Source organism: Citrus sinensis, chromosome 4 (genome assembly GCF_022201045.2).
Source record: "Citrus sinensis cultivar Valencia sweet orange chromosome 4, DVS_A1.0, whole genome shotgun sequence".
In the NCBI taxonomy this organism is placed as follows: domain Eukaryota; kingdom Viridiplantae; phylum Streptophyta; class Magnoliopsida; order Sapindales; family Rutaceae; genus Citrus; species Citrus sinensis.
The window spans coordinates 566560-709645 of record NC_068559.1 but is presented as its reverse complement, the minus strand read 5'-3'; the positions used below and the strand labels follow the sequence as shown (position 1 = coordinate 709645).

General features: G+C 34.1%; 16 protein-coding genes, 1 long non-coding RNA gene and 1 other non-coding gene across 28 annotated transcripts; 8 read left to right on the top strand and 10 right to left on the bottom strand.

The window, feature by feature from the left end:
- Window positions 1–2708: 2708 nt before the first annotated feature.
- On the top strand, window positions 2709–4860 carry LOC127901743 (uncharacterized). The gene is made up of 2 exons (XR_008054004.1): window positions 2709–3052; window positions 3928–4860. It is a non-coding gene; the product is annotated as an uncharacterized LOC127901743 (long non-coding RNA).
- MIR172C (microRNA MIR172c) lies at window positions 3636–3798 on the top strand. Its single transcript, NR_129308.1, has one exon. It is a non-coding gene; the product is annotated as a microRNA MIR172c (primary transcript).
- Window positions 4861–16016: 11156 nt separating the features above from the next.
- LOC102623577 (small polypeptide DEVIL 11-like) lies at window positions 16017–18183 on the top strand. 2 transcript variants are annotated; one of them, XM_052439171.1, is made up of 2 exons: window positions 16017–16157; window positions 17652–18183. In XM_052439171.1, exon 2 carries the CDS (start codon window positions 17684–17686, stop codon window positions 17963–17965), a length of 282 nt encoding a protein of 93 aa, XP_052295131.1. In that variant the 5' UTR covers window positions 16017–16157; window positions 17652–17683; the 3' UTR covers window positions 17966–18183. The 2 variants fall into 2 exon arrangements, with proteins under 2 accessions (XP_052295131.1, XP_052295130.1); XM_052439170.1 differs by having other exon boundaries at window positions 16132–16153.
- An 11188-nt stretch (window positions 18184–29371) lies between these two features.
- Window positions 29372–31855, top strand: LOC102623867 (peptidyl-prolyl cis-trans isomerase FKBP20-1). 2 transcript variants are annotated; one of them, XM_006486321.4, is made up of 6 exons: window positions 29372–29537; window positions 30337–30469; window positions 30810–30943; window positions 31035–31114; window positions 31275–31367; window positions 31493–31855. In XM_006486321.4, exons 2-6 carry the CDS (start codon window positions 30361–30363, stop codon window positions 31641–31643), a joined length of 567 nt encoding a protein of 188 aa, XP_006486384.1. In that variant the 5' UTR covers window positions 29372–29537; window positions 30337–30360; the 3' UTR covers window positions 31644–31855. The 2 variants fall into 2 exon arrangements, with proteins under 2 accessions (XP_006486384.1, XP_006486385.1); XM_006486322.4 differs by having other exon boundaries at window positions 29388–29537; window positions 30340–30469.
- A 202-nt stretch (window positions 31856–32057) lies between these two features.
- LOC102624351 (E3 ubiquitin-protein ligase SDIR1) lies at window positions 32058–34738 on the bottom strand. 2 transcript variants are annotated; one of them, XM_006486323.4, is made up of 9 exons: window positions 34519–34738; window positions 34007–34160; window positions 33844–33898; window positions 33702–33754; window positions 33382–33607; window positions 33076–33190; window positions 32833–32878; window positions 32469–32594; window positions 32058–32326 (listed from the first exon to the last, which is right to left on the bottom strand). In XM_006486323.4, exons 2-9 carry the CDS (start codon window positions 34082–34084, stop codon window positions 32201–32203), a joined length of 825 nt encoding a protein of 274 aa, XP_006486386.1. In that variant the 5' UTR covers window positions 34085–34160; window positions 34519–34738; the 3' UTR covers window positions 32058–32200. The 2 variants fall into 2 exon arrangements, with proteins under 2 accessions (XP_006486386.1, XP_006486387.1); XM_006486324.4 differs by having other exon boundaries at window positions 32469–32591.
- Window positions 34739–36253: 1515 nt separating this feature from the next.
- On the bottom strand, window positions 36254–38758 carry LOC102624807 (aspartic proteinase PCS1). The gene has a single exon (XM_006486325.4). The coding sequence runs from the start codon at window positions 38732–38734 to the stop codon at window positions 37355–37357; it is 1380 nt and encodes a 459-aa protein (XP_006486388.1). The 5' UTR covers window positions 38735–38758; the 3' UTR covers window positions 36254–37354.
- A 3950-nt stretch (window positions 38759–42708) lies between these two features.
- LOC102625091 (probable E3 ubiquitin-protein ligase RHC2A) lies at window positions 42709–44693 on the bottom strand. Its single transcript, XM_006486326.4, has one exon. It carries the CDS (start codon window positions 44454–44456, stop codon window positions 43221–43223), a length of 1236 nt encoding a protein of 411 aa, XP_006486389.1. The 5' UTR covers window positions 44457–44693; the 3' UTR covers window positions 42709–43220.
- Window positions 44694–59703: 15010 nt separating this feature from the next.
- LOC102625378 (glycerol-3-phosphate acyltransferase 5-like) lies at window positions 59704–61748 on the bottom strand. Its single transcript, XM_006486327.3, has 2 exons — window positions 61032–61748; window positions 59704–60793 (listed from the first exon to the last, which is right to left on the bottom strand). The coding sequence occupies exons 1-2, from the start codon at window positions 61590–61592 to the stop codon at window positions 59882–59884; spliced, it is 1473 nt and encodes a 490-aa protein (XP_006486390.1). The 5' UTR covers window positions 61593–61748; the 3' UTR covers window positions 59704–59881.
- A 19429-nt stretch (window positions 61749–81177) lies between these two features.
- On the top strand, window positions 81178–88440 carry LOC102625650 (pumilio homolog 1-like). Its single transcript, XM_006486328.4, has 9 exons — window positions 81178–82100; window positions 83625–85162; window positions 85248–85389; window positions 85571–85678; window positions 85789–86001; window positions 86115–86225; window positions 86689–86883; window positions 87310–87484; window positions 87996–88440. Exons 1-9 carry the CDS (start codon window positions 81516–81518, stop codon window positions 88031–88033), a joined length of 3105 nt encoding a protein of 1034 aa, XP_006486391.1. The 5' UTR covers window positions 81178–81515; the 3' UTR covers window positions 88034–88440.
- A 107-nt stretch (window positions 88441–88547) lies between these two features.
- On the bottom strand, window positions 88548–92278 carry LOC102625942 (codeine O-demethylase-like). Its single transcript, XM_052439998.1, has 4 exons — window positions 91516–92278; window positions 91196–91443; window positions 90802–91126; window positions 88548–90726 (listed from the first exon to the last, which is right to left on the bottom strand). The coding sequence occupies exons 1-4, from the start codon at window positions 91909–91911 to the stop codon at window positions 90481–90483; spliced, it is 1215 nt and encodes a 404-aa protein (XP_052295958.1). The 5' UTR covers window positions 91912–92278; the 3' UTR covers window positions 88548–90480.
- Window positions 92279–92416: 138 nt separating this feature from the next.
- LOC102626229 (thaumatin-like protein) lies at window positions 92417–97942 on the bottom strand. 2 transcript variants are annotated; one of them, XM_052439999.1, is made up of 2 exons: window positions 97663–97942; window positions 92417–93957 (listed from the first exon to the last, which is right to left on the bottom strand). In XM_052439999.1, exon 2 carries the CDS (start codon window positions 93186–93188, stop codon window positions 92442–92444), a length of 747 nt encoding a protein of 248 aa, XP_052295959.1. In that variant the 5' UTR covers window positions 93189–93957; window positions 97663–97942; the 3' UTR covers window positions 92417–92441. The 2 variants fall into 2 exon arrangements, 1 of the variants encoding a protein (XP_052295959.1); XR_003066450.2 differs by lacking the exon at window positions 92417–93957 and adding an exon at window positions 95405–96012.
- A 100-nt stretch (window positions 97943–98042) lies between these two features.
- LOC102626522 (uncharacterized) lies at window positions 98043–102215 on the top strand. Its single transcript, XM_006486331.3, has 5 exons — window positions 98043–98196; window positions 98722–100526; window positions 100874–101075; window positions 101174–101370; window positions 101462–102215. The coding sequence occupies exons 2-5, from the start codon at window positions 98741–98743 to the stop codon at window positions 101512–101514; spliced, it is 2238 nt and encodes a 745-aa protein (XP_006486394.1). The 5' UTR covers window positions 98043–98196; window positions 98722–98740; the 3' UTR covers window positions 101515–102215.
- Window positions 102216–106692: 4477 nt separating this feature from the next.
- Window positions 106693–109162, bottom strand: LOC102626822 (L-type lectin-domain containing receptor kinase S.4). The gene has a single exon (XM_006486332.4). The coding sequence runs from the start codon at window positions 108911–108913 to the stop codon at window positions 106817–106819; it is 2097 nt and encodes a 698-aa protein (XP_006486395.1). The 5' UTR covers window positions 108914–109162; the 3' UTR covers window positions 106693–106816.
- Window positions 109163–113921: 4759 nt separating this feature from the next.
- LOC102627294 (ribulose bisphosphate carboxylase/oxygenase activase 1, chloroplastic) lies at window positions 113922–116450 on the bottom strand. Its single transcript, XM_006486334.4, has 7 exons — window positions 116278–116450; window positions 115583–115899; window positions 115386–115491; window positions 115217–115302; window positions 114655–115127; window positions 114294–114575; window positions 113922–114154 (listed from the first exon to the last, which is right to left on the bottom strand). Exons 1-7 carry the CDS (start codon window positions 116293–116295, stop codon window positions 114039–114041), a joined length of 1398 nt encoding a protein of 465 aa, XP_006486397.1. The 5' UTR covers window positions 116296–116450; the 3' UTR covers window positions 113922–114038.
- A 3200-nt stretch (window positions 116451–119650) lies between these two features.
- LOC102627776 (probable phosphoribosylformylglycinamidine synthase, chloroplastic/mitochondrial) lies at window positions 119651–126586 on the bottom strand. 6 transcript variants are annotated; one of them, XR_008054204.1, is made up of 5 exons: window positions 126379–126586; window positions 126089–126152; window positions 121239–125984; window positions 120219–120667; window positions 119651–120135 (listed from the first exon to the last, which is right to left on the bottom strand). XR_008054204.1 is itself a non-coding variant. In XM_052439997.1 (3 exons), the coding sequence occupies exons 2-3, from the start codon at window positions 126137–126139 to the stop codon at window positions 121791–121793; spliced, it is 4245 nt and encodes a 1414-aa protein (XP_052295957.1). In that variant the 5' UTR covers window positions 126140–126152; window positions 126379–126586; the 3' UTR covers window positions 119651–121790. The 6 variants fall into 6 exon arrangements, 1 of the variants encoding a protein (XP_052295957.1); XR_008054206.1 differs by having other exon boundaries at window positions 120219–120644; XR_008054203.1 differs by having other exon boundaries at window positions 120219–125984.
- On the top strand, window positions 119841–120610 carry LOC102628461 (LOB domain-containing protein 33-like). Its single transcript, XM_052439311.1, has 2 exons — window positions 119841–120119; window positions 120206–120610. Exons 1-2 carry the CDS (start codon window positions 119841–119843, stop codon window positions 120608–120610), a joined length of 684 nt encoding a protein of 227 aa, XP_052295271.1.
- Window positions 126587–132274: 5688 nt separating the features above from the next.
- LOC107178014 (probable calcium-binding protein CML16) lies at window positions 132275–132640 on the top strand. Its single transcript, XM_015532637.2, has one exon. It carries the CDS (start codon window positions 132275–132277, stop codon window positions 132638–132640), a length of 366 nt encoding a protein of 121 aa, XP_015388123.2.
- A 2672-nt stretch (window positions 132641–135312) lies between these two features.
- Window positions 135313–137353, bottom strand: LOC102628760 (AT-hook motif nuclear-localized protein 15). 2 transcript variants are annotated; one of them, XR_008054202.1, is made up of 2 exons: window positions 135592–137353; window positions 135313–135474 (listed from the first exon to the last, which is right to left on the bottom strand). XR_008054202.1 is itself a non-coding variant. In XM_006486340.4 (1 exon), the coding sequence occupies exon 1, from the start codon at window positions 136712–136714 to the stop codon at window positions 135698–135700; it is 1017 nt and encodes a 338-aa protein (XP_006486403.1). In that variant the 5' UTR covers window positions 136715–137353; the 3' UTR covers window positions 135494–135697. The 2 variants fall into 2 exon arrangements, 1 of the variants encoding a protein (XP_006486403.1); XM_006486340.4 differs by lacking the exon at window positions 135313–135474 and having other exon boundaries at window positions 135494–137353.
- Between the last annotated feature and the right edge of the window lie 5733 nt (window positions 137354–143086).

Below are 143086 nucleotides of genomic sequence, written 5' to 3'. Positions count from 1 at the left end.
ATTACATATTGGCTCGATTTTTGCATAAATAGTTTAAATAAATAGTTATTTCCAAAAATATATTGTGAGAGATGATTATTGAAAATAGTTTTTGATAAGTTGTCCATTGATTATCATCAATTTATCATTTCAAAAATAGTCATCCGATGATGTTATAACATAATTCTTATTTTTTTTCTAGAACTATTTTAAAAAAAAGTAATGTAATTGTAGTATTTTTTTCAAATTTTTATTATATTTTGTAGGATGTATCGAACTGGATTAAGATTCTCTCATGATCTGAATTTCTCCTGGACAGAAATTTACTTGTTGATTGGTGATTAATAAATAAAAAATAAATAAGTTAAATTTTAATAAATAAATTAAATTCTATCCATATACTATTATTGAATGACACATAGTATAGAATTATTAAAAGATCAGGAGAGCTATGTTCAAGAAAAAATCATAATTTGTTAAATTGAGTTTATCTCGATTTTACTGAAAGTGATGTTTAGGTCCTCTTTTGAAAAGAATAAAAAAAATAATAGTTGCTTCAAAAAAATGCTTATGTACTTGAAGTATGGATTTGTAATTTTTTTAAAAGGAATTCATGTGGATTTGTAAATTTATAAGTACATTTTGTAGACCACGAGAAGAAGAGCTTTGTTCTTCAATTTATTATTATCCCACCGACCGACGCTTCTTCGCAATCTCTATTCTCTAATTTGTTTTTAGCTGGGCATGTGACGATGATGGTCCGAGTCACATTCTCCTTCCCTACAGTTTTTTTTTTTCCTTCTAATTATCAATATATTGAAAAAGCAATAGAGATTCAAGAAGCCTCATGATTTGACAGAGCAATGGAGCAGATTAATGGAGCACGAATCGATGAGTTGGCAAATATATAACACTGTCAAAAATATCATAATTGCTTCAAGTAGTTGATACTTGAAATACATATATTTTCTGTTGGATGTCAATTGAAGAATATATTAATGAGCATTTATGAGGGTAGATTATCTATCCTCTTTTATCTTCAGTATAATTTCATCATGCAAATTATATATAACATCTTTAATGAGAGAAAAAAAAATTGTCTAACTCTGGGGCGGGAGGAATTTGTTTAAAGCATTTTGATAGAATGAAACTAATATTTGGTTAATACAGATAGCTTGGCAGACGACGTTGATTAATTTGTTGCTTTTTTCTGATTGTTTTAATACACAATTGCTTGCAAGAAAAAAAAATACAAATATAACATATATAAATATTATAAGAAAATATTTAAAAATAATAAAAGGTACAAAGAAAAAAATTTCATTGTTAATTTTTTATTCACATGGAAATATATATTTCTTATTTTTAGTATTTAAAATTTTTTTTTTTTATTTTTAGGCTTTATTTAATTTATGATAAATATGAATACAAGTGTACTTAAAATCAAGAGTAATACTATAAAATTATACTGTCAAGGATGTTATTGGGTATTAAAAAATTTGTAAGAGAGTAAGTGACATATATCGATTTCAATAGGAAAAAATTGGCAATCTTAGTTTTGAATATTACAGTATAAACAATCAAGATAATTGGCTAAATCCTGTGAAAAAATTTCATAGAAGTATACGATTCTTGAATAATCCACATCAGTTCTGCTTCTATTATAACAAAAGATTCACTTTTTATGAGGAAAATGTCCATATCAATAATTAAGATTTTACCTATAGACTAATCCTCAATATCTGGTTGATTAGTAACAAAATATTTTCTTTCTAAGGTAATAAAAATAAATAAATAAATAAATTTTTTAGAGAGAGATACTATTTTACAAATTTAGTCGCAGGTATCTAACATATTCATACTTAAAGATTTTTCACAAAGCGATAACAAAAGGTATAATTTGTACAATTTTTTTCTCTTTTTCAATTCGATCCGCTCTATTAGAGCTATTTACTTAATCACAGCCATTTTTGAAACACCTTTAACAAAGGAACAAATAGTCAAATTTTGAAAGAATTTATTAAGACACTTAGAATTTTAAAACGTTTGCAAAGTTATAATACTTAGTATAAGAAAGCACACGGCAATTGGGGCAATTTGAGACGTGTACGAGGAGGATACATGTCTCAGTGATGATCAACACTAGCTCTCTTTTGCGAGGTTGGATTCCAAACTCGAGAATAATGATTAATTGGTTTTAGACGTAAACGCCACAAAACTTTTGAGCTTGCAAGGGAGCCAAAGATCGAATCGATACAATTCATGTGCTAAGCGTGCTTGCTGTTAATCAATGAATTGATCTAGAGAATAATAATAAGAGAGAAATTCAACTTAATTTCTTCCTAACATTCTATCTTTTTCAATATGCTATGCCACATTTTCGAAGAAGACGTGACTATATATATATATATATATATATATATATATATATATAGATATGGTGCCAATGTTGAGTATGCGTGCAAGTAATAGTAGAAAGAACGATGCGGTATAGTTCTATAAAGAGATTGTTAAGATATGCTAATCCAATCAAGAGAAGTATAGTCTTAAATACTTGATTAGCTTCACATTGAATATATACCATATTCGGGAATAGAAGAATTTCATGTCTTGTGTAATTATGTTTCAGTAAATGAGCAAATCAATCTATTACAACACATGCATATGGCCTTATAAAAAAATGTAAAAAGAATCAGAGGCATTGATGAGAGACTAAGAGAGAAGTAGAAATGAGCTCTCGGCAGTCTAAAAGGACCAAGACTAAACATAAAAACTTAAAAAGGATCCATTAAAAGCCATAAACTTGCAAAACTTCCTTCAAGAATATAGCAAGAAGAATAGGAACTCAAAATGAAAAAGTTAGGGCTCCAAACGACGAAGCATCTGAAAATCTGAAACCCTAGATAGGGCAAAGGCGCCACCTTTAATTATTTGGCCAAGGGGTCAAGTCAGAGTCAGTTCAAAAGAACAAGGCCCTGTCACCTCACCTCTACAACTTGATTCTTGAAGACGCAACGCAAGCTTATATCCCACACAATCACAAACAAAACCAAACCCCCAGTATTACTATATGGTAAGTTTTCACTATCCTTTCTCAAATTGGGCCACTGTTCTATTAACATCTGTACAAAAACAGGAGCTGGGTCACAGTGAATTAATTAGCTTTTGGTAAATTTGGTATCTAGGATTATGATGCATAACTGTTCTTGGTACCCAATCCTTCTCTCTATATCTCTCTCTTGACCGACCAATCTCTCTGCACCAACCAATTCCCTTATCTCCGATTCATTACTCACCACTCTTCCTCTTGTAAAATCTCTATAAATTGACACCCTTCGCACTCTTCAAATCTCACATCTCACAAAATTATCCTATCTCTTACTTTGAGTCCTTTTTCTAGTTTTCTTTGGCTTTTTGTAACAAGTGGGGTTTTGTAATAATTTCACATACCTAGACCTAGGTTTTTACTTTCGAACATTTAATTATTTTTTGTATGCCTTTTGCTTTTTCTTTAACTTTTCTTTTCATGGGGTGGTTTTTTTGGGTTTAGGGTTTTTTTCACAAAGGTGTCACTCTTTCTTTTTCTCTCTTGTTTTTTTCACTTCCATGGCAGATGATGATGGTGGCAATGATGAAGGTCTAAAGAAATAGCAGCCACTGTTTGCAGTTGGAGCACCATCAAGATTCACAAACTATTAGGGTTAGTGAGTGGAGATAATGGTGGCTATTTTATTTTTTTTGGCCCCTTGCTTCACTTCAAATTGCTCTTTGTTTTGGAATCTTGATGATGCTGCAGCAGCGATAAGTGGCTAAATTATACACCCTTTGCTCCCACAAGGCCACAGAATAATGCATAACTAAAAGATCCCTTTATTATATTTTTTTAATTAAAGCACTTTTAACTTCGGATGTGATTAGCCTTTTTTTAAAAAAAAAATCTGTTGCCAGGTTCGAGACAAGCAATTTTGGCTATGATCTATGAGGTAATATGATGTCAAATTTTGAGTTAACTAAAGATTTCATTTTCAGTGATGATGAAATCTGTAACCTTCAGTTTTCTCAGAAGGTATGTCTGTACTTTTGTCGAAATACACTGCCCATGAGTGCTTCGTTTATTTCATGCATATTTCTGGTTTCTACAGATCCTCCCCCCCCCCTCCCCCCCCCCCCCGGTTTCCATTTCTTTATGAGTCCCTTTGAAGATCTTGTTTGTTTATGAAGCTGTGTCGCTTTGAGATCTGTAGGGCTTCGCATAATACTTGTTGATGTGTTTGGTATAAATATACAAACTCACCGTTTTGCTCCCAATCGTATCATGATGGATTTTTCCTTTTGTCATATACTAAAGGTTTTCGAACTTTCCTTTTATGATAAAATTTCACTGCATTTTTTCAGATTTACTCTATCTCATTCCATGGCTGTGTCATTAGAAAATTTGAACATAATCTGTGCGTTAATCTCTTTGAATAAACAATCTATTGATGCTTACTTTTATGGAGTTAAAGGTTAATTTTAAAATTGGAAAATTGTACCATATTTCTAATTTTATGTATTCTCAGGCTCATCTATGAATCAAATTTGAAGTAACAAGGGGTTTTTGGATGAACAGATATATATTGTCATCTTGTAAGACCAATATTTTGTGCAAGGAATGTACGAGCAAATTGTGAATGATCTAATTTGGCTGCTAAAGAAAAATAAAAATTAAGAGTACAAGCTACTTGATTCTGTCATTCATTGCCCTACTAAATGATGAATTATCTCCTTCCTTGTTTTGCTAAGATCACTGCTTGCAGAATTTGTAAGTCTTATTCAAGGCTAGTTTGTATTTGTGAATATACGTGTACAATGAAAAGCAATATTGAAATTTTCACTTCTTCATAGTTTGATTTTGTGCACAATGAATCAAATTATTGTCATTGAATTCTCTACTTCTCCATGCATCGTAAATGAAGGTGGATTCTGGCGCATCATAAAAAAAATTATTAAACCATCGAATGAAACTTGGATACTAAATAGATAGAATAACAAGATGGTATTATTAAAATGAGAAATTACGAGTCGTTTAACCCTTTCCATACCTTTCCAAAAATGTGGAGAAGATAATACCGCACAAAATTAAGGTAGATTGTAATGTATTATTTAAGGGTTAAAAAATGATATTCAAGATTCGGCTTAGCCCGTGCCCACTTTTGTCCAGGGTAGCTTGAATTCATTTGGGTCAGAAAAAGAAAGCCCAACACTGTTTTCTCTTGGCCTAGCATTTTGAATTAATTTGTTTTGGTTCTAAGTTGAAGGCATGTAACTTACGACAACTCAAAAAATAGTTATTCAACACAAGAGAATGGTAGTATATGAAATAAGTAGAAGGATTAAGGATTAATTTGGTAATATTATGAATTTTATGTTAATTATGTTGTAGAAATAATTAGCTTTAAATAGAACTAGTTAAATATTTAGTAAAATTTATTTTTAAAAGTGCTGTAAATTTTAAAAGCAGTCATATGTATTTAGTAAATATTATTGTTAAGCTACTATAAGAATGCAAATGGTTGAATTAGACATAATATTAAATAAAATTTATTTAGATTTTTATAAACACACACACATAAGGATTTTTATAATATATATGAAGATCTATATAGAATTATATTAAATATAAGATTGATTCTCAAAATCATATCCTCTGTTTTTCAAAAGTTACCGTAGGATATAGTGGTTTTATTAAGAGTGATTTTTTGGAAAAGGTTTATTAAATACCATAATTAACTTTTGGTTTTTCAAAATTCCTTTTGAGTCTCTCAAAATTAATTTTAGATAGACCTTAATTTTAAAAAAGATTGTGCTCTTAATTTTGAATTTGTTGTGGTAGATGATTTTAGGTGACATCATAACTTGTACTTTCATTTTCTTTTATTATTATATTTATTGTTGTTATTATTATTATTATTTCAATTGGGATTTGGGCATTCACAAAATAGTTCAAGCATTAATAGAATAAGAAAAGCACAAGTTTACGAGTCAATCTTCACATATTTTCGATCAGAAAATGTCAAAATATATCCGACAGTCTCTTAACGAAACATTGAGTTGATGAAGTCATTGAATGTCCAACTTACAGACAAAATGCAAGCATTAAATTGTTGATGTTTGTTGCCAACATTGCAATTAAGCTTTGAATATGGAAATTTTGAAAAAAGATTTTTCATTCTTTTTTTAAATTACAAATGGGATTCTTCAATTGCCGCATGTCCATAATTATATAAGCTTGGAGTTGCTGCTTTCGAAAATTAATAACTGAGTAACACAAATATTAAATTGTTTCTTTATTTTTAATTAAATTAAATTAAAATAAAAATGTTTTGCAAAGTTGGGAACAAACATGTTCACCAAATCCAAATCTTTGTATTTACAAAATCTGACAAATTAACGAAATAAAAGAGCACAAAATCTCTTCCAATTAATCATGAACAAAATCAATCATTAGACCCTAAAATCAGCTAAGAATCAAAACCTCAGAAATAAAATAAATTTTTATACCTTCATCATGTTAATTTTCTTCTTCATTGTAATTTGGATAGTCTGAACAAAGATTTGGGAAATGATGCTTTATGTCCCCTTAACGGCTCTCTCAAAAAAATTTGATATACAATAATTAATTTTGTGTAGCTAGGTTTCTTTGGTTTTCATTTGAAGCTTTTGTAACACGACATTTATAACTCACATGGAGGCATGTGATATTTTCATTCCACTTGATAATAATCAAAAAGATGAATTTTTTAATTACTTTATCGAGATAAGGATTGTCATTGTCCAACAGATTAATTGAGACTAATAATCAATGTCTATTGGGTTTCCTATGCTATGCAAACGTCAAAGTGTGAGGATGAAAGATTATCTAGTTATCAATGATCAAACAATGTAAAATAAGAGTGTGATTATCCAAATTATGAGATTGAATATTCTCTATTCTTTAAAATGCACAGAGGTCCAGGCCTTTTTTTTATATTAATTAAATAAATCACTGTACGAGTAATTGTAAATGCAAGCAATTCTATTACCACTCTTTAATAAAACATAATGTCAGGGACCGGAGTGATAACAATTACCCAAGAAAGAACAAAAAAAGCCCTTGTTTGTGATTTCATAGCAAATGACGGGTCTGTAGGTTATTGTTCTTTTCAAAATCATAAGCACATTGTTTTTAAACAAATTTTCTCATTCTAGATTCTAGAAGGCTCAAAAGTTTTGACTCAAAACATTAGATACCTAAATTAAAAGCATGTTAGTCGTGAAAGTTCTGAAATTAAAATATAATTAAAGGTACAGCGAAAGCCAAAGCGTTTAAGCTAATCACATTCTTAATCAAGATTCAAGACAAGAGATCAATTACTCCATTATCGTTGATGCTGACTCTTTATTTGTTAATCTAGTTGTTCGATCCCTTCATGTGCCAGGCAATAACGCAGATGTAAACAAAACTGCATTAGCACGTGTTATATATATGCATTCGAGCAGAAGTTTGACGAGTCAAGTAGCTAATGAATGAAATTGACAATAAAATTTAATAAGAAGAAACCGATAAAGGAAACATGCATAATAACTAAAATTAGAGCAGGAGCATTATCCCATTTCCGTATCATGCTTAAGGGAGCAAAAGATTACTATTTTTTTTATCAAGTGCTGAAAATTATGTCATCAATCGGCTCCAATAAAAAATCTATGATTCAATTGTTATAAAATTTTTCAACTTTAGTTCATGGAAGGTAGTCTAGCTTTTGCAAATTAAACAAATCATAGCTGAAGAAAAGAATTTTTTTATATTTTTTTGTTGTTTTGTATGATTTAGATAATCGAAGATGGAACGTTTTCATTTTGGAAATAGCCAAAAAGTTGAACATCTAAAGAAGGGCAACTATTTCTAAGCAAAATAATCATTTGGTCTGAATTATTAGGACCAAGAGTCTAACTTGGATTTGTTATAAGCACGAAAATTATTATTTGGGTGCAAATGTAGTAACCGAGATGAAAATTCATTACCAAGGAAGCAAAGATTAACTCTCTTGTTCATTCATGGATTTTGATACCCCTACAAAACAAGGCGAATGCAATGATTCTATTCTTGATTCTGCTTACTTTCTTTCTTTCTTTCTTTCTTTCTTTTTCCCCCTTTATTATGGCTGCAGTGATAAGTTTTTAATATAACGATTAATCTGAAGGTTTACTCACATGGGAGCATGTGATGACAAGTTATTTTTCCTAAGATAGTTAATCAATTCCCTCTATACCTGATTAAACAATTTTTCAAACTTAATTATCTTGCACAAAATGAATTAGTTCTTAGCCATATCAAGTTTAAGTCAAACACAAGAATAGTTACCACCGGTACAACCGAAATGGACAAATTGTTTAGATAATGACAAAACTTGTTATAATTAAGCTAAATTAGAGCAATGGATTGAACTATGCCGCCCATGATCCTCAGATACCATATTCTCTTAATAAAATTAGGTCATTTTAGCTCTTCATGTGGCGGATGATTCTAAATAGAACAAGTTTGTGCATAAAATATAGGGAATTAAAAGCCTTTAATTGGCTGGTCAAATAAGCTTAAGCATTAATGAAACAAATAGATACCCCAGAAACCAATGGAAGATATAAAACGTATTTTATGCACCCTATCCTTGAACATGGCATGCTTCATGGGAGCTGCTAGATGCTTTTCCTTTTTTTTTTTTTTTTTTGGTTTATGTTTCATAAATTATGCATTATTCCATTTTCAGACCTAATGATTGATTATACATCGGTGCAGATAATGAGAGAACTTAAAACCTTTTTTTTTTCCCCTTTTTTTGGGGTTTTCGACTTAGTGTTCACAACAATAGTGAAGCAAAAGAAGAATATATAAAAGCACTTATTGCATCAAGTACTTCTAGTTCACTGAAGCTAGTCCTGTACTTGAAATAATTAAGCTAGAAAACTGCCTGTTTGATTGGCTGCAGTGTCATCAAGAAAATGATTCATTTGCAGGAAGCAAGAAAATTTTCTTTGTCTGTTCATGAATGGTAACGGTAGTAGAGCGAGATTGATAAATTTAGTCAGCTAGCGAAGAAAATCACTTGTTTGTTCATAGAATTTAGACTGCAGAAACTGCATGCATGACAGAGCCTTTAAAAGCAAGAAGAGGATTAAGTCTCATTTAATTTAATCAACGACGGATTCTTAATTGCTCCCAAATGCACAAATTAACAAACATTTGACCAAATTTTAATTTTCGAGGTTGTTGGTTCATACTTATAAATAAATATACCGGTAGGCAGCTTTGTGGGTTGGTGTTGGTGGGTGAACTTTTTGCTATTCACCGGTGCATAAAGCCACTTGTTAATTTGAAGGTTTCTTTCACATGAAAGCATATGATTAGTCGAAGAAAAATGCAATGTGTGAACATATATATATTGCTAACAATGGCAAAAAAACAAAACCAGAAAAAGACATGTTCTTTATTTATTATCTAGCTAACCTTTAAACTCAAACGAAGACATATTCCTAAAAGATTATACATGAAAGCATACGACAAACCGATTCTTCTGATAGTTATATTTGTAGCCGAACCTAATTAAGCTTATTTAATACAGCTAATTAATTAATTTTAATTAATCTGCTTTTCCATGATTCTAGATGCTATAGCTATCATGTGTTGGGATAAAGCCAAAATAAAGGTTTATCTGCTGCATCATATGCATAAAGATATACGCATCGATCATTAATTTTTCAATTGAGAGGAGAATTTTTTACTAGTCATGAAGTAATGATCAGCTAATTTATCACAAGCAAAACAAAGATACCACAAGAATTATTTTTGGAGCAAAATTCCAATGAACATGGCATGCTTTAAGGGAGCTGCTGCATATCGCTCGTATTGATTATGATTTTGTTTTTATCGAGTAGTTGAAGCAAGCGATGACAAATCACTAATGATTTGTTTTTTACTTTTAAAACTCTTAAGTTCATCGAAGGTAGTCTAAATTTTGTGGTTATGAGCAGTGAAAGATTTATATTGCTGCTTAATAAGATACGATAAGATTGTGCCTTCTTTTTTTAAAATTCTTTTTCAACTTTTAGTTCATGGAAGCTAGCTAGTTAGCTAATGCATACTAAGTTACTTCTACTCCAGTTGCATTGTAATGTTGAAATTAAATCACTGATCTTGGTTTTTGAGTAAGTAAAAAGATTTCATCATGTCTGGAAATTTTTATTTATCTTTTTTTTTTTTTTGCAAGAGTCAAATTAAAGTTACGTAGCCGCTTGAGTGAAAATGAAGTGATTTTATTCAAGATATATCAAAATCATTTACTCAGGATTTTCGTAGGAAGCACGAGCATTTCCAGGTAGCAGCGTTTTTTTGTTGATTGAAGATTATTTTTGTGATGTAAAGGAAACAAAGGAATCAACCTGAGATTTCATTCACAATTGGGAAACACATTAATTGTGTAAATCAATGAGACTTGTTACTCTAATCATTTAATTAACTAATCCCATAAACGAATACGAACACATAATTTTCTCGCTGAAACTTGAACATTCAAATCCGACAAAACGTAAACTTCAAGCTCCAGAACGAGTAAGATACGCTCCCTTCATTGGAAGAGCTGAATCTAGTGGTTAAAGACTCTCTAGTTTATAATGAGCTATGGGGATTTCCAGTAAGATTAAGATCACAGTGATGGAACTAACTATATGTTTAACAATTATAATAAATTATTTCTGTATTGATCTTTATATGCAGACTTCAAAATGGAAAAAAAAAAAAAAAACCGCTCCATGCCTTTCTCAGACTTACGAACGACTGCCTAAAATTACAAGCCCAAATGCACTCTGAATTACATAATGACATGCTTGCATTACTAATATGACAAGCTCAAGATAGATGAAATCTCTAGGTGTCAAAAATTTTACATTGTTCAACTTTAAAACTTTACAACTATTGGAATAAAAGTAGATAATCATAAAAGAGTTGACAATGCTAGATGCTCGATCACTTCTAAATAACAGTGTCATTACTAACTTGATTCAACTTGTGTCTCGGCCCAAAAAAGTGGCCAATTTTTTACCTAGTTTACCGAAAATGGTGAAATTATGGTGTGTTTACTTCATGAAATGAGAATGAGATGGAATGAAAATGGATTGGGAGTGTGCTGGAATGTCATTGATGTATTTACTTAGCAAAATAAATAGGAATGTGAATCAATTTAACAAAATACCCATAGTATTAAATAATGTAATTTTTATTAACTAGATACATGTATAAATATTATTATAAAAATGATATTAATTAAAAATAATAATAAAATTAATAATAATAATAATAAATGTTAATAATGATAATATTAATAAAAATAATAATAACAAAATGCTAATGCTAAGTTACATGCATGTACCTTACACTCCTCTCACATGAATAGTGAATGATGTGGGTTCACTCACTATTCATGTGAGAGGATTGTAAGGTACAGGCATGTAACTTAGAGGAATCCTAATAACAATAATAATAATAATAATAATAATAATAATAATAATTGTTTGGGAGATCAAGATTTAGTCAAGACGAGCGGAAGTTTCATTATCTGGTTGCAAGTATCAACCGCGACCAGCACAGCTCGAGCAGACCAGGAGTGAGTTGGTCGCGTGAGTTCATAGGCGGACGCAAGGAGTCCCTTTATTGATCTATAACAGTCAGACACCTTAAATCATTATCAGGCATTACAACGACTGACTAATAATTACATAAAGGGGCATATTAATCCGCTCACTTAAACTTAAATGATGCAATCAATGCATTCAATTAGATAACAACCACAATGACTGACTCATACATTCGTCCATAAAAACAGGTAAAAGATCCAGAAAAGGGGGTTGGACTTTTGAACCTAGATACCATCTCTTCAATATAAGAAAAATCACGTAAGATCTCTGACTTGAGCGTCAGAGGGTTAACGCTGGGAAATCAGGCACCCTTGACCATCTTTTCTGTTGTTTCAGGTTATTGAAAGCATCGAGACAGTTCAATATTTGTAATATCAACAGGAGAGCATCTTCAAGTAAAGGCAGATTTGACCATTGACAAGGCAATCTGATCGTCATAATCTAGTCGTCATAATCAGCTCGACCAAATTTCAGCATCAACATTTGGCGTCATTTGTGAGGAAAGAGGGGAGTGGGGAGTTACCTAGAGAGGATTTATTTTATTTTATTTTTCTCTCTTCTCCATGGTTCTCTTTCTCTCTTCCTCTCAAGGAAAATTCTTTCTTTTACACTCTACTTTACTTTTCTGCAAATTGTTCAAAAAGCTTTTGGTTTTAAGGCAATGTTTATTAAGCCACATGGGGGTGGCACAAGTTTTTTCAAAAGACCCAGAAACTGATTTGAGAGTCGAAGGGTCCACGCTGGAAAAATTTCTGGCGCCTCTGATCGTCTTCTGTGATATCAGGTATTCGCAGGTTGATCGCTAGTGGTCACAGGACATCTTAACGATTGGCAAACTGATTGTCCACCAAATAAATCTAATCCTGATGCATAGATCTGAGATTGAGTCACTAACCAACTCGTTCGGATTTCAGTATCAACAATAATAATAACATTTAAAATAATAAAATTAATTGTCATTTGAATTAGGGTAATTCGGAAAATATGAAAAAATTAGAAGGTTACAAAAGTCAGTTCAGTTAATAGAAATCCTCATTCCCAACCCCCCATGGGAATGAGATTCTCATTTCTTATTCCCAAAATGTGTAGGACTCACACATTTTATTCTCATTCTTAAATTACACTTTACCAAATAAGCATGAATTTCATTTTCATTCCCTAAACTCTTAAGTAAATACAACATTAAGTGACACAAGCCTTTCACCTTTTTAACATTGGAGGAACTCTCAGAAGAAATTAAAATTAAAAGTTGTGCTGGGGACCAACCAAGGGAACGTTTTCACGAGTTTCAATTTAATTGTTTTTTAGTACGCCGTTTATATGGCTTATGAGCCCAGCATCAGTAACAGGCAACCAGAAGTATCTCTATTTTTCTTACAATTGAATAAAGATGCATAATTTTCTTTTTCCCCTTTCATGTAAATAGAATAGACATATTCCTGAGTATTGGTAAAATATATATACTTTAATCAAAGAAAAAAGAATGGATTGTCGCGTAATATAATTGATATAAATTAGGCTTAACAGATTCTAGAGCGGATCTCAACTTGTGAATATTTATAGATTGGTAATTGTAAACACACATCAATATTAAAAATTAAAGTAATGCTATACTTATTTAATTAAAATATTTAATTTATAACTCAAATAATATGTCGCCAATAAAATTTCAAATTTCACCATTTAAATGAGAAATGATATAAACTTAATAAATAATTATAACTTGAACAAATTAAATAATTTCGTAACAATTGAGACACAAAAGTGTATTCTCATAATATTATATAAAAGATTAATTGAAAAATGCACCACTATCTAAACTACACGTGCAGCCAACAGACTCTTTTGGTTGCATGCATTCGTTGACCGTTGACCACAGAGGAGCAGCAGATAAAGGACTTTCGGTCTCAAGAGCGGCGACACGTAGCTCCACTTCAGACGACGGAAACTGTGCAAGACGACATTAATCAACTTGTAATTAAACAGTTTATTAACAGTTAAATTGATTTTTTAAAAAAAATACAACAGAAAAGGGACCCACATCGTGGAAGTGTTACCATGTGCGCCATGTGATCGTCACTATGACAAGTCTTGTGATTTTCTTCTTTCTGAATGGACAATGCTTTTAACTTGGTGTGTGCGCGCGCGCACAAATATAAATAAATAACTAATTGTTATTTTTGAAAATATAAAAGTATGAAGTCAAGGGTGCCACCCGTGGGTGCTCATTTAATTAGCACTAAACATTGCCCTTAATTATAATCAAAAGAATACTTTATTATCGGGTTAAGATATTGATGTAGAAGTATTATTGCGGCGTTTGATTTTTTTTTTTTGAGATTTTTTTTTAATTTTAAGTACAAATATATCTTTTTTTAGAAAAAAAAAATTAAGAGTATTTAGACAATTTAACTTCTTTAAAAAAATTATAGTTCTACCCCAATAATATAAAATTTGAGATTCTTACAATAGAAACAAACTAATTAGTTCTTTTAACCACAAAAACTATACTCAAAGTTACAATAAACGATGTCAAACAACTAAAACAATTTTTTAATTTAAAAAACTCTTTTACTCAGTATAAAAATCATACTAATCAAGTACTTGGAAGCATTATTAACACTAATATGTGTTTAATATAGTGTGAGATTAATTGAAAACAGTTCACAAATCTATTCTAATATAGACAACATCTTAAGAGAATTCACAACTTCCAACAACAAAAGCTAATAATTAGGTATAAGTCTACATTTTGTGAAATATAGACATTCGAAATCAAGAAAAAGTTCTTATTTGATATCTTAAAATTCAGATTACACATTTGTTTCCTCACTTGACCAAATTTTATCCATCTCTAAATTATAAATTTTCAAATACATTTTACAAACATAAATAGTTATTCAACTTTCTAAAAGATTATGAAGTAAAATAAATAGCAAAACTCCGTCAATTTTTCAGATTTTCATAAGAAAGAAAGAAAAAAAAAACAAATAAACGAGGGGTGTTCTTCTCTTAATATTTATAAAGAGACAAAATGATTCGAAATTATTTTGATAATAGGAGGAAGTAAACGCAACCCAAAGGAAATCTATTAATTAAAAGTTTGGCAGACATAAATAGTAATTTAAATTATTTTAAAGATAATGACTAAATTAATTTTCAAAACTTGATGAAGATACACACGAGGTCAATTCGTTTGTAGTCTCCATCGTTCATTAAAAATAAAAAATAAAACCAAATCGGTTACGTAGTGAAGATAACTAAATATATTAATTTCTAAATACAATAATAATTTCCGTTTTTCCACCAAGAAAAGGAAGAGCGAAATGTCACATCTTGTGCGAGAAATTGAAATTTAATTTCCCATAAAATGTGTGAGTCAATTGTGTCATCACTGCTTTGGCAACTTCTCCCTTTTGAATTAATTTCCAAATTCAATATCAAAATCGTGCAACAAATTGGTGTGGCTCCACAATTTCTGAAAATGTCCAAAGCTCAAAATAGAACCTAAATTGATTGATCATGCAAAGCATCGAGCGGTCACGGAGGGCTTTGATTAATGATAATATTTAAACCCCACCAATACTGATGTGGGCATGTCGGCTCTACACTCACGTACGATCGTATTCAGACAATCACCACCATTTTTCACCCAGCAGTCAAAAGTAAAACACTTGCGAGTCATTAAATAATGGACAAATTGGTTCTCAAAAAAACCAAAGGAGAAAAACAGAAACTGAAATAAAAGTTTATTAACAAATTAATATTAAATTGTTATGGACAAGTTTCTCCATCCCGGGTTGAGAGCTTATTATTGATCAACAGGGAAAAAAAAATATAAAACTAATAGGTAATGTTATCTACTATTCTTATAAGTTACAGACAGTTTGATTTATATTTTATATGAGATTACTGTATATATTTTCGGTCAATCAAGTGACCAATGGTTGTATCAAATTAATTCTTTACATACCAACTTTGGTCGATTTTGCTAATCCCCGAACTCTGGGGACTCAATTATGAATAAAAACTTAAATCCTCTATGCTACCATTTATCATGAATTAGGGTTTGGGTGGTTCTTTTTGGTGATAGCATAAAATATTTGATGTATAACTTATTGAGAGTATGTTACAAAAATACCATATCAATTGATAATATAAAAAAAAAAATCGATAACCATCAAGCGAACACATGATAGTTATCAATAAAGATAAAGTGAAACTAAAGAAAGTTAATTTTCCAAAAAACATTGGCAACACGTCTCTCTCTCTCTCTCTCTCTCTCTCTCTCTCTCTCTCTCTCTCTCTCTCTCTCTCTCTCTCTCTATATATATATATATATATATATATATATATATATACACACACACTGCATGGGAGTTTTGAATGTAATGGTCGGTGCAACTCGTTTACTGTGTTGAGTGGGTGTCAGAGATCTAGAGAGTGCAAGAAGCGAGAGCAAAAATGAAACGTAGGTGAGGTGTTTCTACTTTCTACAGTCTCTGTAAACCGTGCAAGCTTTGCCATCTTTTGCTTCTCTTTTGCTCGCCACTAGACATCTATTGCCCACCTTTCTCGGATTGTTTAGTAGAATCAAAAAGATAATTTTATCACTCTCCCTGCTTCATTTTTAACCTATTTATGGAAGTTCACCTAGTGCTTTCTTTTTATTCATCATTTAGCTCTTAAAAGGCTACTCTTCTCCTTGGATCATGCACGCTACTTGGATACATGATTTGTGCATATTAAAAAAGACATTTTTATTATTAGTGAGATTAGAGCTTTGATGAAACAAAATAATAAATATCGGATAGCTTATACTCCTAGGTCTTGTAATTTAGTGGCCCATGTTTTAGTAAAAATGACCTTTTTCAATTCGACACCTCGTGTGTGGATCGACGAGTTGCCGATAGAGATCGAAATGCTATTATAATTATTATGTTTTTTTTAGTGGAATTGAAATCATAAACTATAAAAAAAATTGCTTTAATTTAGGTTGAGCAAAATTGGATCCAACCCAATTTAATTTCTTTTAAAATCGAATGCAACACGTTCTCTTTTGCATTTCTTCAATTTTAATTTGAATCGGAAATCAATATGTTGTTGGGATCAAGCCTGAATCAAATTAGTTTTAAATATCTCCTCCTAATAATTTTAAATGGTGGGTTTTATTTAATAGACTAGAATTGCTATATTCTTCTTCTAAATTTCGTATTATAATGATTTGAGGTAACGTTGCTCACCGTAATCGATAAGATTCCCGTCCAACTTAAGAATCTAAAGGCCTAAAGCTGTAAAATTACCTGTAATCACAAAATCACAGTGCAGAAGAAGTTGAATATTTTGCCCTGTCAGTTTCAATTACTGTAGAAAGTAAGATCTCAACTCTCTGTAAATCTTTTTCCCCTGTTAGTAATATCACTTTCACAGCTTCAGCTTCTGCCTCACATCGCATACACTGTCCCGTCCCGTTTCGTTTTATTTAAAAAAAAAAAAAGAAATCCCTGCGTTAAGTGATCCCCATGACGTGTGCGCTTGTTGGGAACCCACCTCGTTGGGAACCCACCTCGTTACATCAATGTTATTTAATCAATGGCAAATAACACCGAGCTCATCTGCCTTCGCTCTCAAGTTTATCCTAATAACTTTCGGGACCCTATAATTTTAGAAAGAGACAATTTAACCCACGTTATTTCTGAGATGGACGTCGTTATGGTCAAAGACAAACTTTTAAGGGTCTAAATGTCTTTTCATCTTTGATTAATTAAATACAAAAAAGAAGCAACAAAAATATTATTTTGGTGGGCTTCTCGAGGCAAATAAGGGCCCAGGTGATTCATCTCCATTATAAATATAAACACTCCTTGTTCGGTGATTCAACCCTCAATTCATCACACTTTCATAAAAACTAAAACCATCTGCATTTTTCCTCTCACTCTTGGTCTTGCTTTTGCTCTTTTTGCAAGAAGTGATTTCCCCTAAAAGTACTTATCATACACACATGGCTGCTGCTGCTACTCTCACTCACAGTGCAAGTGCTCCACCTCAGTTTTACCTTGATGAGAAGTGGAAGCTGTCCAAGAAAGAAGGTTCATCAAGAAGCCGCTCCTCTTCCTCTTCAACAACAACTGCTTTCATCAAAAGTGCTTCTACTTCTGCACGCAGAAGGTGTTCTTTTAGTAGAAAGTGTGCAAGATTAGTCAGAGAACAAAGAGCTCGTTTCTACATCATGAGGCGCTGTGTCACCATGCTCATCTGCTGGCGTGATTACAATGATTCTTGAAGTAGGAAAAAAATGAAATAAAAAGAATCAAAATTCTCTTTTTTTGGTAGATTAAAATACATTTGTACATAATAAAACTTTAATTTTGTTTTTGTTTTTTGGTAGTTTAGATTTTTCTTTTCTTTTCTTTTCTTTTTTGGGCTCTGAATCATCAGAGTTCTTGATGTTACCAGAGTTAACTGATGATGATAGAAATTAAATCAAGCAAATTTATGATATTTGTATGGTCCCATTTTTCAATTTTCATTAATGTTTTGGGGTTTACCGTATCTTTTTAATCTTGAAATTGATGGGTTCTTCTTGTGATTCCGTTCACCCACAGCCATTGTTCAGCCAAGCTCTGTCGATCTGGTGTCCTTGGCTGACAGAAAGTTATTATTTAATTGAATATTTTATTGCAATAATGGAGGCTGAATTTAATTTTCTATTAAAAAATTGTCAGCTCAGTAAGTTTGAATAAGGTGGCCTAACGTGGGAGAGAGCCTCTTTGAATCTGCTAAGAGGCAGGCGGCGGTGAGTCGAGAGTTTAATTTTTTTTTTTTTTTTTTTTTTTGCAAATTAGCTTTCTTGGATTTTTGTAGTAAAAAAGAATAAATTGAAATGAAAAGATAATGTTAATATTAATAGTAAAAAAAAAAAAAAACACTGGCTTGCTAATCAATTTCTACAGTGTAAGTTCATAGCTGGGGAAGTAGATGGGCACAAATTTCGTAGCGAACTTGGATGTGAAATAACCATTCTATCCCGGAACTTTATGTTTTGGCCTCTAAAAATTTTCACCTCTTTCACTCCTGAACCTGTGCTTTCTGGCATAAGTATAATACTTTTTTTTTAATAGTGATTATACGTTATATTATTGTATTAGACTCTTTCACTTTTGAAACTTTTGCTTTATAATATTTATTTTAAAAACTGATTACACGTTAGATTATTATATTACACAGACGAGAAATATTTTAAAAGAGAGAAAGACTTACAAATAAAATATATATAATTATATTTTTATTAAGAGAGATTGAGTTTACGAGGGACTCGAACTGCTACTCTCATAATTATACTTAACTTTGAAGATAGTAATTCACTACTTAACCAAAGGTTAAACGACATATGTATAATACTTAGATGCTGCCTATAGAGAGCTTTAGAATTGTAATATTTTGTAGAGAATTACAGAATTGCGCTACGTGTTAATCTGCTGATGCAATGAGGGGCCGAAATTCTTAAACATGTGAGATTAAGTTATAAATATAATTAAGTAATTAATCAGCAAGCCCTAGTTGGGGGTATTTGTGTCCGTGGGAATTTACAGCTGGTTGTTGATATTATACTGTGGGTGTGTAGTGTAATCATGGATCTGACCATTCAAACTTAAAAAATGGAAATCTGTTGAAATCATAAAGTTTGAATACTAAAACAAGCAATGGTACTGAGTGTAAGTATTTTACTATTAGAAAATGTTTCAAAAATAGTAATAAGTGGGAGAGTTGTAGCTTTGGAAATGCCATGGCTACAAGCTTGACGCACTGTGGCTGACTAGACAGTAGACATCACATGAACAAACTACACATGGTTTCACTTTCTTATCATCTCTGCACGATTCAATCAACAACTCAACGTTTCTTCCTTTGTGCCTAATAGTAAAAGAAAATTTATCCGTAGAATTTAACTGCTCATGGGGTTGATTCTGGTCGTTTTTTTTTTTTGTTTTTTTTGAAGAAATTGGTTTATTTTGGTACAATCTTTGATATGATTTATCATTACATTCATTATCAGGCAAACATATTTAAAATTAAAAATACGGATTCTTATATCTAATTGATAATCGTCTAAAAATTGAAAATCTCATCAAAACAATTGGATTCCAAATGATTTTTGTTCATTTGTTAAAATTAACTCATTATTTCTTAAACCGATTAATTTTTTTAACTTGATTCGAACTCTTTTAATTATTCATATGTTTTCTTTTGTCCTCTCTTTTTGCTCATGGTCTTCCTCAATAATTATAAAGTCAAAAAAAAGAAACGTTGCTTTCATAATACACCTTCTGTTAATCCACACTTTCTAGGCATTCAAACAAATATCAACTCCAAATAAGATTTGATTGAAACATTAATGATTGGAATTGAAGCTTGGCGTGCCTCGAAGGACCCCAAAAATACAAAAAAGACGAAGAAAGGATCGTTTTATTCCTATAATTTAGTAATGGGATGGCCCATAAAACCCATTAGGTTCTTTAAGAAAAGGTGAAGATATATTCTCATTAGTCATCCTTGGAATCCAAATCCACTTGAATTTTCATGATTGAAATCTTATTGGCATTTTCATGTCTCATATTAGATGATTAGAAATCTTAATCGGATTTGCTTTTCCTTGGCTTTTGTGGAGGGTCAAACAAACAAAAAGCGATAAATGTTACTTTCCTTTTTAGTATTTAGATGTGATTGGACTTTAAAAATTGTGTACTAAAAAAGAAATGTGAGGTATAATATTTTATAAAAAATTTAATCCTAATTTGGATCGGCTATAAATAATAATAATTGATTTTCTTTTATAATAAGTTCTTTTTTAAATCATGTCTTAAGAAACTTGTTTCTGCACTGTAATAATTATTTATATATTATATGTATGTTACATTAAAGAAACTTGCATTCACGTAGTACAACCAGACAATTGAAGAAAATTATTAAAGAAAATGTAAGTATTTAGAGATTTTTAATATGATTTTGCATATTTTAAATAATAGTACATAAGTAGTACTAGCTTTTTGATATATTGAATTTGACATGTTCCATTAATAAATTAGTTACGTAATGCATGCTTTATTTTAATATTCTTGCACTAAAGATAGTTTTTGTAACACATCTCTATTAGATTATAACTTTCTTATAGTAATAAATTTGTTTAGTATCAACATTATGACTATAGTGAAATTTTGTGTAATTTTAATTAAATGTATATTTATGTTTGCCAAATATCCCTATAAAATTTTCGATCGAATATTCTTTTAAATGCTTTCGAAACTATGTGAAACTTGAAAAAGGTAACGCAATTTCATTTTGTAATTTTCACAACAACTAAATTGTCTTTTTACTTTTAGACTGTTTAGTTGGATTATAAAAGATACTAAGGACATAAGAATCAATCATTTTCTTTGACTATATTAGTAAGGTTTTTAGCATTGGTCAAAATTTAACGCTAGTTCCCATCAATTACAAACGTGACACAACCAAAATCTCAATACATCGAATCTCTCGGAAGAGTTTTACTCGATTGGGCCAACAGTTTTCCCGGAGTGGTCCATGCTTGAGGAAGCTCCAATTGGATGGATTCCTTCTTTTCTTTTCTTTTTTCTTTTTTTCCATCACTCCATTATCACTCCAATTAATGACACCAAATTTCAACTTATCGTTTTTCATTTCGGTGATAATACCAAAGAAAATCCCTTTGATTATGGGCCCAAGTCTAAACCCTAAATACTAATCAACTTAGCCCCAGATCCCTCCACCATTTGTGGGCCCAGTCCTAGATCAAAGAGGACAAAAGTTTCCAAAGCAAAGGTCCCCATCTAGTCAACGGTCACATCAAGAACACGTAAGCACAAACACTATAGTTATCAGCTTGATGAAAATTATTCCAAACCGTGTCGTGTTTCTATTGGGCAAGCAGATGGATGGGCACACCCAATTTGGGTGTGAATTTATGGCAATTATTGAGTAGGGGAGGGACCCCAAAAAGTTCGGGGTAGGGGCCCTAAAATTCCCAAAACTTGTTTGTTTGAAGGAAGGGGTGATCTTTAATTACGCTACTACAATTTCATAAATGTGTCATAGGTTTTAGATAGATACGACCACAAATTTCAGTCTTAAATACTCCGTGCATGTACATGGCCTTTCTGGGTAAGCGAAAATTCGGAAGTTTCCTAAACAGGGCGATGTCTAATAGAATTAGGTTCATAGTTATAGGTAACATTAACAATAATCGAACAAATTAAATATAACTACGTACAAAGAACAAGTCTTTATTTGGTTCCATACACACTTACATATCTAACCTATGTTATATCTTATTTGATGATAAGTAGATCTTAGCAGACTCTGTATAGAATATAACGAAAATATTATATATTTCAAGTAGTATCTTTACCTTATCCATCCCAAATATTATATACGAATCCTTTATCCTATTATATAATATCAAAATCACCCTAAAGAAAAAAATAAATAAAAGTGTTTCCGGCGGCAACTGCATGGTCCATAAACTTCTTGGACTTATTTGACCCACGATTAGATTTCGGCTCATAACGAATAAAGCCCAAACTCTATAACCTCTTAATCAAATATAACCGCAAACACCACACTCTTGCACTCTCCATGCACCACCCGCATGCGTCCGACTGAACTATGGTTTCCATCTTCACATACAAAAGCCGGCGGTTCTTTGCCCCAGCGCCGAACTCACTGGACGCCTATGGCTATTCTCCCGGTTTATTATCCCCGAGTCAACCCGTCCACTCGATCTCTCTTTTACAGTCCATAATTTTCATCTCCTCACGATACGTGTCAGTCCCATAATTTATCCTCTTTAATCGCTGTTTATTTTATTTTTCAGCATTCAGTAAATTGCAAATTTATTTGGAAGTAATTTATATTGAAGAGTGAACAAATTGCAAATTTATCTGCTTTAGCTAATAGATTAGTTTATGATGCGTATAATACATGCAACAAATGTCAATTTTGGTTTTTTTTGAAACAGCTTGGTGAGTCCTTAAATTTATTGGATTTGGTTACATTATTAGATAGTTTTATAAATGGGATATAAAAAATTGAAAATTTATAATCTGAAATAATATCTAGCATGATTATTTCTGTTTATTTTCTTAACATTTTAGACTATTTTTTATCCTAAATTTCAAGTGAGCTAAAAATCAGCTTAATGAGAACTTGGGCGCCATTTTCTCACAAACTATGTATGAGACCGGAAAGAGTTGGATTTGTAACAAACCCTAATTGTACACCATATCATCAAGTTAAGGTTTGACCAGTGAGTTTATAAACAAACACTTGGTAGCCAGCCACCCAAATTGTAACATAGACGAGTTTAGGATAGTGTTGTAATAATATTCTTCAGTAGGGTATTGAGAGTTGAAAAGCTATGGTTGATGCAATTGACTGAATTCATTCGAAAACCGGTGAAGTTTTTGAGGCCACACATGAAGACAAAACTATCTTTTCTTTTGATCTCGGGAAGGGTGCAGAGATTCAGTCTTAGGATGTTGCATTAAAATTTAAAAACCATGAAGGTCAGTTAGTCTATGTTGACACTTTTTTTTTAAAAAAAAAAGTATCCTAACATCGTAAAACCCTAATTTTATTTGGACCTTATTAAGTTATATTATGATATAACTTACAACATCTATTTTAAAATTATAGGTATCACAGTGGGATCCAGCTATCTTGCAATTGTTGCAAAGTACCATCAATTTTTTTTTTGTCTTTTGTGATGTTAAATTTCATTTATCTCGTTGCTTTATTTTTTATTTACAATTTATTTATAACGTTATGTGTTTTGGTTGGTGACCTTTTAAAATATAATTTTATTTTATTTAATATTATTTTTTTATTTACATTTATTTATAAGTTTATATGCTTGGGCTACTACTACAGGGCTAGTGACCTTCTAAAATATAATTTTATTTCATTTAATATTATTTAACTTTGTAAAAGAATAAATATAATAATAAGCCTATAACTAAATAATATTTTTTAAATAAAATAAAACTATTAAAAATGTATTCTTTTACATAAAATTAAAAAATAATATTGATTTTTTAGGACTCACTATTTCTTATTCTATTTTATTTAATATTATTTAATTTTGAAAAATAAATATAATAATAAGTTGTGACTAAATAATACTAAATAAAATAAAATAAATAATATTTTAAATAATATTACTTTTTTGAGACTCATTACTGATTATTTTATTTTATTTAACATTATTTAGTTTTATGAAAGAATAAATATAATAATAAGCCTATGACTATATAATGTTAAATAAAATCAAATAAATAATATTAATAAAATATTTATTTTTTAATAAATAAATAATATTATAATTTTATCCTTTTGAATAAAATATATAATATTAATTAAAATGATTTTTTAAGACTCACAACTAATTATTTTATTTTATTTTATTTTTGTTATATTTTGAAAGATTAAATATAATAATAAGCCTGTAACTAAATAATATTAAATAAAATGAGAATAAATAATAGTAAATAATATTTTTTAATTAAATAAATAATATTAAAAATTAATTTTTTAAATAAAATATGTAGTATTAAAATAAAATTTATTTTTTGAGACTCACTACTAATTAAACAATTCGAACTTATGTGCTAAAAGTTTTAATTTTTTTGAGTTTTTGATAAATTTCAGGGAGTTTAATGTTAATATTCAAATCGATAAATCTCTACTATTAAAACTATGTTTTCATTGAATCTAATAGTCAATGATTAAAATTACAAAAAAACAAAATGGTGGTACCTTGCAACTGTTGTAAGGTAGTTGAGTCCATCACAATGTAGGAAAGTGAGCATTATTTGAATAGGTATTGCTTCATTTAATGTTAAAATCATAATTAAGTAAATTGACCTAAAACAAACAAACAAACAATAATAATAATAGATACTCAAGAGAGATTCAGAATTGCAATTAAACTTAACTATCCCGCTCCTCCTTCAAAGGCTTGGGTTGAGGCTGCATCAATCTATTGATGATTCATTAACTTCTGCCTATGATGTTGCTTATTTGTTGGCAATCTCTGTCTCCGTGACAGCACCATCCATAATATCTTTAGGAATCAAGATTAAGTTTTTTGAGAAATTGAAAATGATTGCAAATATTGTCACTACATATACATTCTTGGCCAATTTATTAAACCGTAATGGGAATCAAAATGAAGAAAAAGGAATGAATAAATTGTTTATTTGTTAAAATTGATGTTGGAAATGGGAATGAAGTGTTGCGACCTATACAAAATCAAGTTTGATTATTAGAGTTCTGATTCCAGTGGGGGTTTGGGAATATGAACTTTATTCCTCTAATGACAAAACTATCCCCATTATATTTTTAATTTTCCCAAAATGCTCTCTTTACAAGTAAAAAATACAAAAAAAACCCACGAAATCCTTAACATTGCAGACAAACACATCTCGTCTCTATCACTTGGAACCAAAGAAACCATGATGATGAATTTCTTATGACAATAATGATGATGATTGATGATGGTGATGATTATTATTGATGATGTAATTGTGATGACGATGATGAAGACGAAACTAAATTTTGATGTTGATGAAGAAAAAGATAATTGTGATGATAATGATGTTGATGAAGAAGATGAAATTGATGATAGAGAAGTAACAAAGAAATTGCAGAAAAGACAGAAAGAAAAAAAAGGAGAAGAAGAAGAGAAAATGGAGAAAAAAAGAGAGATAAATAATCATAAAAAAACAAAAAAAATTATTATCACTATAACCATTATTATTATTAACAATAATTTTCTTAATAATAATAACAACCATAATCACGTAATAAGTAATAAAAATAATGGTAATAATAAATTAAGGATGTTTTTGTAATTCATAGTAATTCATTCCGATTTCGATTCAGATTCTTATTGCCTAAGTAAACAATTTATTCGAATTCCTATTTTCTTCATTCAGATTCTATGTCATTCATATTCTAACTCATTCCAATTATTAATTAGTAAACGCACTATTTATATACATCGTTAGTGGTGTTGTGAGTCTTGTGACATGTTTCGTCTCCCCAGTCAAGGGGACATGGCTCGACCTAAACCTTCTTTTCTATCGCTGTCTTAATTTGTTCTTTTACTTTGGCAAATTTATTTTTTACCCTCTAAAATTTTCATTTTTTTATTATATTACAATTTTAGATTTTATTGACATTTATCTCCAAGGACACTAAATGTCTAATTAAACTCTTGTTAAATACATTTTTTTTCTAAAAATTCTTTACACAAATACATATTTGCGTTAATTATTATTATTCTTAGCAAAATTTATTTTTTAAAATTTAATATGAGTATGTACTAAATAAATAGAAGTTCAAAGCACATTTTAAGGTGCAAATACTCTTACCATTTTAAAAATAATTGTAGGGATGACAATTTTTTCTATTGCGATTAAATCTTACGGGATCTCGTCTTATTTGGGATGGAATTAGAACATATTTTTACATCACAAATTAAAATAAGATGGGACAAGGACAAAAAATAAGTCCTACCTTTATTTGTGGGATAGGAGGAGGACCAATTATAAAATTCCATCTCGTCATATATACCCCATTAATATTATAATTTTAAAACTATTCTATAGTAGTCAACTTTTGGAAGTTTTTGTTAATTTTAAATTTTTGCTTAAACATTGGAACTTAGATTGATTTAGTTTAGTGTTGAAACTTTGAACTTTTTTTTTTCTATTGGTTTGTTCTATTATTATATTGTTGAATTATTAAATATTTTAACATCGTTGAAGTTGGTTACTGTCCAAATTTATAGCTTTTGATGCGTAAATCTTAATATTAATGTACAATAGAAGCAAACAAGCAATTAAAAAATGTTAGCATAAAATGGTATTCAAACATGCATGTAGTAAAAAAGAAACTAGTATTTGATTATTCTACTTTGTATTTATTCAAAATTTTTGCTATATTGAATTATGATAATCTTTAAAAGAAAAAAAATGTCAAAATTTCTTTATTCACATTTGAGGTTGTTCAGAATAATTGGATGGAATATTTAATGGGATAGGACGAGGACAAATTTTTGTCCCAAAAAATTAATGAGACAAAAATGAAATAATTTTTTTTATCTCACTTGCATATACATGATAGGACTGAGATAGACCAATTTTGTCTCATCCCATCCCATTGGCAATCCTATTTAGAAGTTGCTACTGTAATTTTTTTTTCTTAATTTATGTACTATTCCAAAACCTATTAAGAAAAAATATAATGGCCAATAACTTTATGAACTTTCAACATAATTTTGTTTTACATTAGGCAACTTACTGCTTTCTATCCCCTACCCTTATTCCAACAAACAAGATTAGTAGTATGGAACTGGAAGTGGATGTAGAATGTTTATTTACATTGTAATAAAAGTGTGGAATATGAATTAGAAATGATTGACTAATCTAAAAACCTTAAAATGAGTAGACATTATAAAAATATAGATATATCTCTCTAAAATATAAACAAATTACTAGAACAAGTCTCCATTGTTACACCACTCTTGCTTTTCAAAAAAGAAGAGGTGGGGGCGGAAGATATTTCTAAACTCCGATGAGTTAGAGATAGGGATGGCAAAAAAGTCCGACCCGATTTTTGGCCCGATTAGCCTGACCCAAATTTTGAGGGCTTTGGCCCGAAGTTAAGGGTAAAAAATCAGGCCAAAAATTTTAAAAATAAAGGCCGACCCTAACCCTTTTAGGGTCGAGTCTGACCCGACCCTAAGGTGAAATAATAGGACTTTTTGTAAGGCTAGGGCCCTTTAGTTGTGTTATAGGGTCGGATTAAAGCTTAGCTTGACCCGACCCGATAAATTACCAACCCTAGTTGGAGGCCCCAGTCTCTACTATGCATAACCATTTGTAAGCTATCAGTAATTTTTTGTCACTTTAGGTACAGTTCGAGTACAAATTATAGACAACATAGCTCAAGAAACTATGCATAATTTTTTTATCCATTTACACAGTGGCCTGCGATCTAAAAAACATTACGCAAGAAAATCAGATAAACTTAAGGTAACAATGACAAAGGGTAAATCACTAGACAAACAATGAAATTTTTAAATCCATAGCTAAACTTGTCTGTTGTAGGATAGGTTACCCTATTTGTTCACATCTTCAAATGAAATGGAAAAACATTTCTACTTAAAAGTGCAGATAAATAAATTGTATTACTAATGTTTAACAAACACAAAGATAGTGATGCAAGAACATGGATACCACTAAAATGATCACGCAGTTCTCACAAAATGATTCACTATTAGCTGTCTTTGCAAGAGTAAAAAGGTGATCAATTTGTCTAGTCATTCGGCCAATCGTATTTTTGAATATGCACACAATAGAAATTTGGAACAAAAATTAGTATCAATCCCATTCTTGATTTAACTAAACAAATCACAGTACCATTATACGCAATAAATACTCAAACTTGTATTAATTCCTATTCGTGATCAAGAATAAACAAGTAAACGTAGTATCACAAGCAATTAAACACTTTTCATCTAAACCAAAGAAAGTCACTAGATGATCTTAATTCCTATGAAATCAATTAATTAAATCAAGGTCTGAAGTGACATCTACTTCATCATCTTCTAGACACCATGTAACCAAAATTAATTGAATACTCTGTATATGTACATTATATGGCACTTGGATTACCTCAGCCTTTGTGTGAGATTCAAAGATTAGAAATTTTCCATTTGACATGGACTAATTTCGCAGCATATAGAATGGAATTAGGTTCATAATTGTTGGTAACATTTGTGAGAATCGAATCAATTCAATATAATTACGTACAAAAAAATAAATCTTTGTTTGGCTCTATATATAATTTTATATCCAACCTATGTATGCTTTATTTGATGTAAGTCGATCTTAGTATACTGTATAAAATATAGGAAAATATTATATATTTTAAGTAGTATCTGAATCTTATGTATAGCAAATAAAGTTGTGTTCATTCACTCGATGGTTAGACTGGAATTTCAATCTAAATAAAGCATATAGAATGGAATTAGGTTCATAATTATTGATAATATAATATTAATGAGAATTGATCGAATTCAATGTAACTATGTACAAAGAACAAATCTTTGTTTTGCTCCGTATATAATTTTATATCCAACTTATGTATGCTTTATCTAATGTAAGTCAATCTTAGTAGACTATGTAAAATATAAGAAAAATGCTATATATTTTAAATAGTATTTGAATCTTATTTGTAGCAAATAAAGTTATATATCATCCACTAGATGGTTAGATGAATCTCCTTCTCCTATATAGTAACTTCAAATTCCCAAACATTCTCCAAAAAAAAAAAAAAAAATCGAAATCCCAAGCAGAAAGAAAAATAAAATAAATCTGCATCCAGCAACAACTGCATGGTCCATAAACTTGTTGGACTTTTTTGTCTCACGATTAGATTTGGGCTCATAAAAGCCCAAACTCCATAACCTCTTAAACACTGCAAATGAAAACTCCACACTCGTCGTTCGCACGTTTAATCCACGCTCCCAACGATCTATCGCATTATGCCACTCTCACCAACCATATTCTTCACGCACCACTCATACGCGTCCGGTAATTGTATCCATTTTCGCATACAAAAGCCGGCGATTGTTTGCCCAGCAAAGAACTCACTAGACGCCTATGGCCACCAAAATCCACGGCAATTTCTCCCGATTTATTGTCCCCGAGTCAATCGGTCAACTCGATCTCTCTTTTACGGTCGATAATTTTCATCTCATCACGATACGGGTCAGTCCCATAATTTATCCCCTCTAATCTCTGTTTATTTTACTTTTCAGCATTCAGTAAATTACATATTTATTTGAAAGTAATTTATATTGAAGAGTGAACCCAAAAAAAAAAAAAAAATTTCTCCTTTGGCTTACAGATAGTATATGACGCATAAAATACATGGAACAAAAGTCAATTTTGGTTTTTGAAACGGCTGGGTTTAGATTTATTGGATTTGGTTACATTATTAGATAATTTTATTAAATTGGTTATAACAAATTGAAAGTTTTGTAATCTGAAATACATTCATGCATGTAAGTTTTTGTTTCTTTGTTAAAACTTCTTGATTATTTGATCTTAAATTTCAATTGAGCTGAAATTCAGCTTAATAAGTTAAGGCTTGGAACTTGAACTGGGGCCCCCTTTCTTACAGATTGTGTCTGAGGGATGAGTTTAATCCAATTTGTTCCCTTTTCTTACAAACTATGTCATAGGGATGAGTTCTATCCAATGTGTTCGTAACAATTTGCAAACACCCCATCGGAAAGACCTTTGTTATGGATAGAGGGGTGGATTGTAACAACCCTAATTGTACGGCAAGTTAAGGCTCGGCAAGTGAGCTTATAAACACTTGGTTAACAGTCACCCAGGCTATAATAGAGAGGAGTTTAGTGTTCGGGATTTAGGGTGACATTTCATAACTATTTCCAAGTTGATAGTAGTAATGGTTGGGCATTTATTTATTTTGTAGTGCATAGTGTTGTGTGTAATGAGCGAGGGCCTTTGTGACTAATGGTTGGCCTTTTTGGGTCTTTAGTAGGGTTTTAAGCGTTGATAAGTTATGGGTGATTCAATTGATTTGACGGGTGATGAAGGTGTCATCAAGAAGATCGTAAGGCAAGCTAAACCTGATGCTCTCTCTCCTACTGAGGACCTTCCTCTTGTTGATGGTATGTTCTTGTTGATGACTTGTTATATTTGCAATTTTATTGTTCGTTTTTGTTAGTAGTTGGATATGTAAAATATTCAAATTCACTAATATAGGGAACCTTCTCAGTGAGTCACCCCTTGTTCTCTGGAAACTGTCAGTTTTTCCAATTTAGATTTCTTGGACAGCAACACTAAATTTTGGATTCCGTCTTAAATATTAGGAACCTTATTATTGTCAGTATTTGCATCTCATCCCCTAACCTGCTGTGGGAAAAACGCTATCCTAATTGACTAATAAGTTTGCCTTTTTTCAGTTATTTCTTGCCAGTGCCTTGATATGTACTTGTTTGTCTGGAACAGTTCATTATGAAGGCAGTCTTGCTGAAACTGGTGAAGTTTTCGATACCACACATGAAGACAATACTGTATTTTCTTTTGAGCTTGGGAAGGGTTCGGTGATTCGGGCTTGGGATATTGCATTAAGAAGCATGAAGGTCAAATTATGCTCTGTTGATCTTTTTTCTGTTTGCTCTCTTTGGGGAGCAAAATTCCTTTTGCTTATTCGTTTTTAGCTCGTTCTACCAGGTTGGGGAGGTTGCAAAACTCACTTGCAAGCCAGAATATGCCTATGGCAGTGCAGGATCTCCTCCAGATGTCCCACCTGAGTAAGCATCATCATTCATGTCCTTGAAATAATTTCATCTTACCATGGATGCTTCAATCATGTTGGGCAATTATTTTACTTTGTCATGGTCATGTGGGGAATTCATATCCCACTGATTACTGAGAAATGAGTGCTAAGTTGAATTTACATTTTTGATGCAGTGCGACACTTATTTTTGAGGTGGAGTTGGTGGCCTGCAGGCCAAGGAAAGGTTCTAGTCTTGGTAGTGTCTCGGAAGAGAGAGCCAGGCTAGAGTAAGCCACACTTTGCCTGCAATTATATTATTCTTTAAAAGATATATGTTAAATTTAATCTGCTAGTTATGTATCTTTGAGAATTTGGTCAAACTAATGTGAAGCCTCAAAAAAATTTAAATCAGGGAGCTTAAGAGGCAAAGAGAGCTTGCTGCTGCTGTGAAAGAGGAGGAGAAGAAGAAGAGAGAAGAAGCCAAAGCTGCGGCAGCTGCTCGTATTCAAGCCAAAATGGAAGCCAAGAAAGGTCAAGGAAAGGGGAAAGGCAAAGGGAAATAGGGTTATATATCCTGCTTCATATTGGATAGCGATTATGTGTGATGATTTAATTCGCTTCATATTGGATAGGGATTATATGTGATGATTGAGTAGATACAATAAACTTCTTTCTGAGTTTATTTAGAGACAGCTTCAAGTAACATTGACGATAATAACTGTATCCTTCTATATTTACTTTTGCTTGAAGTATGGTAAGGTGGTACTTTATTTGATATCCGGATGCCTTGGGTTTTATAGTACTAGTTCTTGGATGGCGATTTTGAACAAATATTTTAGTAGTTTTCTTACACTAGTATACCATACTCCATGAATGAAATTGAGAAGGCCACCATTTCAAAGGAAAAGTGCACCATTTCAAAGTAAGCACGAAAACAAACTTCCACATCTAGAAAATGAGTAAGTCTAACATTGTGGTGAGGTAGAATAGGAAGTTAGTTTCAATAAAAATTCCCAAGGTTACAACTTTACAACTCTTGGTAAAAGACCCATATATAGCACGTGGGTGTGTGTATGTTCATTGGATGTAATAAATACAATGATCTAACCATGGCCATTAACTAAACCATGTATGAAGCATCCATTTCAACTTGTCTGGTTTCATGCCAACCGGATCCTGCTCTGAGTTTGCAAACTGGGCACGTTCCCTGTTGCCGCAGCCATGGGTCAATGCAATTTGCATGGAACTGCAAAATAACTTCAAATTCAAGTAACCACGGAAAGCAGCCATACATTTTGCTGTATAACCATATGGAACACTAAATTCGGGAGAAGAAAATTCGAGATAGTAGAAGCCAAAAATCTAAAACTTGATCTAAGTGAACAAACCTGATGCAAGCATGGCAAGCTACGGACAATTTCACCAACATTAACTTGCTCCAAGCAAACAGTGCATGTCAATTCATCTTCAGTCTTCAAATTCCCAACTGAAATAGAAGTTTCTAGTTTTTTCTGCTAAAAACAATTAAGTGTAGCTAAATTAACTCTCCATCCATGAATATTTGAGTAAATGAGAAAAAATTACTTCATGAAGAAAAAGTGCAATCTTGGTTGATGTACAGTAAACATCAGATGGAAAAAAATTTCAACCGGATGCTAAGAAAGCAAACAGAAGCAAATGAATCTAATCATGAACAGAATGTGCAACAGAACATGGCTTTCTTATCTAAGGATAAAAGCACACAGCTAGTACCTCAGCTGGGCTTGAAGATGATCCCAATTGCATTGAAGAGGCACCACTGTCAACAAAATCAACTTCATGTCAAAACATTAACATCAGAACCTAATAAGAATACTCCATTGAAATCTAACAACGAAACAACCATATACAGATTGGGTATGTAATACAAATTCTTGATTCACGGTACTGACAGAAATTGGGAAAGCAATGTTTGAATATTCTCTAATGTTTAAATAACTAATTTTTGACATGTACCTTTGAGAACCAGAAACCTTATATTTATGAACTGGAAGAGTATTTATCTCTTCCTCACTCATCGAAGCAGCTGTAGGGACATTATCAGCATCCAGAGCTCTCAGCGTTTCATAATCTATAGATAATCAACCAACAATAAGAGATTGGCTTGTCAAACATAACACACAGAGGTAAACAAATAAAATATGCAAATAATGAACTGAATGAATGATACTAAGCAGAGAAATTCAAGGAAGTAACTTCTCAACATCAATTTTAAAACCCATGCTCAGACATCAAATACATGGTTTTAATACAATACCATACCTAGTTCATCAAATTCCCGATCAAGAAGTGCAAGCTGTAGTCTAAGGCCTTGCAGACGCCCTCTAGAAGCAAAGGCTATGGCTGGCGGCATTTGCAACCGCAATTCAGTATGACCAAGAAGGCCACTGGCTACAGCATGGGCTTGAGCCTGAGCATGAAGTTGTTGACAAGTGGCATACATCCTGAGGGAAGTGGCTAGCAGAAAAATACCAAGAACTATCCAGAGCTGCACATAAAATTTATAAAAGACATGTTAAATGACCTATTCAACAATGTAAAAGAACAATATGCTTCACTTATATACAAAGTACAGAAAATACCAGAAAATTAGAGGACATCTGGTGTGAATTCAATATCATGAATAACAAGAGAACTGTAGCATTAGAAAAAAGCAAATGAATTAGAAAAGGCAGCATTACAAGTTCACTTAAGAAAAAAGTTCGAATGGATGAACATAAATACCTGTAACAAGAAAAGCAAGAGAGTTTGAATTAACAGGTCGGCCTGCATGAATGCGCTGAGTGACAAAAACGATTCAAAAATCAGTATCCAAACATCAAGAAATATTGCATAACATTACAAAGCAATGCAACAAGTCAAATTAAGTAAGCAGAAATTAACATACCACTGTGCGCCGCTCAGGAATAAATCCCGGAAACCCAGTTTCTAAATCTGCTCTAGAACCGCGAAAAACAAAACTCATCTTTGTAGAATTGTACAAGGAGATTAACTAAATAAACTTTCAGTTAGTCACCTAGTTTCACAAAGCCTCTGATAATCTGCAAAAGTTCAAAAAGCATACGTATTCTCTCAGAAAACTTAAAGGTTGAAACTTAGATAATGAAATGAAATGCTTATTACGAATTCTATCTCAAGTGTGCAATTCTTAGGGGGGGGAAAAAAAGAACAACGTTAAGTTTTATTATAAATAGGGTTCGTACTTTCTATGCAATTAGGGTTTCGTAATTAAACTTCTAACAAATAAACAGAAATTAATAATAGTTCATCTCGTGACGATAAATTGCGAGCGATTAATACTCGATTCCTTATAGAATTAACTCATGCATTCAAATTCGTAAAATTTTTATAAGATTGTACAAATGGACAAAAATAAAGAGAAGAAGACAATTGACTTACACAGAATTAGACCAAAACGACGACGGATCTGTAATTGATGAACGCGATTTTGATCTAATCCATTTTCTCTCTTGCTATTGGACAAGTTGAAGCCGGGTTGAATCGGAACGATTTGACTCGGGCGCGCTGGGTTTCGTCTTCGACCAACGGTTTTCCCGCAAGTTTTTGCGAGAATTATAAGATTATTCGGACTTCAGAGGTTGTCAATTTAAAACGACATCGTTTTCTAACTGAATAAACGCCAAGTGGTTGTATTTGTCCCCGTAGTCGTAACCGTATCCTACACACTATAATAATAATAATAATAATTTTTTTTTTACATTTTGTACACATTTTATATATTCAAGAAAAAAAAAAAACTCAAGTTAATGGGTAGTACCGCTGCCCGACAGCAATATTTAAAGCTAGTATGTCACTCAATATACAAAATTCAACTATTCAAGAGATAAAATTGGAGATTAGATGAATCGGTTGAACGTTCAGATAGATATTGGAAATGGGGGGGAACAGAAATTAAATAAAACCAAATATTTTCAAGAGAACACAGTTGTATATTATTTTTTTCAGTCAAAATGCAATAATAGATAATGAATGTCCATTCATTGCTAACTGGAGTGGATTGCAGCTGGCAAAAGAGAGCGAAGGTCGTCAGGGACTTGAAAGTTTCATAACGACTAGAAGAAGACGAGTAATTAGATAGGGATAGAAAATTAGGCAACTGTCTCGTCTCTATTATTATTATTATTATTATTATCATTATTATTATTAATTGGACATTGTCGAGAATCCAACAACAAACAGTAGTACCACTAGCACGAGCAACATCGTTATTATAAGATAAGTTTAAGTTACGCGTAGGCTTGGCAAAATTCGGGTCTGGTCTGGATTTTGGTGTTGTTCAGAATTAGACCGGATGAGAGAAATGTAAAATCGAACCCGGATTAAAATCCGATTTTTCTGGGTGCGGTCCGGGCTTGAGCATGGCACCTTTCGGGTCTGGATTTTGATCCAAGCTTTCTAAACCCACGTATGATAACTTCAATTTTTTTTTCTTCAATTTTTTCTTTCATTTCTCTAACAATGCAAATTTAAAAAAAAAAAAAATCAAATAAACTCATTCAATCTCAAACTTTAAAAAAGAAAATAGTCAAATACAAATATATAACACACTAACAATGCAAAATTTGCACAAATGATAAATAAAAATTATTTCAATATGCTTTCTAATACCTAAATTCATCCAATTTCTAACTTAAATTCATTCCATCTATATATAAAATAAATAAATTAAATTCAACAACACAATAATCACACAATAAATTTAAATAACATCCAACATATCATAAATTCATAATTATATATTTATATATAATATATTTATATTTTCTTCTTTTTTTAATTTATTAAAAAATCGAGTCTGGTCCGGGTTTCAGGTTTTTAGTGTTGAACCCGGATCCGGGCCCAGAAATATCCGGATTTAAGAATTTCAAATATGGGTCTGATTTTTATGTGCATGCGGTCCGGATTTTGCCCGGACCGAATTAACCGGGTCCGGTCCGGACAGGCTTTTTTGACACCCCTAGTTATACGTGGGTTTCGCAATCCCAAGTGCATAACTTCTCTTGAAGGTTTATGTAGATTAGTCCTCAATTCCAATAATTAAAAGGGTTCGTTTATATTAAAAATGCTATAAAATAGGGTATGTTTTTTATAATTATAATTTTATAATCACACGATAAAAACTATAATATATTTTATTATTTTACGTGTGTACGGTGAGCTGGTCCAAACTAGCTATTACCTAATTAAAATTACGTTAATTACCATCACCCTACTTGCTGTTGGCTTCGCCCGACAAACAAAAGATATATAATTTACACACAGTTCACAATAACAAATGGAAGTTGGAAGACAAGCTGCCCGAAAATGGGAAAGCAAGGAGGAAAAGGGCGGCTCTCCAAAATGCTAGGCTGGCAGTCAGAGTTCAGACCCCAGTCAAGTCAAGTCGGAGCCAAAGCTTTAATTGGCTGACACTTCTGAATTCTGATTCCGTGCGCTCAGTCACTTTATAATCAACCAATCTAAATAGACTGCTGCTCATCATGAATCAGCTCGCACTTCATCCCAAATCAAAGTCGTCGGCACCCACAGCAATCAATCTAACAGCTGCTCTCAAACAAATCAGATTGATTCCCTGGACCCAAGTATACCTAACCCTCAGGGATTCCCCAGAATCACAAATTAAATTAAAACGACAGTACATTTGATATTTACCCGGCTCTCCTTCCAAGCCACACATCTTCCTGACATTGGCCTTTTATTAATAATCTCTGGGTCCATGATATTAATTTTTTTGAATAACAATAAGATACATTTACGTTTTATTCATACGAAATATTTACAAATGATTTGCAATTTCACTATTTTTCCTACAATAGTAACCTTGACATGAAAAGAAAAGGGCAAAAATAAAACACTGGTACCCTCAAGATTTTCCTCATATATTGGCATTATTTTCAACCTACCTTTCAGCAATAGACACACAAACACACACACATATATATTTAGACTTGCAAGTAACCTTATGTGTTCATTTTTTTCTTTTGAAAAACCAATATGACTATAGCTTAGATTTTTTTTGGGAAAAAAAAAAAAAGAAAGAAAAAGTTCAAATGGATATGGGTCTGACAATGTTTTTGAGGTCGATAGTTAAAAAAGATCTGTGTGTCCATTGTTGACACGTTAAAAATCCACTTGTATATGAGAGAAAATATTGAGGGTTTGGTGTTTTTTTTTTCCTTCTTCCAGAAATAGCAAATAATAATAATAATAAAGATTAAACGATTATCCCAAGCCTTTTACTTGCAATATCACACCTCACTTCTGCAAATCCAACCCTCGAATTAATTAAATCAAACTCCACCCACAGGTTTTGTTGATGATGATGACCAATCACAAAGGCCTCGATGCCCAGCAAATCAGAATTACCAAATGTGAAGCAATACACGGAATCCCTACCCCTCGACAGACCGGGCACCCGATACAATAACCTTTCACCAGACACACTCATCTCGGCCCCACTAAACATCAAACTCACTATCGGCAACCGGGGCAAACTCGGCCCAGTCGACTCAATTAAATAGCACAAATCCATTGCACCTTGAAAGACAAAATTTGGGTCATCAAATGCTCTTAATATCCCTTTCGTTTGTTGGATGAACTCATTTTTCAAAGCACTATAAACTTCACCCAACAAAAAAGTGAATTGGGTACCCGAGTCAACCATGGTTTGACCAGCCCCTGTGTGGTCCGGGATAAATACTGATTTCGGCAAATTCAACACTTTACTCCCAACTTTGATCCCCTCAAGTTGGACACTATAGGCAACCCGGTCAAAATACGGTAAGGGCTTGGATATCCGAACCAGCGGAGTATAACTCAGCGGTTTGAGCCACGCGAAACTGGCGTCGCCGAAGAGTAAAACACCCGACGAGTCAACACCCGATATGCAATACGAGAATTTGGGGAAACCCATTTGAGTAATAAAAGATAATGAGCCACGGTTCATGCCCATTAGCCCGGTGGTTCTCGCGTCCTCCTGAGAGTTCGAGCTGGACCCCGAGTCCATGCACCCGAAAACGAAACCGGGTCGGGCTGGCCCTCCAATTAGGATTGTTTCAGTGGCGAGATTGCCTTCCGTGGAAGTCAAGTCAGCGTAGGTGAGGGTGACGCGACAGAGACCTTTTGGGTCACATGAAGCGGGTACGGGTAAATCCTGGGTTTTGATCTTGCACGTGGGGGAGTTGCATGGGACGGGAGAATATGAAGAAGATAAAAGCGGGTTAAAAATAGAATTAAAGCTTACGGTTTTTTTGCAATGAAGCCATGAGAGCTCGCTGCCCGTGTCGAGTACCATGGTGACATCTTGAGGTGGCGAGCCGAGCTTGAGGGAGACTGTTAAAGAAACGTTATGGTGGAAAGAGAGCTTGTTTGCGGTAGCTCTGTAGTTATAATAATGAGCTAGGGCTTGTGTTTTGAGCGGGAAAAAGAGTGTTTGGTTCTTGGGAAAACAAGGTTTAGGAAGGAAAATGAGAAGGAAAATAGAGAGTTGAAGAAGAAAAATATTGGTAGAAGCCATGAGGGTTTTTTGTGGTTTAAAACTTGGTGGGGTTCTAAGGGGGTTTAAATAGAAAGCTATCAAGGGAAGACGAAACATGCATTGGATGGCTACGCGTGTGCTTGTTTTTGGTTTTTCGCATTTGGGGACAAGTATATGCTTTTCTTTCTTATTAATTAATTAATTCATTTTTATTTTTTGCTATCCGTCCGTTTTGTTAAAATATATATATATATATATATATATATATATATATATATATATATATAATTGATCACCTTTTATTTTGAATAAGACCTTTATTTAAATTGTTTAGATAGTGCAAAGTTTTGTAATTACAATAGTTTTGAAGTTATTTATGAGGAGCTTTCTTGATTTTTTTGAAACTTTGTTCTTGAATCTACTTTCCATTGGGTCTATAAATATATATTATGTGCTAAGAGTTTTTTTTTTTTTTTTTTCCTGTACAGATACTTTACATCATCGTATTTTTTTCATCAAGTTTTGCATCTTATTATTATATTTATTGTATGGAAACGTTCTCAGTTCTCACTAATAATTGTCAGTCACACACGCATATATATGTTAGTTGTCTTTTTTTTTTTTTAATTATATATGGTTTTAGCTAATTAATTTAGTTTATTTGAGGGCTCTTTTGGGTTAACCGACAAACTCTTACGTCAACTTTTTCCGGAAGGTGCAACTGGGGACAAAAAGCCATAATGTGATTAATCCGTTAAACTAAAAATGTTGACTATCGAATAATAACAAATCAATTATTGATTAATTGAATTGATTAGGTATGGTTAATTAATTTGTTTATATATATATATATATATATATATATATATATATATATATATATATATATATATATATGAGTTTTTCTTAATCGGGTGTTTCTCATTTTATTAAAGTGAAGATACATATTAATGTATATAAAAAAATTAATACATTAACAACTGTATTTTTTATTTATTTACTAGTAACGTCATCACTTTGTTTAAAAAAGAATGTCCGCACTATAAAATTATATATATAGACACACGCGCGCACACACACAAAGACGCAATAATTAAATTAAGCATTTGAAACTTTCGGCAAACCTGGATAATTGAAAACTTGGATTGTCGGAGCAGCCAACTTCAATGTACCATTAAATCAAATCATCACCACAGTCCAATAGTTCATTTTATAAGTTTCAAATTTTGTTTTGGGTTGGTAAATAATGTTAAAGTGTCAAACATTTGGAATAGTTAATTAACAACCACCTTTAAAAATTTAATAAAAAGTTAATGTTTTATAGAACATCTTAGATTTATATGTTATCCTTTGACGGAACGTATATTGAAAGACTTTTTTTTTTTTTTTTTTGCCTTTAATTTGGCTTTGAAAATACAGCATTTACAAATTTTTCTAGTGATATTATAACAAAAAATTTCTCCAGACTGATTTTGGTTAGCATCATGAGGATGGAGGGAGCTATTCATGCAGTTGTGTAAGTTTTTTATCATTTGCTTTGAAATTGAAAAAGAAGAATTTTAATGAGAAACCCATAACTTTTAAGAAAATTTAGTAAATATTTACCTTTCATATTTTGTGGATGCCATTTAAATGAGATGGTAAAATTTTTTTATGTAGAAAATAGGTATAAGGTTTAAAATTTCATTCACAGAGAGAATATTGAATTACCGTTAAGCTAAATAATTAAAAAAAATATATTTTTAATACCCAACGATTGGCAGGGTGGTGATATAATCTTGAGCCTCCATATACGTAATGAATTTAAATTCCTATTTTATAAATATTTATAAGTGTGGGGTAGATTTCGAATTCATTCGCCACAGCTTTTCAACACACTGACTTTGGAAGCTGGACAATATTTCATTCGCTATCCATCTTCACATTAAATACTAAGCGACAATTGGATTTGTGTGCATGTTATTATTAAAAACGTTTTCTGTATGAAATTAGACGACAACCAGCTTGCATCGATAAGATTTTGGTCCATCGTCTTGATTATTTTTTAACTTTTCTAGTCCATCCAAGTGTTTGCTTAGATTACATACATCACCGGGTGATTGATTGTGAAACGACAGAGACCTGCTTCATGTTCCACACCAAGCAAAAATTTTCATGAAAATTTCAAAAAAAAATATGGGCCACATTTGACCTTTCGAATACAAAAATTTTGTTTTTGACCCACATTTTCAGTCAATAATCGATCTACTGCCTTGTTTTGATAAGATCTATCAATGTTACTTAAATGGAAAATAGAGTCAAACTTCTTGTTGTTTTTTTAAATGCATCCAAACTCTCCTATGGGTTAATTTTTTTTTTATTAATCTTAACATTTTATCTTGAATGACTGCTTGATACTGATAATATAAATACCTTCTATTATAGTTTAAAACATAATTTAATATACATGTAACGTTTCTCGATTGTTGACATCAACACCTTTTAAAATATGAATTAATAATTTCTTTTATAATAAAGAACCTTCACAATCACTAGGGCTTTGGCCCAAAGTTGCTAGAACCACTCCATCACAAGTATAAAAAAAGTTATTCAAAACGCATTGTAAGGGTTTAATTTAAATTTTCCTTCACTGAAGCCTCAAAACTTGAGTGAATATAATATTTTTCTCCGTAATTATATGATGATAAATAAAAATAAAGAACCTTCACTAAATTAAAGTGAGAGTACACACATCTGCAAATGGTGCCCAGCTCAGCTAAGCGAATTATAGCTTGAGTATTTGATGCAACAACTAAGGGAACTAGTTGTATCAAATCACAAAAAAAAAAAAAAAAGGTACCATCCAACTTAGAAAAATCGCAGCTATCCCCCGTTATAAAGAATGTGCTGATTATCTTCACAGTAGAATTTGGGAACTGATAGTTGTCAATTGTCATGGGTAAATTTATTCTTCTCTTCGTTAAGTTGGCTGTAAAACGCAACTCAAGGATCGAATCATATCACCTTTCAAATCCATGGGAGATATTTTTGGCTCAAGTTTTAAAAATAATAATAATAATAATAATAATAAAACACGCCTAAAATTGGGCACCTGAATAATGAATACGATACGGGAGAAAAAGGAAAAGTACATCTGTGCATGTGCAGTTATTTCTTCTCCTTCAAAAAAAAAAAAAAAGAGTAATCGGCATACTGAATTGATACTCCCTTCCACCTTATGTCACTTTTAATATTGAGATGCATAATTTTTAAGTTATAATTAATATAAAAAATTATAATTATAGAATAAAAATTAATAGTATGTAATAAATATAATTTTTAAATAATAATTTTAACAAAAATAATAAAAATATTATAAATTTTCATTATACAATTAGTGAATTAAATCAATTAATCTTTTAAGTTATTGTAATTATTGTTTATTAAATATTTTAATACTATAATTTAGAATTTAAAACTGTACAATTTTAATAACAAACAAAAATTTAAGAAGAGATTGAAAAGCTATACTGGTAAAGCTCAACCAATGAATCCTCAATTGAAATATAGGCAAAATTCAGATATAGGCACTCAAGGGCATGATCTCGGAGATTTGCCACAATTATAAATCTAAAAAGTCCTACTAAGGTGTCTACTCTCAGTATACTTTTTATCACATGCCGAAGCTAAAAAATCCAGTAAACTTTGTCTGTACAGGTCATTCACAACTGTAAAGCTCCCAACACCTTGCATCTAACCCATTAATTGTGCAAATCACATTACTAATATATTATTCTTTGCATTGATGAATATAATAAATTCCCCGATTACACCACTTTCCGCGCCACCAATCATTTACTAATAATCTATATAATGTTGTATAATCAAATTCAATCCTTCAATTCTAATACATACAGCCAACAAATTCATTGCTGCCTTTTCATTTGATCTTAAAAATATTTTGTTAAACCATACAAATAACAATGAAGAAAGAAGAAAGAAGAAAGATAAAGAATTAGAAAGCTCCTAATCTCAGTTAGCTCACGTGCAACTCTATTAAAAAGTTAACAAAATTATCAAATGGATCGATATAGAACTAGCCAAAGTGATCATGATCTCATGACATTGTGTTTTTGATTCCAAGGAATGACCATAATCATGACTTCAAAATTTTTCCAGAAACAAATGCTTCATACAGTGGATAAAAAACTTGTAGATTTCTTGGAAAAAGAATGTCGAAGTAAGAAACTACTACCTAATTACAAATTACAAACATCATAAGATGAGCAATATGAGCAATAGAAATAAACTGGCAGGCCTCTAGGCTCTAGTTCAATTCATGAAACTTGTAAAGGTCATTGTGGCACATCACCAAATGATGAACCTTCTTTGCTCCCAAGCCGCCAAACTCAAGACTGTAAATTCTCAGAAAGTTTCCAAATTCAAGGGCCATTGATCCTTCTACCGCCTGCTGCTTCTTCTTCCTCTACTTATTGTAGATCATCATCGATCTTCCATCTAGAAGAAAATTTGAACCTTCCACAATTCTTTAAGAATTCCGAAGAAACCCTTTTCAGTCTCAATATGTACAATGACTAACAGCATATGATTGCCCATTTCTTTGTTACCATCTTCTTCCTTCACTACTAACATCCACATCCCAAGCACTTCTTCTCGAAGACACGTTAAACAATGAAACCGCCCTACTAGTTCCCCTCCTTCTTATCCTAGAATCCGAACTACCACTCGTACTAGAAGATCCAGAACCACCACCAAAACACCCAAACAAGCTCCTAACAAACCTCCCAACAAATCCCCCACCCCTCTCCCTTCCTCTACTCCCTCTTGAACCCCACGAAACCCTCCTAGGCAAACCTCCGTTATTAAACCCGCCATCCATCTCCGTATAAACAACTGGCAACTCTCTCTCACCGCCTCTTCTCCCTCCTGAAAACCTCCCCACAGCAAACCCACCTCCCGGTAACCTCCATATCGTTAACCCCACAGCTTCATCCTCATTTGATTGCCCATTTTCTCCATTATCACTCTCATCAACATTGCTCTGATTACTGTTGTTATCAGCAGGCAATTCGTGTCTACAAACAGGGCATGAATTTCTAAGCGACAACCATGGCAGTATACAATCAGAATGATATATATGCTTACAGGGCATTTCTCTAGCTTCAGATCCTAATTCAAACGCTTCTTTACACACTGCACAATGAGATTCTAACTCAACATAACTAGAATCTATCAATATGCTAGGCATGTTCTCAATAGCAGATTTGGAAGCCGGCGGATTCTCAAATCCACCGATTGCGTTCATATCAATCTGCGATAACTGCTCAAGCAGCCGTTCAAATCCTGATCCGAGCAAAAACTCGGTCATACTCCTCGGCAAGGGTCTTAATCCAGACCCTTCACCATCATCGTAGTACAATTCATATCCGTTACCGTTATTATCGACGTCCCCGTTGACTGGTCCACGCAGCACGATGACTGGATTGAACGGAGACCGGTCTCCGCCAGTTCTGCGGCTTCTTCGAAGAACCGGACCGGCCGAGTTGTTCGGATCTCGATTCGACCGGTTACTACTATTGATTATATTATTACTATTATTATTACTGCTTCCAATCATGTACATCGCGGCAGCAGGGAATCTCATCCGGCCAGGGCCGGGGCCGGGCCCGGGGCCGCGGTGGATGTCGGTTGAGTGGATGCCACGTGGCGTATTCTCGATCTCTTCGACGAACCCGCCGTCGCAGTCGGGACACGAGACGACGTCGTCCCGGCTGAAAACCCTAACGAAACGGCTGCATCTGTAACACCAGTACGACGATGATGAAACTATCGAAGACATTTGATGCAGATCTGAGAAATCTCCACGGAGAATCGATATTATTAGGAAAAAAAATCAATTTTTTTGGCCCCACATAAGGAGTTTCATTTGCTTTTAAAATCTTCTCGGAAAATTTTTAGAATCCGAGAAAATTTTTTAAATCGGAATTCTTTTCGGGGTAGAGTTTGGTGGAGACGAAGATTGAGGAGAAAGAGAGGACTAACAGGATCGCGTGAAGAAAATTATGGACTATACCCGCGTCGTATTATTTGTTCGCGTTTTTATTAGTGCCACTGTTCTTTTGACACGTGGTGGAGGTTTATTGGAGGTTGAAAAGGACGTTGAGTTTATCGCTAAGAGGTCAAACCGAACGCGCCGGTAGCTTTAAAGGGGACCAAGGAGCGTGGGGTAAAAGTGGAAAAATCAAAAAGTTCAGATAGTAAGGCAGTGACTTCGTGCTAGACGCGGTTGAGGAATATTCGATATCTATGGAGGTGGCAGAGGTTCGTTGGACTCGTCTGATACTTGGGGACAGCGACAGAGCCAGCGTATTGATTGATCTGGGACATACTTAAAATTAAACATGATTAAGGCAAGCAATTGCCCGTGGCAAGCTCTGAATGCGGAGATTTGCTGTGACGCCCCAACCTCCAAATAAGAGCTTGCCGTGCTCATTCATAGTCATTCTCCTATTAGAGTGCGACTTACTTGCGTGCACTTAATTAGCATCTAATTTAAAATTTTAGATAATAATATAGAGAATTGCAGCTAGGGATGGCAAAAATCCCCACGGGGATGGGTACCCTCGGGGATTTTCCCCATTCGGGGAGGGTACGGGGATAATTTTATACCCAATTTTTTTTTCGGGGAGGGGACGGGGAAAATTTTTTACCCAACTTTTTATTCGGGGAGGGGACGGGGATGAGGTGGAATCCCCATCCCCTACCCATTTCTCCATTTTAATTTTTAATTTTATTTTTATTTTTAAAATTACTAATAAATAAATAACAAAATTATAAATATTGTTAAAAATAATAAATATCAAAATAGTTGTATGTTGGGAAAGTGGTCACCCTTTGCCGGGAATTAGTTGAAGAGTATTAATTGAAGTTTTCACCAACTGTTTATTGCTTTGATTATACTGGTAGTAGTTCTTCTACTAGATCTACAGGGGATTCTTATAAGAAAGCAACCAAATGGATGACAGGTTTTAATGATTATGTAAACAATGGAGATTGTGCAGTTGTTGCAGATGAATTAGATTCATATTTGGATGAGAAAGTTATATCTCGGATGGAAGATTTTAATATTTTGAGTTGGTGGAAGACAAATGCTAATAGGTATCCTACATTAGCTCGAATTGCTAGAGATATTTTGGCAATTCCAATTACAACAGTTGCTTCTGAATCAGCTTTTAACACTAGTGGTAGAGTTGTGAGCTCATACCATAACAAACTTCATCCAAGCACATTGGAGGCCTTAATGTGCTGTCAAAGTTGGTTACGAGCTTACAATAGCGGTATGAGTTTATTTTAATATGATTAATTTAAAATCGAAAATAAAAAATGTATTAGACTATTAATTATTCGGGGACCGGGGACCCTCGGGGATCCCCTGTTATTATTCGGGGAGGGGATGAGGATTCTCTCAAGCAATTTTGACGGGGACGGGGAGGGGACGGGGACATATGCAAAACATCGGGGATGGGTATGGGGAGATTGGTCCCCTCCCCTCCCCTCCCCATTGCCATCCCTAATTGCAGCTATAATATACATTAATAATGAATTTATTTATTATGAATTGTCTTCGTCGAAGATTTCTCGACAGTATTTTATATGTTGAAATTATTGTGTAATAGTTTCATTATTAATAAAATTAAAAACACATTTTCCCAATATGATGAAATCCATATACTTAAACAAATAAACAACCGTGCTTCTATTTCAAAGCACTAGAAAGAGACAAAAAAGATTAAAAAAAAGAGTAAAGTAAATCTCTTTCTTTTTTTTTTTTCAATTTTACCTTAGTAATCTTTTGTGTTTTGTTTGTATTTAAGTTTTAAAATTAGATATTTAAACTTGAGACAACATGAAATCTTTTAAATTTAACTAAAGTACTTTCTTAAATAATAAATCAAAGATATTTTTTCAATAATTATAAAACAATTCAAAAGTCAGCTCGGGCGCCTATGCTAAACGTGTCCTTGCAAGGTGAATTTTATTTTTATTTTTTAAAATAAAACAGATAAATATATATTTAAATTTCCCCTTTGGGCAACGGGATTCAAATCACAGTTTTCATCTGTAATACACAAAATTTTACCAACTATACTAATTAACAATAACAAAATAAAACAATTTGATTATTACTAGATATTGAGATTAGATGCAGATAATTCACTAAATTACTTCTATATCCTACACAAATTAGTGTTTACTCTCTCAAGTATGTAGTGGAGGTTCATAATTTTTTTTTTCCAAATATTTGGCCAATTTATTTTAGACCCATATAATATAGAACATCACATTGCTTGTCTAAAAGATTTCGATAGATTTTTTTTTATTACAAATATCACTGTTTTTATCTCTACCATTTAAAAAAAGATAAAATTATTAATTTGGCATTGTTATTCCGTTCACCTCGGTTCTTAATTTATTATTATTATTATTATTTCAATAATCCATGCTTATAAAATTGGATACAAATTAAGTTTATATAGATGTTCAACAACAAAATTTTAATTTTTTTATATTTAAATATTCTTCGATAAGACTTAAAAAAATTATTGTACTTAACAAAATAGAAATAAAAAAAAATTGACAAGATAAATTTCAAGCATACAATCACTTAGCATAATTGGAGCAAAAAGATTTAAGTTGGATAATTTCAACAAAATCAATTGATAAAATTGTGTTTGGTGCTTCAAGTTTTTTATTAATTATCAAAATTAACACAGAGTAGGAGATTTTTCACTTTGGTCCCACTTGACCCAAAATATAAGGTGAAAAAAATGCCGACTGCGCGACACGCGTGACGCGCATCCCAGTTGAGTGCGATGTGGCACGCAAAACAAAGCCGGGCCAAGATTCGAAAGAGGTGGACCGCGTAATTGTACGACACGTCATCATCGACTCACCTCGCAGGCTACGTTTAAGCCCGCGATTGGTTCGTAAAATTGGCAAGTTGCAAATTCTATGGAGCGAGCAAGCCAGCCAGCTTTGACTTGCTCGTGGCTCCGCTCTTTGTACTTTGCAACTTCGTCGTTTATAACTTTTTACAAAAACAATACACTGAAACCCCTCAAAAGTTACTATAATAGACGTTTGACCCCTAATGTTTTACAAATAAGTATTTGAACTCCATTTGGTTGGTTAATTTCGTCAATTTAATAGAAATGATGACCTTATTACATGTATGTCCACTAAAATAAAAATGTGAAAATACCATTATATCTAACACAATACGTAGTATAATATTTAGGACATTTTTTAATTCCATATGTTGAAGTGGCCGACAAAATTGCGATTAATTAAACCAAAAAATTAGTTGTTTAATGAAATTAGAAAGCTCACATGATCGGTTGTTAGAGTCATCACATACGCTAGCTGGGTACATTATTGGTGCAAGTAAATATAAAGGGCAATAGAAATATAGGATATTCGCTTCCCTATCCAATAATTTATTTTATATATTACCAAAATTAAACGTATTATATGCATGTTCTTTTAATACATGTATGTCCACACAAGTGACACGTTATATTTTAAGTTTAAATTCTTCTCACAACTAGACTTTCTTGTATTTTTTTATTTTTTATTTTTCTTAATGTAGTTAAGTTTAAAATATAATTTCTCCTTGAAGAAAATTCAATATATCTTGGTGGAAAACTTGAAACATAAGAAACAATTTCTGGATAAATTTAATTCAACTGGTAGAGAATGACAAATTATCTTTGGTTCATAACTCTAAAAACCCCCCAACTAGGTCAAAATTCGTAAAATAAAGATATTATAAATTTACACAAAAAAAAAGAACAAAAACAAGATTCAAATTCTTGATATAAAACAAGATTCAAATTCTTGATAAAAGATATAAACTCCAAAGGTTTCTTAAAAGTGCCGAAAAACTTCCAATTCAATCTTGATCCTTCAAATAGTTGTAGAATTTGATGATATATATATATATTTTTGGTCAGGATTTTAATTTGAAAGTATGTATAGTTTACATTATTGAAACTTACGCATCTTCCATGACAAAATTGATTTAGCAAAAAACGTTGCATATATTTTTTTTTATGAGACTATTTCTGGTGATATTTATAATTATACAATTATTGGGATAAGTTTACATCAAATCTTATATAACACTGTCCAACTTTTAACTTTCTCTAATATTTGAGGGACGTTAACTCAACTCATGGGAAAATACTGCATTCACTCAAGTTTTGAGGAAGAAAATTTAAATTAAACCTCCACAATGTATATGTGAGGATTCGAACAACTTTTCTCACACTTATGAAGAATAATATTATATACCTACCATAATTTTATAGCAGCTGATGCTTCACAATGCATATCGCGATGTATTATTATTAATTCTTTCGTTATAAATACGCGCAAAAATGCACGGCTTTGAATAATACTAACGCCCCATTCCTTTAGAAAGACTTTCTTTCTTTTTTTCTTTTTTTCCAATTTTCCTTTCTCAAATTTTCGTGCACGTCAAGGTCTCACAAACACAGAAATTTCCACTGAATTGCTGCTGCTTGTAAATTGATAAAAGCACTCAAAAACCCCTTTTCTCCTTTTCTTGTCTTTGTTCAAGAAAAGCAAAATCTGCTTCAGCTTCTCTCCTTGCATGCTTTTCTTTATCAACTTTCACATATTCTTGTCCCTGTAAATTTACGTATGCTTTTTCCTTTATGGACTTAGACGGTAGTGCTTACTGAAAGTTTTGAAATGAAATGACCAAATATTTTTTCATAAGCTAAAGCGAGCAGTAAGCATGCATCTTATATTACCTCAATTACCAACAAAGTGTTGGCTCCACTGGCAATAGAGTCCCCTTAAGTGGCTTGACTGAGTTTGCTCCCCAGTTCGAGTCGCAGGGAAGTCGTCTTTGTTGGGAGAACTTGTGCCTCTTGGTTCGAGCAGAGACTTTTAATCTAAATTGTAGTACGGGCTTAAAAGTACCTCTCCTTCCCAAGATACCTCGTGGTCAAACCAAAAAAAAGATATTACCTCAATTGGGTGCCTCCTCCCCTCTCGACTTTATCCCTCATATTTCGTGATTCTTTTATAAAGAAAGCTAGAAAGCTTTGGACCCCCCATTTAAGGGGGTATCGAGGCGCACATAGTGTAGAATGTTCTCGCCTTTCGGTGTACACAATTTCTGTTGAATTTTATTATGTGTGCATTTGTTTCTTGGTGAATGGTTCACAAACTGAGAGACACATCCCAAGAATTTATTAATGAGAAACATGTATGCATCAAGAGTGTTTTAGATTTTCTCATTCTCAATATCTTCGTGTTCGTGTTTATATGTTTCTTCTTCTTCTTTTTTTAAATTTAAAAGTAGTGATATACGTATCTCAACAGCTGACATTTATTAAGACCATAAATTAGTTTTATAATTAAATTAAAACTTGTGAAAATAATTATTTACCTTTTGAAAAGTGTCACACCACATGGAGCACACCTCACTTGAGATGAAATTTTTAGATAACTAATAATATTATTCTTAATTTAATTGCTTAATGTTATGTGTATTTTAATATTTACAAACTCTGCTATTATGGTTTAAAAAAAAAGAAAAAGAAAAGAAAAGAAAAGCCATATAGTGCAACCAATCCAAGCATTGAGAGACGTAACAAGATGAGAGCTGTTTGCAAAGTGATCTTGATACTTCTCCAACCGTGAAAAATATTTTTGTGTATTCAATCAAACAAATGTACCAATAAGATAAGATAAAATATGAGTTTCAATTCTTTAGTAATATTTTTGTTAGTGCAGAATGCTTTTCAAAAAAATAATAATAATAATAATAATAATAGGGATTGGTTTGACAGTTTTCAAGTTATCTTATTTGTATTTTCTTATTGGACGCAAGACTAAAGGTCAATTTTAGGTTAAGCCAATTTTACAAGTAGCCTTTAAGTATAAAATTTTCTGATTAGTTGCCAGGAAAATGAAATTGTCAAAGCTGTTGCACCAAACAAGAAAGGAACAAATTAAGAAAACAAATTAATATATCTATCCTGAGAAAAAAAAATTATTCCGCCCCACCAAACTGAAAATAGTGACCACAAATTTTAATGAAGGTCATAGCCTATTGGGTGGTTAACTTAGTATTGTCCCAGACACACTGCTAGCTAGAGAGAATACTTACAAATAACAACGTATCAGAGACAGTGTGCTAAAATGCTCTGAATGAATATTGTATATAGATTTGGGTAATCCACAAATCTTCATAAGTTAACTTTTGAATAAGAGTTAAATTTATAAGCCCTTCAGACATTATCCCAAAAAAAATGAAAATGCTTGACGAACAAAAGCTTAAGCAATTTTGTAAGAACCAAACACTATTATGCATGGAAGACAACTGTAAATGACTATGGATGCTGAATAATTGGTTAGTATTCATGTGATTTTTGTAGGGTCTCAAGAATTGATAATTCCCTCGTAAGCAAGAAATAAAGCATGATAGTAGTAATCGATAGCATCTATTTCAACGTTATTCGACATGAACATGACAGCATGTTTCGACACATGTCATATGATAATAATTATTTCTTGTTAATTATTATCATGCGAGGAAGAAATTAAACATATTCAATTTTCACTTGTGAAGATTGAATTCAAGTGGACTCTCACTCTGAGGTGAGTTTACTTTGTACTGGCTGAGAAATAATGGGAGCTGTCTACGAGTTTTGAACTTCTGATCCAGTTTAATTAGTCAGCTTTCGTTTAGGAAAGAGTTAGCGCATGAATTAATTATGTAATTATGATCCACTCTTAGTCGATTTAATACAATTCTTTTATTCTTCAGCAACAGATTCCAGACCACTGGTACTGTGCCTAGATGAAGAACGAGGCCTTTTCTGGTTGGATCTGTTGACATTCAGCACATCCAATTCTTGAATTATTATGAAGAACAACACTCTCTGTTACATGCTAAATTTGATGACTCCATGTAATGTGAAAGAACAGATCTTCAAATTATCACTTTATAGTTTGTCTCGAGATGTTTTACTGACCTGCTTGAATTGACTTCTGAGTTATGGGAGAGGATTCCATGTCCTGATGCTGAGCTCGAGATGAATCTTACATCGTCTACAGCAATTTACATCAAGAAAAAATGATTTATGATAATAGTCGTTTGATAACTTTAATGCTCTCATCAGAGAAGTAACAAATATACAGAGTACTAAGAAAGGCGAACTTTACCAGAGTTCCCGGGTGTGACCATCCCATTAGCGTCATTTCCCCTAGAATCAATGTTAATAAAGTTGACCCTGATTTCTTCCATCAGGTTTTCTATTTGTTCGTCATTTTTAAGAACATTTACCCTTATCTTCTCAAGTGACGCCCCTCAGTGACTGGTTTATCTTCTCAAGTGGCGCTCCTCAGTGACTGGGAGCAACTATGTAAAAGTGTCTGGTTTATCAACTATGTTAAAAAAAGGCCAGCATGCAGATAGACATGTAAACAAATTTCGAGTGATTGGTTTATCAAACGTTTACGGCATGTTTGGTTTGGAGAAATAGAAGGAAAGAAGAGTAGAGGAAATGAGGAAAGGGGAAAGAAATAAAGGGGATAAGAGATAATTCCATATGAAACCAAACAATGAAATTGAGCTTGACCCTCATTTTCTCTCCCCTTTCCAGTCATCTCTTCTCCTCCCATTTCTTTCAACCAAACAAGCACTTGATCCAATCTTACTAGTTTGCCTAAGGTGAAATAGAGAGGCTTAATGCAACTATGAAGAGAGTCCCCTGACTAGAAAACCAGGGAATAGAATTGCATAACAGTAAAAGTGAATATTTCGTTTGATTCTCGTCTATAATTATCTGGGTGCTGACCTCTCTGAGGTCCATCTTGATGGGGTGTCGAGGACATAAGTTTGGTGTTTGTGTTCGCTCTCTGGATGTGAAGTTAGCTGTGTCTCCACGTCCCCTTCGATATCAAATCTGTCACACAATTCACAGAACCATAAATAGAAGTACAATGTTAAGAGAATGAAATGCAAATACTGGAAGAGGTGAGATCACCTGATGATCTCATGAAACCTCAACATCTTCGCCAACTTCCATATGAGTGTTTTACCCATAAGAACTACATTGTTAACCTAATGATCAACAATGAATCAAACAGATCATACATGTCTGGATTTGCCTAATGGGTATCTGTAGGTGCCATACTTTCGAGGCACCAAACTACACCCATGTGTCCGTAAGAAAGGAAAATATTCCGGGGAATAACATCCAACCCATTCCGAGGGAATAACACCCAAGGTAAAATTCGCTATAAGCTTATGAAAATGAAAAGAGAGGGAAAGCTTATGCCGATCCCGTATTCAATGATCTAAGGAAACTACACCCAAAGTTATAAGAGTAAGGAAGCACATAGGCACAGAATAAATGACGTAGGTACGAAATAGATGTGTTTATTTTCTTATAATCAAATTCACATCAATATGCACAATAATGATGGGTGACACGTGTCATTAGGAAGAGAGCCCAAAATAAAATCCTAACTCCATGTCACCCATTATCTACAGATATGGATCATTTAAATAAGAAAGGGAACCTTTAGCCTTCAAGAATATTGTTTTCTCTTAAAGAAAAAAAAAACTTAGTCTCATTTAGTCTTCTTCTTCCCTTAAATCTAAATCAAACACTAATTTGGGCATCGGAGATTTTTCAAGTACCCACCTTGCTGGATTCAGGAGCAACAAGCATCTCAAGTTCTATATAAATTACAAATACGTGTGAAGATAAATTTCAGCCCCTTCATTGGCATTGTCTGTGGGACAAAAACTTGTTGAAATTTTTTTTATCTCACTAAAACTCACATGAACACTACTTTACAATCATCTTTTTAGATTAGATTTGGTTGTGTACAATTGAAAAAAGAGGTGAATACTCGCACATACTTATGAAAAATGAATTTATGTGTGAGACCCCAACCTCAAACATGCTTAAAAAGACTTTAAAGCCAAAAATCCAAGAGCAAAAATGAAAATATCTCCTTCAAATGATTTGCTGGGAAAAAAAAAAAGCGGGTCAAAGTCTTAGGTAACAAGTTGTAGGCTAACCCAAGAAAATATACAAGGTGACCACCTCAGCAGGTCATCTGTCAAATAAAGTTAAAATATGTTTATATTTAAGGGTTATTATCATTTCACTACTTCAAAAAGTATCAAATATCAAATGATTACAACAAATATTGTCTCTTATCATTTTCTTACTATATCTTTATAAAAATATCATTTTACTACTTTTTCGTTATAACCAGTTAGTTGACTAACAAAATACCAATTTCACCCTTCATGATTAAAAAAAATACTTAAAACTTATTTACAAAATAAATTTGTAATATATTTATTAAAATGGATATATAATACCAACATAATTCTTTTTGCTGGAATTATGATATATGGATTACAAATTTGTCTTATAATTTTTTTTAATCATGAAGGGTAAAATTGATATTTTGTTAGTCAACTAACCGGTCAATCAACGGGTCAACTAACAGTTGTAACGGAAAAGTAGTAAAATGATATTTTTATAAAGAAATAGTAGGAAAATGATAGGAAACAATACTTGTTGTAGTCATTTGATATTCAGCAATTTTTGAAGTAGTAAAATGATAATAACCCTATATTTAATATGCAAATTTGTGTGTATATATAATTAAAAAAAATTCAGAACATGGCTATTTAGTTAAAAAAAATGAGAAAAAGAAGCAAAGAGGAAGTGATGGATTCCATCACCCTCAAGAATATTTCAAAAAGACAGTAAATGTCACACAACCGTCACTTTTTAGATAAGGTATTTTTTAAAATAAAGATATACTTGTAGGAGGATGTGATCCCTACTCCTCTTTCACAAATTCAGATTAGTAACAAGGGACCAAAGTAGGCTCACAATCTTGACCGAAGAGATGTCACGACTTCAATCTTATAAAAAATTACCCATCATTTGCATATCGATACGTACCTGCTACTGCGAAATTGGTGCACCTTAACGTTATAAGATTCCTTATCCTTAATCAATTTTTATTAATGACATTTCTTAGGTACTCTTCCAAAAACGATTGGGCAACAATGTCCTGCTTCAGGACGTGGGAAGGTATTGGAGCATGTTCAATCTCGATTCTTAGTCCCTATTAAAACTCACCTGGTTAAGAGCTCAAGATTACTTTTGTCCTCCATTAATAGTCATTAAAAAAATATAAATTCTTCACTAAACAAACAAAAAACTGCAACTTAATGATGTAAATGCGTAAGAAAATTATGCAGTTTGAAGTTACAAACTCAGCATTCCCTTCCCATCCCATCACAAATCCATCTAACCCTCTTCCATGAAATCACTTCCAGTCATCAGAAACCACAGCCCTAATCTTCCCATCAGCTAAAGCTATTCCATCCTGATGGCCAGCCCCTCAAAATCCTCTCATAGGCCTCCCACTGCCCTGCCAAAAGGTCTCTCAATCTCAACATTGGTAAAGGTCTCATATGAATTTCTTCTTTATTTGAAATTATTAAAAATAAAATGATTTTTTTATATATATTTTTTGAAATGGGGTGGGTTTAAAATTTTTGAATTAGGGGTGTTTGTGGATCGGATGTTATGGATTGGACATTAATCCATATCCGATCCACGATTTTGCGGATTATAAATTTTCAATCCAATCCAATTTATGAATTAATGAAATTCAATTCAAATGCAATACATACTTCTACGAATCAGATGCAGATTTGACACAAATTTGACCCAATCCATATCCAATCTATCATTTGATGGATTAGTTTGCAGACTGAAAATTTTTAATTCTGCTCAATCAACAAACTAACTAAATAAAAAAAATTAATATAAAATTTTTTACTACCGATCAAATTTAAAATTAAATAAAATTTAAATTAATTAATTGTTTAAATAAAGATAGAAAATGCATTTAAAGTTTCAAAATATAACACACCAAAAAGAAAAAAAAATCCTATTTGTTTAGATCAATACATGAAAACTAACTGTTTAGGAAGCTATATTTGTTTATTTAATTATTTTTATTTTATATATTATCGGATAAGATATAATATAGTGTCAATGTAACTATATTTTAACTTATTTATTTACTAGTAAGTACTAATGCCATATTTACAAGTTTTTTTAATAATAAATACTTTTTTTTTGCAGATTCGCAGATTTTTCTAGATTTACAGAAGTAGATCTATATTCAATCCACCGATTTCGGATTATTAAATTTTCAATTCAATTCAATCCACTAATTTACAGATCAAATTTCTACGGATTAGACGAATTGAGCGGATTAGATTGGATTCTGAACACCCCTAATTTGAATGGTAGAAATATCATCATCCTTATCAAAATCTCACCTAACTTTTCATTTTTATCAATTTACTACCAAACTGTTAAAAGAAATGGAATACAAACCTCTTTATAGTCATAATGTTGGAAGATTATAACTTAATAAAGGTATAGTTAAAAAAATTATTGATTTGACGTAGTTATCTTTGGTCCATGTGATATATAAGTAAAATATGTACTACATTGATCTTATACAAAAAATAATCTTAAAAGTCTAAACATTTACATTATCTTTAATGTTTTTCTCTCAATGTAATTTCTATAAAATACTATATAATAATTTGGTAACAACTTTAAAGAATAACGCATTGTCCTAAGTAACTTTAAAAAATATTTTATTTCATCTTAAAACCTTTAACGTAACATAGCATATATTTTTTGCAATATACTGATAATTATTATTATATAGAGGCATGTTTCTCAAAATGAAATTTAGAAAAACTATAACTTATTATAATGTGAAATTTATTCTTATTTATAACTAGCCCAAATTAAGATTATAATTATAATTTTTTATGACTATATGAAGGTTATTCTTAAAAAGAGTATCACTATAAGCAGGTTTTATAGTATTTAGCAGAGTTATATAAGTGTATAGAAAGAATGATTTTGTCCTCTAAAATTAAAAAATCCAAAATAAATTTAATAAACATGGCAATTACAAATATTAAATTTAATAAAAATATAAAATTATTCTAAGAAACTAATTTGATCTTTTTTCAACTTTTTTTTAATATTGTTAACATTCATTGAAACTGAAACAGTAAAACTAATGTGATTTAAAGTGAAACAATGAAACAGTGAAATTGGAGAGTCAATAAGTTTAGTCTTTGGAGGGGTATATTTAGAGTTAAGTCTCTTTAAAGGCCCAACCAAATCCAATATAACGAAGGATTACGATATTGTAATTATTCTTTCAGTTAGGCTATTGGCCCTACTTTAAAATTCTCTTAATACCCCAATATATAATGCTAACAAATTCACTATGGTTATTAATCTTCCTTTTAATCATTTCTAACTTTTCAAAATTTGTTATAAAATGGGGTGATTTTGTCAAAAATATTTTTTTAATTTATTAAATATCAAAATTAATTTTTAATTTTTCAAAATTACTTTTAAACCCCAAAATTAATTTCAAACGGCCCCTTAATTACATTTTCTTATTCGACACAAGACTAAAGGTCAATTTTAGGTTAAGCCAATTTTACAAGTAGGCTTTAAGTATAAATTTTTTATAGTTACCAAGAAAATGAAATTGTCAAAGCTCTTTCACCAAAGAAGAAAGGAACAAATTAATATCTATCACGAGGGGGGAAAAAAATAATACACCCCACCAAACTGAAAATAGTAGCGACCACAAATTTTAATGGACGTCATGTACTATTGGGTCGCCTAGCTAACTCAGTATTGTCTTAGACATGTACCGCTAGCTAGAGGGTGAATGTACAAATAATAATGTATTAGAGACATTATACTCAAATGCTATGAATGAATGTTGTATAGGCTAATAAGTAGATAAATTTGCATAATCCACAAATCTTCATAAGTTAACTTTTGAATACGAATTAAATCTACAAGCCCCTACAGACATTATCCCAAAAAATGTTTGACTAACAAAAGCTTAAGCAATTTTGTAAGAACAAAACACTATTAGACAATGGATGCTGAATAAGTGGTTAGTATTCATATGATTTGTGTAGGGTCTCAAGAATTAATAATGCCGTGGTAAGGGAGGAATAAAGCATGATGGTAGTAATCGATAGCAACTGTTCAAAGTTATTCGACATAAACATGATAGCATGTTTCGACACATGGCGTGTGGCTAATTATTATCACGCGAGGACGAAATTAAACATATTTAATTTTCACTTGTGAAGATTGAATTCAAGTGGAGTCTCACTTTGAGGTGGGTTTACTTTATATTGGCAGAGAAATAATGGGAGCTAGCTACACGTTTTAGACTTTGATGCCAGTTTAATTTGTCAGCTTTCGTTTACGAAAGAGTTAGCATGAATTAATTATGTAATTATGATCCGCATTTGGTTGATTATTAATTGATGGTTGCACCCAAAAGAGAAATTATGCTATCCGGCCAACATGCCTCAATATATAAAGGGATAATTAGAATCTTAGTGGCCAAGCATTCAAATCTCATAAAAATGATTATACACAAAAATGGGCCCTCTTCCTTAGCAATTAGCATAAAATAATCATTGAATCATCCAATTAACAAAAACAATAAAAATAGAAGAAAATTTTATTGAGAAAGATCCTAATAAATAACGATCAAATCTGCCCTTACTTCGTCTTCTTTGTTTTTTCTTTTTTCTTTTTAAATAAAAATGTAGTTGATAAATACCACTACCTAATAATAGTAAACAATAATTATACCGAAGTACAATAAAACATTGTATGGGGCTATGAACTAGTCACTAGCAACTAGTTTAATAAGTCTGCATTTCACGTTTGTATCCAAACTTTCCACGGAGGGTGATTTGAATTTTCATAATTATATTCCACTGATCACTTTGCCACGTTAATTACAAATTTAATTTTTTAAAAAATAAAAACTATTATAAATCACATCATAAAATACCTCAAAGAGTATAAGTAAAGTGGAAGAAAAAATCTTCCATTTTTATAAAAGAATTAAAGCAACTCAAAATTCATTACTAAATCCTTGAGATATGATGAATTTTTCTGGGACAAATGTCGGCAAAAAATCATTACGATTTTATTAAATAAGTCTATAAACAAAATTGAATGCTCGGATCACATATTACACTCATTTATTAATTACACCTATATATTGAATAAGATTATTAACTTTAATTATAGAATGGATGTAAGTTAACCAATAAAATCAATTTTGTATTACATGTAACATGATGAATCTAATAAATTCTTACAAAAGGGAGTCCCAACTGGTTTGGTTTATTATTATATTATTGAATATTTTAATATAGCTGAAGTTGGTTACTGTCTAAATTTATAGTTTTTTAAGTGTATGTCTTCATATTAATGTGCAATAGAAGCAAATAGGCTATTAAAAAATGTTAGCATAAAATTATATTCGAACATACATGTAATCAAAATAAAATTGTTATTTGATAATTCTACTTTATATTTATTCAAGCTTCTTGCTATATTGAATTATGATGATCGTTAAAAGAAAAAAAGTCAGAATATATTTATCTATATTTAGGATTGTTCAGGATAATGAGACGGGATGAGATATTTAATGGGACGGGAATAGGAAATTTTTTGTCCCAAAAAAAATAAATGAAGGGACGAGAATGAGACATTTTTTTATCTCATTTGTGTATACGGGGACGGGACGGATTTCCCATTGCCAACCCTAATCTAGAGAAAAAAAATTAATAGAATGATTAAATTGTAACTCATAAATTCCCAATTAATAAAAGAAAATTAGTCAATTTACAAAAATAAAATTTTAAGTCCATATAATTTTCTCATGTGTGATTGCTCGAATTTGCAATTCCTTGTAAGTATAACTGTTATGTTTGGTCACCTAATTAAGTAATTATATAATGACTATCAATCTAACACTTCTTAATAAATTAGTTAATAATATATAACTGAATCAACTAACATTAACGGTAAGAGCTGATTAACGTCAGTCATGCATATCCCCTCAAATTTTTATTCAACAATTCTAGAAATAATATTAATCGAAAAACAAAAAGAATAAATACAACACAATTTCCACCTTTTTACAAAACGAAACCAAACATTCCCACAAATCAATTCATCATCATGAATTAAGCAACACAAAAATAAAAATCTTAATTATTCTCATCTCATCGTATAATTGATCTCAGTGAATAAACGTGCTCACCACCTTTTTAATTTGATCAACGAACGAGGTATACGACACCGTTCCATCATTGCCTGCAAGCACCCTGTACTTGTCCTTCCTCGTAAAGTTTGTGCACTCAAAGCCTAAAGTAGCAGCCAAGATTCTTTGAACGTAATTTGCCACGTCATGTGGGCTCTTACCGGAGGAACAAGTTGCTTCCACCGGCAACTGGTTCAAGAACGTCACCTCATAAACTGGCCTAGGGTTCATGAAGAAGAACATTGGGTCCAAGCCTTTCCAGCCTCTAGCCGTAGTTGCATGAAAAAACCCTACTCTGTAGTTCATGGCTACAGGCACTATCCGGTCGGTTAATTCAGCGAATAGGGCACTGAATCTTAATAAAAATGGTTCTCTACAAGTTGTGCCCTCGGGACAAACCACTAGGTCACCGTTTGATAGTTCTCTTTTGATTTTTTCGGCATCAACATCACGAATTCTAGTTAATCTAACGGTGGGGATTGGAGATAGTATTTCTGATAATCTTGAAATAGAGTATGTGACAGCTGGGATTTTGCGCCTTAGTACGGTGGATAATACGACGGGGTCCATCAGTGTTCGGTGGGTACATACAAAGAGAACGCCGGTGCTGCTGCCGGAGACAGGTGGTGGGGGCTTTCCTTTTACAATGATCTTGCCTCCAAATATTCGGGACATGTAGGGTATTGCCCACATCGGTAATATTAGGCCAGTGACGATTCGGATTACCGCTAGTAAAATCCCTAATGGCATCCATAGAAGGATTAGGAGAGCCGTTGAAGGCGTTGGCCGCTTCACAAGACGGCCATCGTGGAAGATCACCGGCAACGGGCGGAGGACTTGGTGGCCATGATGATGCTTCAGGTTGGTGATAAATGGCGGATGCATTTGTTCCTGTTAACAAGTTCATGCAAAAGTTAGTATTATGTACTTGAAAGACATCATGTTTTATATGCCAAAAACGAAACTATCAATTGTGATATAGTATAATATTAATTCACTATCTTAAAAAAATATACCGTAGAACTGTGTCACATGTTGAATTGCATGCATTTTTTTTTTTTTTGAAGGGTGTGCACAATTGCATGCTAAATGTTCTAATATAATATGACGGGTATATGTTATCGCTTACCTTGCATAGAGATAAGAATGAAGAATCTGAAGCTCTTCCTAAGCCTAACGTAGGTTTTTCGTCAACAAACATCTTAGCCGCTCGGCTAAAGATGGAAGCAAAGTCTCCTTGAACAAACCCAGTGGCGAATCCAAATCGGTTCACCAAAAGCTCGCTTCCAATAACTTCATCGGCACGCAAATGCTCCTTCACAAACCTCTCCACCAAAACCCTAGGCGTCTTCGTCACCACCACTCTCTTATCACACGAGCTAAATACTCTCCACGCCTCCATATCAATATCATCCATATAAAACTTGGGCAACACGGCCCTCGCCACCGATTCAATCTCAATCATCCTCAAACCCGCCGTCGCAACAAATATCATCATTTTAAGCCCCGCATCCCCAAACCCTAATGCATCCAGCAACCGAATCACCGGCCACAGTATCAACAACAACGCAAACCGAATCAAACCCGAAGCCTCAAATGCTACTAACATGAAGTAAGAGAAGGGATCAGGATCCTTCAATAGAGTCCCTTCGAACCCCGAAACTACTGATGATGATGTTTCCATTATCATTTCTATTGTTTGTTGATCTGGTTTTTTTTTTTTAATTTTTTTTGTGAGAGTACAAAATAATTATGAATCTTGCTTGTAATCAGCAGGTTTTAAGGTTATAAGCTTTTGAGGTTAGGGTTTGGATTGACTGATGTCTCATGAAAGAATGGGCAGTTTATCAGTTTACAACTACCTGGTTATATAGAAATTTTTGGCTCTATTGGTTGATGTATCAACAAAGAAAATCGGATTATACGCCACGTTAACATTACAAAGATTTGATTACTTAACTCCAACAACTTTTGTCTACTCGTATTTGCTCCCCATTTGTAAATCCGTATTAGTGTCCACGTGTAAACCTTAATTAGGTTACTAACTTGCCACCGTATATACGTGATCTTATCATGATGATATAACTAGCTATTCATATATACATACACATAAAAACATTTACAAATTCTATGACTGTCAGGGACGGATGTAGCACATGACCAGTGGGGGCTCAAGCCCCCAATGGCCAAAAAAAATTTTAAAAAATAAAAGAGAAAAATATTTTAATTTTTTAATTAATTCCCATTAAATTTATTAAAATAGTCACTATAAAATATAAACCTCCATAAAATTTAAATTTTGACTTTTAAGAAATATAAAAATTAATATTTTAATTAAAAATAATGACAGCCCACCACCCAAAATATTTTCTATTCTAAAAAATATGGTTAATTCTTCCAGTTTATTTAATAATAGTAGAACGAATGTTTTCAGTAATAAAACTCATGAAGAATCATCTTTAGAATCGGATGGGATAAGTGATAGTTTGGTTGTTTATATAAGAAACAATAAATTTAATAATATTAATAATGAGTCTATTGCATAACATTTTTAAAATATAAAAATGCGTAGAGACTAATTATAAATGTATTAGCAAATATTCTATATATTCAAAATTTTTGTTTTTTATATTTTATTATTATCTAATTTACCCCCCGGTAAGTTATTTTTCTAGATCCACCGCTGATGACTGTCTAGGTTTATTTCCACCGTGTTGCGCGGGAAGCTTAGCTAGGTTTTTAAAAATGTTTTCTCATGTCAACGACCATTTTTTTTTCTTTTTTTTCTTTTTTTGTCTCCAATTTGAGGGTTCTCTTGTTTGATCACCATTTCGTCTGGAATTTTAATCTAAGTTTATTGGGGTGACACTTGTACGGTCTCTGTCGTTCTGAATATTGCAGAGCGTCATATATATATTAGCACGTGGAGTGTGAAAATTGATATACGTGGGTTATATTAGTATTTTCAATTAAATCTTTTGCAATAATTTATAGAGAAAATGATCAAGTTGGATTAATGGTATAAAATAATGGTTTGTTGATATACATGAGGTATTTGATGATTGATGTCACATACATACGTGCTGGTTACCGTTGATGAGTGTGAACAATGGATTCCTATTTTCTTCCCGGACAAGGGCATACATGTCATTGCCGGCTGTTACGTTTTTGACTTGTCTGTGTTAGCTTTATATAAAAAAGATGGCTAAGTCAGAAAAGTAAAATATCCTCATTACTAAAATCACCGTATATGTAAATGAGTATTTATACGAAATTACTAGCTAAAAGAAGAAAAAAATTCTTAAGGTAAATCTAGAAACAAAGAAAATTGGTTGAAATTGAGAACCAATTAATGTTGTGAAAAGATTAGATTAATTATGCAAGTAAAATTTTCATCGTGAGCACAGTTTAGTTGGCTGTGAATGTGTTTTTTTACGCTTGTGATCACCTTAATTAAGAAAAAAAATATGTAAAGTTGTCTATCTTAATTTTTACATGACCCCATTACTACATATAGTTTATTTAGTGCAAATATCTGCATATTTAAAATAAATATTTAAGTCCAGGCAATAAGATCTAGGTCTAATTGTGTAAGACAATTTTAAATAATAGTACATCATTTTATAGCCTTCACATACTTTTAAAATATACAGACAATCACACTTGAGAGTTGGTACAAGCATATGATTTAATAAGGAATATAGAGAAATTGACATTTGGTTTCAAATTTATGAGTCATTGTCGCTTGTTATGTCTCGTCATTTTTAACAAGCGGTGGTGAAGGGCCGGCCATTAATTAATTGTTCGTAACCTCTGGAGGTCCACTTCGAAAGAAAGAAGGTCAATCACGCGTGTGAGCTAAAAGACAACTGAAGAAAAAGCCGAATGACATCAATGATTCCACCGAAAGCCTCATTTTTTACTTTTAATGACGCCGTGTTCAATGGAATCGTACGTGTCATTTGGCTTAAAAACATTTAGGTCAAATGAAATGGGGCTTAATTTTGGTTTTTGACCGATGCAAATTACGATTATAACTTAATCTGGAGCTCTATTAGGTATAGTTCAAAATCTATGATCTTTACTTGTACATGACACCATGATTTGAATGGTGACATACTAAATATTTCATCTAATGAAAATTCTCAAATTCAACGGTGACAATATACGATTCCACTTTTGTAATTTTAGCAACTGGCCTCAAATAACTTGTAAGCCACCACTACAAATAATTCAAAGTAGTTCGATAAATTATTGCTTGTGGGTAAGGCAGTTTAATTATCTCAATATGCAAAATCAAGGCTGCAATTTGGCTGTCATAATGAGAAGCTTGCAAGAAGAGAAATGCAAAGTTGGTTTGAAATTTGGCCTTCATACTGTGGTTGCTCAACTTCTTTTCTTGATCTCTCCCTTTTGGTAAAAGTAATCAATATTTTCGGCCGATTCCTCTGTGTGTGTGTGTGTGTGTGTGTGTGTTTGTTTTTTCCCCCCTTCAATCTACTCCAAGTTAGGTGAGGTTGGTTTGAAGATTTATCCACTGAAAATGTATTACAGACTTGAAAAATTTGCTTATACCAAGAAATGGATAAGAAATATTGTGACCCAAATGAAACGTTTAAGCTAGGGTTCCGTTGTTACTTGTGTTCAATTAAGCCAAAACATGCGTACATTAGGGAAAATGACTTAATGTTATCAAACTGAATATCTGGTTACTAATCCACTTGCGTAAGAGGTTAATAACTCTCACCATAGACATGACTTGTGCCTCGTGCACAGATGAGGGAAACGATTACATTCTGTCAAATGGATAGCTGGCTTTCTAATCTTCTGTCTACGTAAAGCCGTAAAGAGATTAATAATAGTTCTTGCGCCTTGTGGGTAGATTACTACGAACCCTTCTCTGCATTTTACAATTATGGGTGGTTGAGTATGTGCATTTTATAATCGCCCACCTATTGGGCCTAAGAAACTGGCTCAGCCCAAAGAGGTTGATGCTTTCTACGAAGAATCCAAACGCATCCATAATCCATAATATTGGACCAAGCAAGCATATGAAAAGGAAGCAGTAGTGGTGTCATCTTTTTTTTTAAGTCCAAAACCGAATAAAACTACCCAAATGTGAGGGCAAGATGCATTTTTCATTACTTTTTGCACAACAAAAAGCTGACTTAGTAGTTATTGTTAATATTATTTATTCATAAGATAATGTCAGCCTTGCCTCTATATTTTAGTTGCTCCAGGATAAGGATGATTTTGCAGTCATGTGCCTCCCCAATTAATAATAGTTTATTACTTTTTGTTTCTGATGCTCACATGATGTGTCTCTGCCTATTTTGGCCATTATTAAAACCATGAAGCCTAACCCTAAATTACAAAACACACAAAATAAAATAAAATTTGCCAAAATACTATAACACCTTTTTATGTAAATACAACCAAATTGTTTTTTAAAAAAAGGCCAACAATGAAAAAAAGAATGACTGAATTTTAATTTTCTTAATTCTTCATGCATATTTTGTCATTTCCCCTCTTTATATTTTCAATCACTACGTTATTTCATTATGAATTATCTTTATTGTGACTCTCAAAGTCTCAATAATTTTACTAATTTTATGTAACAACCAACTCAAAATGATGGTTTCTACGTTATAGTCCCTCTTTGAACTGAAATCGATCAAATCTAGCTTTTCTTTTTAGAATAAAATCAATCAAAACTTTGTAAATTAACTTTGTAATGCCGCTATTCGATCGAACAAATAAGTCCATAAAAGATACAGAGATTAATTTGAATGGAAAATCAACTCCCACTGATATACACATAATACATGAAACCGGCACTCATTTATTATTGTCCGAGTCCCTTCCTCCCATTCCATGACTTCAGTGCTCAATTAATATTATTTAAAACTCACAACATTAAATGCCTTGAAATTTGAACTGATCGATCATGATATTATTAATTAATTAATTAAATAATAATCAGAAGGAGACAGTTAAAAAAAATTTGAGTAAAATTTAATCCGTTACCTGCTAAGATAATTTACACCATACATACTTAAATACAAAAGATGATAATAATAATAATAATAATAATAATAATAAATGAGCTTTTGCGGTTACACATGGGGATGCCTCATCATTTTTGGTCTCCAAAATTCAACATGTAGCAAATGTTTTGGACTGATTTAGCAAAAGCATTGGCCAATGCAAAAAGCAAGAGCATTCCCAAGAGAAACCGGCGGCCCCTCGTTACAGTTTACAAATAAAGAAGAGATAATAATAACATTAAACAAACACTTGGTGCGCAAGTTGCAGAGAATCCAGTACTTGGTTGCAGTTCCCTCCCTCCGGCTTCTATGGATGGATATTTTATTTTATATATTCACGAATCACGAATAAAAATGGAATCATTCAATTCACATACGGTGATGAAATAAGCATTTTCATTGTTTTTTTTTTAATTTTTTGTTTATATTTAACTGAACTTGTATTATATTTATCTATCATCTTGGGTTTTGTGTTTTCTTCATGGACTGGACCACTTCTCGGTCTTAACGTGTGTTACGTGTATAATATATATCGGCTTTTGCTTGTTTACATTATTTAAAAGGGAAAGAGTCAGCACTAAGCAGACGGTTCATCAAGTTGTTCAAGGTGCCTCTCAAATTTATAGAGATTCTAAAACTATAATTACGGCATCTAAATACGTCACTAATAAAATATTCCAGTTGATTTTCCTCTTATGCTCCATTTTCCTCAAATTAGCGTTTGGTTAAAAATAAAGTGAGACGAAATGATGGAAAAAAAATTGAGAGAATATTTATAATAAGTAGTTTAAGTGTTAAAAAATCTATTGCTTCTTTACAATAACCCGACCCCCGTAGTCGATACAACTACTACTGTAAATGGCACTTTTAAATGAGTCGTTTGTTTGTTGTATATGTACAAATAATTATCAAGTATTATAGAAACATTGTTTTGAAATTATCTTACCGCACATAATATTTGTAATGTGTATTAAGATAATTTCAAAACGATGTTTTTATAATATTTGATAACCATAGCTTAACTCGTAAGTTAAAGTCCAATTTAGTAGTATTGTAATTTTTAAAATAATTACTGTTAACTACACTGTATGAATAATCAATTAAATGTTTTGTAAAATTTATTTTTTAAAAATACAACTAGTTTTAAAAATAGTTGCATGTGCTTAGAAAATCTTATTATCAAATTGTTGTAAGAATGAAAATGAATGAATTAGATAAAATGTTAAATAAATTTATCTACACATTTATAAATATGTATATATAATATCTTCTATGTCTACATATAATAATTGATAAATAAAATAATATTTCATATCATTGATTTTCTTTTTTATTTCAATATAATTGGTAATAATAATAATATCATTAAAGTTAATAATTGTATTTCCTAATTAATAAGGATAGTTTTGTATTTTTACAATATATATATATATATATATATATATATATATATATATATATAAGAAGGAAATAGGATCGAAGGATGGATGTGCTTTCGTTAGATCTCAATATTAAAAACTTTAGATAACCCAATTAATGGATCGGCTTTTCCAGATTTTATAATAAATTACCAGCTTTGATTATGGTGTTCTTTGGATCATACAATGTTCAAACAAATTTGAACGCGATTAGTCAATTTTAATAACTAATTGATACGTGGCGTTGTTAAACCAGATCGATGCTACACAGGGTGAAGCCTTTGGACCCAGATCTGACTTAGAACAGATCAATAGCCCGCACGTTCGGGTTTCCAGCCGATATACCAAATCAGTTTTAGTTTACCAAATAAAGTTAAGTTGCTTTAAACGTGGTTGATTCTTTTTATTGGGCTATTATCAGATTTAGATTAGGTTCTTTTAAAGGTTTGGGTACATACACAGTACCAGATCCGGATCCCGGAAATGGTGCTCTGAAGGAATGGAGGGAGAAGAGAAGATTTACAACTGAGGATCGAGATCCGGTCTCTTTGCCTCAGAGGAATGTAGAATTTATATGGCAGATCTGATACAGATCAGTCTGCAAACATGCTTTGAAAAGAAAAGTGCTTTGAAAATAAATTGCTGGAATTTAAATGTGCATAAAATTAAATTGCAGAAAAGTAAATGCTTTAAAGTAAATTGCGAAAATTTAAATTACATTAAACTTTAAAAATTTAAAGAACTGAATTTAAACATACATCTTTGCTTTCTGGCTTTACAAATTTTCAAATCTTTCCAGAAGGGAAGATTGAAAGACGGGAAGATTGAAGGTAAAGAACTAGTCTGATCACCCAAAGCTCTTGTGATAGAACTATTGTGTAAGCAGAAAACTTCTTTGGAACCCTTCGGAGAGAGAGAGAGAGGTTTTAGAGAGAAGGAAGAGAAGAAGAGAGAGAAGCTTTGAAGAGAGAAATGAAAAACCTGAGGAGTCTAAGTCTTCCTCTCGGTTTATATACAAAATCTTTAAACTGTTCACTGTAGCGGGATTTTAAGTGCACAGTAAACTCTGGAAAGTTGCACTGTTCACTGTAGCGGGATTTTAAGTGCACAGTAACAATTGGATCGTAGCTTTGAATAGTAGACTCTTTGTAGAAAAATACAATATGGGTGAAGAGACATGTGCGCTCTCACTTGTGTCCAGGGGACCACCCGAAATTTTTTTTTTTTTTTAAGTAAATAATCAAATAATTATTTACAATGCTTTATTGGAGAGAAAATGCCAAAACAATCATCTTCATTATCGTCTCCGAGAGAAATGAAAGGCTCTTCATCATCAACATCTTCATCTTCATCTTCAGAGGAACCTGCAGCTGAGGACTTTGATCGAGAGGCGAGGAGCTGTTCCATGGCTTTGAAATACTCATCTTCCGTTTTGGCGCTTGCCAAAAGAGACTGGGCTTTGGATTTTTGGGTTAGGAAGGTCTGTTGGGCTTTAGAGGCTTCCAGGGTTGGTTGTAGGAGGTTTTTAGAGGAGAGCCAATCTTTGATTATGTTGACAGTCAATTTGGACTGTTCATCAAATTTTGACCACCATTTGACTTTAAAGGTTCTTTGAAGGATGACTTGGGAATCTTGGTTGTGGAAACGTAGGTTCCACGAACAAACCCAAGGAAGGAAGAAATTTGCACAAAAGCAAAGAAAGGGGGGAAATCTTTTTTCTGAGACAGAGGGTAAATAATGGGCTTTGAAGAGGTTTAGGCAATTTGTAGCGTTTGGTGATAAGATTTGTGGAATTGGGCCAAAATGATTCCACCAATGCTGAAACCAATTTGGAAGGCTTTGAACGGTTATCTTTGTGTTGAAGAAAAATAACCAAGAGTGGGATTTTTTAGGGTTTTGGATAAAAAAGGTGTTATACCATGCTTGTTGGTAATCCCAGTAGGAAAAAGTCCGACAATGTGGTAAACGGGTTTCAAAATTTAGAGGGAAGGTTTTACAATTGTGGAGTAGGTCACCCCACTGATTTGGGCTCAATACTTTGAGGATTGTGGCCGTGGAATAAGCCGGTTCTGGATGGGCTTTGTCAAGAAAGAAATGTTTGAATTTAACTGATTCAGTTATTTCTAAAATGCTTTGATAATAAGACTGGGGTTTTGTCAAATCTCATGGTTTGAAAAACCAGCCTTTGGGAAAAAACTTTGAAATGCTTTGAAAAGGATCAGAATGGTAAAATCCATCTTCTAGAGAAAGAATGTTTTGAAAATGGGTTTTATCAAACCAATCGGAGGTTTTCTTTGAAGGTGTTGGCTGAGAAAGCACAATTTGGGAGGATGAGCTTTCAGCAGAGACAACAACATTTTGGGAAGAGGGTTTTGTAATTTCAATTTCTTTTTGGGGAGAAATTTGGCTTTGAGAAAAGTTTTGGAGGGCGAGCATGAGCTCAGGTGATTTTGTAATGGAACTCATCCATTGCTTTACTTGGTCATCAGAAGAAATAGATTTGTATTGGGCTCCATGTTCTTCAACCATTTCAATCCAAGATTTAATGGGCATGGCAGAAGAAAGTAATTTTTCTTTAGAAGGGGTTGACTGGGGTTCTTTGGAAAGTTCTTGGGAACCAGTGTCTTTGAGAACTGCTTTACCTTTATTCTTCTTCGGCGGCATTATCTGTTTTGAAGAAATTCCCGAGTTAGAAAATCAGGAACAGAATTTTTGTCACCTTTAATAAATTCAATATCAAAATCAAAAACACTTAAAATAGCTTGCCAACGTGCAAAAATTTGTTTTGATGCAATGTTTTGAACATCTTTTTCTAAAACATGTTTTGCAGCTTTGCAGTCAATTCTAAGTAAAAATTTTTGATTTAATAAATCACTTTGAAATTTTGTAATGCATAAAACAATGGAAAGGATTTCTTTTTTGATAGTAGAATAGTTTTTCTGGCAGTCATTCCAATGAGCAGAAACATATTGAACTATCTGTTCTTTATCATTATCCCTTTGTTTCAATATTCCTCCATAACCTATGTCAGATGCATCAGTTTCAACAATTTTAGGTAATGCAGGATTTGCAAGAAATAAACATGGGATGTTTTTAACAGACTGTTTTATTAACCTAACAACTTTGGTATGTTCATCCGACCAAGCAACATGATTCTTTTTTAACCTATCATGCAAAGGTTTAGACATCCTATTGATATTAGGGCAGAAGTCAAGAACGTAATTTAAATTACCAAGAAATCTTTGTAATTGGGTTTTGTCAAGAATTTTGTCTGGGAATTTATCCGCAAACAAAAGTGATCTCTCAATAGGAGTGATAGTGCCTTTGGAAATATGGTGATCAAGGAACCTGACTTTTGTTTGAAATAATGAAATCTTTGTACTTGAAAGAGCCAGGCCAGCCTTTTTTGTAACAAGATGAAAAGTCTTTAAATGTTTGAAGTGTTGATCAATACTTTGAGAAAAAATCAACACATCATCAATATAAACTATACAAAACTCGGAGTAGGGGTTATAAATGTCATTCATGATTCTTTGAAATTCCGAGGGTGCATTCTTTAAGCCAAAGGGCATAACAGTCCATTCGTACTGTCCAAATGGAACAGTAAAAGCAGTTTTATAACGGTCTTTTGGATGAATTTGAATTTGCCAAAAACCAGACTTCATGTCAAATTTTGAAAAAATAAGAGCAGAACACAATTTTTGGAGCAAATCCTTTTTATTAGGTATGGGGTACCTAATCCATTTTAAGGCTTTATTTAAGGGCTTATAATTTATCACAAGTCTAGGTACACCTCTTTCAATTTCAGAATTTTTATTTACATAAAAGGCGGCGCAAGACCATGGGGACCTTGACTTGACAATGAGTCCCTTTGACTCCAAATCATTGATTTCTTTTTTGCAATGTTCCTCCAATTCCATGTTCATTTGGATTGGACGTGCTCTGGTGGGTATTTGTTTTTCATCAAAAGAACTTTCATAAGGCAAATCTACTAAATGCTGTTTTCGATTCCAAAAAGCAGAAGGTAAATCGGCACATATTTCTTTTTCAATGAGGCTTTTAAAATCGGAAATTTTTCTTTGAATAAAATTATTTTGTAATTGACTCTCAATTCTTTGGAAGTTTAAATCCCTTTTTAAACAAAACAAATCATCTTGTTTGGATTTAAGAACGGCATTGATTTTGTGCTGATAAACAGAACAAGCTTTAACAATGTTTAGATTTCTAGTTTTTGGTTTTTCAATAAATGGGAAAACCAGTTCTTTAGATTTTGCTTTGAAATATATACCATCATAGTTGACAGCATAAGGAGTTATGAGATTTATAAAAGGAGTGCCTAAAATGATAGCATGATGAATATCATTTGTAAGGACAAAAGAAGTTTTAAATTCAATTTGATTATTATAAATCGAGGCTTCAACTTTGGAGCTAACATTCAATTTCGAATTATTAGCGGCAGAAAGTTTTTCTTTTGTTTTTTCATGAAATCTTTTGGGGACAATATCTTCTCTAATGCAATTTAAATCGGCGCCAGTATCAAAAAGGGCAATGGCGTCCATAGCAAAATCATCAGAAAAGATGAGAGTGACTTTAATCAAATACTTTCTTGTGGTGATTTGTTTCAAAACAAACAGAAAATCATTGGGTACAGACTCAATATTTTCTACTTTAATATCATCACCATCATCATCAGGATTAGATTCATTGTCTGAATTATCCTGTAACTGTTTTTGTAAAAGGAGTTGAATAGTATCAGAATCACTTTTTTGTTTTTCTTTTAAATCCCTGATTTCAAGCTTAATCTGCTTGATTTCGTTTTGAAGATCTTGGATAGTGGGTGTTGACTTTTTTGTTTTCTTTTTGTCCAAAATCTGAGTAAGATCATAAGAATTCTTTTTAACAATTGGGACTTTAGAAGTCTCGGCTTTGTTAAAATCCAAAGTTTTCAAAAGTTTATCAAGATATTCTTTTTGAAGATTTGGATCAGAAATATGCTTTACAAGTTCAAGAAAAGTTTCTTGGTCTTTGGTCAAAACATTGATTTTCTTTAAAAATGAATCGGATTCAGATTCACTACTGCTAGATGCAGAGTTATCTGAGTCAAAAAGCTCATCAACTTGGTAAGGATCATTATCTCCCGACATGGAAGATTCAGAATCAGAAAATTCAACAAGGAGGGGAGCTAATTTGGAAAGAATGTCTTCATCGAGGTCAAGCTCATGAAGTCTTTTGTTCATTCTGTAAAATTTTGCAGTATGACCTTTCATGCCACATTTGAAACATGTAGCATCTTTGAAATTGAATGGGGTTATAGGTTTGGCTTTAAGATCTTTCTTTTTAGGGAAACTTTGTCTCTTATAAGGCCTCGAAGGTTTCTTATAAGGAAGCTTCCTAAAATCACGAAAAGGTTTTCTAAAGTGTTTAGATTTGTAATGTTTCCTGCGAGGTTTAGAAGAACACTCACCATTACAATCTTTGGAAATAGAAGTTTTAAAGGGGTCATAATTGAATTGTTTACAGAAACCGCCTAATTCTTGTTTAGACTTCTTAAGCTCCCACTTAAGTCGTTTCTGTAATTTCAAATCTTGACAAATCTTTAAACCTTCTTTGTTGACAAAACTGACAAGTTCACCATAGGTGAGCTCATCATACGGAATACGGTTGTCATAAAGGGCTTTGATAGAATTTCTTACCTTTTCACCCAAAAGGGTAGGTAATCCAGCAAGAAATTTTTCTTTCCAAGTAGTATGATTTGCATCATCTCTTAGAAATAATCTGGTGAAAAAGGAGGTTTTGTAGCTTTGGAATTCACTAAGTTTCCTACATCTCAAGTTATGTAGTAGCTCAGCGTTTTTATCACGGAGGTGAGAAGGGTCACCAATGAAATGGAGGGAAATGGTCAAAATGAGAATTGCAACCGCATCCTGGATTGGATTGTTGAACTCATCAAGAATAGGAGCTCCATTCTCATCGGTTTGGATAGAATTTAGGATGTCTAGTTGTTGCCGATTAGTGAGAAGATGATCCCACCAACCTTTCAATTGACCAGTAAAACCGGCAATGAGGATTTCCGATATGGCACGATCAGAAGTTCCTGCTTGGGTTTTATAGGCATTGGCTGCCATTGTCATTTGTTGCAACAATCCTAGGATATTATACTCAGACATGCCATCGATATTCCACTCATAGACTGAAGATGCATTATATCGAGATTGATTTAATGCACTTGGCCTATTATCTAATGCTAGATCAGGTGGAGTCTTGACAGTGGGAAGGGCTAATTCCCAATGGATTTTGTTTGCTTTAGGAGTGGATTCCTCTTGGAAGGCTTCAACATCCGAAGAGGCTATAGAAGTTTGGTCATCTTTTTCTAATACTCCAATTTTGCTAGATTGAGGAGTATCAGGAGCTATCTGGGCTTTGCTAGAAGAAGCAGCTTCTATCCTATCTAGTTGTTCTCTAATGGCTTTAGCAAAATCTGATTTTGATTCTTGAACAAGCTTTTGGCTAGTTTTCGAAACCTGAAAAGGTTTGAAAATAGGTTCCTTAAGCTTTTTATCAGAATCTGGTTTTGAAGGAATGGGCTTTTGACTAGGAGAAACAGATATGGTTGACTGTTGGAATTGGTTTTCTATTCTAGTCAACTGTTTTCCTATAGTATTTAAGTTAGTATTACAGAAATTATTCTGTTGAATAATACTACTTAAATTACTATCAGTATCATTTGGTTTGGGGATTTTGTAAGGTGAAGCTCTGATTTCTACAGGAGGTTCACCGTGGTCAACGGTTACGCTCCGGAGGGGTGGATGCTCAGAATCGACTGTTCTATTACTTTCGGAGAGTTTCCACTCAGTGGTCTTTTTCCTAATAGTAATAGGATTTGACTCTTTGAAGGGGTAAGAGATGTTGTTATTAGAGGAATATATCTCGAACCAATCAAAAAATAATATATGAACTTTATGAAGATTCACAAATTCATAATAAGATTGTTGGATTTCTTTTCTTTGGTCTAAAAAGTGTTTGAAAAACCAAAGTCTTTTTTCTTTGTTTAAATCAGAATAAAAATCATTATGCAGAAGAGTTTTATCTAATTCAAATTCTTTTTCAATGACACTAATGACATTTTCTGTAACAGCAGAGAACGTAGGAGATGTTGGAGGAGAAGGTTCATTCTCTTCCTGACTTTGAATATGTTGATTACTAGTGTAAATCGGATGAGGAACACTAGTGGTATAATCAACTGATCGGATGGAGGTACTAGGAATATCTGAAGTAGAAAACCTAGGTTGACTTTGAAAAGGAAGATTTATAACAGAAGGGACTTTTGTGAATTTCCTTTCTAATGAAGGAATACTTGAGCATGATGCTTTATCAGAAAATCTGGATGAGGTGGATCTTCTGAACGATAGTTTGACTTTACCATCTGAATACTGAGTTACGTTTTGTAACTCTGTATTTGGCTCAAGTTGTTTTGGAATCGCTGGTGGAGCGGCTCCTTCAAGAATCCATTCTTCTGGAAGATGGACATCTTTCCATTGAATAGGTTTTGGAATAACTGTGTTGGCTCTAGACAAATCAGTCTGCAAGAGAAGAGTCTCATCTCTTTTTGACTGGAATTTATGTTGCGTGCTAAATGCAGTGATCATTGCCTTATATGAGATTTTAAAAATTAAGGCAACTGGGATAGATCCCTCAATCATATTATAATTATGAGTTTTGATTTGTAAAATCATGCTTTTCAAAATATTTTTGTCTTTAAGGGAAATTGTTATATTTGGATAACAATCAAAAGATATGGGACCTTTACAAAGACTAGATTCGATGCTGCTTAGCAAAGAATCATCAAAAGAGATGAATCGCCCATCTCTTAGGATAGCAAGGATAGAAGTATCCAAGCCTTCTTTGGTTAATGGTTTTATTCCTACTTGAATAAGGCCGATGTGAATATAATTAAAATTCTTTTCTTTTAATTTCTTTAAAGAATGCTCAGAAAACAAGTGAATTGTTTCAAAAGGTTTTGAAAGAGTTATGTCACGTTCTTCAGTCTTTATAATATAATCATTCTTTAAAAAATCAAGCTTTTTTGTTTTGTAAATCTTTTCTTTAGAAATTTTTGGAAGTTCCCAACAATCAATTGCTTTATCAAAGTTCTCAATAAAGAATTCCTCTGAACTCACAACATGCTTTGAATCACTAGTCTTCCCGGAAGAAGAGCTAGAAAAGGATGATGTTCTACAGTGTATAGGATCCATGGTTAAAACCGTATGGTTAATCTTTGGTTTGGTCAAAATGGCTACAGGTATGGGTTTACAGCCCTCAGCGGAAAACTTATCCTAAAACGGGACTTACTACCAGTAAATATTCACCACAAAACAAAACTTCAAAATTAAACACAAGGCTTTAAAACAAGGAAACTTTAAACGATAAAACACTTTTCCTCCCCTTGGCTCTGATACCAGAAGGAAATATTTATTAGATCAAAAATTTTTACTTAGAATTGACTGCAAAGCTGCAAAACATGTTTTAGAAAAAGATGTTCAAAACATTGCATCAAAACAAATTTTTGCACGTTGACAAGCTATTTTAAGTGTTTTTGATTTTGATATTGAATTTATTAAAGGTGACAAAAATTCTGTTCCTGATTTTCTAACTCGGGAATTTCTTCAAAACAGATAATGCCGCCGAAGAAGAATAAAGGTAAAGCAGTTCTCAAAGACACTGGTTCCCAAGAACTTTCCAAAGAACCCCAGTCAACCCCTTCTAAAGAAAAATTACTTTCTTCTGCCATGCCCATTAAATCTTGGATTGAAATGGTTGAAGAACATGGAGCCCAATACAAATCTATTTCTTCTGATGACCAAGTAAAGCAATGGATGAGTTCCATTACAAAATCACCTGAGCTCATGCTCGCCCTCCAAAACTTTTCTCAAAGCCAAATTTCTCCCCAAAAAGAAATTGAAATTACAAAACCCTCTTCCCAAAATGTTGTTGTCTCTGCTGAAAGCTCATCCTCCCAAATTGTGCTTTCTCAGCCAACACCTTCAAAGAAAACCTCCGATTGGTTTGATAAAACCCATTTTCAAAACATTCTTTCTCTAGAAGATGGATTTTACCATTCTGATCCTTTTCAAAGCATTTCAAAGTTTTTTCCCAAAGGCTGGTTTTTCAAACCATGGGATTTGACAAAACCCCAGTCTTATTATCAAAGCATTTTAGAAATAACTGAATCAGTTAAATTCAAACATTTCTTTCTTGACAAAGCCCATCCAGAACCGGCTTATTCCACGGCCACAATCCTCAAAGTATTGAGCCCAAATCAGTGGGGTGACCTACTCCACAATTGTAAAACCTTCCCTCTAAATTTTGAAACCCGTTTACCACATTGTCGGACTTTTTCCTACTGGGATTACCAACAAGCATGGTATAACACCTTTTTTTATCCAAAACCCTAAAAAATCCCACTCTTGGTTATTTTTCTTCAACACAAAGATAACCGTTCAAAGCCTTCCAAATTGGTTTCAGCATTGGTGGAATCATTTTGGCCCAATTCCACAAATCTTATCACCAAACGCTACAAATTGCCTAAACCTCTTCAAAGCCCATTATTTACCCTCTGTCTCAGAAAAAAGATTTCCCCCCTTTCTTTGCTTTTGTGCAAATTTCTTCCTTCCTTGGGTTTGTTCGTGGAACCTACGTTTCCACAACCAAGATTCCCAAGTCATCCTTCAAAGAACCTTTAAAGTCAAATGGTGGTCAAAATTTGATGAACAGTCCAAATTGACTGTCAACATAATCAAAGATTGGCTCTCCTCTAAAAACCTCCTACAACCAACCCTGGAAGCCTCTAAAGCCCAACAGACCTTCCTAACCCAAAAATCCAAAGCCCAGTCTCTTTTGGCAAGCGCCAAAACGGAAGATGAGTATTTCAAAGCCATGGAACAGCTCCTCGCCTCTCGATCAAAGTCCTCAGCTGCAGGTTCCTCTGAAGATGAAGATGAAGATGTTGATGATGAAGAGCCTTTCATTTCTCTCGGAGACGATAATGAAGATGATTGTTTTGGCATTTTCTCTCCAATAAAGCATTGTAAATAATTATTTGATTATTTACTTAAAAAAAAAAAAAAAAATTTCGGGTGGTCCCCTGGACACAAGTGAGAGCGCACATGTCTCTTCACCCATATTGTATTTTTCTACAAAGAGTCTACTATTCAAAGCTACGATCCAATTGTTACTGTGCACTTAAAATCCCGCTACAGTGAACAGTGCAACTTTCCAGAGTTTACTGTGCACTTAAAATCCCGCTACAGTGAACAGTTTAAAGATTTTGTATATAAACCGAGAGGAAGACTTAGACTCCTCAGGTTTTTCATTTCTCTCTTCAAAGCTTCTCTCTCTTCTTCTCTTCCTTCTCTCTAAAACCTCTCTCTCTCTCTCCGAAGGGTTCCAAAGAAGTTTTCTGCTTACACAATAGTTCTATCACAAGAGCTTTGGGTGATCAGACTAGTTCTTTACCTTCAATCTTCCCGTCTTTCAATCTTCCCTTCTGGAAAGATTTGAAAATTTGTAAAGCCAGAAAGCAAAGATGTATGTTTAAATTCAGTTCTTTAAATTTTTAAAGTTTAATGTAATTTAAATTTTCGCAATTTACTTTAAAGCATTTACTTTTCTGCAATTTAATTTTATGCACATTTAAATTCCAGCAATTTATTTTCAAAGCACTTTTCTTTTCAAAGCATGTTTGCAGACTGATCTGTATCAGATCTGCCATATAAATTCTACATTCCTCTGAGGCAAAGAGACCGGATCTCGATCCTCAGTTGTAAATCTTCTCTTCTCCCTCCATTCCTTCAGAGCACCATTTCCGGGATCCGGATCTGGTACTGTGTATGTACCCAAACCTTTAAAAGAACCTAATCTAAATCTGATAATAGCCCAATAAAAAGAATCAACCACGTTTAAAGCAACTTAACTTTATTTGGTAAACTAAAACTGATTTGGTATATCGGCTGGAAACCCGAACGTGCGGGCTATTGATCTGTTCTAAGTCAGATCTGGGTCCAAAGGCTTCACCCTGTGTAGCATCGATCTGGTTTAACAACGCCACGTATCAATTAGTTATTAAAATTGACTAATCGCGTTCAAATTTGTTTGAACATTGTATGATCCAAAGAACTCCATAATCAAAGCTGGTAATTTATTATAAAATCTGGAAAAGCCGATCCATTAATTGGGTTATCTAAAGTTTTTAATATTGAGATCTAACGAAAGCACATCCATCCTTCGATCTTATTTCCTTCTGGTATCAGAGCCAAGGGGAGGAAAAGTGTTTTATCGTTTAAAGTTTCCTTGTTTTAAAGCCTTGTGTTTAATTTTGAAGTTTTGTTTTGTGGTGAATATTTACTGGTAGTAAGTCCCGTTTTAGGATAAGTTTTCCGCTGAGGGCTGTAAACCCATACCTGTAGCCATTTTGACCAAACCAAAGATTAACCATACGGTTTTAACCATGGATCCTATACACTGTAGAACATCATCCTTTTCTAGCTCTTCTTCCGGGAAGACTAGTGATTCAAAGCATGTTGTGAGTTCAGAGGAATATATATATATATATATATATATATATATATATATATATATAAGGATTTATATATAATAAGAGTAATGATACAGCCACAAACTCTTGTACAAACTTATTTTGTACAAACTGACGTGACATTAATTCATTGGTTGAATGAAAATATAAATTAATAAAAACAAATCATGTGGGTCAAGTGATATTTAATTCAACCAATCTTATCATGCCACATCAGTTTGTACAAAATAAGTTTGTACAAGAGTTTGTGACTGTATCATTACTCATATAATAATATTAAGTATAAAGTTGATTGTCAGAATTAGATTTTAAAAAGCTACTCCTCCCTTTTTTTTTTTAAATATATTTTAGGATGTGATGGTTTTGACTGAAATAATTTCTAAAAAATTTTACTAAATTTTTTTAATTTTTGTAATTTTTTAAAATTATTTTTGAATATCTTAAACACAAATATTTTTGAACTTTTATAAATTTTGTATCATGTATCTATTATCGATAATATCTATAATAAAAAATTTAAAAAATAATAAGTAGTAAGGCAAATATCTATTTTTTACTTTTTGAAAAAGGCAAAATATCTTGGATATTGTCCTTTTTTTATACAAGAGCATCTCAATCTCAATCTCAATCTCAATCTTCGATCCCCAGTCGGCTCACAAATACACATATACCACGGGCGGTCAAAAAGCGTGAACAAGAGTTCCCCCCTGTCAGTGCGCCACGTGTGCCTTTTTAATCGGCCAAGTGCAAACGAGAAGCGTAAGCGTGGTGGTATCTTTTATCTTCTCTATTTCTAGGCAATGACGTGGCAATGAAACAAACGATTTCGTTCCTTAGTTTTATGTACTTTTAGTTCCAGAGGATACACTCTCTACATACGCCTTCTGTTTCTTCTTCTTACATTGTTTGACTGCGGCGGAGGATTTGCATTGGCTTAGATTTTGCGAAAATAGAATTGTTCATGATATATTATATTTCAACTGAAAAAAAAAAAAAAGGGCGACAAAATAGTGTTATTTTGAATTTATTTAGGAAATAAAATAACATTGTATACTCACACTATTGCTATAGTCACTCTCAACGAATCATGAAAATATTAATACATATAATACAAAAAGTGAAATAATTTAAAAATTATCGGATACTAGCAAACATATCAATTTTACGAATTTTAAAATATACTTTCGACAATAAATTAATAAAGAATACAATAAAATATACGGTGAGCTAAGTATGCAAAAATGTTCCATAATAAGAATTAAATACTCGTTTCAAGTTTAACAAATTTTTAAGTTTTTTTTGGACGCATAACTGGCATTCTAAAAACATTCTATTTAAAAAACAATTCTCTAAATATGAAACTAAAAGAAAGAAAAAGAACAATGCAAAAGAGAAAAAGAAATCGATGCCTATATCCATGGCAAATTAATGAATCTTTTTATAAATTTTATCACCAGTGACTACTGAACATTTTTTTAGAATTTATTTTTTTTCCAACTTATATAAATGTTTGGTTAAATTTGACCAAAATCTCATATATATATATATATATATATATAATTATCAACAAAGTCGTGAAAATAATATGACACGTTCACGTTAGGTTCCTATTCAAACCTTAATCATAAAAAAAATATGATAAAAGAAAATAAACTATTATTGTCGTATTATCATTTATCAACTTTTATTAATAGGTTGAAATATTCAGAAAAAGTCTCAACATATTTTATTTACAAGAAAGTAATCCATGATTTATTTCGAGTGTATCCATTTAATAAAACTTTATTGCATGCCTACAAGCTTGATAATTGATAAAAATTATTATAATTAGATTATGTTATACTCAAAATGCTCTTGTACACGGTAAATTCAGTGTTTAATTCACTTTGATAAAAATAAAGAATAATGAACAAGAAAACCTAAATTGATTAGAACAAAAGTTTGCCACATGAGTCATGTCTCTTTATTTATAAAAATGATTATTACTTATAGGGTTTTAAAATTACGGTCTACAATATTTAACAACCCTATTATATATTGAGCCTAAAAATAATGTCACTATAAAATTAAAATGTGCTTAGATCATCATATCCAAAATTACCTCGTAAGTATTGTTTCACATTAAAAATTCTTTAACTGTAATTTAGCATTTAATCTCACAAATATAAAACCCTAGAGACCCTCTTGTAAGAACAAATCCATTCAGAATCAATCTTAGCCGTCATTTTCTTCACCAACGGCCCAGATCACTCCACCTCTCAGCTTATGACTGCCCATTCTATTCTTCACTCCACTCTGTGTCTTTCTCTCAACAATGGCCAAAGCCTCCATCATTACAAAATTCTCACTTCATCCCACAATCAAAGCTTAGTTTTTTTCTATTGGATTCTTCAAAGTCTCCATTTTTAGCCGTTTTGTTCTGGATTGTTGGTTTTGATCGTAAAATTCATCTTTTTGAGCTTAAACAAAAAATCCCAGTTTCTGTTTATCAATTTTCAGCTAAAAGTTTCAATCTTTAATGTGTAAATGATCATTGATATTGTTGGACTTCTTCAAAGATGATGCCTGATATATCAATACGATCATCCATGTATAAGAGTCCTGACTATGTTGAAGATTTAGGCAAGCTGATTCGTGAACAAAAGCAGCAGCAGCATCTGCAAGAAGCAACACAAGTTAATAGTGCTAGTGCTGCTGATCTTGAAAAGGAACTGAATATTTTTAGAAGTGGGTCAGCGCCGCCAACTGTTGAAGGTTCTTTGAGCTCAATAGATGGTTTGTTCAAGAAACTAAGCGATAACAAAGGTGGGTTTTTGAATGAAGAGGAGTTAAGGGCTGATCCTGCTTATGTCAATTATTATTACTCTAATGTGAACCTGAATCCTAGACTGCCTCCTCCTTTGTTGTCAAAGGAGGATTGGAGGTTTACGCAAAGATTGCGTGGAGGGGGAGAAGTTGGAGGGATTGGTGATAGGAGGAAGGGGAATGGGTCGCTTTTCGCCGTGCAACCAGGTTTTGGAGGGAAGGAGGAGGAGAATAGCGGCGGCAGCGGTGGAGGAGGAGAATGGGGAGGTGATGGGTTGATAGGGTTGCCGGGGTTGGGATTAGGGAGTAGGCAGAAGAGCATTGCAGAGATTATTCAGGTGAAAATTTGGTGACGGTTGTTGGTTTCTGGTTTTCATTTGGTTTAGCTTTTGGTGAATAAATGTTGTTTTAGTTTGATTTTGATTGTAAATTATGTTATTGTTTGGTTCATGACTTGGTTTTTAAATTGTATGGTGCTGCTAGGTGATAGTTTGATGTTTAGTTGATGGGATAAAGTTGATCAATTGGAGATGGAATACTTGTATTTCATGCTAATTGTAATTAGATTATTCCTTTCGGATTATCTGATTTGTACTGTGTCTCAATGTTTTGCAGCATGATGGTTTACTTTTGGCGAACAAGGAATTATATTTAAACTTATAAGATTACATTTTGATTATTAGACAATATGGCTTGGATTATTAGATGCATGTATTTACATTTCCTTATATAGAATGCTGATGTTCAATGTCATATACTGTTTTCACTTGGTTATTTAACTGCTTTTGCATTACTGTTGACAATAACCATCTGAGTGCTCTATCCAGAAAAGAAAGAGAAAGAATAAGGAAGAAAATTAATAAAAGAAAAGAAATTGAGGAAGAAAAATTATAAAAGAAAAGAAATTGACTGTATTGTTGAAGGATTAGTCATAGTAAATTACTTGCATTGGCACTTGGTTTTTCCATTCTGCTAGTGGAGTTAATTTGTCTGCTTTTACATTTGTGCATGTTCATTTAATATCTGTATGATGCTGGTTTGCCTCCTCTCTGGCTGGCTGCTTTCAAATCTTTGGTTCACCAATCGAATCCTGTTGCACAAAGGTGTGCAAGGATGCGTCTGTCGTTATCTGTAATAAACAAATGAATTAAGGACATAAAACCATAATCTTTCACCTTTGTGTCAATTTGGTGCAAGGTGATTGGTGTCAATGGGTGGCTGACAAAGAGTGGAGTTGCTTGCTACGATGCGTGGACATTTTTTAAAATTTTATTTTATTTGTGTGTTATATTGATTGCTGATAAGGATTGATTATCTTTGTTGCTTCCTTTTAGGGGATGCATGTTGTTTGCTTAGTGTTCACACGTAACACTAGACTTCTCTTATGTCCTACTTGTGGATGGTCATCATATATGTACGCATGCATGCATAGATTTATATACTCATGTACTTGCATTTTTTCACTGGGTAAATGTGGTTGCAACTCCGAGAAAATGATGTGTTTCAATGGTTTAAAAACTATGTGATTGCAACTCCTGGAAAATGATGTGTTTTAAATGGTTTAAAAACTATATATGAGCATATTCTTTAATAACTGTCTGCTTCTTTATTGAACATATTGCAGATATAATTTTGTCAATTCTATCATTTTTTATAAGATGTGATTCTCTAATAATTACTTCTTTAGTTTGTTTAATCCTATTTCATGATCTTTTTTGTTTAACCTTTTTCGGATAACACACTTAGTACTAGTTGGATCAAATTGGTTGTGTGCAAAATATGCGCTTTATTTACTCCCTTTACTCACAAGCCTCTCTTTCTTTTACATGCCATGTGCTTTATAATTTCCTTTTGTAATGCAGGATGATATGAGTCATGGAGCGCCTGTCTCAAGGCATCCTTCTCGTCCCCCTAGCCGCAATGCATTTGAGGATGCTATTGAGAGTTCTGAAACCCAGTTTGCTCATCTGCATCATGATTTATCATCCATTGATGGTTTGGGTTCAAGTGCAAATAAACAGGGCATGCCATCAGCTCAAAGTGTTGGGACATCGGCTTCTCATTCATATGCCTCTGCTCTGGGTGCCTCCTTGTCAAGAAGCACTACTCCGGATCCTCAACTTATGGCTAGAGCTCCTAGTCCACGCATTCCAACTGCTGGAGTTGGGAGGGCTAGCTCTATGGATAAAAGAAGTGTTAGTGGTCCACTACCCTTGAATGGTGTCTCACCTAGCTTGAAAGACTCTGCGGAGATAGTTGCAGCTTTGTCTGGCTTGAATCTGTCGACAGATGGCGTGGCAGATCAAGAGAACAATTCAAGGTCGCAAAATCAACATGAAATTGATGATCGCCACAGTCTCTTCAATTTGCAAGGTGACTCCAGACATATGAAACAACATCCCTTCTTGGGTAGGTCAGAATCTGGACATCTTCTTATGCATTCTGCTTCGCATTCAACTAAGGGGTCTTATCCAAATATGGGTAAAAGTGGGGTGGGCATTGATATGAACAATGCTTCTTTGATGGCTGATGTGCATAAATCTGCTTTGTCATCTTCAAACTCTTACCTAAAAGGACCCTCTACCCCAACTCTTAATGGTGGAGGAAATTCACCTTCTCACCATCAAGTTATGGGCAACATGAATTCTGCATTTTCAAACTTTAGCTTAAATGGGTATTCTATGAATCCTTCATCGCCATCCATGATGGGAAGCCCAATTGGCAGTGGTAATTTGCCACCTTTATATGAAAATGCCGCCGCTGCTTCTGCAATGGCAGGAAATGGCTTGGACGCTAGAACATTGGCGAGTTTGGGTTTAGGACCAAATGTAATGGCAGCGGCAGCAGAATTGCAGAGTATGAATAGGCTGGGGAATCACACTGCTGGGAGTGCTCTTCAGGCACCCCTGATGGACCCGCTGTATCTTCAGTACTTAAGATCAAATGAATATGCTGCGGCACAGGTTGCATCCCTCAATGATCCTGCAATGGACATTGGTAATTCATACATGGATTTACTTGGACTCCAGAAAGCATACTTAGGGGCATTGCTGTCACCTCAAAAATCACAGTATGGTGTACCTTACCTTAATAAATCCGGTAGCTTAAACAATAATCTCTACGGAAATCCAGCATTTGGCCTTGGCATGTCGTATCCCGGGGGTCCTCTTCTTCCAAACTCTCCTGTAGGATCTGGTAGTCCAGTCAGGCATGGTGATCGCAATATGCGCTTTCCTTCAGGGATGAGGAATCTGTCTGGTGGTGTCATGGGACCGTGGCACTCAGAAGCTGGAGGTAGCTTGGATGAAAGTTTTGCATCCTCCTTACTAGATGAATTTAAAAGCAACAAAACTAAGTGTTTTGAGTTGTCTGAAATTGCCGGTCATGTTGTTGAGTTCAGGTATATATTTGCTGCTTAAACTTTTAGTCCTCTTATGCTGGTTTCCAGAAGTTTAATACCTTCATTTATTACCATCTGTTGACAGTGCTGATCAGTATGGAAGCCGATTTATTCAACAAAAGCTTGAAACTGCCACAACAGAGGAGAAAAACATGGTTTTCCAAGAGATAATGCCCCAAGCTCTTTCATTGATGACTGATGTGTTTGGCAACTATGTGATCCAGAAGGTACTTCGAATTTAAAAACCATTGTGATTATGGAGCTTCTGTTAAAATTATTTGTTTATTTATTCAGTAAAAAATACCTTAATCTGTTATATTTCTGCACATTCAATTATGTTTCAAGATATTGTCTAAGAATTTTGAGTTGTTGACTCTTCATGGCTATTTTGGTACCTTCTTACCTCAGTTTTTTGAGCATGGAACCGCATCCCAAATCAGAGAACTTGCTGACCAATTAACTGGGCATGTGCTGACCCTTAGCCTGCAGATGTATGGCTGTCGAGTGATCCAGAAGGTTTGCTTTATTTTATAGAGTCGATCCAACTTTTGACACTTATCATGATATGAAACTTTGCGTCATAACTTAATTTTCTACATTTAATGTGCTTTAATCTGGTCATTCAGGCAATAGAAGTTGTTGAACTGGACCAGCAGACTCAAATGGTTAAAGAGCTTGACGGTCATATCATGCGTTGTGTACGTGATCAGAATGGGAACCATGTTATCCAGAAGTGTATTGAATGTGTACCTGAAGATGCAATCCAGTTCATTGTTTTGACATTTTATGATCAAGTTGTGACCCTGTCAACTCATCCTTATGGTTGTCGTGTCATACAGGTGTGGAAACTAATTTTATATTTCATACATTTATGTATTTTGTTTCAAAGTATGAGCTAGGAGGATCATTCTAACACTTGTAATACTAAAATAGTATAACTTTAATCTGGCAGAGAGTTCTGGAGCATTGCCATGATGAAAAAACCCAATCTATAATGATGGATGAGATTTTGCAGTCAGTTTGCATGTTGGCACAAGACCAGTATGGGAATTATGTTGTACAGGTTTGTTTTGGTCCTTAGTAGGTATTATTTGTATTGAGTATAAGCTTTCTTGAGATGCAAAAATATTTTGCCTATGGTCAATTTAATCTTCGAACACATTGCGACGCCTTTCAGCTTTTGGATTGTTCAGTTTATTAGTGGCTGGAAGGCGTTCCAATAGTGGATCTTAGATTTGGATCAGGGAAACAAATGATCCTACTTTTGGATTGCTAGAGTAGGCAATTTGTATAAGTTTAGTTCACTTGCAATAGGATTTTTTTGGTTTGAATGTTTTCCATATATATCATGATATTTCAATTTAATTAATTTCTTTGATCTGTCATGCGAGTCCTTCTTCCTGACTGGCATGCAAAGCATTCAAGAATAGTATATTTTTCTGTCTCCATTCTCCTCTCCTCCCCATCTTATTTTTTTGAACTTAAATGGTTACCTCACTTCTAATTGTTTGTGCAAAATGTCGCAGCATGTACTAGAACATGGAAAACCTCATGAACGCTCGGCCATAATTAAGAAATTAACTGGGCAGATAGTTCAGATGAGCCAGCAGAAGTTTGCCTCCAATGTTATAGAGAAGTGTCTATCTTTTGGAACTCCTGCAGAACGCCAGGCCCTGGTGAATGAGATGCTTGGTTCCATTGAGGAAAATGAGCCTCTTCAGGTTTGCCAATGAACCATGTGCTCTCCATGCATTTACCAAATCAAAAGAATTTTTGAACTATGAATTATTCTCTTACATTGGATGCCTGGAAAGTGAGTGGGTTCTTAAGGCGGCGGTAACATATCACTAGAGGGTAGACTTCTAATCGTGAAATGGTTTTTTGCATAAAATTTAAAAAAAAAAAATCATGCAGTGGGAAGTGTTAGAAAATTGCTACAGCATGATGAAAATGGTAACTCGTTATTGGAATCATTCTTCACAATTTGTAAGTACCATCCTAAGGTTTACTTGCTTTATGGACTCATCTGTTTGCATATTCCATATTTATTTGCTTGCTTATGCTTTTAGCTGGTTATTGCTTGGTTTTGCTGGTTATATTAACTATTTTGTCCACATTTTGATATTTGTTCATTCTGCTTTATTTAGGTGATGATGAAAGATCAATTTGCAAATTATGTCGTACAGAAGGTGCTGGAAACTTGTGATGACCAGCAACTTGAATTGATTCTCAATCGAATTAAGGTTCACTTGAATGCTCTGAAGAAATATACTTATGGGAAGCACATAGTTGCACGTGTAGAGAAACTTGTCGCAGCCGGGGGTATTTTTCTTCCTTTCCTTTATAACTTTTTTTCTTCCTTTGCTGTCTTGAGCGTGCAGAATGCCTGGTTTTTCCCATTTTAACTGAAGATCATTGTTTGGAAATTGATTTACAAGACGTTTGCTCTTTAACAATTAATTTTATTGTATTCAGGGAGTGTGCTTCATTCAATTCAGTGAGTCAAAGTCATACTTGCAGGTTGAATAAAAATAGGAACTCTTTTTATACTATAAAACAGGTTTAGAAATACGCATGTCCCTGGCTTTGTTATCTTTTCACACACACTTGTCTAATGAATGCACAAATTGTTAAATCTAAAAAATCTCTGGGGTCAGTAGCAGAGAATAACACTATGTTTATTGTTTTTACCTATGTCTGATAAATCCTTTCCTATCTTAGCACAGCTGTGGGCATATGTAACTAACAGGAGAAAATGTGATAATACTAGTGCTGTGCCTTTACTTACATATTATATGAGAACTTTCAAATGATGTGCTCAATCTTCTTGCAGAGAGGAGGATAAGCATTATGACTCCACATCCCGCATAGATGGCATAGGAAAGGAAGTTAATGTACAGCTAACTGAGGATAGTATGAATGCCTCTTTCTTTCTTCTTTCCTTTCCATGTCTGGTACTGGCTCTATCTATTTTTTTGGATAGATTAGAGCTGATTGGAAATAAAATTGTTGCTTGTACTTAAAGCTGTACATTTGTTAGTTTGAGGATATACCTAGAATCAGGCTAGCTGAGGCTCAGATGGTGAACACACTGATGCCCTGAAGAGTTAAATTTTACTGTACAAGTTTTAAGGGTGTAAAAAGGGAGGAGGTAGCGCATTGTGATTGTGACTGTACAAATGTTATCAGGCAGTGAGAGCTTGAGTTTAGGAGAGTTGTGGAATTTTCCTAATGTATGGATTGTTTTCTCTTTGTTTAAAGAACTTATTCCTCATATCGCCGCCAAGCCTCATCCTAGAGAATTATGTATGGTTAATTTCTGTTTGTTCCATTATATTGTTCTTTAGCACATGATATGGTATCGATCTGATATATCAGTACCTTAACCATGGAAATATCAAACATCACAAACCAAACTAAAGTTTTTCATTAATTATTAAGCCAATACATGATTAGTTTTATGCAGTCATTGATATAGCTTAGAAACTGTAACACGGCTGGCAATTATTCACCTTACAGCTTCAGAATTTCGGTGTGAGCTTTGTTTTCCATTTTCCTATCTAAATATTGACCAAGATAATCAATAAACTTAATGTTTCTGTGAACTCTAGACCGATCATCATTCACCGTTGTTTCCACTGGACCGATTTCTACTTTATATGGAAGCACAGCGGTTAACACTGACATTCTAGCTTCCTCCTCATTTGTTACAGCTCTCTGTTCAATGCTTCAGTACACTCCATTACTCCAAATCTGGAGAACCCGACAAATTTATAATGTCAATGTTGCATTAAGAAAATTCTACTCACCTATAACCTATTTGAAGTCAATCTTTTGATTATTGAATACCTCAGCATCATCGCCGATGTTTACAAGAAGTGTATGTGGAATTGGTTTTACGGGAATTCATTTATCTTTATGCTTAATTTGTAGAGCAGTGATCTCATCATCCAGCAGAAGAAAAGTTATTGTGCATGCATCAGAATGGGGGCTAACACCATGAACAAGATCCGGTCTTGAGCAAGTTGGATAGTAATTCATTCTCACAGCTTGTTTCATCTCCCTATGTAACATTTTAAGACCATCTTTATCCATTCCCATCAATAATGATAGCTTGGCAAGTACTTCCTCAGCCACCCTTTGTATTCTTCCGAGTATTGTGCTACTGCATCCCTATTGCAACAAATATTAGAAATGAAACTAGTGTCTTCCAGCTATGACTGTATCCATTGTATGTCAAGAGAATGATAACACATACTTGAAACCTGGTATTGTGGCTGGCCAGAGCTTCAGTTTCTGATCTTACATGGTTGACAGGGTGAGTCATTAGGAATACGAGATCACACTAGTCGAGCTTTTGTTGCTCTGAGACTACATAGCCTTGCCTCTATCTGTAGACTGTAGCTGCCACTAGCATACTTCATCTTTTCATCCAAATGAAGTTCACAAAATGCTGCTACTGCTGCCTTCATATCACATGGCACCGTTTCTGCTATCCCATTATTTGTTACCGGGGAAAAAAAATGCATTCTGGGTTACGTTTTATAATACATTTTCATTTGGTTGAATATCGTACCTGAAAGAAGCCCGATTCCTTGCAAGCACCGTCTAGTTTTCTTTGCTCATCTTCATCTCCACTGGCCAGTGAGAAGTCCATGACTGGTAGCTTCAATGAAGCTGGATAGAACTCAGTATCAAGTGGCCTGTCCTTTTGATCTTGTATGTATCTTTAAGGCACAGACTGAGGGTCATTTCTCAGAGGATCCATTTTTGTTTTTCATATACAAAAACATGTGCTTAGACACTTAAGTCTTAAGTTGAGAAGCAGACTGCTTCTGTAAAGTCAAATGTCTAGTAGTCTATCTCTTTCCCTTCTTTTTAATTTCCATTAGAAAATTCATGCAATACTTTTTTTCTTGTCTGACTTGCTATATTGAAAATCTCAAGCTGAAGTAATGCTGGGTGTTTTAGGGATTGGCACCTTGGAGCGAGCTTCTTATTTCTCTCTTTTCAATGCCGGTGGTTCACTTTCATTATATCAAATTTTGTGTCAAAAATTTAAGCCAAACAAAGTCCTAACAGGACAAATATTTTTGGTTAATTTATTCAATTTGTTCCATGATTTACTTATTTCTTTTTAACACTTCGTTATGCCTTAAACTATGAAGGTTACATATCATATCATAACCCAGCTTAAAATCAATTAGTTTTATCTTCTGAGATGCAGCAGCAAAGTGTCACATAACAAATTGGCCGACGTTTTGCATTGTTTTCATTCGTTTGTTACAGAGCTTGTAAACATGCAACAATTATTCAACTTACAGCTTCAGATATTCAGTGTGAGCTTTGCCGTCCATTTTCCTTTCTAAAGTGTGTCTAAGATAATCAACATACTTCATATTTCTGTACATTCTAGGGAATTGTTTGTCATCCACCATTGATTCCAAAGGACCAATTTCTACTTCTTCACTTGGGATCACAAATGTGGCCACTGACATTCTTGCCTTCTTATCATTTGTCACAGCTCTGTGTTCAACGCTTTTGTACAATCCATTGCTTAAAACCTGAAAAGCCAAAAAGCATACAATTTTAATTTCAAAGTAGTAATGATAAAATTCTATGCAAATATCATTAACTACCTCAGCTACATCGCCAATATTTACGACAATTGCATCTGGAATTGGTTTTACAGGAATCCAGCTGTCTTTATGCTTAATTTGGAGGCCAGTGATTTTATCATCTTGCAGGAGTAGGGTTATCGTGCTTGCATCTGAATGGGGACTAACACCAAGGACAAGTTCAGGTCTGGAGCAAGTGGGATAGTAATTCATTCTTGTAGCTTGCTTCATCTCTCCATGCAACATTTTTAGACCATCTGTATCCATCCCCATCAGCAATGACAGCTTGGCAAATATTTCTTCAGTGACCTTTCGTATTTCTGTAGAGTACTGATCTATCGACTCCCTATGAAACAAATATAAGAAATGGAATCAATTTTTGAGATCACTGAATGTTCGAAATGATTATACATACTTGAAACCTGGCAAAGCGACCGGCCAGAGCTTTAAATTCCTAACTGAAGGTGGGAGGGTCACTAGGAACAGGACGTCGCTCCAGTCGAGCTTTTGCTGCTCTGAGACTACATAGCCTTGCCCATATCCTTGAACATCATTGGCTGGCATTGTGTACTTCTTTTTCTCATCAAAAGGGAGTTGAAAAAATGCTGCTATTGCGTCCTTCATATTGTGTATCACCGTTTCTGCTATCCCATGATTTGTTATCTGCAAAAGATGCATTACCCATTATGTTTCAGTGTACTAAGTACCACAATTTGTTGCATCGGTCGAATGTACCTGGAAGAAACCCCATTCTTTGCAAGCGATGTCAAATTTTCTTAGCTCATCTTTATCTCCATTGGCCAGCAAAGACATGTTTATGACTGGTATTTCGGACGAAGCATAAGAGACCTCAGAGTGATAATCTGGCCTGTTCTGGCGTTCTTGTATGTATCTTTCAGGCACACACAGAGAGTCATTCCTCACAATCTCCTGAACGCTGGGCACAGGTAAAGATTTTCCCCAACCCAACTCCTCGTCTTCTTGTACACATCCATTCCCCACTTCCGGATCCATTTGTCTCAAAAAATAGTCTAATCCATCATCCATGCAAAAAAAAAATAACATATATATATATAATGACGTATTATTGGAATCAAACTCTTTCCAGTTTCCCTTCTTTAAAGGTTCCATCAGAAAATTTCTGGAGTTTCCTCGTTGTCTGACTTATATGTATCCAAGTGTTATTGGAATCAAAGGGAATGGATTGGAGGTTTCTTCTTAGCATTATTGTTTATGTCTAGTCAATGGCGGCGATTCACTTTGATTATATAATATTTCGAGTCTCTATAATCAAATTCCTAACAGAACAAATTTAATTTTAATTTAAAATTCCTTGATTTCGACAGAAATCAATGAGAACTATTAAAGTATCTTCTTGAGATTTGGGGTATGCTGGCCTTTGTGATCCCAAGACCGAAGTTATTAGTTCCAGAAAGCTGTTAGAAAATGCTTAACGTCCAGGAATGCAGTGTAAACAAGAAGCCACTAAGCATTGAACAAGTGGGCTGAGGCCTAATGATGAGAGAGCTTTATGATTCTATTAAACATTTTCAGTAACAAGAAAACTTCCATTGATATCAAAGTGAACAACAAAATTATACCAGAATTAGAAATCCAGCAGCAAGAACTGAAAACAGCATCAGAAACCATACATTAATCCGTCAATTAGGAGGACAAAATGTAATGACATAGCGAGGAGCCCTGCAAGTTTTAAGGCTTGTAGAATCATCATAGGCATAGCTATAGGCCCTGGGGCAAATTGCTTTAAAAAGATGGGAAAAAACAGTAGGTTTGCATCTTCTCGGATTTGCAAACTCCCCAGTGCAACAATACCTATCAGATTTTGCAGCGACACAGGCACTTTTGCAAGCCACCAGTTTCCCTTGTTTCTTCACCGCCAAGTTAGCAGGGCAACAAATGTTTAAATCAGCCTCACAGGCGGCAACTCCGCAGCCTGCACCACCACCAATTGGTGCCATTGAAACAGGCACGTTGAAACCATCAACCAAACTCACATCATAGTAATGTAAGGCCGACGCTTGTGTCCCCAGAGTCATTTCTACTAGTGTGGCTGGGGGAACACCACCAAGTCCTTTACACTGTCGAAGGCCGGCGCAGTCCCCAGTTTGGCATGAGCCTTTGCCTGTCGTTTCATCAAAGCAACAGCCTTGTCTTGGCCAGATTCTGCCTGACCATTTTTCCGGAACTTCGAGGACTGTTTGCTCCCCACTGCAGAGAACAAAACCGCCATTATAGGGAGTCTCGTGGCCAGCAGTTCCTAGGATTCCAGGCCATATGGTTTCCTTGCAGTTGTTTACTAATATCAGTTGAGTCCCATCTGCCGACGAGAAGCAAAAAAGACACAAGAAGAAGAAGCAGAAGCGGAGAAGATGCGAAGAAGTTGTCATTTGTTTTTGAATTTTGGTGACTTCAAACTGGTGGCTTATTCACAATATGTATCTAATAAGCCAAAAATTAAGCCTAGTGATTGTGCATGTGGGAAACAGTTGTTTCTTCCTTTGCCCCCACTAAGAAAGACTTTAAATTTTTTATAACTGCTTTTGTAAAACCGGTTTAGTGGTTTACTACTAATCAAATAAAATGTCCATTGGAAAAATAAAAAATAACAAAAAAAAGTCAAAAAGTTTCTTTTCCACCCCACCTTTTTTTTTCTCCCTTTTTCAAAATAATGAAATTCTTACTTGATCCAACCAACCCATATGCGTATTACATTGTGAATGACTTCAAAAAAAAAAACTTGTGGATATAGTTTTGATGAATTCAGCAGTGCAAATGACAACATAAGAGAATTGTCGATTGACTACAGTGCCAGAATTCTTTATCAGGCCGGACTAAATTATAAATTTATACACATATATATATATATATATACGCGATGTCAATAATCTCACTCTGAATAAAATACATATAACTTTTATAAAATTTTAAATTTTTTTTTTTTGGGGGTTACTGATCCCCAAATGGTCGCCTCAATAAATTATGTACATTACTAAAAATTCGGGACTGGGACTAATATATCAAACGGTGCTGCAATGCTGATGTATCCAACGGCAAAAGTAGTTGTGCAGCAGGCAATGCTACAAGAAGAGAAATTAGGAGAACACTTACACCTAAAAAGAGTCGCTTACAAGCCTGATTCAAAGTAACCACTCTTGCCTTTTTTAACAACATAGCATTCCGATTTCAACCCAAAAAAAAAAAAAAAAAAGACAACATAAGATTCCATTCTTCATGTTAAAGAGTCCTCTATTAAAGAACTTGGTTAATAAACCTGATTGAAAAATTAACTGTGAGATGAGATTTTCAGTCATGTATGATTTTTCATTTAATTTCCTTAATCATTTTTTTTAAGCAAATTCAACCATTTACATGACTCTAAATTTATTCCTAGATTCTATATTTATGTGAAATTAATCAAATAGGTTGTAAATTAATCTCAATAATGAAATAAGAAACTTGAAATTAAATTTTCACCTTAAATTATTCACTAATCATCAACAGGGATTTTAAGAAAAATTTAAACTTTGATTCGAATTTCAATTAGATTTCACGAAAGCTCATTAAAAAAATACAAGAGGATAGGTTTGAAAGAAATCCATTAAATTCCCAACGGGCAGAGAAATTAACTATTAGGCTATGCTTGGTTGCTAGAAAGGGATGGAGAGGCGAGGAAGGGAAAAAAATAGAAGGAGAAAGGAAAGGATAGAGAATTCCATTTTTAAAGGAGAAGAATTGATTTTTTTTTTTTTAATATCTAGAAAAGTTTACCCTTTATGTTAATTTTTTAATATTTACTATTAAATTAATTATAAAACCACATATATGTTTAACCATTGAAAAACTAGCCACCAGGTTAATGTTTCATTCTCTATGACTTGGCAAGATTTATAATGCTTTTATCAGAAGTGCTTTTTCCCCCTTATTCTTTTATATAAGAAATATGAATATTATTTCAAGAAAAATAACAAAAATATTGTGAGAAAACATACTAAAATTTCAAGTGCTTAATGAAATAATAGAAATATAACCCATAATATTATTCAAAAGACAGAACACTTTTTGTTAGCAATATTCATTTTTCTTATGGAAGCAATGTCCATAACAGCCCATAATATCAAACAGTGTCCAGAATTTAAAATAACAAAAAATTGCAAAAAAGCTTACTCAAATTTCAAGTGCTCAAATGAGTTATATTTCATAAGTTAGACATTAATAAACCATAGAATGAGTTAAATTTTACCATTAAAGAAAAGTCCAACTCATGTTTCTCTGTTCTCATACAAAGACTAAAAAAATTTGAGCGTGGCACTACCCAGAGCAATTTTATCTTCTTCAACTCATCACTCAACCCTACTTGTTTGTCATTGATTTCTTGTCCTATAACTTGACTCGCGGCACTAGAATTTTTTTTTTTTTTTCCGTTTGCGCAACGATAAAAGTTGTTAGCTCTTTACTATAAATCACACACAAGTCCTCATGATATGAGAATGCTTTGTTCTTGAAGTTTGTTGCCTCTTTATGATTCTATAATAAGTTTGCTTAACAATATTAAATTATAAATAAACACTGCAAAAAATTAAAAAGAAAAAGCAACACAAACAACAACAAAAATAGAAACAAAAACTGTAGCAAAGAATAGTAGTAAACAGCAGAACTAGCAGGTAAAACAGCAGCAAAAAGCGATTAAAACTCAATCAAAATTAAGCAATTAATAAAGAGCAGCAAAAGCAGAAAACAGCAAAAATTATGTCCTAAATCTAGGCCCAGATTACTTTCATTAGACTCGCAATATCAGCACTATGCAGCTGTTTACTTGTCTGGGAAAATTCAAGAATACCAGAGATTTTTTCTGAAAGCAGCAGATATTTTTTATATTCAGGCATTCAATGTAAGAACAAGTAATCAAAGATTCAAAATGGCCGTTGCTGTCCATGTTCTTGGGCACAGGTTTCTAATTTCTTGGCTCCTGCACAGTAGTAAAGCACAGGCAAAAAAATCTTGATCTGTCTAAGTGACAGCTTATCCATTTAGGAAGATGACAAATTCAACTAATACAGATTGTAAAAGTGAATTTAGCACTTTGCAAAACTGGGAAGGAATATATATACTTGAGCCCCATTTAGGATAGCTACATTATGGTAGCATAATCCCCCATTTTATAATAACATTGTGGCAACAGTCAGAAAGGCTGAAAAGGGATTGAACTCCTATCTGGATCAAAGAGAAATAATCAATGATGTTGAGAATTAAGATGTGATGGAACTGAAAAATTAAAGCAGCATAATTATCAGGTAGTTTATATAATTATTTTTACAAAAATGTTGGTCTATGTATAAAATATGCTTAAAATTTAAAATATAATAATTATGCATCACAAATCAAGGTATCTATATACTGGATTTTGGCAGAGCCCATGAACCAGTGAGTTTAAAGCAAATGATTAACAAAGCACTGAAAAGTGTTTGAAACTCAAGTTTACAGAATTTAAACAAGTAACAAACAAAAAGAAAGCTCCACTTATTTGAATAATATTCATGATGGATGGTATATGGCTGGCTAAAAAAACTTCAAATGTGGAATAGGATGACAAACAAGTGGTGTAGCATAAAAGAGCAAATGTAATAGCATATGAACGCAGGCATATATTGTCAAGCAAACACAACTCACATAGCAAGGTGAGACGAGATTTCTGTCTCCTAATCTTGACAATAATGCATTAATTTATTTATCATAATGTCGATATCAAGATTAGATCACGAAATTCACATTATAATTTTTAAGCTCAGGGATGTCCTCAACTTCATGCACAAATTTCAGATTCTTTTTGGCTAGCTAGTGGAAAATTCAATGCAATTTTGATATTTATATTAAACCACCGCCGTCGTTACTCGTAAGTTGACTATTCATCTAAGGGTTACCATGTGTGACTACTGACACCACGTTGCACGCAAGATGCATATCATATTAGGCCTAAGCACATTTATCGAAGTGATATCGTGCTTCATGCTTTATGTTTTCTTTTGTCCTTTTCCTTTTCTTTTCTTTTTTGAGATCTTGAATAATATAACAAGCCCTCCAGAATTCCAGAACAGATGGAACCTGGCAAGAAGTTCAACATATTTAACAAACCACTGATCAGTAATTTTGCCAGGCTGAAAAAGAAATCAGCTTCTGAAAGAGAGGCATTTTTAGAAGAGAAGGAGATTAAATCACCAGACTATCGAAATATACTCAAATTAGGAGCCTCAATCTTGATTTCAGTCAACTAAACTAAACACCTATAGATACAGAGTGTTTTGAGGCAGTGCCTTGAAATATTCACACTCTCCAACTTATCACATCTGTCTAAAGTTATGGATTCAAGAAATTGAAATTGAGATACTACAATGTTGACACAAACAGAGTAAGGGATCAGGTTGTCACTGCTCCAACTTCGAACTATATGAGCATCCTATCAAATACCTCCTGGATCTTGGCTCTAAATTACCATTTTAAAAGCAACATATATAGACGAAAACTCAGTAAGTCTCAAAATCACCGTAAAAATAAAATCCCACAACTAAAAGGGAAAAATTCATCGAAATTAAAGCAACAAAAGCTCAATCAAATATCTCACATTCACCTTAAACGCAAAAATCTCATAACTAGAAATGGAAAATTATCCCAAATTAAAGCTGCAAAAACTCGAATAGCCGTCTTCAAACTCATTCTCCATCATCTAATAGACTTATTAAAAACTCACAAAACAATTACAACAGCCATACAAGAACATTTATAACAGCTAATAATAACAAATCAACAGGGCCATTAAAAGAACTAAATTAACACAATAACACAGATGAAAGAGAAGAGAAGCCGCACCTAAGTTGAGAAATAATTAAGCTGCAGAGTCGGCAATTGCTAGGATAGCACTGAAGGTTGCTTTTATTCGCCGAGAACAGATGAAGCTCTCCGGCTAAGCACGAACTTGACTGCTGTTTCTCGAGAAAACAACGGACAGAGAAATTAAAGAATGCGGTTTCAGAACCATAACGGTAACGAACCAGAAAACTGATCGGTTTAAAACGGCGGTCAGCGGCCGGTCTAAACGTAGAGCGATTTTTTAATTAATTACTATTTTTTAATGTTTTTTCCCTTTTATTCTGGAGGTACAACCGTTTACGAGGCAACCGGGAGTTCCGGTTTCACACTTATTAAAGCCGGTCCACTTCATCACGTGACAGGATGATCCGGTAAGACTCGGATTACTTTTGGTTAACCAGTCCGAATGAGACCGTACCCTAACCGGTCCGTCCGGTTAACCCTCCTTTCGGTTCATATCCCACCCCCAGCCCCCAGCCCACCTTAACTCGGTTCTCTCTCACATTGGAAAAAAATCAGTGATTCTAATCACAAGTAAGTTCCAATTTCTGTATTCTCTTTATTTTTATTTACTTATTCTTGGAAACGGTGTTCTCTGCTTTCCTTTTTTTGTTTTTTTTTAAAATATCCACAGAGTTCTTGCATTTTGTGAAGTTTAATCAGTAGCCTTTTTATTTTTAGCAAGCAAAATTTACATTTTCTTTTCAGTACCCCAAAAAAAAAAAAAATTAATGCTAGAGTTGAGGTGCTCTATTATATGAATAGATGGGTGATTGTTAAATATTAGCTGCGAAGTAAAACAATTAAATCTCTAAGTTTCAGAAGCATTACAGTTCACAAATACACACTGTATTTGTGAAGTTTATATTATAGATTTTTTTCAGGCCTAGTATATTTTAAAATCATTATAGTTTTGTCATAGAATTCTAGCATTGGCCTTTTTCTGTTTTAAATATTGCTTTGCATTTTTAATAAATTAATTGCTTGATTTTAGTCGTGTTCGAAAGAAGTGCTTGCTGTTGTAAGTTTTAACATTAACAGACTATTCTTTTCTTATAGCATTACTAAGATTGATGTAATGGCATCTGGACTGGAACCCATTCCGATATCATCCCAAAAACATGACCCTGCATGGAAGCACTGTCAAATGTTTAAAAATGGTGATAGAGTACAGCTTAAATGTTTGTATTGTTTCAAACTATTTAGAGGTGGGGGGATTCATAGGATTAAGGAACATTTAGCATGCCAGAAGGGCAATGCGTCTACTTGTTCGCGTGTTCCACTTGATGTTCGCCTTGCAATGCAACAAAGTTTAGATGGGGTTGTTGTGAAAAAGAAGAAGAAACAAAAGATTGCAGAAGAGATTACAAATAATAACCCCACTTTTGGTGAGGTGTATGCATTTACTGATCAGGGCGATGTTACTCCTGGTTTGCCATTGCTAGATGATTCAAATACACCTGAGGCTTGTTCAAATTTGGTAGTTAGCAGAGATGTCATCAGTAATACTACTGGAGATAAGAGAAAGAGATGGAGAGGGAAAAATTCTTCTGTGAATGCTTATACTGGTGCTATGATCAGTGCTTCATTAGATGCTACAAGGGGGAATAATCCTATCTTTATGGCAGTAGGAAGATTTCTTTATGATATAGGGGCACCTTTAGATGCTGTGAACTCAGAATATTTCCAACCTATGGTTGATGCTATTGCTTCAGGAGGTCCTGAGGCTGCAATGCCTTCTTATCATGATATTCGGGGTTGGATATTGAAGAATTCAGTTGAGGAGGTGAAAAATGATGTTGACAGATACACAACAACATGGGGAAAGACTGGTTGTTCTATTTTGGTCGACCAGTGGAATACAGAAGCAGGTAGGACTTTGCTTTGTTTTTTGGCTTATTGTCCTGAAGGAACAGTCTTTTTGAAATCAGTAGATGCATCTGGCATTATGAACTCCTCAGATGCTCTGTATGAATTGCTTAAGCAAGTGGTGGAAGAAGTTGGAGTAAGACATGTTTTGCAAGTGATTACTAGTAGTGAAGAGCAGTTTATTGCTGCTGGGAGGAGGTTAACTGATACATTCCCTACTCTCTATTGGACTCCGTGTGCAGCTCGTTGCTTGGATTTGATACTTGAGGATTTTGCAAAGCTTGAGTGGATAAATGCAATAATTGAACAGGCTAGAGCTGTCACAAGATTTGTGTACAATCACAGTGTGGTTTTGAATATGTTGAGGAGGTATACTTTTGGCAATGATATTGTAGAACCAGGAATCACTCGTTCTGCTACAAACTTTACGACTTTGAGAAGAATGATTTCCCTTAAACCAAATTTGCAGGCCATGGTCACTTCACAGGAGTGGATGGATTGTCCATATTCAAAAAAACCAGGGGGACTGGAAATGTTAGACATAGTAAGCAATCAATCGTTTTGGTCTTCTTGTGGTCTGATTGTGTGTTTAACAAATCCCCTTTTGCGGCTTCTCAGAATTGTTGGTAGTGAGAGGAGGCCTTCCATTGGGTATGTCTATGCTGGAATGTATCGAGCAAAAGATGCACTTAAGAAAGAACTAATTAAGAGGGACGAGTACATGGTCTACTGGAATATTATAGATCATTGGTGGGAACAACTGTGGCATCTTCCTCTCCATGCTGCCGGTTTCTTCCTTAACCCCAAGTTCTTTTATAGTATCAAAGGTGACATACATAATGAGATCGTGTCAAGAATGTTTGATTGCATAGAGAGATTGGTTCCTGATACAAAAGTGCAGGATAAAATCAGCAAAGAGATAAACTTATACAAAGATGCTGTTGGAGATTTCGGGAGGAAAATGGCAATCAGAGCTAGAGACACTTTACTTCCTGGTGAGAGTCCACTCTATTCGATTATCTGGTTATTTTCAACTGCTGTATAACCTGACCTCCCTTATTTGCATAAGTCAAATTTACAGGAAATATAATACCTATATCAGGTAGGAGGAGCATAAGAAGCTGTCCCTTATTTTTGCCCACACATAACAAAAACATGATTAAATGGGAGGAAAACTGGTTTTTGTCTGTGCATGTACAAAATGTGAGCATTCATGAACAAGAAGATTCAAAGTTACTTAAGGCAATTAAATATAAGCAAGCATTCGTTCTTACACTTGTTACAGTTAGTCTTTTGGTTAGTTTGTGGTTTGCTGATGGTTTTAGTATACAACTTGTTTTAGCTGAATGGTGGTCAACATATGGAGGGAGTTGCCCAAATTTGGCACGTTTAGCCACCCGTATTCAGAGTCAAACTTGCAGTTCATTGGCAGATACTCGAAATCAGATTCATTTTGAACGAATATATGATACAAGGAACTGCCTAGAGCGTCAGCGTCTGATTGACCTTGTCTTTGTCCAGTACAACTTACGACTGAAACATATGTAAGTAGATTCTAGGGACCCTTAATATCTTTGAAGAAGGTATATAAAAATTCCATGGGAAAGAAAATATTATTATTTGACCAACTAATTTTTCATAGGGTTAGCAAGAAGAAACAACAGGATTCTATGGACCCTATGTCGTTTGACAGCTTTAGCACGCTTGAAGAGTGGATTACAGGGAAGGACATATGTTTGGAAGACTACGGGAGCTCAGATTGGAAGGCAGTTGAGCCACCCTCCGGTAGCCCAATGCTTTTAGGATCTTCAGATGATGAAGTCGAGGAATTAGCTGGAGGTAATTAGAGTTCATCAAGTGTAGAAAAATATTCCTGAAGGAAAATTTATACTTAATTTTTTTTTTTTTTTTTTTTTGGGGATCAATGCAGGCTTTGATGATTATGAGATTTTTACTAGAGTGAAAGAGGGTGAGGATGAATAGAACGTTGATGAAAAATGTTGGAAGCCAGTAAACTGATGAATGATGATTGTTGCCATCCTGCCTTCACTCTAATAACAATAAAAACGCAGCGTAAGTTAACGAGTTGTCTGTCTTCAATGATGAGTAAGACCTAGAAATTGCTGTATTACTTAGGTGCTGTCATGACTAGGAAGATGTAGGAATGTATATTTTTTTTCCTTTTTTTGTGTTGGTGTTGTCGTGGTAAGATTAAATTCAGTTTCTGTTCTTTCTATCTTATCAACAAGCTAAGAGCAAAGTTGCTGAAAGTCTTGATCAAGGTACAATTGAAACTGCTGCACGCTGAGACAACAAGACACTCAAATGCACATACAAAATGCAATCACATTTTTAGCATTTTAAGATTATGAACCACTGCATGATTACTCCTGTGTATTGGATGTAACGCAGGGTCCAGGTGGGCAGTTTTATGTGGCATTATAGTAAGAGTAGTGCTAGGTGTAGAGAAGCACGAGAGAAAGACGAGAGAATTTTATCATCTCTTTCTCTGCCCTTTTCTTCTTTATTTCTCTCGTCTTTCTCTCGTGCTTCTCTTCACCGAGCATTTTCCTTAGTAATGTGGTTGTAAAATTTCAAATTATCGATACATATTGTGCCAGGTTTTGTGAATAATTCAGGCCTCTGAACCCGAGACAATGTCAGGCTTGTCTTGTTACTCTTTCTATTTTACTCTTGCCCAAAAAAAGTTTAAGTTGACTTGTCAACAGAAGATTTTCGATTTCAATACCGATTCTCATTTTCTTTTCTTTTGGAAAATATTGAAAAAGACAGCAGATACAATTCCCCGCCAATAAAAAGTAACTTGACAAATCCACCAAACAGCACATGAAGAAGAGACAAACCCCAACAAACAAGAGACCCCAAAGAAGGCCTCAAAAGAACCAGTACTCCTCAAATCCATGGCCTTGCTGCGACAAAAGAGCCTTTGCTTTTTTATTATGCAACGATTGTTGAGACAGTTGGTTGTGAAAGAGTTTACCAATCAACTTTCCAACCAAAGCTTAAAGCATCCCCTATCAAATTAAGTGCGATATAATTGCAAGCATGATACAATTTATGTTATTCACAATGACAATCTAACCGTTGAATGTACCACCTCATTATTTTTCTTTTCATAGGCACAGTTGAGCATTATGAACATTCTTACTGTATTGGGTTCACCGGGTGCGGTCGGATTGCTTCTCGGCTGTCGCACATTAATTTAATTTTTTCTGTGCGAGTCAACTTTAGTTATAAAGATGGTGAACAAGGCCATAATCCATCGGTCCATCCTTATTTACCAAGGATAAGTTGTCTAGCCAAATTCAATTCTCTCTTCTCTCCCTATATTTTGTGGATTCCTCCGCAAAGCACTGAAGACAATTTTATAAGGCTCAATATGATTGAATATTGAATAACTGGCCCGAAAACAAATTCAGTCTTTTACTAATATTTTGACTAAGTTTCTCGAATTCAAGTTGATTATGCTTACTCGAAGAACGAAGATCAAACAATTCCCAATCATAAGTGAGAAAAAAAAGAAGAATGAATATTATAAGCAAGATATAAGTACAAAATAAAAAGATCAAATGATAGCTAAAGGAGAAGGCGGCCAGCCATTGGGGGTTGAAGTAAGGGAACAAATGGAAGTACTTCACCAACATATTGAACTAATCTCATTTGAGAGCCCTCCATATCATAACAGAACATATTCGGATTCTTTTTGAAAAACACAATTTGTGAATTCTTCGGGTGAAATTCTATAACCGTTGGATAATCCAACGGATAGAGATAATAATAGGGAACACTTCACTTAAAATCTATTACATAATGCTGTCTCCATTCCGTTCCAGGAATCACTAGGGAATTATCATAATTAGTGAGTTTCTTTCGAAGAACGAAAACTCTAAACCCCACGAAAACATCATCGTAGCCGCATTGAAGCATCTCATCGATTTCAATTTTTGTGAGAATCGGAACAGCTCTACCAGTGGTACGTGCATGCGGCATTTTGATCAACCACGAGTTATCGGTGGCCATGTTGGGGTCGCAGGCAACGATAGATTTTGAAAGCGTTAACCAATAAAAGATGCCCTTCTAAACTTGTAACAGCCCTAGGCGAATCCTACATCGACAAAGTACAAAGAGATGTTGGGTTTATAATGGGTGATCTTCACACCGTAATTGATAAGACTCGTTTTGGTGTATATGGGTGTCTCAGAAACAAAATTGTGCGGCCTTATTAAGGCCTAAAGCGGACAATAACTTGCTAAGTCTGGGTTGTGTTATGATAAATGGTATTAAAGCTAAGACTGGGTAAAATCGGGTTCAAATCAACTTGATCGGGTTTCGGCTTGGATAAAAATTCATCTGAACTTAACCCAAACATATAACCCGATCTAATCTGATCGAATATAATTCGAATCAAATCAGGTAAAAAAATCAGGTTGAGTTTGGATCGGGTCGAGTTCGAATTAGATACAATTTGGATTAGATTCAGGTCAATTCAGGTTAATTCGGGTCGGGTGAAATCAGATCAAATAGGATTCGGGTCAATTCGGGTCAACCGATTGTGTTTTCGGATCAGATCGGGTAAAAAACTGATTTGATCGGATTGGCATAAATGCATTCGATCAGGTTTTATTAACAACCTAATCCGATTCGAACTCGATATTTTTCGGATAGGGTTAGGTCGAATCGAGTCAGGTTGGGTCAGGTCGGATCGGGTCAAATATTTTACCCACCCCTAGGGATGTCAAATTAACCCGGATACATTCCGGTCCGGATCCGGTTTTATCTTAACCCGGATGTCCGAAACCAAGACCCGGATAATTTAAATATAAAAGCAAAAAAACCCTAATGCCTACTGCAGCCGCTTCTTTCTTCTCCAATTTCTCTTTCTTTCTTCTCCATCGTCTCTTTCTTTCTTCTCCATCTACTCTTTTCATTAAAACAAACCCACTGCAGCTGCTTTCTTTCTTCTCCAATTTCTCTTTCATTCACTCAAATGACTTGGAAAAATCTTTGTATTGAAAGGAAGACAAAGAGGAATTCACCCATTAAGGCTGATCCTCATTTTTTGTCACTCTTGCTGGTTTTTGATAGCTGCTTTCCGCCATTCTTGCTAGTTTTTTGTCACCAGAAACTGCCGAATCTCCACAGCAACTTTCTGACAATGCTCTCCTCGACGCCGACGACAACACCAATGCCACAAAAAATCTGAAAACTCAGCAATCCTCCCTCAACATTCATTGAGCTATGGTTTCGGGATTTTGGTGATTTGAGATTTGGAGATTTGAGGAAGTAACATCGAGAGAAAAAAAAAATTGTAATAGATATGCGGGTTTGGAACCCGCAATCCGGAAACCCGGCTTTTTATGGGTTTAACCCGGTCCGGACCCAGAATTAAAATATCCGGGTTATATCCGGGTCCGGTATAACAAAATTGTCATCCGGGTCCGAAACCGGAAAGACTGAACCCGGACCCGGACTCGGATTTTGCCATCCCTACCCACCCCTAATAAAAGCTTGTCTGCATATCATCTTGAGTGATGGTGCGGCAAGTCTTAGCGAAACCCCTGAGTCCCTAAGGGAGGTGGAATGTAACACCTTAGACGAATCCCACCTCGACAAAGAACATTTAGCGATGGTGAGGCAAACCTCAACGAGAACTCTAAGTCCTTAAAGGGGATGAAATATAACACCCTAGATGAATCTCACATTAACAAGCACCTCTAGGATGATTTTTGGTTTGATATTGAGAGTAACTGTTTTGCTGCTGTAATTGCTTGTCTTTCAATAATATTTTCATTATAGATCTACTTGAAGAAGATAGAGATTGAAGAAAAGGGATTGTCTCCAAATTTTCTAAGATAATTTTACAATTGAAGGACCACCTTTCTTTAGCATGTTAAGGTCACGATCCTGCAGTTCGTCTGTTAAATGCCAGTAATTACTCCCGCACATGAGATGTAATGAGAGTCTCCAGTCGTGAAGTTTATGGGGCATTAGAGCAATCTGGTTGTGAAATTTCAAATTATCCATAGAGATATTTTATTGTTTTTATTAACAATCAATTCAAGCCCCCGAAATCTGAACTCGAGACCATATCAAGCTTGCCTTGTTACTCTTTCTATTCTCTCAACAAAATTTGTTCAACTTCAATATCGTTTTCGCGTTATTTTATTTTTGAAACTATCAGATTTTGTTAAACTTCAATACTGTTTTCGCGTTATTTTGTTTTTGAAACTACCTTTTTTTCCCCTCTCAGCATTGAAAATATTAGAAAAGAGAGCAGACTCGATCCAGTTCACCGGCCGACATGATGAAATCATTAATCATATAACCTGCTGACAAATCCATTCAAATATCCCTTAAAGAGATCATGTACTACTACTGTTTCTCGTTTAACATGTTTTTCTGCAATGTTTTAATATTGCGATTGGATGTCACATACGCTAAAGATTACGTGTAGAGCTGGATTGTTAAAGAATTTGTCAATGCGCCTAACAACTTGATGAAGTTGAATTTTTTTGAGTGCACTCATGCCCCCCACTACATATTGTTGCCCTATAATGATTGAAGGCTTTGTTTGGATGTAATTCTTGTGATTTATCTTTTAGCTATGAAGACTCATTTTCAGGTTCAGGTCCACCACCAGGTCACCGACGAATACTTATCGTTATGCTAGATGCTTTTTGTCTGTTCTTTTTCTTCTAGCAAGAAGTACTGATGAAGACAGACAATGTGGGATGAGATCCAACTTCACAGTCAGCTTGAGATTTGTCTCGAGGAAGGATCATCACCCTTGTTATTGGTGAGTTTTCTAGATTGTTCACAATGTGATTATTAAAATATCAAATTTAAATGTACCGACTTCAGTGGCTGTCATGTCTGTCTCTCATCCTTCATTTTAGAGTTAAGTTCATCATGCTTGAATATTGGCAATGTAACAACTCCATAAATTACAATTACAAACTGGGTAATGAAGACATGTTTGGGATTCCAAAACTAAATAATAAAACTGTGACAAGATGTGCTGCATCTACTATTTAATGCAGTCAATATCTACACAGTTTTATCACATTCAAAATCAGCTCCCTACCCTGCATATGGATGAAATATTCTTGAAACCGAATATTTAACCCAAAAAGAAGAATGTGGAGAAGCGCAGATGCAAGGCATAGATGTATATGATACATTTACATTGAAGCAGTAAGTTCTATACCCATAGTGAAAAACTAAAAATCTAAATACAGAGACAAGATAGTGAAAACTCTCTCCCCTAACCACACCTATCTACATCACCTCTACCTGAGAGTGGTGAAGATGATCCAGCTTCAATATCAACATCTGCATCGTCACCGGCAGACGACCAATTACTCACCTTCTCAAGTAATGACGAATTGGGATATGAATAAACAAAATCTTCAAACTCAGGACCGTCAACCCCAGCACCACCACCACTAGTCTTTTCTTTCTTTCCATCACATGCATCAGGTGCTGCAACCGCTTGAGGCAATGGAACCTCTCCTTCCAAGTACCTCACTACCTGCCTCATTGTCGGCCGCGCCTCGGCTGCATCGTTAGAACACATTAGCCCCAATTTCACCACATCTAGAGCCTCAATCTCATTGAACTCACCATTCAATCTTGGATCAACTACCTCAAGAATTGCACCAGCTTTCCATCTGTCCCAAACCCAATCAACCAATATGAGCTCTTCAGGCAATGCCTTGGGCTCAATTGGTCTCCTCCCACATACCACTTCGAGTAAAAGTGCACCAAATGCATATACATCTGAGCTTGTTGTTGGCTTCCCAGTGCGTGTGAGCTCAGGGGCTAAGTATCCCAATGTTCCCACAACTCTAGTGGTGCTTGGATTTGTGCCACGTTCATATAACTTAGCCAAACCAAAGTCACCTAATCTTCCATTTAACTCAGAATCTAACAACACATTCCCCGCCTTAATGTCTCTGTGAATCACAGTTTGTTCCCATTCCTCGTGCAAATACAAAAGGCCTGAAGCCACACCTTTGATGATCCTATATCTCTGTTCCCAAGTGAGAATAGCTTTTTGTTCATCAAAAAGACACTTGTCTAAGCTTCCATTAGGCATAAAATCATAGACAAGTAACAAATCACCTCTGCGTCGACACCATCCTAGAAGCTGAACAAGATTTCTGTGGCGAAGACGGCCGATACTTGAAATCTCGGAAGCAAATTCTCTCAGGCCTTGTTTTGATTCATTAGAAACTCTCTTGACAGCCACTTGAGTATTAGTACTTGGTAGTGTCCCTTTGTAAACTCTGCCAAATCCACCAAAGCCAAGTAGCTCTTTGTCTCTAAAACCTCTGGTTGCTTTCTTGAGCTCTTCATAAGAAAATCTATGGGGACCAACATCAAGCTCCCATGATTCAAGAACGTCAGCATTCCTGATTTTCTTAACAAGGTAACAACCTACAGCAATAGCCAAAAACATGACAAAAAAAGCAGAAACAGTAACCCCAACAATTAAACCGAGATGTTTCTCCTTAGGCCTGGGAAGTGAAGGAAGAGAATCCAAAGACAAAGATTTAGCATCACCACTCATGTTAAAACTCCACCCCAATATATAATGTGAGCTTGCAAGCAAACCTGTTGATGACGAGAATCCAACATACATAGTTTCTTTCACAATTGGTGATAGATCCACATCAAAGGACAAAATCGGTGATCTTGGTTTCACAGAAGAAGGTGCAAGCCTCACTTCTAAGTGATTCTTGGATGAGTCATAATCAATCCAAGCTTGTATAACCTCGCCGCTCTTGAGATTCAACACTTGTTTTGTTGAATTCTCAAGAAAATAAGCAGCTGGCTCTGAGGCATTTGATCTCAAGCTGTTGATATCAATGCCAACATGATTATCATTGATATCGCCAAACTCAAAATCTTTCACAGTATCAAATTCAACAGCAAATATGTGGTTGGTTAAGTTTCCTAAGTCACTTGAATTGAGCAGGCCAAGATACTGGCTGGGAAGAGTACCTGGGAGCTCCTTCGAAGCGGAGATAGTGAAAGCAAAGCCGTGGCCGCCAAGTGCTGTATACTCAGGAACTATGGCGAAAGCAAAACAAGTGGAGAAAGATAAAGACTTGTTGTTGCGAGTCGAGTTCTTGAATTTGATAGGAGATGAATAAAAAGCATGGCCAAGAACTCTAAGCGTTGTGTTGGTTAACATGAGTTTGCCATTTTTTTCAATCTCTGCAGCCCCATTTAAGCTCATGTTGTTGTTGTTGGCTGCGTCACGAAACCCACTGAAAAAGAACTCCTCTTGTTGAGAAAAAACTGGGTTTGCAAGAAAAATGAAAAGAACCAAGAAAAATTTGAGCTTTTTTGCCATGGAAGCGGTCAAAAAAAAGAAAACTTTGAACCCTGCGAACCAGAAGATGATGACTGAGAATGGAATTATGTTACAAATTTTTAATTTTCAAAGGCAGTGATTATAAACTGGGTTGAAGGAGGAAAGAAGAAGGAAGCTTAAGTAATGAGTAGAGGCTGCTGCCACTCATTTCTTCCAATTTATCACTTACGGTGAATGTTGCCGAAGTTTGTCAAAAATAATTAGTCGTCATCACCAGGTGACAGGATAAGTACAACATTTTGTTCCCTGAGATCATTTTGTTATATTTTAAAATATAAAATTTATAGCTAAAATAATATTAATAAAAATTTTATACCTTCAAATGTGCGAACGGGAGAGAGATCGTGATAGATTCTGGTCTGAATCTGATAAATTTTTAAAAGGTAAATTCAGATTAAAGAAATGAAAAAAAAAATGGTGCATGCATTTTTATTTTTTTAATAATCATAATCTTGTGTTAAATTCCATCAGTTTAATCTTTTACACGTGGGGGTTTGGGGTTGTGGAGTTTGAACTGTTAAAGAAAGCACTGGAACACACCCCACCACGCATGCACGTTTCTGTGCCGTCCTCCAGTCAAAAGAGAGTGACGCCTTTCTCTTTCTTATTTCCTTTTTTGAGGTTTGATTTTTTTTTTCTTTTCCATATTTTCACATGTAAGCATAGGATTTCTATTATGAAAAGGGTTCGTGAAAGATCTATTTTATTTTGCGTAGGCTCATATGTAAGCATGGTGTAGTCCAGCCTTAGATAGTGACTTATGATATGGTGGTGTTACAATTTTACCATTTAATTAGTGTTTTTTCATTAATATGTATGCATTTAATTAAGTTTGACGTAAGGTTTATTTTATGAATGATAATTTTTTCTGATGGAATGAGATTCTGCGGGATTCTATCCTATTTGGGACGGAATTGAGACATATTTTTATTCAATAAAAAAAATATAGGGACGGGAGTATGATTTTTTTTTTATCCTATTTGCATGTACAGGACGAGACTGGTATTGGTAAATCTCGTCACATCCTGTCTCATTGCCAACTATGAATGAAATTTTTTTCAATTGAGATGAGATCTCGCAGGATCCGAACTTTTTTGGAATGGAATTAGAACATTTTTTTGTTCCAAAAAAAAAAAATAAGGATAATGAGATTTTTTTTTTATTTCACTCGTACATACATGACGAGATTAAGATTGGTAAATTTCATCACATCATGTCTCATTGCCAACTCTAGTTTATTTGATTCCCATTCGAATTTTAGTGAAGTTATGGGTTAAAAAAATAATTTAAATTTTGTCCGCTGCTTCTTCTTAAAACATTGAAAAGATTTATATGTACGTAAAAAAAAAATATTTTTATTCGTGTACAAGAATCAAAATCAAATTGGAATTGCGGAGGATTTGAAATTTCAATGGTCTAACCAAAACTTTATATTACGTTTTTTTTTTTTTTACTTTCCTTTTTCCTCTTTCATAAAGAGTTCTTCTGACTTCCGGTGGTCTCCTGCCTCATGAACACAACCGCGTTCCAATCCCTATTAAACTGGCCGGTAGCATAATAAATTGGGGAGTTTTCATAATTGTTGCATCAAACTCCGCTGCATGTTAAATGCATGAAGTGAAAACTTCATGCAACACGTGACATTTTTAACTTGATGCAAAAATTCTTACAAAAATCCAATTTGGTTAAATGCGCGGTGCAAAGTTCTTAAAAATTCAACCCCTTTGAGATTTTGTTTTTCTTCCTGCAGGGATTGAAATTTGAGGTTAATAAATTTATTACAAGTGAAATGGTGACTTCTTCCCAAGTTAGTGATGTGGCGCTTAAGAAAAGATTCAGCATTCAATAGTCTTTTAGCACTTATACATGCTAGCGGAGTTTGGTGAGCCATCAAATTGTCTTTTTTGACCAACAAAAGCATTAGGCTTCAATTCATATTAGTGTGTTTTAACAATGTCCCTTATACTAATCTACTTTCTTGAATAAATGTATTTTATTAATGGAATATTGTCACTATGAATTGTTAAATCAATCAAAATTGTTTTTATATTAGGAGTCAACATGGATTAAATCAATCAACATCCATATGATATTCCCAGCCACCAATTCTTTTTTTTTTTTCTCTCTCTCTTCTTCTTCTTCTTTGAAACAACCAATTTAAAACTTATAAAAGAGAAATGACCAACTACTGACTTTTATCACTCAAGATATATAATATTGTGCTTCCTGAATTTATTCAAATCTGGCTATAATCTCATAATTATGTATTCCCTTATCTTCACAGCCAAGAAAATCTATTGTTACTCAAGCAATCAAGTTTTGGTTATCAACAAAAAGGTTTAAAATAAAAAATTGATTGATTGAACGAAAAAAAAAATGGACTAAAATCCAATGTATGAAATAGATAAATTGGGAAAAGGAATCTGAAGATTGTGATTAATTATTATTCTAATCTCATTACTTCCATTTTTAATCTCATAAATTTCTCATTCTCCAACTTTAAGTTTTCTATTATTATAGACTTGTTTTAAAATATGATTTTTTTTAAAAAAAAAGGCAAGGATAGATAAAGTTAAAATTTATTTGTTAACTTTTTAAAATTTTAACTCAGATGGCTAACCACATAAAATTATTTAAAAACCACTCAGATGGCTAACCAAATAAAATTGTTTAAAAACCACTCGTCCACGCCCTTGACGCGTTTTAAAATAAGAATTGGATTTGGTCCTCATCGTAATTTTTAATAATATTACAAAATGGGTTAGTCTCAAAGAATGGACATATCTATTATAAGATATAGATAGGATAAGGGAGCATTATAAAATAGCAGAAGAATTGAGGCATAAAAGGGTTCGACTTTGAAGTTCATATAAAATATCTTTTGTTTTGTAGTTTAATTAAAGTTGGTCTTAATTAGCAAGGATCTTTATTAGGGAACATGGTTGATTTGTTTCCTCGTAACAAGGTGGTGGTATGGGGCAAATGATTTACAAAGTCAACAACTACTTCGAATTTTCAAGAGCGTTTTCACATTCAATAGCTTACATTAACAAAAGCACTTTCGATTTAAAAGGTACTTATTTTATTTATTCACTTTCTTAATCAAATATTAGATATCAATTAACAGGTAGCTTATTATGTAGCTTTTGAATTTGCATAAACAGAAATGCTTTTTGCCAAAAATGAACGCAGTGATACATGGGCTACTGACCAAATACTCAATATGCAGCAAATATGGGTTTTGAAGGAACTCGCAACACACCCGAAAGCACTTTCAAAAGTAATCATTTGTCAGACAAAAAAAAAAAAAAGCACTTCAAATGCCTTTTAGCTTTAAATATAGGTAAATTAGACGGTAGCTTAAGATTCTGTATTTTAAAAAGACTATACTTTTTTGGTATTTTTCTGATAATACTAAAATTGATGAATTTTTTAAGTTTGGTGTGGTAAAAAAGAGTATTTTTTAGACCTGTCTCAATACTTACCCTATAATTAAAATTTTTGATACAAATTCTATAAATGATAAACTTAATGTTAAAGAGTTATAATTAATAATATTGAATAATTGTTAATTCATTCATTATTATTTTTTCAAAAATAAAATTTAATTAATTATTTATTTTACATTAAAAAATTTCTTACACTCTTCTCTATAATGATAATTATTACAATTATTGGCTCACTTTTGAAGTGAAAAAAATAAATTCTTGAAATATTGGTTCTAAAGGAAGTAAACAATTTATCTTCTTGACTATTTTGCTTCTCTGAAATTTCTTTGGATCATATTGGTTATTGTTGAAATTTATGATATAATTAGAAATTAATTATATTTTAAGTAGGGGTGGCAAAACGAATAATCGAATCGAATTCTAAATGAATTGGATCAAAATTTTGTGGATTCGCATTCAATTCATTTATTAAATGAATTAAAATCTTAGGATTCGAATTCGATTCATTTATTAAGTGAATATTCGTTTCGATTCGTTTAATATAATTAATAAACGAATCGAATCCAAATTCGTTTATTATTCGTTTATCGTAATAATAAACGAATTCATAACAAATTGAATTGAATATGAATTCACTTACAAAAATTAAATAAATAATCCAAACTATAAAATTTTTCATCTCATTTATATATGGTCTTATTATTATTTATAATTACTAGATTAACCTTCAAATTAAAAAAATATAAATATTTAAGAATAAATAAGTAATTTAATTAAATGAATAATAAACAAATTTTAAACGAATAAATTGTATACGGTTCATTTATAACTCATTTATTAAACGAATTCTAAATGAATAAACGAATCAATGTCTTCAAACCCAGATTCGATTCATTTAATTAACGAATCGAATCGAATTCACCCATTTATTAAATGAATCAATTCTTTCAAACCCAAATCCATTTAATTCGCTTCGAATTGAATCGAATAAACGAATTCTGACCCAAATTACCACCCCTAATTTTAAATTCTTTTATATTTCTTTGTGTGATCAGCTTACAGAATGTAAGTAGGCCTCAAAGAAAAAATTCACCTAAGGCCCCAGGCTCTAGGGCTGGCCTTGAATGCATCTATATATACGTTGTCCCGCGAAGCAAAAGAAACAAAAGTGCATTTTAAAGAAACTCTCACAAATAATGTAATAATCTCAAACAAAAGTTGGGTATTTAACAATTTGAGATCTAACCAAAGCTACCATTAGCTCGCTAATAATGTAATACTGGGATGAACTAGTTTATAAATTAATGCTAGTTTGGAAGCAAAAGCGACTCTAAATGCCAATAATCTCAATCATAAGTGGCCAGTCTGCGTGTTTTAAAATGAGATTCTGAAGCAAGACCGTGGTGGATTTGCAGCCTAACATTATGTTTGCATTTTAAAATGTGTGGACATCCATACTTGAGAGGTTCTTAGATACTTGAAATGTAAATAATGGTAAGAAGGAGCACCTTTTAAAGATCGAATAAAGAGTTGTGATATAACACAAAATTAGAGGATTCTTTCTGATTAAAAAAGAAATGAAAATGCAACAATATTATTTGAATATCTCACATCCTAAGCAAAGTGCGACACTTCTCAACCCTTAGAAACAAGGCCTAAAGCGTGTATTGGCAGCTTCCATCATCACTTCTTGCAGTTGGATCAAAGTTTTCTGCAGTAGGATCAGTACATCCTTCAGGAACTGGAACATTCATTTGCTGGGCTGCTTTGCCTGCAACAGCAAAATTTACCCCCAAAAAAAAAAATGCTTTGTTATTCTTCATTTGATCTCAATTTATGCTCTAAATTTGGTAGAATGCTAGTAGCAAACCTCCCATCAAGGCCTCTTAGCTAGGATCAAGGGGGCTAACCATAGAAATTTCCACTCTGAATAGCATCTTCATTAGCTTCACCAAGAGCGGCCTCACTCAAATACTTGTCAGCCAACTGAACTCTCTTCACATTCTCTTGCTCTTGCACAATCATGTTTCCGTACTCGAGCAGCTTCTCCATTGTCATCCTTGGTTGCTCGAATGTTGGGGCTGCTTCCTTTGAGTTCACAAGGCTCTTGCCAATGCTTCCAACACCAACACCAGAGATCCACTTCCTCACCTCATCATCATAGACTCTGGCCCTCAGGGCTCCAAAGAAATCTAAAACGCAGTCAAATGAGTGATTAGCTAGTGTGCATTTGATGGGGAGTTTGCATCATCAACGGAACTGGAAACTTACCAATGGATTGGCCGGGGAAGGTGTCGACAAGCTTGACAATGTCGTCATCAGCCACATTGTCATTCCTGAAGATACCCTTGCACACACCAATACGGTCCTCCCTTGTAGGTGCCCAGTAGAATTTCTCCATACGACCATCACGGATGAGAGGAGCATACAATGTTGAGAAGTCATTACCGGTGACTATGATTGGGACACGGGGGTTCTCCTCCTTGTTGTACATACCAGGGAGTTGGACACAAGTTGGGTTATCAGCAATGTTCATGAGTGTGGCGTTAACCATTTGGTTGTTAACTGTGTACTGGGTGGTGCCACCCATACGACCAGCTCCTGCATCAAGATCATTGATCATGAGGCAGCACATTTTTCCCTTCTTGATAATGTCAGCTGCCTCACGGTACCTCTGCCTGATCAACTTAGCGGGTTCTCCAGCATTGCCACTTTCCAATTCTCCGGCACTCATCATAATTGGGCTGAAAAATCATTATCATAACATCACAGAGTAAGTACGCACCAAACATATCCTCAAACCCAAAAAAATGACAAGAGAGCATGGACTCACTTGATGCCCATCTTGGCGAAAACAAGCTCACATTGGAATGATTTTCCTTGCCCTTTGCCTCCCCATATACCCAAGATGAGAGGAACCTGTAAAAATGTAAGTTTTGAAAAATTATTAATCACATTTCCCTAAATGTATTCATCACTACAGAAACTATAAGTAAATATACCTTGATGTTGGGCAGGGACATGAAGTTCTTGGTGATGTGAACAACAAGCTTGTCCATGAAAGCAGGGGCAATGTAGAGACCGTCCATCGTGTTGTCCAAGTTGTATCTAAATCATCAAATCAAATCAATCCATGATCGAAGCCAGGCACTGATAATAATCGATTAACGATTGATGAATAAGCATCATATATACTTACGTGCGGAGACCTTGGCTGATGTAGTCATAAGAACTCATGACAGCATAGTGAGTTCCGGTTCCCATGGGGGCTTGGAACAGAGAGTCCACAGCACCTTTTCCTCTGGTGATGTCTTGCTGGTCATCAGATTCGTCGTAGGCAAGGCCCTTCCATCTGTCCTTCTTGGTCTGCTTGTTCTCATCGACTTCAGCAGTAATCTTGAAGCTCGCAGAAGGGACCTTGGATGGGGGGATCCTTGAGCTTACCTTCTTCAAGCTGGTGCCAAAGAAAGATGAGCTTGGGACAGAGGTTGCAGCACCAGAGCCATTGAAGCTCAACTGTTCCCAAAAATGAACTTAGCCCGTAAGATTTAACCATCCAATATGAACACCAATCTCTACTTCTTCAATTTCTAGACAAATTAAGCTACTTTTAGTAAGATTAGCCCATGCAGACACAAAATCAGATACAGACTTTCCCTACAATTATATATACATGCAAAAATACTAAGATATACATGAACTTAGGTTCGTACTAATCAACAAGTTCCTAATCTCTAGTCAGTTAAGAGCAAAATCACAAGCTTCTTTCATTAACTAATGATAAGAATACAGTCCAAATTAAACAAATGGAGCTAAATAGGCTAATTAATAAATAGTAACGAAGAAGCAAGCTAAGCCATGGAAAGATGGCGGGAAAAAGAAATATAACAGTACCGGTACAGCAGCAGCCATTAGGCTAGCGAGAATTGGACGGCTGTGATTGAAGTAGCTAAAGGGTCACGCTGCAATGCAGGCAAAGGAAAGCGAAGCAATGCGCTGGGTGCGTGTTGTGCTCTTTGAGGAGAGAATTGAAGATCAGAGTGAAAACTTATAGTGGTTTCTTTGAGTGTACCAAAATGGATCAAGCTTGAAGATTAGTGTATCCGTTATTAACGGCCACACAATGAAGATTGCATAGATGACACGTGGCTAACGACGAGTTGCTTAGCTATTGAGTCCGCGTATGGGTGGTTTGCTTTGGCTCCTCACCGCTTAAATTCAGCTTATTTTGTCACCACACAACCAGCTTAATTTGGAAACTTTATTTTGTGCTTTCAAATTTTTTGTTGTGTAATTTTGTGGGAAATAAAAAGGATAAAAAATGACACTTGAGGTGCAAAATTGTTCTGGGTTACGTATAATTTCTTAATCTGCTTGTTGTTATTGTTAAGAGGCCGGATGTGTTTTGTCCTAGTGAGCGATTTCTGGTCCCCCGCTGACACATTCCCTCGGTCACTTTCGGAAGCTACAATAATTTCTTAAAACATATCCGTTGGAAAAATAAAATTGCTGCCATATAATTTGATTGAAATTATGATAAGTTACAGATAATGTGGTTGATTGGGCCACGTGTCCAATATGACATGGAGTGGGCTCCACCATGGCTCAATGCAATGGATGGAGATGGGAGAACATAAAAACTAGGCCACTAATCACCATATAAACATAATAATCTCATTATTTTTTCTTTTTTCTCGTTCAAAGATCTCTTTGGGAAACTTTATTAAAAAAAAAAATTATAACAAGATCAAAGTCCTTACAATTATGGTACAGTATTACAATTACTTTCAATCATTGAATCTAATAAATATAATTATATAACTGTAGATTTAATAATTAATTATAACTGTAATACCATACTATAATTGTAACATAATTTTACCCAAAATTGATACACGGAATTTGATAACGGCAGCAATCAGAAAAAAAATGTAGAAACCAACTCAAAATTCAGTTTTTTTTTTTAAAAAAAAAAACTTGTCTCTGGGATATTCCTTCAGGTTGATGTGCACATGAGCATCATCTTAATTTCTAAATATCTCTCCATCCACCAATTGCGTTGGTTCTTTCGATTGAGAAACATATAAATTAATAAATCTGCATAAACCGACAATTTAGAGGCCAAAATATCTAAAATCCAAGAGCTTTTAAACCCAAGAAAAAAAATTCAGAAATCATAAAAAATAGATAAGACATAAATGTAAAAGTATTAATTTTTAAATATTTTTTAATTAAAAAGATAAATTACTTTACATTGATATTCAGATATTTAAAAGAAAAAAAAATTTAAACATCACCTTTAGTTTTTCTTGGAAGTTAAATATTTGAATAATAGTTGAAAAATTAAACCCAAAAATTATAGCTTCAACATATTGAATCCCTTCAAACAAGGTCTGGGTAGATATTTGAATAATAGTTTCTCTCAAATATTAAGCATTTTTTTTCTTGGACGGAAAATATTATGCATTAAACTAAAATGTAAACTCACTTCCATCCATTTCACGTTGATAAGAGCACATCATAAGGCCAAGAAATTTGAAAATTATATATCTACATATCATTCTGAGAAGATTTTGGGCCAATGCATGAAAATATAAAGCAACTAGTACAGAAATTTTGAGAAATCAATGTCCTCACATGGTTAAAAATCTATTATCTACTGATAAATTAAGTTGCATCTGCTGTAAGAGTTGTAATGAATTGGAGTTGATGACAGCTCAAATCTGCACAAGTAAATATAAATGCATAAGAAATTAACCTAGCCATCGGTCTTAGACTGGTTTCTGTAGAAACCATACGTAGCATCAAGAGGAGCTATATGTGAACACCTTAGCAAGAACTAGCTAGCAAGCAAGCAAACCCTAGCTAGCATTTATAGATGTTAATGGAAGAGGAATGATAATTGATCCATGATAGAGAAAGGCACTTTCATCGTTAAACTCGAAAGTGGGAAAGTTCTTCACTCATGCACATATCATTTTCATTCAAAAACAAAAGATTATACAGTTTCCGAAAAGACACAAAGTGGGAATGATCATGCTCATGTGAATGTAAAGGCACCATTCTGTTTCCCCTTCTCCTTTTGTTTTGATTTGCCAATTCCCACTTTACTTCTAGACCCAAGAAGCATATAATTAAGCACAAGTGATAAGCACTTGCAAGTTATAACTGTGGGTGATGGATATGTGACTTCTGCTTTTGCCTTTCCAGAGAATGGAACGACTCCCATTTGAAGTCTTTCACCATTTGTAAAGTGGCCAACAGCACAACCTGATTAAGTGCAAGAATAAAATATGCATAATAATGGAGGAAAATTAACACAACTAAGCTAATTAAGTATTAAAATTGCTTGATTCCGGGGAATTATCAGAAACCAGACAAATAGCCGTCATGAGTCATGCAGTCTATGTCCAATCTTTAAGCTCTAGAGTGTGCACGTAAAACAGCATAGATTTGTCTTCATTAGCTAAATGAGCAAGTTCTGAGCCGTAATGCACCAATCCCTGTAACTCGATTTTGACCTGAAAGCATAAAACTTTACACAAATTCCATCATTATTATTCCTTCATGCAACTACTGGACTTGATCTTGGATTCACTAAAGCAACAGCGAACTTGTGGAAACAATGAGAATAGATACTCGATATAATATAAGTCATCAAGCCTTCAAACTATGAAAAGAATACAGTACTTGCACAGAACAAAAGACGGATCGCTGTGTCATTTATAATTTGGTTCCTGGTGTTCAAAACCTATCCAAAGAGTTAAAAGATAACTATTCTTTCGTCATTTACTCCTTAGAAGCATTTTCAACTTTTGATAATTCCCTAGTGTTAGTGATGAAACCGCTAAAATTCAAGACAAACATCGCATATAGACCTGAAAGACGAGTCCAAAAATTAGTTTAAGAAATAGAATGATTTGAACAGAATTTACACATAGAGGGAATCGCTTAATGCAAAAACTAAAGCTAATAAGTAAGAGCACAATAATCATAATTAAAATGTCTTCTTACACAAGTAAAGGGAAAATTCAGACTGTACTCGTCTACCCATCAATAATATTATAAACTCAAAATATATTATTTAAGGCAAGTGTATCTCTCTTTTAGAGCCCAACTTTATGATAATGATGATTAGCTCTTTCTAGCAACTGTCTTATTTTATGAAGAATTTTTATTTTAAAAAATAAATTAAAAAAAAAAAACCTTTTATGGCATAAATTAAGAAGCCTTACCAAAATTGAGAATGACAATGTACGCCACAAAGGAGACCCAAAAGAAACTAACTTTTTCAACTAAAGTGAGAATTGTCCCTTGCTCACAACAAAAAGTACTTTTAACCCTTTTACTCATTGTTATAAAGAGTAAATTTCTGACTTCTTATCCTAAACAAAGCAATTCAAAGTTTCCAGTACTAGTGAAATAACGTTCCCAAAGATAAGTAAAAGATCAGGACAATGACAGGGCTTGGCTCTTCATGTGGTGCATGCAAGTTCCTGAGAAGAAGGTGCACAAATGATTGCATCTTTGCTCCCTACTTCTGCTATGACCAGGCTGCAGCTCATTTTGCAGCGGTGCATAAAGTGTTTGGTGCAAGCAATGTCTCAAAGCTATTACTACACCTTCCAGTTCACAACCGCAGTGATGCTGCTATCACCATATCTTACGAGGCGTTAGCTCGCATGCACGATCCCATCTACGGTTGTGTCGCTCATATCTTTGCACTCCAACAACAGGTTTGCCATTTCAATGCTGCAGTGCAAAATTATGACATGACTAAATGAGTTTGAATCAACATGAACTCTCATATGTTGCCTTGCAGGTAGCAAACTTACAAGAAGAAATAGAGATGCTCGAAAATCACATGGCCAATAACTTGGTTGGAGCCGTTTTCAGTGGAGGTTCTCAAACACCTAATGAGCCTTGTAGTCAGTCATACTTTTCTCCACAACTTGAAGCCATGAACACACTTTACTATCCAAACCAACAGGCAGAACTGCTGCAGAACCATGCAGCAAACATAAACATTAACCAAGCTTTTGAAAGCCAAACGAACGCAGAGATCCATTGCTTGCAGGGCTGGGAAGACCAAAACTTTCTAACTGAGTCCAATCCAAATCATTTACTTGGAAACCTTGATGCAGTGGAGCAAGAGAATTTTGCAAATTATCCATCATTTGATATCAATGGCAATGCCATAAATTTACAGGGTCCAAGCTGGCAGTGAGAATTGCTCTAGCAATAAAGTATACAAAGAGCTTCTGCAAGATGGGATGTCCTTCAGCTTTCAAATGAAAACAAGCATCGTTATACCTATTTTGTCATATCAAGTATGTGTATAACCATGATTTTCAAGACTAAAACATAGGCATATTCTAGCTCCAGTTAAACTCCTGCAACCATACGTACAGCCTTTACCTTCTAAAATAACTTAACCATGCACCTGCATTAACTTTGATAATATTCAGTATCTAAAAAATACGCTTCATTTTAGCCAAAGTCAATATCTTACTTGGTTTGTAGAGAGATTACATATCAATATTTACAGCAATCTCAGATTATCTATAATTGAATCCTTTTGGGCAATTATCACCTACTTGTATTTTCTCCCCAAACCAAAAAAAAATCATGGCACAGGATATGGAATATTGAAACTTGTACAACCTAGACCCTTGCTTTTGAACCACAACCAATGAGCATGACCAAGACTTTTTTAAGTTTAAAGATGCGGCGACAGGGGCATCCAACATTGCCATTCATTATTATTGCCAGCCACTATATTCAATTACTGAGATTTTGATTAAAAAAACAAAGATCAAAACTGTCACAGTCAAGGTCTTAATTATTACACAAACCATATCATGGAAGAAGGTATCAAGTTCCGCAAAGCCAGTATAGCAAGATCCAGCTCAAGTTGATTCTGCAGTTAATGATCAGCATTTGATTGACAAGAGACAAGACACAGTTATGCAATGCCATATCAAATAGCAGCCTTGTTAATCCAGAACAGAGTAATAATATGAGGGCCAATATTCCTTTATGTGCAGGCTGCATTTATGCCCTTATAACAAAGAACTTATGCAACCAAAAATGTATAATTTTCATTTAAAAGTAGTTAAGTATCCTATATGATGAAATATGTCCATTTTTCAGTTATTGTTTGACGTAATTCTTGCAAATAAAATTATCAAAAGAAATTAACACATCGGATGTCTTCTAAAATTGGCCTAAATCAGAAGCCAAATACAACTCACTTCAAAATGTCTGCAGATTTTTTTTGTAGCAATCAGAGCCCTGGTTTCCCGGCATCAAACATACCATACATCAGCACAGAAATGAATCAGCGAGCAATTAGAGGCAGCAACCTTCCTGAAGGGAAAATGGAAAGGGGGAGTTACTAACCCATCTCAAGAACACCATTCTCTGGCATTTTGGAACATCTTTAACCATGGGCTAGGGCCCTTTTTGTCCACATTCCAGTTCTTGGGGTACCACGGGTACTGCCACATTAAGAAGCAACGCTCTGGATGAGGCATCATAGCAAGATGTCTTCCATCGGGTGAACAAATTGCTGCCACTCCTAAGGGAGAGCCATTCACATTAAAAGGGTAAACTTCTGTAGGATTTCCATCATCATCACAATATCTTACTGGAGCCAAATGTGAATGAAGGATACGATCAAGAACACCATCATCAGGGAAATACGCTCTACCCTCACCATGGGCAGCCCAGACACCTAATGTGCTGCCTTCCATTCCTTTCAACATTATAGCAGGTGAGTCCTCTATTGTTACACTCGAGAAGCGGCATTCAAACCGACCTGACTCATTGTGAACAAACCTTGGCTGTGATGGGTCCCCACCAGCGCCATGCACACCCCCGACTTGAGGCCCTGGGATCCACCCCAATAGAGCCATAAGCTGACACCCATTGCAAACACCAAGACTGAATGTGTCTGGACGCTTGTAAAACTCCTGAAATTGGTTTAGAAGAGGTTGATTGAACCGTATGGAAGCAGACCAACCTTTTGCAGAATCAAGAACATCAGCATAACTAAAACCTCCAACAAACACAATTCCACGGAACTCATCTAGAGAGATCGCTCCGTTAATAAGGTCCGACATTGTAACATCCCATGGTTCAAAACCAGCAGCATAAAATGCTGCAGACATTTCTCTGTCTCCGTTGCTGCCTTCCTCTCGAATCACAGCTACTTTTGGTTTTGAAGTTGCATTCATATACTTTTCATCTGTTAGGGAAGGAGTAAAGGACAATTTCCATAAAGGTTCACACCTTGACTTCAACCCTTCTTTCTCTGATTCCACACAAGAAGCCAACCTTTGGAACTTTTCCAGCTCAAAACTAGTTTCCTCCCACATGTCTCTAAGGAGAGAAGTTTTCTCGTTCAAATGGGTTAATCCATCGACCTTTATTTCTACTGAGTGTGAACTGTTCACTTGTCCAATGATCTCGGCAGAAACGCCTGCATCATGGAGTTTTTTGGATACAGTGTCCAAGTTTGACTTGCTTACCTCAAGAACAAGGCCAAGTTCTTCCGCAAATAGTGTCTGGAAGAGGCTATTACCTTCTGAATTCAAGTCCAAGGTAATCCCATAATTCCCAGCAAATGCCATCTCCAGGGTACACACCAACAGCCCACCATCACTAATATCATGACCAGTGGACACAAGTTCATCACCTACAAGGTCTTGAACAGTTTCAAATACTCTTTTCAAGTAAGGAACATCTTCTAGATCTGGGCTCTCATTCCCCACTTGGTCAAAAACCTGTGCAAGAGCAGATCCACCTAACCGGCGTTTCCCCTTTGCCAAATCAATGTGAAGCAAAATACCATCATCCCCCAGTTTCAAGTCCGGAGTCACAGTTTTTGTTATGTCAGGACATGTGACGTAGACACTAATTACAAGACTACCAGGAGCCTTAACAACCTCTCCACCTGAATACGCAGCCATGGAAAGGCTGTCCTTTCCCCCATCAATAGCAATTCCAAGTTCTATCATAGCTTCCGCAAGAGCTGTTGCAGCATCATACATGGCTGCTCCTTCTCCATCAAGCTTGGCAGCATACATCCAATTACCACTTGCTTTCACATGAGAAAGAGAAGTGACCTTTGCCCACACCAGATTTGTCAGTGCTTCTCCAACTGCTAATCTGGCCATTGCTTTTGGATTCAGCAAACCTTTGATTGGCTGCTCACCAATGGCACATGCTCCTCCAGTCAAATCAGTATAAGTTTGAGCAATGACAGCAACATCTGCAAGAGTAATCTGCAATGGACCAACAGTTTGCTGCTGAGCTACAAGTCCTGTCACACACCTATCCACCTTTGTTGTTAAAAAGCGTTTTGAACAGACTGATGGAAGTCTCAATACCCTCTTCAAAGAATCCATCACAGTAATCCCAGGAGCAATAGCAAGTGGCTCTCGAGCCTGGTCCACATGATGGAATTCAAAGGTTTTTTGAGGCATGTCTCCAAGAACTCTCTGAAGCTCAAGATCTACAGCGGCAGGAGGAGGAGGGAGTCCACTTGACTGACATTTTTGAACAGCTGCACTATCAACTAAAACAACACGCCCCTCGCCACTAATGGTTCCAATAACAGCCATCGAGACCCTTTCTCTTTCACAGATTGATTGTAAAAGATCACGGCTTTCCGGTTTCACCAAAATTGCATCCTGCTCCTGGTATTCAGCTCCCCATATCTCTAAAACAGACAGAGTATGATCACCAACTATAATCGCCCGGATATCAATCTCAGCACCCTTTGGGTATATGATTTCCTTGACAACATTACAATTCCCACCAGCTCCTTGATCATGAATGCTGATAATTGGGTTAGTTTCCCCCATCTCAATGCAGGCACGAACTACACGATACAACTTTTGTGCCATCTCAGCATCCCCACGCTGTACAGCATTAAAATCAAGATCTGCATCATTCTGCCCACTAACCATACTAGATGCTGCTCCACCTCCCATTCCAATACGATATGCAGGACCTCCAATCTTCACAACCAACATCCCGATGTCAGGCTCGCCTTTTGATATATGGTTGTGATCAATTTGCCCAATGCCCCCACTAAACATGATTGGCTTCAACCATTCTCGTCTTTGCCCACTTGGGAGTCTCATTCCAAATGTCCGCGTATAGCCCTGAATCAAAGGCTCTCCAAATTTGTTTCCATAGTCAGATGCACCATTGCTAGCATCAATAAGAATTTGGAGAGGGGAAGCCAGATTTAATGGATATGTAAAAGACGGATCTTCCCAGGGAGCATAAGACCCTTCTACATTCAGATTCCCAACACAGTAACCAGCTGTAGATGCCACTACAAAAGACCCCCTTCCAGTCGCATGGGTATCCCTGATTCGGCCACCTGCACCCGTCTCTGCTCCTGGGTACGGTGCCACTGCACATGGGAAATTATGGGTCTCTGCAGTAAATAAAACATCAAGGTCCTGAGAACTTTCACTTAGTGGACATGTTGAACCAGGCTGAACTGGTCGCAATTGCTTCACAGGGAAGCCCTTGATTGCGCTTGAGTTATCCTTGAAGCCGATGACGGAATTATTAGGGTTTGCCTGCAGGGTGCTCTTCACAATCTGCATGAGAGTCCTATCCATAGGTTTTCCATCAATCACAATCTTCCCAGTAAAAAACCAATGCCGGCTGTGCTCACTATTGGATTGTGCAATATCAAACAATTCAACTGTAGTTGGATTCCGCTTGATGTCCTCTTTGAAGAGCCGGGTGTAGTACTGCAAATCTTGCTCATCAAAAGCCAGACCCATCTCCTGATTGATTTCCTCCAACGACTTTCTGCCATTCTCCATAACTGGCAAAAATCTAACTTCCTCTGGGACCACACTGGTCTCAAATGATGTCAGCTTCTCAGTATAAACACACTCGGTCATCCGATCATGAACCATTGCAGCAAAATCATTAATTTGATTATCTTGTAGTGCACCTTTACTGAACAACAAGTATCTTCTTGACCTCTCCAACCGAGTCACCTCTGTTAACCCACACACACGACAAATAGATACACCATTAGCAGACCATGCAGTAGTAAAAGACAATCTAGGCCCAACCTCCACAATCACAGCTTTCAGTCCTTTTTGCTTTTTCTTCTCAAGAAAGCTCTCAGTGCCCAAATTCTCTGGCTCATATGTTTCTTGAAGAAGCCACTTCAACACTTCAAGTTTCTCAGTCGAAATCCTAGAATCAAGACCAATATTAAAACACTGCTCTGTTTTCAACCCAACAATCTGATTTGAAATCTTTGTCTGAACAGACTTGAGAAGCTCAGCAGCGGCACTGTCCTGAAGTAACGGAATCCGATAAAAATGAATAACCTCTTGAGCAGGCTTCTCAATCAAGTTTGGTTGCTCATCCACTGAAGTGGCCTTATCCCCAGAGACAACGGCTCTAGGCTTTGATTGAGCACAACATTTCAACGAAACACTTTTTCTACTAGAGATACCAAATTTCGAATTTTGATTGCTCAGCGCCCCCCATAGCAAATTCTTCCGCTTGATAGCAGAATTTCCATTCAGGAACAGAGTGTTCCTGTGGGTACCCTATAATCGAAATTCCAAGAAGAACAAGACGTCATCAAATTTGTGCTATTTTCGTTTTAGTAGATTAATCATAATAGTAACAGAAGAGAATCAAAACTACTTACTTGCAAAAAATCTGCTGCTGTAATTGCTGTAATTTCTTTTAAGCCCGACATTCTCCCACTCCACCTGCAAAACCAAAAAAAAAAAAAAAAACCAGAATTAACCAACCCGTAATCCATATTTTCGCATTAAAGGAAAAAAGTAAAGCGTTTCAGCAAAACAGCAAAAACCCTACAAATTTAATCAAATTACAGCAGAGACGTGAACTGTCATTAAGTGTTAGATAAAAAAAAAAAACTAATAATACATGGAGAAAGAGAATGAAGAATGAAGAATGAAGAATGAAGGAAACCTTGTGAATTTCGTAACTCAAATCAAAACCAAGTGGTTTTGTTTTGTAACCAAAAATCGGAGGCTGAGAGTGACAGCCGAAACCGAACTGGGCTTGGTTGGCCTTTCGTTCTGTTTATGTACGGTCGAAGAACAAAACCCTACTTCTACTTCGTGGGTGATGACTGACGTGAGTGAGGCTGTCTTTTCCCTTTTTTTTTCTTTTTACTATTATTTTATTATTTACTTTTTGTAATCACCTTCTTTTTTTTTTTATAAGTAATCCCATTTGCCTTAAATTAATTCTTGTTTAATTAGAAAATCTAAGTGGGGAGATATGTTTTGGACCAAAGCGAGATTCTCGGACTTCTTATCAGCTGGGTCCCGCGTGCAATAACGTGGCAAGATCAAAATTTTGATTTCTCACATTTTTGCTATTTTATCTGGAAAATTAGAATCAAAATCCAAATATTTGCTATGGTATGAATGAATATTAATCATTTAATTTTTGGGTTGTATTTTCTTAATTTAAGTGTTTCTTACTCAATACGCTGCCCCCACTCACCATCACTTAATTGCATACCAATTATTTAAAGTAACTTTAGAACATATTCCATTGAAATTATTGAGCACGAGTTCACAATTTCATTTAGATCAGCTTTGTTTGAGTGAATTTAATTAGGAGAAACAATTTTATTCCTAATTTTCACAATTAATAGAAATCGAAGGAGGCAAACGAGGAGAGGATTGAAATGAGACATGTATCATCTTGAACGAATGTAACATGTTGAGGTGCACGTGTGGAGGATATATTGTTGTTTTGCATGTCTGGTTGTCTCTGTAATACTAATAATATCTTCGTGTGACAAATAAATTGAAATGCTTAGTGCGGTTCTTGTTGTTTGCTTTGTAAGGGCACGTGATGATTACTTTTGCTCTTTCAATTAGAGGAGATGATTTTGACAATTTTACTAAATCAAATCAATCTTTGGTGTCTCATGTTGAAGAATTTACGATGTTGGCAATGAAGCATATTATTCCCTTAATGACTCAAACATATCTGCAAAATAAGATTAATTTAGCTCCTCCAAGATTCATATACTCAATAACGACTACCTAACATAAAACTATAATGAGTGTGGCTAAGCCTAACCTATCTTCTTAAACATAAATATGTTTTCGGAGCCAGGACTCAGCACATGAGGAGTTAAAAAGAGGTGGATGCATCGGGTATTCAATGGGGTTATAATGCAGAAACTACAGAAGTAAACTGGGAAAAACATAAAATTAGTATAATTAAGAGGGTCAATATGACCTATAATCAACAAAACATAGGCATGATGAAAAATTGAACAACATAAATCACAAAAAAAATAATAATTGATGGTTTGATTTATCAAATAGTCTCTCCTGCGAATAGTTAATTAGTTGTGCGGTCATGTTCCATTTGAAAGTTGACTTGCTGCCTACAAATAGGACTGTACTTGTCCGACTAACCCTAGAATAGACACCCCGACAACAAGGAATAAGACTGTAAAACAGGATTCTGAAGTAGAAAGAATTCAGCTGATTTATATATCCTATATGTGATAAGAATTAATTAATATTTATTTGTTGGTACATAGCCTCTGACTCAAATGAAATCCCTTAATTTGCTTAAAAGAAATAATTGATTGATTAATATGGGTGATCATATTCATCGTCATCGTCATGTTGAATTGAGCGATGATATCATTCTTGAAATCTTCCTTCAATTGCCTGTAAAATACATATTCCAATATAGATCATTGTCAAAAACATCGAACCGTTTACTCTTTGACCCCTCATTCTATGCCCAATACCAGCGCCGGCGCAGGCTCAATAGAGAATCACAACAGTTGCAATTGCTAGGATTTTTCCAGGGCTGCAAGTCCTGATACTGGACTACAATCGAACAAGAAGGGGCCCCTAAGCTCTCCTTCTTACCAGTCTGCAAACAAGGCATGCCTTTAACATCTCGTCCTTTTTTTTTGAAAAGGATTGGTTTCATCTTGGGTTTCTTCAGTGGTTTGACCCTTTGCGGCCGCCATCCCGTGACATACTTTGTGTGCAATCCTGTTACTGACCAATGCTTCCTTCTCCCTCGTCCTAACAGGGGGTGCAATCCCATAAATCTTGTTATTGGTTTCCATTATCATCCCGAATCTCATGGTGGTTCGAATCGAAAGTAGGGGTGGTGCTTACAACAACTCTATGTACAGCAGAGTCGCAATCGATACCTATTCATTGCAAACTTTCGTTGCATACGACCCCAACACGGCCGCGGATAACTTGTGGTTGATCAGAATGCTACTTGCACGTATGACTGGTAGAGCTGTTCCGATTCTCACAAAAACTGAAATCGATGAGTTGCTTCAAAGTGGCTACCATAACGTTTTCGTGGGGTTTTGATCTTTTGTTCTTCGAAAGAAACTCACTAATTACAATAATTCTTTGGTGGTTCCTGAAACGGAATGGAGGCAGTGTTATGTGATAGATTTTAAACCAAGTGTTCCCTATTATTTTCTGGCACCTTTGGATTATCCAACAGTTATACCATTTCACTCGGAGAAGGATTATCCAACACTTATAGTATTTTTCCCAGAGAATTCACAAATTGTGTTTTTCAGAAAGGATATGAATATCTTCTATTATGTTATGTTGGTCATGCCTTCATGTGGAAGTACTGCCATTTGTTCCCTTACTTCAACCGCGAGTGCCGCCTTCTCCATTTCCTATCGCTTGATCTTCTTCTAAGTGTATCCAGTTTCAGTTTTTTATAGCCTTTGAATTGATACAACAACAAACGGTTGCATTAGTTGGACAAATTTTCAGGAATTTTGTCTCTTTTATAATCTTTTAGTCGAATGTGGTTGATGCAATAGGACAATTAGTTTCTACGATGATTGTTGGCAAATTTTTGAATATTTTTAGACAATTAAGTGTCCATGAGGGCTGCTGTCCTCGTAAACAGCCCTCACAGCATTTTAGAACTTAAAATTCCACTCAATTATTGTAGAAGCAGTTCGAGCCCCACACAATATTTCAGGAGTTAAAATTTATTCTCAATTATTGTAGGAGTTAACAAATAATTGAGTGGAGATGATTTTTTTTTTATGAACTGTGAATCTCAAATAATATGAGTATAGTCTAATTGTAATCTCATATAATATGAATTATAAACGGTGTACAAAAAAAATGACCATAAACCTTTGCCAGCAAATCATGACTCAAAAGTAACTTAATTCTTAATTAATCTACCAAACCGATGTTAGTCTATCATTTGCAGATACGTTTAAGAGCAGGTGCGTGTTTTGTGCGGTTTCTCTTACATCCACTTGTCATTCATCAAGAGTAAACAAACGCTGTTGTTATGTGTGAAAGTGCTGATTCACCCTCTTCATCGCAGCCGATCGAACGGCTCATCAATTTTGGCTTCGGTAAGAATTGGAACTGCTATGCCATCAGCCAGCAAGCGATCGAGCGTGTGTGGCATTCTTATTTTGATCCACCGTAACTTATTCCGAGTGTCGGATGATGAAAATTAGGTCTCGACTGGGGGCTCTCTCTGTTTATGCATGCCGTTGTAGAAAATCAGCTTCAACCAGCAAGTAATTGATGTTGAAATTCCTCACCATAATAGAGACCAATAACAACTCTTCAGAGAAAGAGGGAACGGTTGGTGTTCAATAAATGAAATCCTCATATCTATCTAGCTGTCCCAAACCGTGGAATAAAAACACACATCAAGTCATCAATCAATTAGATTACGACAAAATTAACCAATGAGATGTTTCAATCTGGCAAGAAATAACAAAAGCAAATTATTTCCAATTACAATCACGTTGGCACGAATTATTGGTTTAGACAATTGACCTTGAAAACCAATTATTAAGTGACATTCAACTCATGACATAACGTTATCAAATTGATTACTAATTCATTATAATTATAGTCAATTATTTTGTGTATATTTAGTGGAAATGGGTCCATCACGAATCCAAAATTCTATCTTTATGAAAGCGAAATCTGATCGGGGAGAATTTAATAGTAAGCCCCGACCTTTCAAAAATAAAAGAAGGTCTTATTACGGTCGCGAGTCTGATTACTGATGAGACAAGAGTTGAATGTTCTTAATCTTCTTATAATTTCTCAACAGGGAAGAAATCCTGATGAGAGTGGTTAAATGGCTAAATTATCTTAATGGTAATATTATGCTCCCAAAAGTTTGTATTTCATACATAAAGTGATAATTTGGCACCTCAAAACATCATTTTATATCACTTTATGAGTAGACATGATGATATATAAGATTTATAAGTATATGTTTACTCATGTGTGCTGTGTCTAAATAAATAAAATGAGATGTATCATATTTTGGGGGTTGGTTATATGAGTGTCCATTTAGTTTAATTAATAATAAAATCTCTCAAAATATACCCGATCTGCCTCTATTACATTATTTATTAATCGATAGTTAAAGAACACCTGTGTATTTAGTATTTACCAACTAATGTTATGCTTGGGTGTGAATCAAACGGATATTAATTTTTATAAACTTGCTGCCGAGTCATTAAATCTTGTTTACTCACACACACGCGCGCACAAAATATGTCATTTGATGAAACCAATTACACCCACACCCACATCACATCCCTTGAATTATGAATTGTGCTTTCCGCATTTGTGCATGTATGTCTCCTTTTTAAATTTCAATTGGTTTGAATAGAATATAATTTTTATATATTCTCTCGATGTCGATCCATGGAGGAATGACGAGAGAACATTTTCATTTGAAATTTTGAGGACCACGGTGTCGTGTAGAGGAATGAGGAGAGAATCTTTTTCTTTTATTTAAAAATAAAAAATGGAATTTGCCCTATCTACATATTCAACTTTGATATGTGTGAGGCATTGATCTGTATTTATCAGTATTTGTATAATTATTAAAAAAAACAAGAAGAAGAAGAAACGGAATAAAACAAATGTATACATATATAGCAAAAATTCAGACCAAACCCTCTATTTATAAAAGAGGATAAATATTTATTTATCCTTATATCTTGAATTAAAATATGTGTTTGGTCCTTATATCTAAAAACATACTTCAAGATATTCATGTGGTTAAATATGTATCCTTAAAGACATTAATTAAAAGAAGAAAATAATAATCTATCAAATCAACCTTAAAAGTAATATAAAAATTTAAACAAATATTTTTATTATTATTTTACTTGTAGAATTAATTTAATAAATTATTTTTTATAAAATAATTATTAACAAGAATATTAAATATTACTTAAAGTTAGTTTATATTAATTATTTACAAATAGTTATTAACAAGATTGTTGCACAAGTACCAAATTACTACTTCTTTCACTCTATTATTTATTGATTAATTTGTTAATAAATAATTATTAATTAATTAATTAATATTAAGATTATGATTGCAAAGGGTATTACTGTAAGATAGGCTTGGCAAAATTCCGGGTCCGGTCCGAGTTTGGTGCAACCCGGGACCGGACCGGACGCAAAAAATTGAAACCCAGACCCGGACAAAACCCGGCTTTTGCATGTCCGGTCCGGGCTTGAGCCCGGCGTGTCCCGGGTCCGGGTTTTGTCTTCCGGACTTCTATGCCTGCAAACAATTATTTCGAAAAGAAGACAAAAGGCACAGGGCTGCTAGCAGTGGCAGAACATGAAGATGAAGAGATGAAATGAAATGGCTGTCACAAAAGCATGCATGGTGATGGTTACATCACTGCGTCTTAAACAAACAAAAGCACAAAAACAAAAGAACACAAAACACAGCATTTTTTTTTCTTTTTTCTTTTTTTCCTTGAATCTTATTTTTGTTTCTTTCTTTCCTTCACCCCATTCCCATATATCTTTAATCAACAATGACGGTGATGGAAACAGTTCAATCGGAGCAACTAAAACAGCTCAAAGACATATTCATGCGTTTCGACATGGACTCGGACGGCAGCCTCACGCAGCTGGAACTGGCCGCACTCCTGCGCGCCCTGGGGCTCAAGCCAACCGGCGACCAGCTGCACATTTTGTTGGCCGACATGGATTCCAACGGCAACGGCCTTGTCGAATTCGACAAATTGGTTGCTCTAATACTCCCCGACATCAGCGAGCAAGTCTTGGTCAACCAAGAACAACTCATGGAGGCCTTTCGGTCCTTCGATTGCGACGGCAACGGCTACATCACTGCGGCCGAGCTAGCGAGCTCCATGGCCATTATTGGTAACTGGTTTTAGTTTTAGTTTTTTTTTTTTTTAGTTTATTCTAAAAACGGGTCCGGGTCCGGGTTCCAGGTTTTGGTGCTAAACCCGGACCGTGGCCGGAAATGTCCGGGTTTTAAATTCGGAAACCCGGATCCGCTTTTTTAGTATATGCAGTCCGGGTTTTGCCCGGACCGGATTGGCCGGATCTGGTCCGGGCGGGTTTTTTTGACACCCCTACTGTAAGAGGAAAGAAAAAGATAAGAAAAAAATATAACATATTTAATTACAGAAATATTTCAATATATGTTTTTAAATATAAAGAATAAATAAATAGTTAAATCAAAATATAAGAACAAAACAAATATTTATCCTTTATAAAAATTTAATCTAGGCCAAATTAAGTTGGTCCTGAGTATGGTTTCTATTATGGATCAAGGTTCTATCATAATTTAAATTCCTTCTGGACAATATTCACATGGGTATGGGTAATAGGTGGTTAATACATATATATATATATATTAACTACGTACAATTACGTGACACAAGATCTTAAAAAAAAAATCATAATCCTTCTATTATTTTATTTATTTACTACATTGGCTTAAAGTGTTTCAAACCCGAAATTTAGGCAAACTTGGGTTTAGGAATTAGGGTTTAAGCCTGAAAATGAATCCAGAGTGAAGAAAGACCGCATTTTTTCTATTCACGAAAATTCCAATGAACATCAACATTTTCTTAGTACAAAAATAAATGCAAAATAATCTAAGAAAATTAGGAGACTGCCCCATCTCTCCATCTTCTTCAACCAAATCCGAAAATGAAAATAATCAAATTAAAAAGAGCAAGCAATTACAGCTGCAGTACTGTAATTCTAATCATAAAAGCAAAAACATCCTGGCAAATGTCAAAGCAATAAAAACATATGCACGAGTCAAAAGTCCGCATGTAGCTGCTGGGAATGCTAACTCCGCAGATAAGAAATGAGGGATTACCCAGATGCAAAATTAAATTTATTCCAGTGTATACTACTACTTCATGCACAAGTTTAAAGGTGTAAAAACAATTAAGCACCTCAGATGAATAGCCAAGAAATGACACAATCTGATTGCACCAACCATCTTATATCTAATATGAGGTAATATGGGATTCCTGTATGATTACCTAGCAGTTAAGATTTCATAGACATAAATGCCATCCAATCCAAAAAAAGAAAAACTTGGCTAAGGCTAATGAAAACCGATAGATCTTCCTTTTCGTATCACCCTGCGTTCTTCTTCTAATGCATATATCACGCTAATTATCTCAGCTCAAGCACACACGTTGAATAACAAGTGTCATTAATTTATATATAACAATTCTACTGATCATCAAGTCCCAAGTTTAAGTAGTACATACAATTACAACCAACATTCTTGCCAACAACCAAAGCTAAGATAAAATATTGTTCTTGAAACACACATTCGCGGAACATCAAGATATGGACACAAGTGCAAGCTCAAAGACAAACACTCTCAAATGAATCTGCAAGAGATGGACTTATACCAGTTTGGTAGATTAGGAATTGACTTTTAGACATGATTCACTATCAAAGGTTAAAGTGCAAACTCAAAAGATTGATGACACGAACAATACATATCAACTACCATTGACTAAAAGAGTGTAGAAGAGACAAAATTTCCTTACAATTTGTCAAACTAATGCAATCATTTGGTGTTGTATATGACTTACGCATCTTCTCAGCACAATCTATAAGAGTATGATGGATGAAGTTACAGCCTTCAAAAGAACTCATCCTTCTAAGTTGCAGATTAAAGAAAAAGCCCAAACTACGATATGAAATAGATAAAACTTAAGTCATCATATCATAACAAGTTAGCTTAACTGTTCACAAGACGAAGGTGTTGAATAGAGACTTTAAAATGAAAGGAAGAGATAAAATAAACAAGGCGAGTTCTTATTGCAAACAACAATAATTCCCACCAACAATTGGAAGTCCACTTGAATCGATTTGCCATTTTACTAAACAACCATAACTTCACTAATAGAGATGTAAACAATCAAGTATAAAAGCGAAATACCATAGCAAGCATGAATTGTTGAATCGGTCTTGGTCCGATGACAATTAGAGCTGTAAATAAATTTAACACAATATTTAAACTAGGTAGCCTATATCAACCTGTAAATGGACTAATGGAGATAAGGGTGATTCAATGGAATCTGCCCAAAAAGTGAGCATGCTTTACATGTACTGAGAAAGGCCAAGTACATCCTAGATGTTACCAGAAAGGTTTCCATATATATGCCAAATATCAAATAGCTATTCTTGGGCGTGGATTTCCGTTCATGTCTAATGTAGCTAGATCCCACACAAGCCCTAAAAGACCCAACATGTGTAAACTTTCCAATTCAACTTGCAGGGACACAAATCAAGTTGGGAACCAACCATGGCTTTTGTCTACCAGAAATAATGATGCAAATGCATGCACCATAATTTTAACTTGAAGTGAAAAGGGGACTTTTGAGAGAAAATGCCAATGAATCAAACCCCAACCATATCTGCCTTTCCCTGTCAGTAACAGCCCCGCGCCTCCCCCACCCCCCCCCCCCCCCAACACCATGCTTAATTCAACTAGGTAGTTAATTATTAATTCAACTTCAATCATTACAAAAAAAAAAATTCAAATTCATTTCATATATTTTTTACCCTCACCACAGTAAGGGCATAAAATCACATAAACTTCTGAAAAGCTTACCGTTTATACAAGAAAGTGATTTCATTGATCCATCAAAAAAATTTCGGTATAGCAAGAACTGCATTTTGCTTGACTATTGCTTCTTTAATTTCCTATATCATCAGAAACTAAAGTCTACAACATAAAAAGTTGATTAGAGAGCAAAACAAGAACAATCCACAAGTTCCAAAACATTAATTAACAATAGAGAGAACTTGGTCAAGATTCACAAAAGATTAAAAAGGAACCTACCTTCCATAATTGCTAGCTATGCTTACAATAGATTATGATGATCAGTACATTTTTGGACAAAACCGGTCAGCAAAATGCATGCACTTTTGACCCAACTCTCTTCCCATTAGTTAAACGGAGGTGGTCGAGGCGGCGGCCCCCAAAATACGTCATGTGGCATTTGTCCATTGGGCATCAAATTTGGAGGCAAATTGTATATTGGCATTGGCATTGTTGTTGTACCACCACCTTGATGATCACCACCACCCAGAACCTGAGACTGGCCCCCACCAGCACCGCTACCTCCGCCGCCACTATTAGTCCCTCCATTTCCATTTCCTTGCTGCTGCAAACTCTGAGACTGACCCATATCTTCTTCATCCTCCATAGGGAGCCTCTCATATGTAGCATTAGTAAATGTAGCTGCTATCACCATAACCGGCCCTGATGCCATTAATGCCCCCATTACCGTCCCGCCAACCACCTGCCCCTGACCGCCCGCTAAGTACACTGTTAGCCCCGTGGCCCCCGGGGGGGATGGAGCGGGCAAAAACGCACCTGATAACGATAAAATCTCAAATCTTCCATGCAAAGTTATGAGTCCACCGGGTGCTGCCGGTTGCCGAAGACTCACATTGGTCACAATTCCACTCCCACTCAATATAGACACCCCACGGTGGCGTCGCTGAGCAAAATTGGCAATGCTCTCGACGATATCGGTGCCGCTGGTGATTTCAAGCACGTGGCTGCGGAGAGAGTTGGGGCTTTCTTTGGTGATGACAATAGGGGGTTTCGGTTTGTTCTTTGAACCGGGTGGCCGGCCTCTGGGTCGACGAGAGATTGAGCCGGAGCCGCCGCCGCCGCTGGAACCCGGTTCGACAGTTTCAAGGGTCAACCCTTGTTCTTCGGCTTCTTGGTTGTTGTTGTCACCTCCAAGATTTTCTTCTTGATCTTCTTGATTTTGGTGAGTGGCGGTAGGGGTATTTGTGTTGTTATTATTTGTGTCAACGAGGAGTTCTTGCTCTCTTTGGTGTGAACCGAGACGGCCGGTTAGACCGGAACGGTCATCTTCAGCCGGGTTTCTCAGATGAAGCGTTGGAGCTCCTCTCATTGCTATATTTCCAGCCCACCATCGATTAGCCATGCTTTTTGTTTGTTTCTTGGGAAAAGAAAATTTGAGAGATATACGTCTAGCACTAGCTAACTACGAATATGGCAAGAGAAGAGAAACTCAAATCCAACAGATACAGGCCAAATCCAAAACCTTATCTTCCCTTCATGTTGTTGTTGTTGTTGCTGCATGAAAAATACATTTGAGATATGGGTTCCTCTTGTTTTGCATGGAAGAAACCCTAGACCGCTAAATCAGATCCAACAAAACCCACTCCACATATACAGCTAAACCCTAGCTCAAATATCCAAAGATTTAAACTTGTACTATGAAAGCAGAGCAACAAAGTTGGCACAATTGTGGTACCTCTTCTGGTTCAGACAATAATCTGCAGTTTAAGCTTCTTTTCTGTTGGGTAGATAAGTACGGCGAGCTTTGGTCTGCTGCAGGTAGCTTGGCTAGAGATGCCAGTTAGTTAATTTCCTTTTTTGTGTGGGAGCGTACGATAACTCAAAAAAGCACTCGAGACTGGCGTACGATAAGGATTCGTGTATCATCTTGAAGCCAAGTTAGCGGTTTTACAGACTTTGGTTTTGGCTTGTCTCCCTGGTTTTGGTTTTGGTTTTTCAGTCTTGTGCTGAACAAGTTTCAAGCCCCCAAGTTGAATGAACTTTATTACTCTACGCTTGGGGACACATCACTTGGAAAAATTCACCAATAGTATGACATTGGTTTCTTATTGCAAAAAATTCATGAAAATAACCCAAAATTTTTAATTACTTGATAAAAAAAACTCATGTGCTAAAATTGAACAATTGGACAATAATGCCCATAGATTATATGACCAACTGTCTGCGCCTGTCTCATCCTAATCTTATATAATTTCAATTACAGCCGTGTCTAATGTACGCAGGAAGGGTAACAGGGCGACTGGTGAGGAATGTCATTATCGACATTACTTAAAAATAAGTTCGAATTGGACAAGCATTATGGGTGGGTTTCGAACAATTATGTCATTTCTTGTTCTATTGATGACAACGATCTAAAACCCCAACCTCTGCTTTAAAAACAAATGTGAAAACTGAAAAGTTAGATCTCTCACTCGATTAACATTAGGTGACAAGTACTTTCGGTTTCGATTCGGTTTGAATGGGAAGCCTCTCGTGACTCGTATACAAGTCCAGAACTGTAGAAAATTCTATCATCCGATGCCGGTAGTCTATATGCTTGTTGATAATGATAGATATAGCGCGATAAATATACTGTAACTTTTAAGGCATGGTTGGTGTATAAAAATAATAATTATGAAATAAAAATTAATAATATATAATAAATATAATTTTTAAATAATAATTTTAATAAATTTATTAAAAATATAATAGCTTTCAATTTATAATATCTAGTATTTACTAAACACTCAGAGATGACTAATGGGCCGGATGGCATATGGCACGGCACGGGCATCGGCACAACACGTGTCCATACAGCACTGCAAGACACGAGCACGTTTCGGTGGGACACGTGGCACGACACGGCAAGACACGAGCACGTTTCGGTGGGACATGTGGTGTGGCACGGCATGGCACAGCACAACACACACGTGGGCTGAGCTGGGCTTAAAACTTTAGGCACGCGAGCCTTAAAAGCACGGCACGATTAGAGATGGGCTAAGCATGACACGATTAAAAAATCTACAATAAATACTTTTTATTTTTTGAAAGTAAACTAAATTTTATGATTTTACAAATAACTTGAAACTTGAAATTGAATTTGTTTAACTTCAGTTAATTCTTAGTTAAAAAATATTATAATTGATTTATATTTATAATTTATTAAATAAATAATTGATATCATGATTTTAATGAATAAAATTATAAATATGCATTAATATTATTGTAAACTGTGATTTATGACTCTATGTAAGTCCAAGTTAGCAAGTAAGTTAACCCTTAAGAAAATTTATTATTATTATTGTTGTTGTCGTCGTCGTCGTCGTCGTCGTTAAGTATTAAAAAAAATTATAATACTATAAAATCAAAATTAGTAATTAATATTACATTATCTTACTATTATTAGTTTATTATTATTAAATATAGACTTGAGTTTTGAATTTTCGATTCTATTAAATTTGAATAAAGGTATAAACCTAAAAAAAATACATAAACTTTAAAAAAAGCAAACCAACAGTTTGACATGTGCTCTTAAAATTTTTTTTTAAAAAAAGAAAAAAATTTATTGGATTTTTTTCTTAGGCACGGCACGACAAGACCCACAACACGACATGTGTGGGCACAACACAAGCGAACACAACACGTGTATCGGGTCAGGCCTAAGCAAAAAAAAAAAAAGATACGGTACGAGTACGCATGAGCCTTACTTTGATGCCGATCTCGGCCCATTGTCCATCTCTGTAAATACTTTAGTGTTGTATCTTTTAAAATATAGTTGCACAACCTCATTCCTAAACACACCTATAATATCAATCAATCATAATAAATATAGTGTGTATGGTGATATTTCCTTACACTCTTACTCAACTATTATTGTCGAAAATATTTTCTTTTTCTAGTCATTTAAATGATAAAAATAGTAAGTTTTCTTTTTTAATAAATTAACGTATCTTTGGGCTATTTTCATGGGATAATGATGTATATTCAAAACTTAGTATAAGAACTAGTATAAATTTATAAAAGACAAAAAAAAAATGGAAAGAAAATTGTTCTCCTGTAAAATGTTTTTAGGGTTATTCTGTAACAATGGTGTGCCAACCATAACATTAAGTACAGCAAGCAAAGCATTCTTGATTTTGATAAGGTTGCCATGTCCTTCTTATCAAGTAATCAGAATGACCTAATTACCCTCGTGTTGATGACGTGGGTAGTTGTGGTTGGTGAAGACGGCGGAAACTTGGAGTGAATTGGCAAGCAATTTGGTGGTCTAAATTTCTCAATCTTTGAATTGTGTTGGGTAACGTGCGCATGAAATGGAGGGAGAGACAGAGAGAGGGAGAGGGAGTGGGTAGTCATGACTCATGAAAACACGTCGCTGTCTCAAGTCCCGACAAGGTTTTGAATGCCAAGGTCTGCAACATGTCACCATCTTCCAAAAACCGAGACCGAGCCCCCCATTCATACCATTTTTCAGAGCTAGCAGATTAGCTTTGCGATGCTGCTTTCTAAGAGAGTCCCATTTTCGGTGTGCAGCAGCCACCTTTATCAACTTTTTTGAATGGAAAAAACTTTTGTGTTACCAAAGCCACCGACTGAATTAGACCGCTGCCGCCTGTGGCCTTTTGCTCTGGGGCCTTGGCCTTGGCTTAGCTCCTGGGATTGTGACATTTATCTCTCTTGCTCTCTTCTTCTTTTCCTTTACTTGCCGCAATGGAAAGAACTAGTGCTGCTTTAGTACTTTTACCCCTAATAATAATAAATAACTAACTAGATATGTAACGATTCTGCAGTTTCAACTTTCAATGAGTAAGTACTGTGGAAAATTACAGGACATCTAGAAAATTACAAGCACGTGAGTTGGCCTCGTCAGAAGATATAAAAATTAAACAGAATATGCATATGTATAGGCAAAAAAACAAAAAAGACTAAAATCAAATGAATTGGGCAATATTAGATTTTTCTTTAAAATTCTCATTAGATATTAATTGTCAAAAGCTTTGATTCCGTCAATTCAAATCACAATCGATAATTGGATTTTGTTGAAGGCTAAGTATGACAGAGGGGATGTATGCAAAGCCAATGGGCGTGAAGAAAAAGGGGGAGGCAAGACTGAAGATGATAACGATTACAATCTTTGTTTGATTACTCTTTATAATAATTAAAAAGTAGATGAGAAAACAGTTAACGTCCGTTGTGGTTTGTTAGTTCTATTTTAGTCAGCAACAAAGGGAGTTGTTTTTTCTTTAATAACGACAAATAAAATAAACTTTGAACATTATCCATAGGATTAATTAAAATAGCTGGTGTCAAAATCTCATTGAAACGTTAAGAAATGTTAGATTATGAGAGAATCTAATCTAAGGAGACATTTATTACTAATTGGCCATTCATAATTCATCATCTCCCTTAACACATGCAATAGATATTCGGGTCTTTTTATGTGTTTCTTATACAAACATTTTTTTTCTTATTTTGTTTTCCTTGCATATTTAAAGATAGATCTAGGTTGTTCTATACGAGTATACATGGTTATTTTGATTAAAGTAAGATTTACTTTTTTAATTGAAATCTGAAAAGGTATAAATACAAATGTGTGATATGATTATTTTTTTTTTAAAGGGTAAAAGCTTGTTTAGTCCCTATATTATGAGGTTAGTGTCTATTTAGTCCCTGTATTTTTAAAAACACCTCAAAATATCCCTGCTACTAAATATTGACACTTATGCCATTATTTTTTTTTATTTTTAACTTGCTTTTACAATATTACATTTTTACAATAATGTTTCTTTTTTGGATACTAATAAAAAATTAAATTATCAAATTAAACTCAAAAATAAAATAAAAACAAAAAAGGTATATATTAATTTTTGTGGAAGCTCACGTATGTCTAAAAATTTAATATCGTAAAAAATTACATTATCAATTTTTTTAGAAAAATTAATATTTTAACTCAAGAGTATGTTCCATAAAAATTAATATATTTTTTTTATTTTATTTTATTTTTTGGTGTTAAACTGGTAATTTATTTTTTTCTTTTTAATAATGTCTAAAAAAATTATTATAATAGGGTTATTTTTTTTCTTTTTAATAATGTCTAAAAAATTATTATAACAGGCAATATTATAAAAATAAGTTAAAAGGAACAAAAGATAATGGTAAAAGTGTCAATAATTTAATGGTAGAGATGGTTTAAGTTATTTTTAAAAATATAGGGACTAAACGGGCACTAACTTTAAAATATAGGGACTAAACGAGCTTTTACCCTTTTTAAAAAAAATATTTGAATACAAGTGACATCTTATTTCTTTGTATCAATACAAAATATCTTAAACATGAATTTCATGTCTTTATAAATTATAAGCCAAAATGAATAAAGGGAATTGGGTTTTTTAATTTAGGAAATAACATACTTAATAGAGATATTTTTCGATATAATTTTTATTTATCATTCAAACATTTCCCACTCACATAGAAGTTACAAAAGTTTATTTTTATTATTTAAATGTAAATATATAAAGATTATATATAAGTTACAAAAAATAAATATATAAATCGTAAAAAAATCAAAATTAATGAAATTTCAAATTTTAAACATTTAACAAACAAAACCTTATATTTACTTTTGTCATAATTTTTTTTTTAATAAGACAAATCTAGCTAGTTTTGTTCCGAGGCATTCGAATTACTCCATCAAAAAAATCAATTGCCATTTTTTTAATGTAAAAAAATATATATAAATTTATGCATTAAAAAATTCAAGAAAAAGGAATACACACAATTTCCACGATTAGAAATGTAAAGTAAAATGGACGGTGATAGCGACTTAAATTAACCGGAGTCGTGGTTCTCGTGGATCATTTTGCGTTAAGAGTCAAACAAAATTTGTTCTAAGTGGTTAAATTCTAGTCAGCTGTAATCATAACGTAACGACATTGTCTTATTGTTAATCAAATCTGTCCTAACAACTTTCACTCTTTTCTTTATTGAAATTTGTTTTTTTTTTTTCACAAAAGAGCTTCCTCACACTAAAAAAAATTAAAAAAATTAATTATAGTGTTAATATTCTAAAATTTTATCTTAAAATACCATATTGAAGGAAATGGTGCTTAATAAGATAATAATAAGATAATATAATTAATTGGGTGAGGTTATTTGAACCCACCAAAATAGTCATTAAACCTAATATTCAATAATTTTTTTAATTACTAAAATGTTCACATAAAAAATTACGATAATAGACAGGACTATATAATTAAATTAAATAAAAAAATTACAAATTTTCTCTTATATTCTTTATTATTCAATATATTGTTTTCACGATGTCTATGATTTTTTTAACCCACATATTAAATTTATTTTTCCTTATTTACACTTTTGACTTTTTTTAATGGAACGAAGTTTCAATGAATTTTTAATGTATTTGGATGAAAGCTTACTGTTAGTACAATTCCTCTTGACTTCCACCATCTAATTTCATCATTTTCAATTTCCTTGAATAAGACAACGAATCATCTTCCCATTTAGTAAGATTTCTTCTATGTAAGAAAATGACCCAAAAAAAAAAAAAATTGCTACTTTGGCGCCCCCACGTACCCTATTTCAGAATAAAGACAATATAAATCGTTAATTAATAGAGCTTTCGACTGCATAATCCTAAAATAACAAAGAGTATTAGCATCAAATTAAAAAAAAAAGTATAACACCGATAACATGACATTTACTATCGAAGAATGAA

Coding starts and splice junctions, on each gene's coding strand:
- LOC102627294 (XM_006486334.4), bottom strand. Junction 115,128..115,216: donor TTCGCCAAGATGGGCATCAA/GTGAGTCCATGC, acceptor ATGATTTTTCAG/CCCAATTATGATGAGTGCCG. Junction 114,155..114,293: donor TCAGAGTGGAAATTTCTATG/GTTAGCCCCCTT, acceptor TTGCTGTTGCAG/GCAAAGCAGCCCAGCAAATG.
- LOC102627776 (XM_052439997.1), bottom strand. CDS start 126,139: ATGTCGGGCTTAAAAGAAATTACAGCAATTACAGCAGCAGATTTTTTG. Junction 125,985..126,088: donor CAGCAGCAGATTTTTTGCAA/GTAAGTAGTTTT, acceptor TTTCGATTATAG/GGTACCCACAGGAACACTCT.
- LOC102625650 (XM_006486328.4), top strand. CDS start 81,516: ATGATGCCTGATATATCAATACGATCATCCATGTATAAGAGTCCTGAC. Junction 82,101..83,624: donor GCATTGCAGAGATTATTCAG/GTGAAAATTTGG, acceptor TTTGTAATGCAG/GATGATATGAGTCATGGAGC. Junction 85,390..85,570: donor GCAACTATGTGATCCAGAAG/GTACTTCGAATT, acceptor TTCTTACCTCAG/TTTTTTGAGCATGGAACCGC.
- LOC102628461 (XM_052439311.1), top strand. CDS start 119,841: ATGACAGGGCTTGGCTCTTCATGTGGTGCATGCAAGTTCCTGAGAAGA. Junction 120,120..120,205: donor TCTTTGCACTCCAACAACAG/GTTTGCCATTTC, acceptor GTTGCCTTGCAG/GTAGCAAACTTACAAGAAGA.
- LOC102626822 (XM_006486332.4), bottom strand. CDS start 108,913: ATGGCAAAAAAGCTCAAATTTTTCTTGGTTCTTTTCATTTTTCTTGCA.
- LOC102628760 (XM_006486340.4), bottom strand. CDS start 136,714: ATGGCTAATCGATGGTGGGCTGGAAATATAGCAATGAGAGGAGCTCCA.
- LOC102626522 (XM_006486331.3), top strand. CDS start 98,741: ATGGCATCTGGACTGGAACCCATTCCGATATCATCCCAAAAACATGAC. Junction 101,076..101,173: donor AACTTACGACTGAAACATAT/GTAAGTAGATTC, acceptor AATTTTTCATAG/GGTTAGCAAGAAGAAACAAC. Junction 101,371..101,461: donor AGTCGAGGAATTAGCTGGAG/GTAATTAGAGTT, acceptor GGATCAATGCAG/GCTTTGATGATTATGAGATT.
- LOC102625942 (XM_052439998.1), bottom strand. CDS start 91,911: ATGGAACCTTTAAAGAAGGGAAACTGGAAAGAGTTTGATTCCAATAAT. Junction 91,444..91,515: donor AAGAATGGGGTTTCTTCCAG/GTACATTCGACC, acceptor CATCTTTTGCAG/ATAACAAATCATGGGATAGC. Junction 91,127..91,195: donor GTCGCTTTGCCAGGTTTCAA/GTATGTATAATC, acceptor TTTGTTTCATAG/GGAGTCGATAGATCAGTACT.
- LOC102623867 (XM_006486321.4), top strand. CDS start 30,361: ATGGGTGATTCAATTGATTTGACGGGTGATGAAGGTGTCATCAAGAAG. Junction 30,944..31,034: donor TTGCATTAAGAAGCATGAAG/GTCAAATTATGC, acceptor TCGTTCTACCAG/GTTGGGGAGGTTGCAAAACT. Junction 31,115..31,274: donor CCTCCAGATGTCCCACCTGA/GTAAGCATCATC, acceptor TTTTTGATGCAG/TGCGACACTTATTTTTGAGG.
- LOC107178014 (XM_015532637.2), top strand. CDS start 132,275: ATGACGGTGATGGAAACAGTTCAATCGGAGCAACTAAAACAGCTCAAA.
- LOC102626229 (XM_052439999.1), bottom strand. CDS start 93,188: ATGACAACTTCTTCGCATCTTCTCCGCTTCTGCTTCTTCTTCTTGTGT.
- LOC102624807 (XM_006486325.4), bottom strand. CDS start 38,734: ATGTTTCGTCTTCCCTTGATAGCTTTCTATTTAAACCCCCTTAGAACC.
- LOC102624351 (XM_006486323.4), bottom strand. CDS start 34,084: ATGAGTTTTGTTTTTCGCGGTTCTAGAGCAGATTTAGAAACTGGGTTT. Junction 33,191..33,381: donor TCGGGAATTTGATGAACTAG/GTATGGTATTGT, acceptor GATTATCTATAG/ATTATGAAACGCTGAGAGCT. Junction 32,595..32,832: donor CATCTTCAAGCCCAGCTGAG/GTACTAGCTGTG, acceptor AATTGTTTTTAG/CAGAAAAAACTAGAAACTTC.
- LOC102625091 (XM_006486326.4), bottom strand. CDS start 44,456: ATGTCTTCGATAGTTTCATCATCGTCGTACTGGTGTTACAGATGCAGC.
- LOC102625378 (XM_006486327.3), bottom strand. CDS start 61,592: ATGATAATGGAAACATCATCATCAGTAGTTTCGGGGTTCGAAGGGACT. Junction 60,794..61,031: donor CATTCTTATCTCTATGCAAG/GTAAGCGATAAC, acceptor ACTTGTTAACAG/GAACAAATGCATCCGCCATT.